Source organism: Xenopus tropicalis, chromosome 6, assembly GCF_000004195.4.
Source record: "Xenopus tropicalis strain Nigerian chromosome 6, UCB_Xtro_10.0, whole genome shotgun sequence".
Classification (NCBI taxonomy): Eukaryota; Metazoa; Chordata; class Amphibia; order Anura; family Pipidae; genus Xenopus; species Xenopus tropicalis.
This window is the reverse complement of record NC_030682.2, coordinates 118,211,459-118,355,637: the sequence shown is the minus strand read 5'-3', so window position 1 is coordinate 118,355,637 and position 144,179 is coordinate 118,211,459. Positions and strand designations below refer to the sequence as shown.

At 39.0% G+C, this 144,179-nt stretch overlaps 2 protein-coding genes across 2 annotated transcripts; one reads left to right on the top strand and one right to left on the bottom strand.

Moving 5' to 3' along the window:
* The first annotated feature begins 23,490 nt into the window (after positions 1–23,490).
* On the top strand, positions 23,491–132,767 carry cyp7b1 (cytochrome P450 family 7 subfamily B member 1). Its single transcript, NM_001127039.1, is given in 6 exon segments — positions 23,491–23,615; positions 93,439–93,575; positions 114,067–114,660; positions 115,128–115,334; positions 123,308–123,486; positions 130,849–132,767. Coding segments are annotated over 6 exon segments (1,497 nt in total). The 5' UTR covers positions 23,491–23,532; the 3' UTR covers positions 131,146–132,767.
* Positions 132,768–140,426: 7,659 nt separating this feature from the next.
* Positions 140,427–142,847, bottom strand: bhlhe22 (basic helix-loop-helix family member e22). Its single transcript, NM_001079465.1, is given in 1 exon segment — positions 140,427–142,847. A coding segment is annotated over 1 exon segment (891 nt). The 5' UTR covers positions 142,581–142,847; the 3' UTR covers positions 140,427–141,689.
* Between the last annotated feature and the right edge of the window lie 1,332 nt (positions 142,848–144,179).

Sequence of the window (144,179 nt, the reverse complement as noted above, 5' to 3'; positions counted from 1 at the left end):
ATCTCATTCTGCATAGGCTTTGTTTAATTTACACCATTGTATCAATAAATATGCATTGGAGCTGCCATATAACAAGATAAAATGAAACACCCACCATAAACTTTGTATTTGTTTATTAGCTGCAAAGCTAGTGCTTCTAGCATGCAGATAGTAACTAAACGTTTCAGGCTGATCCCTGCTCTGGATTAGTCACAGGACATTTTAATGATAATATGAAAGATGATGGATTGGGGATTTCCCTTGGGTATAGACGAGTATATACATGCTTCCCAAGTTTCATGTGGCTCTGTGCATATCAAAGGCAGTCCTTTTAATGTTAGGACAAAGAGACACCTTTATCTTAAAGAGCACACAGAGCTTGTCCAGTCATCTGAAAAAGGGTAAATGCTTTTCACAAATGCAGGAAATCCCAGACTATTATATCATTGATGGGATGACTGCAAACCACAATTGTCTGCCCCTTAGTCAGCTTGCACTTTCTCTTTTTAAAGGGCTACTATATAATTGTTATTACCCCTTTGAATTTGGTTTGGGACTGTTAAATTTCACTTTTCTTTGGGACAAATGTTCCTTATGACCTTCCTCAATTCTTCTCTTGTGTTATAATCCTCTTATTAGAAACCAGTAGGGGCAGGATCTATCTGTATAGGAGGATTACTCAATCAGGACATGGTTGGATGAATAGGTCTCTGGATGGATCTCCCAGTAGCAGGAAGAAATGTCTTGTTCTGTCTGTTCTCCTACATATGAATATGCCTGTACTAAGCACAATTCCTAAAGAAAATGTGGATTACAGTGACATAAGGCCCGGCATACTGACACTTCCACAAAGATAACTATTATCTTTATCTTATTTTAAAGGACACAATGGCCCTAGCATTTCATGACACGTTCATGAAATTTGTAATGTAAATATCTATTTGGAATGGCACAGTGAAGCTGACACAGCAATGAACACGTGTGGTGTGTGCTGGGTCCCTTCTTTCATGTATACTCAGCAATTCGTGATATAGTGTTCCCATCAATTTATGTGATTTGGTGACATTGGTGACAGTGGCCCTAACTTGTTTTTGACGCAGATGACCCAGCATTTAATAACAGAAGAACCCTAGCATTTCATGACAGAGAGGCCTAAGAATTTAAATGATACAATAGCCCCAGTAACCCCAACATTTAATGACACAGTTAATCCCAAACTTCAAGACACAGTGTCCCCAAATATACTATTTTTATATATATGCTTATTCATTTGCCAACTAGCAATACATTGGTGATGCAGTGGTATGTTCTTCATCACCAGCAGCAGTCTAAATCCATGTCCTGTTGCAGTATATTTAAGCATATTGGGATATTAGATATTTGATCAGGTGATGTTTGGGTGCTTGTCAGCTTCCCTACTAATCAGTGGAAAAAGTACACACAAGAGTGAAGCTCTTGAAATGTTTGGTCTCTATGTGTACTCCGTAATAAACAATTTTTTTCCTTCTTTTCTTGTGCTCATTGTTATAGGCAACTGGCCAGGTGCATCGTGAGGACCTGCACCACTGGATAATGGACTGAGTTAACAAGGAACCGTGAGTGTATGGGCTTTCTTTGTTAGCTTCCCTACTGGACCAAGCAGTGTTTTTGGAAGAAACACATTCAGTGTGGCCGTTAGGGCCATGACCCATGGGGAGATTAGTCGCCCCCAGGAGGAAACTTCTCGCAACTTCGGAAAAACAAGCAATGCTTATGCCTTCTCACCAACGATTTATGGGGATTTGTTAGTAAAGCTGAACATACACATAGACATAACTTGGAACATGTGCTTGAAGCTGCATCCTTACAAAGTCAAGGGGAATTTTGGGGTTCACCTATCAAATGTTTAAAGAAGAATGCAAGTCAAAATTTAAAAAGCATACTGCCCAATAGTCCTCCTATTGTTTAGTAAAAACGCCACACTTTTGGCTCACCTAATCAAATATTTACTCAGTCACACTTACTTCACATTTTCTAGAACAGGCAGCCATCTCTAAAAAGGTATTCTCCCTTCCTTTCCCTCCTTGCTTCATACTGCACATGTGTTTCATTCCCTCCCCCCCTCTGCCAGATCCACTTCTGATTGGCTGGTGGGCATGTGTAGCTCAGAACAGGAGACAGGATCAAGTTACACACATGCTCAGAGAATAGGAAGGCTGCCGCTGGCACCTACAGGAAGGGGAGAGAGATTTCAGTGATGTCACTGTAGTCTTCACACTGCTGTAGGCTGCCAGCACCATATCTCAGAGAAGCAAGCAGGGATCTGGGAATTTAGATATGCAGTAAGTACTTAAAAAGAATGCCTTTAGACTTACTTTTAATTTATATTAACCTTTCATTGTCCTTGTAAAACAATTTGTAATTGGTCATTTGTCATTTTTTTTTTTTTATTATTATTTCGATTTTTGTTCAGCACCTGTGCAGTTTGAAATTTCAGCAGCTATCTAGTTGCTGAGGTCCCATTTACCATAGCAACCAGGCAGTCATTTTAATGACAGAATAGAAAATGAACAGGACCTCAAGGAGCAATAGTTTTTTTGCTTCCAGGGTCAGCGACCTCAACAATTAGGCAGAAGAAGGCAACTCGTACAGCAACTATATAAGATCAAGAGCATTAAAACAGTCACTAAGGGGGACATTTATTAATGTACAAGCACTCCGAGCGTATCCGAGTGTATTTTCTGCAACAATTTCGTACCTTGTGACAAAATTTGTGTGACAAAATCTTATTGTTGCGCAGAGTACTAAAGTTTAGGATTCATTCAAGCTTCGGTATCGTGACTTTCCTTGGGCCAGGTTGGAGCTGCAGAGTGCCATTGAGCCCTATGGGAGACTTTCCTTGGGCCAGGTTGGAGCTGCAGAGTGCCATTGAGCCCTATGGGAGGCTTTCCTTGGGCCAGGTTGGAGCTGCAGAGTGCCATTGAGCCCTATGGGAGGCTTTCCTTGGGCCAGGTTGGAGCTGCAGAGTGCCATTGAGCCCTATGGGAGGCTTTCCTTGGGCCGGGTTGGAGCTGCAGAGTGCCATTGAGTCCTATGGGAGACTTTCCTTGGGTCAGGTTGGAGCTGCAGAGTGCCATTGAGCCCTATGGGAGACTTTCCTTGGGCCGGGTTGGAGCTGCAGAGTGCCATTGAGCCCTATGGGAGACTTTCCTTGGGCCAGGTTGGAGCTGCAGAGTGCCATTGAGCCCTATGGGAGGCTTTCCTTGGGCCAGGTTGGAGCTGCAGAGTGCCATTGAGCCCTATGGGAGACTTTCCTTGGGCCAGGTTGGAGCTGCAGAGTGCCATTGAGCCCTATGGGAGACTTTCCTTGGGCCAGGTTGGAGCTGCAGAGTGCCATTGAGCCCTATGGGAGGCTTTCCTTGGGCCAGGTTGGAGCTGCAGAGTGCCATTGAGCCCTATGGGAGGCTTCCAAAATCATGCACTGAAGGTTCCAAGTCGGAAAGGTTTTCCCGCTGTTTACGATCGTTCGGTACAAAAATTTGGTGACTTTCGGATCGCCAATACGATATTATTGTGACTATTCCAATTTTTTTGTAAGCATTTTAGTGATATTTGCGATCATCAGACAAGCGCTAATTACATTGTTAACAATCCTCACCCTGATATTATTTTCAGGTTAAACTTTAAAAGGAAACCTCAAGACAGAGCTGTTGGAGCAAAATTATTATCATTTTAAAGAAGAACTGTACCCCCAAACAATATAATAATAGTGCAAAAAACATCTTGTATGTATCTAAGTAAACCATTTTTATAAAAAATACTTTTGTTAGTAGTATGTACCATTGGATAATCCTAAATAGAAAATTGCCATTTTAAGCACTAACGGCCACCCCCTGGGAATCATATAATTCACGGTGCACTCTAAAAACCAAGGCACACTTACATGTTTGGTCAGATTAGCCAATGAATGGGCAATGCTCTATCTTTTACCCCCACACTACTTCCTGTTACCGTTAGATCTGCATTATTTCCTGTCAGCTGATCTCTGAGGGAGAACACAGCCCATCTCTAAATGGTGGCTAAAGGGAAAAGAGCTATATTTACTGATATATATATATATTTCAGTTTGGTAAGATTCTTTAATAGGTCACTTCATATGATAAAAACTTTTCTATTGGCTAAGTATTTATTCTGGGGGTGTAGTTCTCCTTTAATAGTTGATAGGATCCATAGTTGGTTGCAACAAAAATAGCACAATAGCACAAACAACATTAATATTGTTATTAATATATAAATCCGTACATTATGGAAAGCAAGGGTTTGCCAGCTATAGGGTTTTCTTAAACTGGAGACTTTAATGCTACAGTTTCAGATATAACTAATAGTGAGCATAGCTGATGGTGATTAAAAACAGTATAGAAAAACTTCTGTATAAGATAGGGGTCACCACCTGTATTTATCTAAGATTCAAAAGCTGTTTAAAAGAATGCACAGATGTTTATATATACATAATTATATAGGAAGTATTAACCCCCCCCCTAAAAATGAACAATAGTGCTAGAAATAATGTACATGACATGAACCAACAGTACAGGCCAAGAGGTAAATCTTCTTGTAACAGTAAAGAATAATGCCCAGGAATAAGTGCTTGCCTCTAAAAGGGGATGTATGTATGTATGTATAACTTACTATATACTATTTATAAAGCGCCACAAGGGGACGCAGCGCTGTACAATCTTACAATATACAAAATTACACACAGGGAGGACAAGTGTTATAATAAATACAATAAATAAGTATAACAGGGAGTAAGTGCCATGTGGAATGAGACACAGTAGGAAGGAGGTCCCTGCCCCATAGAGTTTACAATCTATGTAAGGTCAAAAATCATAATCCTTGTGTATGTTAGTTAGACCAAATGAAATACATTTGCAATATAAACCCATAAAATTCTCTACAGTGTTTTTAATTAGCAGCCTTTGTATTTTGCATCTTATGCTATTCCCCTGAAATCAGCTCTGATCACAGCTCCTGGGAACCTACAGGGCCAGTAGCCCTCCTGATGTGAAATGTTACAGGGTAACCCTTTTGAAATAAAAAATAACAAAAGTGGTATAAAGGTGATACCTTTACTGGCTAACTGAGATAACCATAGCAACCAGTATTCAGCTTGAAAAAGCAACTAAAATGTTCTGAAAGCTTGCTATGGTTATGTTAGTTAGCCAGTAAAGGTATCACCTTTATACCACTTTTGTTATCTTTCATTTCTAAACGGTTACCCTGTAACATGAGCAGAGAGTGAGACAAGCCCACTCCTCATTCAGCTGCAGACATTGAGCAATACAGAGCTCACGTTAGGTGTGTTTTAACCCTGTTTTAACTGCTTTGCCATATGATTTTCCTAAAACAAGATCTGTTATAGTGCTTTCCTACCTTAGGGCTATATATAATATAGGATTTTTACGTTACATTCCCTTTAAAGCAGAAGAATATGTCCTCCAAAACATATCCAAAGGATAATCTATACCAAACAAAGTGATTGAGCAAAGAATCTGATTTAATTGCCATATAAATGCTGCCATTTTACCTTGAGACATTTTTCTTGAGAATATTAGAAAAATATATCTTTCATGAATAGGGTTAGAATGGGGTATAGTTTCCCTTTAAAAGGGATGTTCACCTTAAAAAGATACTGACACTAGAAATTAAACCTTTTTATTTTTGCATGCTGTTTATAATTTTGCCATAATAGTATATATGTTTTTACACTATCTATCTGATCCCCCATATTCATTTTTTGGCTAAAGTTGCAGTGACAAAATGGTACAAATAATGACTTTCTAATGACTTTCACTGACATACATGATAGCGATAATGTGCTATGTGTGACATAGTAAAGATATCTTTTTCAACCTAATCAATGTAATGACTAAAGAGGTAGGTATATCTATTTCTATAATATTTATATTATAGGGAGGATGGTGATAATTACTATGCAAATATATTATAATCCTGCAAAGCAAGGAGGAATTCCAGTATGACCAAGCCGGGTTGAGTAGCACAAGACTAATATGATGACCAGGGTCAATGGAAAGCTGCCAAAAATGATTTTTCCCAGGAAATCAAGTAAAGCCGCAATTAATCTGATAATAAACTCCTTTCTGAACGTATTAGGATTTGTGAGGCAAAATGTATGTAATTATATAAGGGGGGGGGCAAAGTTCATAAATCATAATTACCTTTTTAACTTTTTTAATTGACAGACTGATCAAAATGTTTTATGAAGCCAAAGCTCAGTGAGAGAGCTTTGTGTAGAATCACGGTACAGTAGGGAAAGTATTGGTCAGGTAAGAATAAAGAAACAATAACCGATGATACACATATATTAATTTTATATTGTATAGGAATAGGGATACTTTAAAAGTTATGAAAATTTGGTCCTGATTCTGCCAAGGCTGTTATAAGCTGGCTATTATTATACTGATATAATTGTATAATATGTAGTGTGGGTTCCAAATTATCATTCTGATCATTTTCATACCATGGTGATTGGTTGATCGGTCGTTTGGTTGATCAGACAGGTTAGAAAATTTAGGTCAGATAACAATAAAATCTGCACATGTATTGTATATTTGACAATATCTTTGGGGGACCTTCAATGCATTTCCAGGAAGTCACTTTCGTACAATTGGCTTTATACTACAATTTCAGTCTGAATGTTAGTTTTAGAACGTGTATGGCCACAATTTGGCTCAGAAAGCATATGACCAAATTATGTGGGGATAAATGCCCTGAAAATACACACACAAAAAGATAAAGCTCTCTCTCCTAAGGCTGATTTTTACCTGATTATTAGCATGAAATCTGTTGAAAACCATGGCCTGACTTGTACTGTGTGTTTGCACACATTTAAGTGCATATTTATTTGAAGTGCTGTTTTTTTCTATCAGTTTTATAGAAAGAAAAGTTAATTGCAAACAAAAATCACACTGTGCCATTCATTTTCAATCATTTTCAAATTCCTGGAAAAAACTTTAACTTCAGATATTTGCTGAGGATACACTAAAGATTCCCACTGATTTGTACTGCATCTCAACAAATTTCAGGTGGTGGGGTTTTCTGTTTGAAAACTTTCAATTTAATAAATTACAAATATTTCCGTTTTAAAAACTCGGCTGTGAATTGATTTTGACCCTTTTTTATTTACACCTCCTAAGTACAGTTTTGAGCACCATTGCCATTTTATAATCCATAATGGAGCATTTTATTCCAGAATTTCAGTGTCCTTGCATGGACCAGGGGCTGTTGATCCTGATGCAATTACAGCCGATTTATCAAAATAAACAATAAAACAATTGCGGCAAACATTTTTAAAGTCCAATTTATGTCATTTGTATTGTTTGGTGTGAAAGTGACATGTGCGCTCTATTTTTTAGTCCACTGACGCAGGACACTTCAGAAACCTTGGAGTTACTGCCTAGTCTGGAGGTGGTGGTAGTTGGTCAATAGGCTCAACTGAGCTCGATTTAGAATAGGAGGCAGAAATGACTGAGCGGCGCAGAGCATGACTATATGGAATTGCAAAAAAAAAAAATAAAAGTATATTTTGACACAAGGAGCTGTAATGAATGGGGTTTTACATGCAACCAACTATGGGGAAATCTGCACTGTTACTGTCCCTAATGTCTTTCTTAGGGAAAAAAAAGATATATATATATACAGGTATATTGTGTGTATATACTGTATATATATATATATACACACACACACAGGTATAGTATCTGTTATCTGGAATGCTTAGGACCTGGGGTTTTCTGTATACCTTATATATATATTGTTTTGCTACCAACAGGGGTTCATGCAGCTTAGTTACCATCAAGTACTGTGTTATTAGGCCTTCTCATGATTTTGGAACCGGGTTTCCACATAGGGGATCCCATACCTGTAGTGAGTGAGTTAGAAATAGAAAGTTTGGCACCATTAAAATTGCAATTACATGATTTTAAAATTATTCATATGTATTAGTTACCTAAATCATGTTTGTTTAATTTGGGGTAGATGTTCAGATCTGGAATCTATTTGTACAAGAATAATATTATTTTCTTTATTTTAGCAGACTTTGTTGCAAATGCCACCATTGAGAGGTGCTACTTACTAATTTTTAAGACATAAAATGAAATCAAACGATAGGATTTCTATATTTTTTTCTCATGATAGGGCTGCCAGAAATTGGAATTTGATAAAGAGCCATTAATTAAAAACAATGATCCAAGTTTTTCGTTTGTAAATATATGCAAGGCCCTAATTTGGGAAAAATAATTGCTTCCTTGTCTGTTGTCTTTCAGTTTTGGTCCTTATCGCCTTCCAACCTTGCCATAGACCAAATGTGAATCTCAAAGGAAGACAGAAAATCCAGATGGCTGAATACTGATTGTGAATAAATTAGGCGAGCAAACCATGTTTTATTATTCCTCCATTCAAATGCTACAAGTATTTTAATAATGTACAATATTATTCTGATCTTTCAATTTGTACTTTAACTTTCACTGTGTTTTTGCATTTCCAGTTGTATCTACTACAATTTTCTTTAAAGAAAGTGAGTGTGAATAGTCAATACTATTTGTAATTGTCTGATGATATGCCATAAAGGTTTTTTTTTCACCACAATCTTTTATCTGATAAATGTCACATCAGAAACAGGAAAGTGTTTATTAAACAGTAGATAGTGTAAGTTATGTTCAACATATGTTTAGTTCTTGTAGAATTCTATCTTACAAGCATTCATTAGTGAACAATGAACACATTGCTTTATTTGTGCACAAGAATCCTTATTTGTGAGTTTCACAGCATAATACATAAAAACTCTGTCTCTATCCCCCTCTCAGTTTCTCTCTTGGATTCTTCAGTAGAAAGCCAGAATGTAATGGGAAACTATACCTTTTTATTTTTACTTTGCATTGATCTATTTTGCCTATTACCGGGCAGTGCAGTGCAGCAGGGTTTACTACCCCTTTAAAGGTAAATAAAAATCGACTCTAAATACTTGTAGTTGTAGACAGGAATAGTGAGGGAATGCACTATAAATGTACAGGTTGATGTAATAGTAGTAGTAGCACATAGTTGTACTCAGTACTCTTGTATTTGTCCCACCTCCTGTTCCAAAGTGAGTGCAAGTGTGTCTGCTGATGCTGGGAAACCCTAGCCCTAGACCTACCTTCACCTTGAGAGTGACTGTAGCATCAGGTATCCCAAAGCTGTCTATGTCATAATATACAGCATATTTTATTGGGCTCAGACACCATTTTGACTCTAAGCTTCAGAAGTGACACAATCCCAACCTGGAAAATTTTCAGCACAATTGCATCTGATACTAACTGAAGTGCAAATGCAGTTATGCACATTTTGACACATTGGTTGCAATTGTGCTTTCTGGGCATCTGTGCCTTCTGGCTGCAATCATGCTGGAACTTTGGAAAAAATGGGGTGCTTTTGGGCAATCTGGTACTTGGCACATTTAGCAATTTTGGCCCAAAATGACAGAAACGTCCCTGTTCTCCAACAATTACCTGAAGGCACTTGTGCAAGGAAATGTGGCAGTCACTTGCAATAATTCTTTGACATGCAAATACACAAACATTTTCAGTTGGATAGTAGGCAATTACGGGTGAATCACTTTGGGTGGGTTGTTGCTGCTTCCTGAGATACTAAGCCCAAAATCACCTCATTTGTCATAGGTCTAAGCATCATGTGTTGCTTACTGTATTGATAGCTCTAGTGTGCTCCCTTTGGCAAATCCAATCCATGGGCATGTCGGCACATGACGTCATCACGTCATGGTTTGGTGCAAAATTTTAATGTCAACTTAGCTATCATGCAGACTAAAATTAACTGTCTAAATGTATACATTTCATTTGGGAGCCATGATGCTGGAAGCATGTGGAAATACAGGTATGAGATCCTTTAGCCAGAAACTCATTATCCAGAAAACTTCAAATTACGGGAAGGTCATGCCCCATGCACTCCCATACACATTTAACCAAATAATTCAAATTTTTTAAAATTATTTCCTTCTTCCTTTGTAATAATAAAACATTACCTTGTATTTGATTCCAACTAAGATATAATTAATACTTATTGGAAGCAAAAAAAAACAAAAACCTATTGGCTTTATTCAGTGTTTAAATTATTTTTTAGCAGACAAGGTATGGAGATCCAGATTATGGAAAGCATTCTAGGAAACCTGTTATATAGTAGGAGTAAAGTCTGACTCAGGCCAGTTAGCTTTGAGTTGCAAAGGGCAGTTAAGATAGTAAAAGCAAACATCTGATCAGTTGCTATACTTTACAAGGCTGTGGCAAATGTTACCGATGTTATGCTCATTATTGTGTAATTCCATTATCTTGCCCAATAAACATCCAGTACATTATCTTGCCTTCTATGCCACAGAAACCTTATTTATAAATAGAGGTATCCTGGTCACTAAATACATAGCATACGTAGGCAAATAACAACACTATTAGAAATGCCATTAAGTTGAAGAAATCTCCATTAAGAAAACCTATGCAAATGCTTAATAATCTACACACAATTGTTATGTTGCTTTTATTCGTTCTTGGGTAATTAGCAACAAATGATTCCTTTTCTGTTTTGCATACAGTCTGCTTGTTCTCTGCGCGCTGCCCCGTGGCTGTCAGTCAGACATTGCTTCAGGTAATTTTTTTTCCCTCTGTGGGGAAAATCTTCAAAAATTGCATCTGAATTTAAAATATTTTGATTACCATTTTTTTCTAACAAACCCTTCATTTTATTTTCACTTCATCTTCTATATGTCCCAGTGAAGCATCACCATGGGAATTTAAGGCCTGAAGATGAAATTCTGCATAGTGCCATCATACAGACTCCAAAAATGCTCTCCGGAGAACAAACTAAATCAATCTAAAATCAACAAACAGTACAGTTAATTAATGAGCATACCATAAGGGAGTTTTTGTCTAAACAATGTTGACTGCTGCTGCCTCAGGACCCATGGCACCAGAAGTTATTGCTGGTTTAAAAGCTATGACTCTTGGGTTCCCCTAGGTGCTTTTTGCTTACATTAATAAGCTCACACAGAGCATCCCCACACCCCCATTTGCTCACTTAATAGTTTGTTTGCTAGTTATACAAGAATGTACTGTAATATTTCAGCATAACTTTATTGCAGGTGCTGCACAATGAAAGACAATAATATAACATATAGTTAAAGTATAACATTGTACACTTCCTTTACTGAAGAAAAATACAGCTTAGGTTATTCACTTCATATGATAGGATAGACAGATGTAGAAATAGAATTCCCAATACATAGATCCCAAAAGTATATCCTTACTTTCCCTTATGAAAAAGTCTGGTTGGTGAGGATTCAAGAAGTATAGTCTTACCAGTTGGTTTCATAAGCTGTGGTTGAGTCTGATTGGTCAGGTGACCAACTGGACTAGCACCTAGAATCTACAAAATGGAAGAAATTATATATACATATATATGTGTTGTGTGTGCATGTGTGTGTGTGTGTGTGTGGAGGGTGAATGCCTGCTCAGAGCCTAGGGTAGAGAGAAGGCCACAGTGAAGGGAGTGCCCTGGATCTGTGGATGTTGGAGGGAAGGGACCCCATTAATGAAGATTAGCTAGAACTGTGAGCTAGGACTTAATTCTATGTAGTATGTAGTTTCTCTTGATGCATGCCATAGAGAGGTGTATTTATGACTATTGTTGTACAACCTATATTTAAATAATTTGTCATTATTCATCCTACATGTTTATTGCAAAACTTCAATAAAATGTTTAAAAGAGAGAGAGGTGTATTTAGAGCAGTCTGAATCTCCAGCTCCACAGAGGAGTGTAGTAGGTCCACCTGGGAATGATCTAATACATTGTGACTGAAACCCATGTGTAAACATTAAATATATATTTACTGTTTATCTGTATTTGGCAGTCTGTCAATGTACATGATATCCACGCAACAAAAAGCAGCAAGGACATAGAATGCGTAAAATGAATCCAGTGTATATTATGTTCTATCAGAAAGGAAGGGATATTTCCGTAATTTGGATCTCCATAACTTAAATCTGCTAAAAATCCTTTAAATATTGAATAAACCCAATAGGATTGTTTTGCCTCCAATAAGGATTAATTATATCTTAGTTGGGATCTAATACAAGGTACTATTTTATTTTTACAGAGAAATAGCAAATAATTTTTGAAAATTAGAATTATTTGCTTATAATGGAGTCTATGGGAGATGGCCTTTCCGTAATTCAGAACCTTCTATATAACAGGTTTCTGGATAAGTGCTCCAATACCTGTACCTTGAAATGCTACACAGGACTTGCCTTTTCATTTCAAATAAATTAGAATATGAATAAATAAGAAATTAGAACCAACCGGAGTATCCATATATCCACAATTTTGATTGAGTAGTATAACCAGATTAAATTCTACTTCTGTGCCACCTTCACAGGCCCGGATTTGTGGAGAGGCCACAAAGGCCCGGGCCTAGGGCGGCATGCCGCCCCGCCGCAAGAACATTTTTTAATTTTGCTCCCATACGGAGCAGTCGGGACCTCTCCCTACTGCTCCGTATGGGAGTTAAAAAGCGTTCGCGCATGCGCAATGGGGAGCTGGCGCTTTGCGCATGCGCATTGGGGGGCGCGTTCGCGCATGCGCACCGGGGTGCACGTTCGCGCATGCGCATGGGGGACTCCCACAGGGGCGGCCTCGGGGCGCACCGGAGAGAAATCCGGCCCTGCACCTTCATTCTTCACTAACAACCCATTCAGAACATCTACAACAGAGACTCTCTGGTGCTCGTCATAGCCAGGACCCCTAGACCAAAACATTGTTACTGACACCTTGCAAACAAAAATGGTAATTTACATGTTATACAAATTACTTGTAATACAACACTGAGTGCAGTCCCTTAACTATAGGGCTATATTGCTCAGTGAGGCTACTCGTCATGTCATGGCAAGTATTTAAAGGGATTAAGTCATGAGAAAACATGTTTTTTTTTCAATGCATCAGTTAATAGCACTCCTCCAGCAGAATCTTGCATTGAAATCTGTATTTAAAAAACAGAAAACAGATTTGTTTTACATTTAATTTTGAAATTTGACATGGGACTAACCATTTTCTTGCTTCCCAGGTGTCCACAGCCATGTGACTTGAGCTGTGATAAACTCATTACTGCTGTGCTGCAAGGTGGAGTGATATAACCCATTCCTTTTTACTCCCAGCAACCAAGTAGCAGACCAATGGGCAGGTAACAAGGTTACAGCTACCTGCGTTACTAAAAATGCCCCACCTAATGGTAGATATGAGAATAGCAATCAATGTTAAAAAGCCAAGTCCGGCTCACCCAATTCATGACTCCTTCAGTTATGGTGGCCATACAAGTTCAGATTTTAGTCTTCTTCTGACAGACTTTCTGATATTGGTCATATGTTTAAATGCAACAATCTTAAACTAACATTCAGACTGAAACTGTTGGATAAATCCCTTAAAATACAAATCAGAGGATGTTCTGAATATGAAATAGTTGGCAGACACCAATCATACAAAAGTGACTTCCATTGTAGGCCCCCCAAAGATATTGACCAATACACAATACATGCGCAGATCTGTAGGTCCCCCAAGGATATCGACCAATACACAATACATGCACAGATTTTTTCATTAGCCGCACAAAATTTTCTAACCTTGGCATTTGACTAGATGGCCAATCGCCATGGTAAGAAAATTATCGGGCACTAATTTGGAGCATACACATGGTCCAAAAATCAGAAAAAAACAATAGCTTATCTGAAAGCAGTTCTATTATGTAGTGCTGGCTCTTTTAGAAAGCTCAGGATCAGGAACAGGGCTGCCTACCAAAATTACAGCTAAAAAAAATAAATTTATTGGTTTAAAAATAAAATTTTAAATGGTAGCATTAATTATTTGCAATGTGAAGAGTGTAATGTAGTAAAAAAAAACTGTACCATAAAAATCATGACAGAATCCTTTTAAATGCATCACACAGATATAAGTACATCTTTCAACAACCTAAAGGAAAAAACAAACTCTTTGAAAGTAAGACATTTTGAATTAAGGGCACTTTCCAAAAGTGAAAAAACTACTTGCTTGCTTCTTTTTCGTTATGACTATAACTGGTATTCAAGGGAGCTGGGTTTAATGCACTACATGAATGATGAGAAACTAAAATAGGTGCAAGAAAGAGACAACAATGGGGGGGCTGATTTACACCACTTTGTAGCATGAATAAAAAAAAGTTTTTAGTTCTGAATATCGCTGGAGCATGAAAAACAATCTCTTACTGATTTGCAAATAGCAAAGGGCTTCCGTTGCAATGCTCAAACTGGCAAGTTGGAATCATATCATTCTGAGCATCTGCACCACTCCTCCTCTGAGAGTGCATTCTAATCATCTCTCTTCATGGTCAGTAACCACATAAGTAACCACATAAGGGCCAGACGATGCCAGGAGTTTTGGTTCTGTAGCTGTTATATGTTTTGCTGCAAAGAAAATCTTGCCAGATAATATCCGTCAGCCTTGTCTTCAGTCCTCTCTTGATTGAGGCAGATGTTTATTTTCCATTTGCTCTATCTGTCAAAGCGACTGCAGACTTCATCTGGCAATGGGTGCCTGCAATATTACGAGGCCATCACACAAACGGCAGGAAGGATTACTCTTGTGGCTGAAAGCATTTTATGGCTAAAAACATTTATTCTTCATTTTGATAAGCTTTTAACAAATGAAAATGCGCTTTCTTAGATTTTTGCCAAGCCAAGACCATGTTTATTTCCACTTATATGGGTCACGAAGGATTCCCAGCTGTTAGGCAGAGTCGGCTGTGCATTGCTGCACTCAACAACATCTGTTTCACAAAAACAGTATCCAGCTTTTAGCGCTCAAATGGAGGTTGCACCATATGCCAGCAGACCACTTAGTTTTTACCTTGGGAACAAACTTTACACCAGTCAAGGTAACAGAACAGGAACTGAGTATTTAAATGCTACCAGGCTGCAGTCACATCTCCATGTTCACTTGCTGCTAACAACTATATACAGTCACATAAGTTTTGGCCAGAAGCTGTTACTTGTTTAATTATTTAGAAAAATAAAAGTTGAAGGCAAACGACATGTGAAACGCTCCAGTTGTTGGAAGTTTGTGCTGATATAAAGACAAGAGGTAAAGAAAAATAGAAATAAAGAATTTAGTTGTTTGCTGTTGGTACAAATATGGGAACCAGAGTCTGAAAAATCAACAGTGGAGCCCCCAATATTATTCAGCATTGGCTTTTTAATGGAGTGTATTAAATATACTGATCCTCTGATATTTCTCTCTCTCTCCCTATATTTATCCTAATGCTGTTTCTTTAGTACAATTTTTAATATGAATATTTTCTATATATTTTTCTCTGCTTCTCTTCTTACTCTCTTATTTTTACCTCTCACCCATAGGTAGATGCCCTAGAGCCCTCTGGGCCAGATGTCTAAACTTGCTCCCCTGGAGAGATGATATCATGGATAGGGTGAAAAGTGTCCATATTAGTAGTGATGAGCGAATTTTTTTGTCAGGCATGGATTCGCAGCGATTTTCCGCATTTCACTATTGGCAAATTGTTTCACGAAACTTCCATGAAAATTCACAGCGGAAAAATTTGTTGCGCAGATTTTTTTTTGTTGCGTGTCAAATTGGTCACGTAAAAAAGGGCGCGGTCGCGTCAAATAAGGATGCAGTCGTGGCAAAAAAGGGCGTGGTTCCGCCAAATTGGGCGCGGTCGTATCAAAAAAGCTTGGGCGACAAAAAAAAAAGGCGCGACAAATGCATTTCACTAATTTTTTGCCGAAATGGGACAGATTCACTCATCACTACATATTAGCCCTGCTGGTACTTCTACACTGCAGCCATGCTACTTTGTCTTTATCTATCTTTAATACACAAGAGCCATGAATAATCTGTAAATTGTATCTTTATAAATGATGCTTTTTTCTGTCGCATGACTCATTAAGTAGTGTATTATAATAAATAATATACTCCCCTGTTGTACAATATGAGGATATTAAAAGTCAGTCACAAAAAAGAGGCTTTTTTAATATGTCACAAGGGGTTTGGGTGCACATTCCTCAGACTTACATCTTGAGGGGGGAATTCAAACTACAGGAGATACGGCAGAACCCACAGGCATAAGTAATTAAGGACCCATAATGGCTTTTTGCATTTTGTGCACTGAGCATGTAATCATAGGCTGGGCAAGCAACACACTGTATAAAGTATATATACCCACACCCCACCAATAAATATAGTCCAACCATTAACCAATAGAAAAGTATAAACAGTATAAACGAAAGAAGGTATCTTTAAGCACAAACGTTAATCATAACATCATTATATAATATCATGCATTATTCACTATAATAGTGTCACCTGCTCTTAGTGCATGATGTAAATTCTGCAGGTGAAAAGCTGTTCATATAACAAATATGACACAAATATACAGTCTGTCAGTTTGAAATGGGGTGTATTAATTATTAATACCAGTCCTTATTGCATTTCTAAAATGGAAATGTTCCTCCAGCACTGTATTTCTGCATGGAAATTCCTTTTGACCTCTTCCCATCTTAAACATTGCCATGACCCCCAATAGGCCTTTGGTGGAGAGTGGTGCCTTGGTATTGCTATCTCCTTCACCCTTTTTTGACTTTCAGATACTTTGGTGGTCAATAGTGATGAGTGAATCTGTTCCGTTTCGCTTCGCCACAAAATTCATGAAACGGCAAGAAAATTTGGGAACCAGTGAAAAATTATCAAAACGCATTTGTCATACAATTTTTTTGTTGCCCGCGTTTTTTTTATGCGGCCACACCCTTTTCTACACAACAGCGCCCTTTTTTGACGGTACCGCACCCAATTTTGCTGCAAATCCATGCCTGCCTAAAAAATCTGCTCATCACTATTCTATGCCCCTCAGAGTTGATGTCAAAGTAGAACAGGAATAATTTTATATCTAAAGCATTCAGTAATGAATACAAATTCAAACAAGGGGGGGGTGTTTGAAGAATTGATTTAAGCTTGTAGGTCACATTCTCTCACATATATGTCTACTATTTTATGTATAAATGGCATTTGGGCTCTAAAGCAGATGTTTTTCTTAAAAAGGTGTAATCGAAAATTTACATCATACCATAAACTGTTTCCCTTTAGAAAACTGTCTATACTTCGCAATAAACCACAACAAAGGTTTCAGGAACTTCACAAAAGCAGAAGTTTTTTTTTGCGCTCCTGGCGGTGTCGACCTGCCCTCTGCGCAAATCAAAATCCTTTCTTGTTTCCACTATAGACCTATATAGACCTCCATATCTGTGCGTAAGTACTGTGGCCCATAGTCTTCCAGATATGGTTTTTGGTGTGCTCTGAAGAACCAAGAAGCTGCAATAACATATAACAAAAATATAGTTTTTTCTAAATTTAAGCTATATACATAATGCATGTGCCTCATGTGCCTATTATTTGGCTCTTGAATGTGTTTGTGTGTGAAAGAATGTGTGTGCAAATAAGCATACATGAGAGTAACCGGAGTCAGTGAGGAAGTTTGTGGCATTACTAAATTTATAAAATGGTACTGTCTATAAAATTCAGTGTATTTTTACAATAATACTGTACTACAGAGCCCATAAGGTATTTATACAATAGCAGTGCGCTATAGAACCCATGTAGTATTTTTGCAATAGCATTGCATAACAGAACCAGTGGTGTTTTTATACAATTCTGCTCTTTTACAGGACCCATGAGGTATTTATATAATAGCACTGTAGTACAGAACCCATGAGGGCTGATTCACTAAAGTGCGATAAAACGTGCGCTATTTATAGCGCGCATTAAAAATTTTATTGCGTCTAAATTTTCACTATAAGCATACTTGCGCTAATTTACGCACGATATTGCATGCGTTATTTAACTCGCGAAGTCCTATGGCATATTCCTAACAGGCCCAAACTGGCAATCTGTGGATTCTGGCAAATGGCAGAGGGGCTGCTGTAAGATGCCATAGACAGTCACTATTTATTGGCTGGGGAGGTGCGGTTTGGCCTCTGTGTACTTAAAACGCCCGAGCATATTAAAAATGTCAGTCTGGACATGATTTATATAGTAGAACTGTAGAAAAGGACCAATGGTGTATTTATACAATAATCACTCTACTACAATATCCATTGTGTAGTCACACAATAACACTGTACTACAAAAAGCTTTGTGTAGCTATAAAAATGGTATTATAGATCAGAACCCCTATTTGTCTGAGTGTGCCCAACTACTAGGTACTTTTAGTATTGTTCTGTTTTACATTATTAACTTGCAATAACTAGTAACTAGGCACACGTACTCTGCCTCACTCTACTATGTTACTGGGTATTGTATAACTACATGAAGGGCACCCTAGTATAGTGTTGTTGTATAACTACACATTGCATACTGTATCAATTTATTAGACAGTACTGTATCAAAAAATCCATGGTGATATAAACAGCAATACAGTACTACAGATCCTTTGCTTCATGGTTTACAGTGGTATCCGTTATCCGGAAATCCATTATCCAGAAAGTTCTCCAATATAGTGCATTTTAATCAAATAGTTTAAATTTTCTTTTTAAAAAATAAATAAAACAGCACCTTGCACTTGATCCCAGCTAAAATATAATCAATCCTTATTGGAGGCAAAACAATCCTTTTGAGTTTTATTAATATTTAAATGTTTTTTTAGTAGGCTTAAAAAATGTTTGCTTCTCTTCTATAGGAAATTGCATTTTGGTATTTCAGATAATGGAATTTTGGATAACAGAACCCATATACTTATGTAAATGAGTAAATGTGTTGCAGTACAGGTATGGTACCTGTTATCCTGAATGTTTAGGACCTGGGGCTTTCCGGATAAGGGGTCTTTCTGTAATTTGGATCTCCATACCTTAATGTTGACTTATTTCCTATTTCTTTGTAATAACAAGACAGGCCCTTCTATAAATCCACGTTAGTGGCAAATAATTCTACTGGTCTATAGTAGCCTTACTTAATAGAGCTTCAGCAGACCCCTTATCTAATAAACCCCAGGTTCCAAGCTTTATGGATAACAGATCCCATACCCGTTCATGGGGTATATCTACTATAGTACTATGCTCTGTACAGTACACTGTACTTCGGAATTCATGGGTTATATATATATATATACTGTACGACTACAGAACCCACAGTATATTTATACGCTAGCAGCTGTACTAAGCACTACAGTTGCTACATGAAATATCACAGGCTGTGGCTTCTCCAGGTGCAGGTGCGGGGCTCTCAAGACATAGTTGTTTTGTTCTTATGTAGCCATCTTTTCCTGTTTGTTCTAAAAAAGAAGTTTTCATTTCTCGTCTTCAACAGCAAAGTTATTGCTATAAAATCTTTCATAAAATGACTCCGCTAGTTGTATTACAAGTATTGTTCAGTATAGCAGCAGGGTGCACATTCCTGGGTTTAATGGACATTATAATGGACAGATTATAGAATCAATCAATGAGTCTTGTGTGTTCCTTTCATGTCTGTGAGATTTGTTGAAATATGAAAAGTGTAATAAGAATAGAAAAGCTTGTGTAAGAGTTAGTCTGTTTGTGTGTACTCTGCACCCTATGACAAGGACTGATTGAGGGTAAGCTCTTTTTCTTGGGACTGGACGGAGACGGAAGGGGTAAAAAAACTGTTTAAAACCTGTTTCCTGCCATGATACAGCTTTTGGCAGCCCCAAGTTGTTTTTCAAGAGGATGGGGTCCCTCCTAAATGTGTGTTCTAGGATGAGCAGTCATTTAATTATTTTCTACTTCTACTACTTCCTGCATGGTGCTGGTGAAATAAATAAGGCCCAGGGGATCAAAGGCACACACATATATATATATATATATATATATATATATATATATATATATGTATTCAACTGTATTAAAGAAAACCCTGCACTCTGCTAAAAAGTGGTAGATTGTAAGGCTGTGTCTGTCACCTAAAATGCAATCTTACTTAAGTTGCACTTTTTGCAATTTACCTTTATTTTCTGTCTTTAGTGGTTTCTGAGATATTAGCAGATTGGGGTATGTGATATAAAGTGCAGTTTGCTGTAGTTTTTTTATTACATACAGCAGTGACTTCAAACCAGTGGCTTTGGTGCAACATGTTGCTCACCAACCCATTGGATGTTGCTCTCAGTGCCCCTAAACCAGGTAGTTGTTTTTGAATTCCTGAATAAAAACAAGATTTACTACCAAATAAAGCCCCCTGTAAGCTGATAGTGTGCATAGAGGCTGCCTAATAGCCAATCACAGCCCTTATTTGGCACCTCTGTGAACTTTTGATGCTTGTGTTGCTCTTCAAGTCTTTTTACATTTGACTGTGGCTCATGAGTAAGAAAGGTTGGGGATCCCTGACCTACAGCAACCTATCAGCAGGGAGTATTTACTGGCCACCTGTTTAAAAGCAAATATAGTATTAGTTTCTAATGCTATAGGCAACTGTACCTGACAAAGTTTGTGTCTTTTATTACATATGGGGGGTTTTCTGAAAGTGAGCAACCCTAGGGTTACCTGCCTATACAGTAAATGCATAGACAGCGAGGGTCACAGACATACTGAACTTCAAAGAGTTTTTGAGCCAAAAGCCTGCCATGAGCAATCTAAAACTGTCTAATGTCTTTAATATCTCCAAAATCACTAAACAAACAAAAAAAATTAAAGCACAAGTTTTGATTGTTCTGAGTAACTTTAAATTAATATCACTATTTGGGTTTAGATTCCCTTTAAGGATATTAGTGAGCCAAGCAAGTTCTCAACAGGGTGGAAATACCAGGGATACAATAAATCCTGGATTTGGTTTGGTGTTTTGTTGAATTCATGCCTTTTACAGCAGGATTCTGGCAAACCCAAGTGCATGCCTGAAACCCATATTTTATATTCAAATTAGGGTTTGGTTTCGATTTGGGATTTTCCTGAATTTCAAAATAGTGGATAAGGGGAATCCCTACTAAAAACTGGAGATAGGGCTCTCCTTAGTGGTACCTTGCTGGAGAGATCCAATTTCTGGTAGCTTCAGAATTAAAAAAGGCAGTGAGGTTAATGGGCAAGTAGAGGGTCAAACTATTTCCACTGTGTAACTGTCAATGTACCTGGAGTTGCAGTAGGACTACCAACATATATGCAATAGTGTCATTCATGTTTGAAAGTGGCTGTTCACCTTTAAATTAACTTTCAGTATCATGTAGACATTATTGGTATTTTAGCAGCTAATCAGTTGCTAAGGTCTTATTTACCCTAGCAACCAGACAGTAGTTTGAACAAGAGGTGAGATATAAATAGGAAAGGCCTGAATAGAAACATAAGTAATAAAAAGTAAAATAGCCTCACAGAGCAATAGGTTTTGGCTGCCGGGGTGGGGTGACCCCCAATTGAAAGCTGGAATCAGAAAAGGAAGGCAAATAATTCAAAAACTATAAAAAATAAATAATGAAAACCTAATGCAAAGTTTCCAGGAATAGGAAATTCTATAACATACTCAAAGTTAACTTAAAGGTTAACCACCCCTTTAAATTCTAAAATCTGGAAGCCTCAGCATCACTGGGCAATTAAGCTCCCAAATGAAGGGGGGGGGGGTGCGGGGATAAAAGAACTGAGTCTGCAAGTCCCAGGAGGGCCGCAGGTTAGACGATCCTGGAAGTGTAGATGTCCAGGAAAGCACATTGCCATTCATCCCCCTAACCTGAAGTGCGTAAGAGCGAGGACACATGGGGCGATTAGTCGCTGCGACTTTTTAAAAAGTTGCGACGACTAATCCGAAATCCCAATGAAAATGAGCATGCGATTTGTCGCAGCGTTGCAATTATTCTCTATGTGTGAAAAGTTGCTGCAATTAGTGACTGGGTTAATTAAAAGTCCCGGCGACTAATCACCCCGTGTGTCTTCGCCCTAATAGATCAGCGACTAGTTGCTACACTCTGTATCTGTAGGTGCTACTCCCTGTATCTGTAGCTGCTACTTCCTGTATCTGTAGCTGCTGCTCCCTGTATCTGTAGCTGCTACTCTCTGTAGCTGCTACTCCATGTATCTGTGTGTGCTACTATCTGTGTTTATAGCTGCTGCACTCTGTATCTGTAGCTGCTGCTCTCTGTGTCAGTAGCTGCTGCTCTGTATCTGTAGCTGCTACTCTCTGTGTCTGTAGTTGCTGCTCTGTAGCTGCTACTCTGTATCTGTAGCTGCTGCTCTCTGTATCTGTAGCTGCTGCCCTCTGTATCTGTAGCTGCTGCTCTGTATCTGTAGCTGCTGCTCTCTGTGTCTGTAGTTGCTGCTCTGTATCTGTAGCTGCTGCTCTGTATCTGTAGCTGCTGCTCTCTGTGTCTGTAGTTGCTGCTCTGTATCTGTAGCTGCTACTCTGTATCTGTAGCTGCTGCTCTCTGTATCTGCTGCTCTCTGTATCTTTAGCTGCTGCTCTCTGTGTCTGTAGCTGCTACTCTGTGTCTGTAGCTGCTGCTCTGTATGTGTAGCTGCTGCTCTCTGTGTCTGTAGCTGCTGCTCTGTGTCTGTAGCTGCTGCTCTCTGTGTCTGTAGCTGCTGCTCTGTATCTGTAGCTGCTGCTCTGTATCTGTAGCTGCTGCTCTGTGTCTGTAGCTGCTGCTCTCTGTGTCTGTAGCTGCTACTCTCTGTGTCAGTAGCTGCTGCTCTGTATCTGTAGCTGCTGCTCTCTGTGTCTGTAGCTGCTGCTCTGTGTCTGTAGCTGCTGCTCTGTATCTGTAGCTGCTGCTCTGTATCTGTAGCTGCTGCTCTGTATCTGTAGCTGCTGCTCTCTGTGTTTGTAGCTGCTGCTCTCTGTGTCTGTAGCTGCTCTCTGTGTCTGTAGCTGCTGCTCTGTATCTGTAGCTGCTGCTCAGTGTCTGTAACTGCTGCTCTCTGTATCTGTAGCTGCTGCTTTGTATCTGTAGCTGTTGCTCAGTGTCTGTAGCTGCTGCTCTCTGTATCTGTAGCTGCTGCTTTGTATCTGTAGCTGATGCTCAGTGTCTGTAGCTGCTGCTCTCTGTATCTGTAGCTGCTGCTTTGTATCTGTAGCTGCTGCTTTGTATCTGTAGCTGATGCTCAGTGTCTGTAGCTGCTGCTCTCTGTATCTGTAGCTGCTGCTCTCTGTATCTGTAGCTGCTGCTCAGTGTCTGTAGCTGCTGCTCTCTGTATCAGTAACTGCTGCTCTCTGTAGTTGGTACTTTCTGTATCTGTGTGTTGTTCCTGGTAGCTCCAGTATCAAATGAAAACAAAACCCCATACATTCCAAGGAAAAACTCTCCCACACTGATATGGAGAAGGCAGGAAGGAGGCGCCTGCCAGTAACCAGTCAGAGTTCCCCTTTAAATCATCTGCCCTCCTCACACGGAAAAGTTTGATCGCCTGAGAGAGTTCAGTAAAGTTGGGAGCGGGGTTGAGAGAGTCGAGTCCGGCAGCAGCAGCAGGAGCACTACAGCCCCGGCAGCCGGAAGCCGCTATGCTTGACACTCTGCTTTATACTGTCACCGGGCTTGTGCTGGGGGGCCTCCTACTTCTGCTCCTACTACCGAGAAGGCAGCGGTGAGTACGAGCTTCCCAAGTTCATTGTCAGGGGCACTGCTGCCTATGGCTCTTCCTGTCGCCTATGAACTTAGACCCCAGGGCAGTCACTTCTCTCAGTGTCTCCCAGCAGGGGCCCCAGGTGCCATGTCTGTCCTGTGTACTGAGGGCTCCTGTGTAAGTGCCTAGCCCATCACTCTCTGTGCCTTACTCACAGCTTGGCACTGGCAGCATTGGACACTTGCAGGTGCTATAGAGGTTATTAACCTGGTCTCCATTGGGTGGAAAAGTATGTTTATTTAATTCCTAACCCCTTATTTAGCATTACTATAGCCCCATTTTTTTTGTCACATACATGTTCTATCTCTTCATTGTAAAGCTGAGTTGAGTGATTATTGAACTCTTTCAAAACTCCCTGATTTCACAAGGTGCCATTGATCTTAATGTCCATTTCAATAGGCTATGCTAATCTTTGTACCTGACACTTGAACCAGGTCAGTGGACAAGTGACAAAATATTTCAAAGGCAATCGTGTGGCCCCTTGCAATTCCCTCGCAGTAGAAATACTGACTACTGATATTTGTAAACTGCAGCCACCTGATCCATAAGGGCATTTCAGGACATATGCCATTGAAATAAATGAAGGTTAATTATGTTGGACACTTGCTGAGCTTGAAATCACATGGGGGTCAATACATGCTGAATCACCCCATGTTTCACTTAGCTGATAACAAGGGTACACATTTACTATAATATGATCGCTATCCTTTAGTCCCAGTGATATCCGTCCCAGTGATAAGTATGCCCTTAATTAGCCATAAGTGGCCTTCAGGCTGGGCCATCTAGGGGCTACCCACACAGCTTAATAACCTTTGCCTTAAGGGTTTTGTGCACACATATATTTGGATGCAGCTTTCTGTGGGATGCCTTGAGGTGGCTGCAGGGTGGACCAGTGTAAATGTCAGTACTTCATGCGTTGATGCAGTTGGTCTGTTTTTTGTCTGACACAAAAAATGCATTCTGCTCATTGTTATAATGATTTATCTCCTGTTACCATGGCAGATGTAGCCAGAGGCAAAAGACACCGCAACACAGGGCATAAGAAAACTCCCCCTTAAAGTGTTGGCTAGGTACTAAATACTGAGCCTGGACTGACATTAGGGAGCTGTGTAACTGCCACCTACTTAGAGCAAGCTGTATGGACAAGGCTGTAGTGGTTCTCTGTGGTATTTCTGGGTTGGCCCTACAACCTGAGAATCAGGGCAAAAGTTGGGACACCCAGCATTCAAGGGTTGCCCTGATTTTTTAAATCATTCTAGAATGTATCTGGTATTTCTTTCCTATTCTATAACAAACCCTTCTGAAACCCTCACCTTGGTTTCTTCCATGAAAAATGTCATGTGGAATTTCACATTGTGTTAGATTGCCAGCTTGTTGTGTTAACTGACATGGAAGAATAAAGTAATCACAGATTCCTCTATTATGGTTTGTGATACACTTATTGATATCTGTGAATTTCCCAAAAAAATTCAGTATGCGACAATAAATGAAATACAACATCTTTATTGTATAATATATATATATATATATATATATTTGAACAAACTGGCCGCTTCTCACAGGTCTTATGCAAAACAACATGAAAATATATTTGGAAATATAACAAAGCCTGACTTTAGGCTGATCTTCCAGCCTTTCTCAATAAATACATATATATATATATATATATGTATTTGTTGTATAATCTATATATTTGCAAGGCATTCATTTAAACACACTTCTTAAAAGTATTTGGTCCTTGTATGTTTTTAAAGATGAACTAGCATTTGTATCTTTCTGTATCAGGATCATATTGTTACATTACTTTCTTAGTGTATTTGTTGTTTCTGTTATTGTAATAGGATTACTGTTACCTGTGCAATGTGAAAATAATTGGGACAGTCAAGAATTTGATATGACTACTCAGCCCTTTTTGTATCACTGTATTATTATCTTTACTAATACTCATAGGGCTGTGGCAGAAGGCATTTTTAGGTACCTGCCATGGATCTCTTCGCATTGACATGGATGGCCTGTGTGGCAGGTCATTTTTAATGGGGGATGTAAAGGGATCCCCCAAAGTAAAGATATTCCAATAGATTGAAAAAACAATTTAGCAACGCAGGTTTTTACTATTTAGAAGACGCACCAGTTCTGACAGCTTAACCTCTTTCTCCAACTTTGACCCTAGGAATATCTGTAGAGTTCAGAGTGATTCAAGGTTGCTTTATATTTATGAAAGGCAAATCTTAACCCTCAAAGCTTAAAGGAATGCACCTAAACCAGTATTATCCCTCCCTTCTAGAAATGCACAGCAGCTATGGAATTATTAGGCTCATGTTTTTAACCTGAAAAGTGCCAGTTGAATACCTCTCTGTGTACCCTCAGCCTTAATGAGAAACACCAAACCCAAGGTGCCTAATACAATTGATTAGCTAATCTCACATATCTCATTTCCCAGAAAACCTACTGTAAATAGTGAGTTAGAAGTAGAAAACCAAGTTTTCACTCCCAAAATCAACAAGAGCAGGAACCAATGTGAATGCAGCATTCCTTCTTCTCCGTTCCTACCATGTAGCACAGTGATCCCCAACCAGTGGCTCAGGGGCAACATGTTGCTCCCCAACCCCTTGGATGTTGCTCTCAGTGCCCCCAAACCAGGGAGTTATTTTTGAATTCCTGACTTGGGGGCAAGTTTTGGTTGAATAAAAACAAGATTTCCTACCAAATAAAGCCCCTGTAAGCTGATAGGGTGCATAGAGGCTGCCTAATAGCCAATCACAGCCCTTATTTGGCTCCTCCATGAACTTTTATGGTGCTTGTGTTGCTCCCCAAGTCTTTTTACATTTGACTGCAGCTCACGAGTAAGAAAGGTTGGGGATCCCTGATGTAGCACATCCCTTCTCTCTTACCTGCATCCCCTTATGCCCCTGCTTAATGGCTCATCTCCAGCTCTGTGTTCATGTTACTCTCTATTTTCTTTCTTTTAACTGTGTAAGGTGATCTCCCTGTTGCCAGAGTTAGAATAGATGCTAACTTGTAACAGAGAGATGTTAGTCAGAAATTCACAGACATGAAGCAAATAAGGCACAGGGATAGGCATCGTACACTGCAACACAAAATATTATGTCATATTTATTACATATTTATTACAGTGTGCATCACCAGTGATGTTGCCCATAGCAACCAATCAGCAATGAGAATTTAACAGTCACCTACAAGTTAGGAAACAAAAGCAACGATCTGATTGGTTGCTATGGGCGACATCACCAGTGATGTTGGCTTACACACTATGATGAATTTGCCCCTTAAACTCTGACCACCAAATGAGGGGAGGGGTAGTCCCACAAATCACTGGTGCACAAATGGTTGCAATAAATAGGGTAAGCGCCCCATTTGCATGTTATATAGAGTGTGTGCCTCTTTTCATTCTTAGTATTGCAGTTTATGATGTATGCAGGAGTGTGTCAACTGTAGGTTGTGTACATATATAGAGAAATGGAGATACATGGATGTAGAGCTAACCAGGGAGTGTGGCAGAACCCCATTGTGGCTATTCTGTGTCTCTCTGCACATGTACTAGGAGAACAAGGAGATCATGTTGAGTGCTATTCTCGTGTTACTGTTTCCTGTGACTCCTGTTTCCTATCAATTATATCCTATGTCTCTACTTCACTTAACTCCTATTCATATTGAAATTGTTTCCTGAAGTTTCCCATGTGCCAGGGTTTATAGAATTTAGGTCAGATGTGCATGGCGTGACTGCATAGGGAGCAGTGCCATTAGTATTTTGCACCAGAGTGGGTTGACTATCAAGCTTACAACAGGTGGTATTATAGTACCCTTATGTCCAACACATGCCCACTGCTTTACCTGAGCTCCTCAATCTTCCCTTCTATCGCTGAAGGCATATGCCTTGCTTGCCAGTCTGCTACTTATCGCTACTTCCAAACTTCCATTATCTCCTTGGCCTTTGTCAAGTCACTAAGCATAGCCAGTTCTAGTATTTCAGACAGATCACTCCAGTATACCCACTCTACATCGCTTATGTCTATCAGCTTATATTTAAAGCCACAAACATATTTTAATCCTTATTGATTACATGGGCACATTTCAGTATATATGAAATGTGTTGATTGTATTATTACAGGGAGGATTTGTAAGTAAAGAACAAGGAAACCCTCAGCATCAATTATTGCTGTCTGTTAGGGTGCCTAAAAAATAGTGCAAATTCACTTTACCCAGCACCCAAATATGCATGATTCTTATTAAAAAACTAGACTTCAAAATGTCAATGTTAAAATTTCCCTATAGGTCATGTTGATCATTTTAGGCTGATAGGGCTTCTTTTGTAAGTGCAGGTATAGGATTTCTTATCTGGAAACCCATTATCCAGAAAGCTCCGAATTACAGAAAGGTCATCTCCGACTCCATTATAAGCAAATAATTCTAATTTTTAAAAATGATTTCCTTTTTCTCTTTTACCGTTATAAAACAGTACCTTGTACTTGATCCCAACTAAGATATAATTAATCCTTATTGAAGGCAAAACAAGCCGATTGGGTTTATTCAATATTTAAATGATTTTTCGCAGACTTAAGTTATGAAGATCCAAATTACGGAAAGGTCCCTTATCCGGAAAACCCCAGGTCCCGAGCATTCTGGAGCCATCTTATTGAGGAACATGGGGGGATCAGATAGGCAATATAAAAACATCAGGCAAATACTTTTATGGCTAAATTATAAATAGCATGCAAAAGCAATGTTATGATGTTGTAAAACAATGTAAATTTCTGGTGTTACTATCCCTTTAAAGAACTTCCAGATTAAACACAGCATTCCTGTTGCTCATCAGTTCTGCACTGCTGGCTTTCTGAACTTCCAGGAATTATTGCCACAAATGCTGTTATATATTATTTGGAGTGGTCTGTACATTTAACAATAGAATTGTTCCTTGGCTGATTACGGGAATGTCCTTTGTTTCTTTAAAATTATTTAAGAATCTTTTTGTTATATGAATTCATTTTTTGAGTTATTTAAGTAAATCTAGTTCTACTTTTGTATACAGAATTGAACAGTCTTACAATAAGCACAGTATGGTATGAAAGAATTTTAGTAGAACAGATTTGCATAGAAATATTTTCCCCCCCACTGAGGCAAATTAGAGAGGCTTCAGAAGAGTTTTTGCCTTCCTCTGGATCAACTAGCAGTTAGCAAGGTTATGTATAGGCATAAAAGGTTGAACTTGATGGATGTGTCTTTTTTCAACCTAACATGCTATGTTACTACTGCATGTTACTATGCGAAATGTTGACTAGTATATTTCACCTATTTATAAAAGTGCAGATTTTGTTTTACATCAGAAAACTGTACAACTCTAGAATCTAGAGTGTCATAGAATGCTAGAAAATAGCTCAAAAGCTGTCGCTTTTGTAAAAAATCTAAACAGCAGCAGTAGTTGTGGGAAACAGATTATATAAGTTCTGCCAGCAGTTATCTGTTGCACTTGTTCGAAGAAGCGACCAATATCGCAAAGGCTGTGGATATCTGTTGACGATCTTGACGATCGGCCGGGATTAAAGTTTTTGATCGGACGCCGTTGAAGGCGCCCAAACAAAATTTACATTTAGGGCTTAATTGGCAGGTAGATGTAGAATTTCTATTGTTTATACCTCCACATCTGACGATTCAGCCCTGAACGTCAGTGGAAGGTGGGAACGACCTTTTCCTGCGACCAATGGATGCATGAAAGATCGTTATTGCTACGTGTATGGCCACCTTAAGACTTTGCACTTTATATCAGGAGTGAGATTTTTTATCTTTTGAATATGAACTTCATATTGATGTTACCATAATATATACAGGTAGGGAAACTGTAAGGCCTTTATCCACAAAGCTCAGAATTACTGGAAGGGAATCTCCCACAAAGCAAATAATTTCATTTTTTTTAATGACAGGAATACCGTCATGGGAAAATTTTTTTTTTAAAAAAATGGATCAATTAATAGAGTGTCTCCAGCAGAATCCTGCATTGAAATCCATTTTTTAAAAAACAGATTTTTTTATATTTAATTTTGAAATTTCACATGGGGCTAGTCATATCCTTCATTTCCCATGGTGCCACAGCCATGTGACCTGTGCTCTGATAAACTTCAGTCACACTTTACTGCTGAGCTGCAAGTTGGAGTGATATCATCCCCCTCCCAGCAGCCGATCAGCAGAACAATGGGAAGGGAGCAAGATAGCAGCTCCCAGTAGGTATCAGAATAGCACTCAATAGTAAGAAATCCAAGTCTGACTTGGGACTCCTCCAGTTACATGGGAGTAGGAGAAACAATAAGTTACCTGAAAGCAGTTCTAATGTGTAGCGCTGGCTCCTTCTGAAAGCTCAGACTCAGGCACAAAGCACTAAGATGGTGACTACACGCCAATATTACAACTAAAAAAATACATTTGTTGGTTCAAGAATAAAATTTTAAATGATAAAGTGAATTATTTGCTATGTAAACAGTGTAATTTGGAAATAAAAAGTATACCCTAAAAATCATGACAGATTCCCTTTAGGCTGCATAAAGCCATATTGGGGGTAGTACAACCCTATTGGGTTTATTTACTGTTTAATTAATTTTTAGCAGACTTAAAGCATGGAGACTCAAATTACAGAAATATCCCATATCGTCATCCAGAAAACCCCTGGTTCCTAGCATTTTGGATAATCCATCCCATACTTATATTTACTGACTTACTACAGCAATCTATGTAGTTTCACTACTTGTCAGCAGAAGGAAAGCATGATTCAGCACCGTGCAAACCTTTCATCTAACCAGATAAGGAAGTTTCACAACGCCAGTTCTGACACGTACAAACCCATATATAGCGCAAGGATTCTTTTGACCAATTCTCTCATTTTACTAGATAACTAACCCTACTTCCTCCTGAAGGCTAAAGCAATAACCCCATGAGGTTACTCATATTCAATATGAATACGTGTACATATAACTAAGGACATTTATTTTCTGATAAATCTGTTTCATTTTGTGTGTGTTTGTTGGTGCATTTTATTACCAGAAAACTTCAGTTTATCTAAACCAGGGATTTCTGCTTGAGCAGTACACCTATACAATGTTATACAAGTATGGTATTAATGAGTCGATGAAATCCCTAATCCGATGGGAAAATCAAACCTGCCCAGTCGATACCTGGCCAATTTTTGTCCAGATATCAAGATCAGGGAGGCCCATTGGGGGACCACACATAGGCAGATAAGCTTCCAAATCGGTCTAAAGCAGTGCTGTCCAACTGGCGGGCCCCCTCTGTGTGGCCCCCACCTGTCTGGCTGCTGTGACTGCTTAGTTGTGTGTAAGCTTTAAATGGTATCAGTACTGAGATGAACTGGCCCCCTGCATTGTTCACACCTCAGATTCGGGCTGTAATCCCCCTGTATTGTTTAAACAGGTAATCCCCTGTATTGTTCACACCTTTTAATCCCTGCATTGTTCACCCTCTGCATTGTTCACACCTCTGGCTCAGACTGTAATCACCCACATTGTTCACCTGTTCACACCTTTTAATCCCTACATTGTTCACCCCCTGCATTGTTCACACCTCTGGCTCAGACTGTAATCACCCACATTGTTCACCTGTTCACACCTCAGACAGACTGTAGGAGCAGTAGAAACACACACATAAACCCTGCACACTATAAAAAGAACATATACTGAGATGGTACTGCAATTAAAATTTTAATATATAGTGTAACACTATTTTGGCTATAACGAGGTAAATCCAGGCTAGTAGGTGATGTAGAGCATGAGTTACATAGTAACATAGTAAGTTGGGTTGAAAAAAAGACATATGTCCATCAAGTTCAACCATAATGCCTATATATAACCTGCCTAACTACTAGTTGATCCAGAGGAAGGCAAAAAAACCCCCATCTGAAGCCTCTCTAATTTGCCGCAGAGGGGAAAAAATTCCTTCCTGACTCCAAGATGGCAATCGGACCAGTCCCTGGATCAACTAGTACTAAGAGCTATCTCCCATAACCCTGTATTCCCTCACTTGTACTGAGAGCTATCTCCCATACCCCTGTATTCCCTCACTTGCTAAGAATCCATCCAGCCCCTTCTTAAAGTTATATAATGTATCAGCCAGCACGACTGATTCGGGGAGGGAATTCCACAACTTCACAGCTCTCACAGTAAAAAAACCTTTCCGAATATTTAAATGGAACCTCCCTTCTTCTAAACGAAGTGGGTGCCCTCGTGTCCGTTGGAAGGACCTACTGGTAAATAAAACATTAGAGAGGTTATTATATGATCCCTTTATATATTTATACATAGTTATCATGTCACCTCTTAAGCGTCTCTTCTCCAGTGTAAACAGACCCAACTTGGCCAGTCTTTCTTCATAACTGAGACTTTCCATACCCTTTACCAGCTTAGTTGCCCTTCTCTGGACCCTCTCTAATTCAATAATGTCCCGTTTGAGCACTGGAGACCAAAACTGAACAGCATATTCTAGATGGGGCCTTACCAGCGCTCTGTAAAGGGGAAGAATAACCCCCTCCTCCCGTGAATCTATACCCCTTTTAATACAGCTCAAAACCTTGTTTGCCCTTGCAGCTGCTGCCTGGCATTGCTTGCTACAGCCAAGTTTATTATCTACAAGGACTCCAAGGTCCTTCTCCATTATGGATTTGCCTAGTGCAGTCCCATTAAGGTTATACGGGGCTTGCATATTTTTACATCCCAGGTGCATGACCTTACATTTATCCACATTAAATCTCATCTGCCACTTAGCCACCCTGATTGCCAGTTGGTCAAGATCCTGCTGCAGGGATGTCACATCCTGGATAGAATTGACTGGTCTGCAGAGTTTTGTGTCATCTGCAAACACTGATACATTACTCATAATACCCTCCCCTAAGTCATTTATGAACAAATTAAACAAAAGTGGACCCAGTACAGAACCCTGAGGGACCCCACTGAGGACCTTATTCCAAGTAGAGAATGTACCATTAACAACCACCCTCTGTACCCGATCCTGTAGCCAGTTTTCTATCCATGTGCAAATGACTTCACTAAGACCAATAGACCTTAGCTTAGAAAGCAGTCGTTTGTGGGGAACGGTATCAAATGCTTTGGCAAAATCCAAATAGATTATATCTACTGCATCCCCACTATCCAGCTTCTTACTTACCTCATCATAAAAAGCAATTAAATTGGTCTGACATGACCTGTCCTTCATAAAGCCATGCTGATTACTGCTCATAATGGCATTCTCCACTACATAATTTTGAATGTGATCCCTTAACAAGCCTTCAAATAACTTGCCCACCACGGATGTCAAACTTACAGGCCTATAATTGCCAGGCTGAGATCTTACTCCCTTTTTAAATATGGGAATGACATTCGCCTTCTTCCAATCCTACATGCGACCCTCTTTCTTAGGATGGGCCTTCGCTAATTGGAAGAAAGCTGGATAGGAGCTGAGGGTGTAGTTGAACTACAACTTGTTGATGCTGTGTAGTGCAGATGGTATAAATGGACGCCACAGAGGTTATTATGGTGAACTATAATACAGATTTATTTGTCCAAGATACAGATGTTACGCAGGGTTATCATACTCACAGACAGTCAGATTGAGATGGTACAATAAGGAAATGCTCTTTTGCAGAAGAGAGGGTATGCACCGTTTTATCCCACCTCTTGGTAGAGTCTGGGCAGGGAAACACACCTCTCAACCAGTACCCCTTGGGAGGTAGTCCAAGTAGTAGGAACTCCTTCAGGTTGATAACTTCTAGTGGATGAGTCTTCCGGGTGAGTAGGATCAGGGGTTATCCTGCCTGTCTATCTCTACTCCGTAGCCCTGCACTGAGGCAACATTGCCGGATAGGAGAACTACTCCTGAATCTAATCACTCCTTTGGTGGGGCTAATGGCTGCCCTTTCTAGCTAGAGCTGACTATGCTCACATTCCTAGAAAGTGCTATTAAACAATCTGACTGTGCTTGCTAAGTCCTCGTTCACGGGGCCCTAGGACCCCTAGGCCCTAGGATACAATCGCTTCTGGGGCCTACTGTCTGCTCCCAGGCTCAGATGGAGCTCTGCTTGGAAGACAGCATGCACCCAAAAGAGGAACTCACACCTTCCTGCCAGACACTATATCAGTCTGCAGGGGGCGTGAACAACCAAGCTAAACCTATAGGGAACAGTTACACATCTAAAACCTGAGTATAAGGGCTCTTACCCAATAAAAATAAAGGCATGAAGAGGTAGGATGTAAAGCCATAGGGAGCTTAACCCTGTGTGTGCCATACTCTGCCCCATGCTGCCTGTGGCAGGGGTTTGTTCTAGAAGTTTGTTGTTTGTTAGCGGTTGGAAATAGTCATTATATGGTCCATAAGGTGTGTAATTATGTGCTGGGGGTTGCTTTGCTATCCATGGGGGAGGAGGAGGCATATGGATTCAAGGGTGTGTCTTAATATGACATAATAAAATTCTTTCACATATGAATCAAGGGTGATATCCCTACAGTGAGCACCAACCATTTGGGTTTTTGGATATGGTCTTAAAACATGGGTGTGGTTTGAAGTGAGTGTGGTTTAAAAAGGGGGAGTAGTCAAACTGGCTTCCATTATCAGCCCTCCACCATGTAGGCCAGAAAAATTCCAGCCCTCTGTACCACAGAAGTTGGACAGCACTGGTCTAAAGGACTCAAATCGGCATCTTAAATCTGCCCATGTATGGCCACCTTAAGTCTGAGTGACAAAAGCACTGATGAATAAACTCTCATTCCAGTGAATACAATGTGAATGGCATCACGGTCGGACTGGGGGGTGAAGGGCCCACTGGGGCTTCCGCCCCATGGGCCCTGCAGGTGTCCCCTAATTCCCTCCTCCCCCACCCTTGCAGGGGCCCCCCTTACCCCCCTCGCAGGGCCCCTCACCCGACGTCCTCCCCCGAACGCGCGTAATTTAACGCGTCGGGGCAGGAGCGGTCGGGCAGGGGGAGCACAGGTAAGGGTCAGGTCTGGGCCGCCGGGGCCCACCAGGATTTTTCCCGGTATTCCGGCGGCCCAGTCCGACCTTGAATGGCATAACCCAACCTAAGAACAGATCTGCACCTTTCTTTTAGAGTTAAGGTATGTGAGAGAATATAATCTGTGTATGGAGATTCTCCGGTACAGCCCCCCTGACTTGGATGGATTCTGTTCTCAACCCCTAGCCTTCAGGGCAGAGCCACATACTCCCATACGCCTTCATAACGCTTCCATTCAAAATTCTATGTAAACCCTGAGATCTCTTTAGGGTTCTGACTCTTGGTGAGTTCAGACTTCACAGAGCTTGTGTTAAATAAACTTTTATCTTTCACGTTAATTGGTCTCCGGTAACTGAATTTTCCCGACAGGTTTAAAGGTATAAAGTATGGTTTTACTCCTGTGTTTTACCGTTTAATGCCCATTAACTTTTTTATTGACCATTTTATTGACCAGGCGCAAATGTGACGTCACGCGAAGCTCGTGCGTGACATCACTTCTGCGATCACCCTGACATCCCTACCCTCTCACCTCGCACCCCCCCCAGTCCCATCGTAGATGGTTTACATTAGAGCAGGGGCAAAGTTTTATATACTGCCATTTTTTGTTCCTCTGTTTAAAAATCATATTCGTTGAAATTCTGCCCCATTTGTACATTTAATATTATGTGCTGTGCCCTCCTGCTGCCATTTCCAGCATGTCAAACAAATTACACATTTGAAAGTCACAACAAAGAGGGAACTGACAGGCTTTTCATCAGCATACAATTAGCAACAAACAAGCTGCAGGGGCAGTTGGTAACATAGGGGCAAGATTCAGCAAAGCTGAAATACATAAAACATGGAGACTCACTGTGAGCTGTTATGTTAATGGCACCGTGACAATCACATCCTTTGTGCGGTTGATTCAGCAGTGGGTTTCCACTTGATATCCGAACTAAGGGCATCAGCTGATTTCCTAGAATGAACTGGTTAGATGATTGAAATGCATTCACATTGGGCTGTGTAACAATTTCCTGTTTCTTGTTTTAATATGCCTGATATTTAACTTTTTTTGTGCATTTTCAATACATTAAATAATGCAAAATTAAATTCCCCAACCGCCAGATTCTCCAGTTATATCTAATGAGTCAGCTAATATTTTGTTGGCATTGGTGCGTTTAATTTTATATTGAGTGCATTTCTTTCCTCACTTGTTTATTTCCTATACACTCTTATGCACATCTTTCTGAGCTGAGAACTGTGGTGGAGGCCTGAGTTCAATTCCAGCAATGCACCATCTGCAGGGAGTTTGTATATTATTGCTGTGCGTGGATTTCCTGCGGGTTCTCAGTTTTCCCCCAAACCTCAACATTTTTAAGACGTTTAACTGTCTTCTGGTTATATTGAGTGTAAATATGATTGGGACCTTTGGTTTTAAGCTCCATTGGGACAGGGACCACTTTGAATGTTGAAAAATTTTTAGTATTATTACTGATAATACAATAGGAAAGCATTTCTTCCAATCAGAGCTCTGTCAGTAACATGACCTATTTCTAATCGAGAAACATGCTTGATTTACCTCTATAAGATTTTTAGAGATCAGTGGCAAACTATCTATTCCTGGTGTTGTAAATATGCCCTAAAGAGGCTCATATTTGTGCTTAATAAATTAGAGGTGTTAGTTACTCTGGTTTCTCATTGGGCTCTCTATGTATGTGTGCAGTTCCAGTGATGTCTGTACAATAACTGGCAATCGAATACAGTCAGGTCAGTGATGTTTTTGATGAAATACATGTAAATACATATAAAAATAAATTTGAGAGCAGGTCAAATTCTTAATATTTGCTAAACATTTTCTGATTTAAATAATGTTTCCCTGAAATGGCAAATATATTTTACTTAATATCAGATCTGACCCCATTCTTGCAGCTCCATATTTCAGTGCTGGTTGATTTAGCCTGTTTTGCAATTTATCTGCGGCTAGTTTATAAAGCCTGAAGCTCCCATTATGGAGCGATGTCCTTATCCAAACTGCCCACTGCCGTTGCTATGATTTGTAAATGGTTCTTTTAAACTAAAGGCATCTGGTTTGTTGGGCACTGAAATCAATTATTGCTGGAGTCCTCCAGACCATGTCAGTGTGTAGTAGCCATGATTGGAGAATACACTTCTCTCCTGTTAATATAACAAAATGTGCCATGTATTAAAGTTTAGCTGTAGGGTGAATTTTATGCTTATCTAAGTTTAGGTTATGTCTGCATGCTCTCTGGCTGCAGAAGTATCTCTTTATCACATGAAGCATACAGAGCTTTCTATGAGATCCTTCAGTGTTTGCAATGTTTGGGGTATCCTTGCTTGAATATCGGTTCTTGACTCCTAGTGAATCTGACGGGGATAGCTTAGGGCATTAACAAATAAATGTTCAAATACGGATGTTTTGCTAGGGTTTGTTTGGCTTTCAAATGGTACATTAACTAAAAAAGCAGAACGATCCACTTATGTAAACTTTCTTACTCTTTGAGGTAAATGAGCTTTGAAAGGGTACAGAAAAGAACAGGGTAGGCAGAAAAATGCAGTGTAGCCTGTCTACTAAATGGCATGGTTAGTTTGTCTTGTGGGGTAAAATGTAATGCCCTACTCTGTTGTTATTATTATTCTGTTAACATTAGGTCATGTCTTGTACAGGTATGAGATCTCTTAGCTGGAAACATATTATCAGAAAGCTCCAGAAGGCCACTTCCAACACATTTCTGGGGGTTTTGGGGTCGTGATTTATGTGTTATTACAGTTTTGCTAAAAAAGGTGAAATTCCCCTTTAAGCTGCAAGTTTCAGTTCGCCCAAGAGACCTGTGTAGCTTATTAGTTACAATTGTATCTAAGTGCAGGTGTAGCTTTCTGCCAAAAGCTACTTTTTAAATTAAGTTTGGGAAACATTGTATCTATTTTAGCAGTCAGTGCAGGTTCAGTGCAGGAGATCAAAGGGAAATGAGGGACTTTTCAGAAAGAATCCGGGACTGCCCCACGAAAATCGGGACAGTTGGTATGTATGCCATACCTGTATATGCTAAGTTGGGCATCTACATAAAACGGTTTGCAGTTTAAGGAAAGCACATTTTGGAAGTTATGTAATAAAAGGCAGAAAGTTTGCCCAAGAGCAGTAACCCATAGCAATCAGCAGGTAGAAATTAATGGCCACCTGTTTGAAATAAAACATCTTTTTTGTTGCTATGGGTTACTGCTACTGGGCAAACTTAGTGCCTTTTATTACATATGGGGGTTTGTCTGTAACTGACCTGCACTTAATAAAACCTGGTATAGACTTTTAGGTTTTTGTAAGGTACCCCATATGACCCTATTCTCTATCTGTTTTTGGTACAGGATCTGTTATCTGGACACCTGTTATCCAGAAAGCTCCAAATGACAGGAAGGCCATTTGCCATAGACTCTATTTTAAATAAATAATTCACGTTTTTAAAAATGATTTCCTTTTTCTCTGTAATAATAAAACAGCACCTTGCACTTGATGATGGTAACTCAGCTGCATTAATCCATATTGGTGGCAAAACAATCCTATTGGGTTTATTAATGGCTAAATGATTTTTAAAAGTAAGGTGATCCAAATTAGAAAGATGCCTTTTCCTGAGCATTCTGGATAACAGGTCCCATACCGCATGCCTATTAGTGTTCTTATACTTAACCACTGTCTGTGCTAGCTGGCCAGGCACTGCTGAAACTTGCTTTCTTGGACCTGCTCTTGGGAATTACAAATTTTAGAGGGTAACTTGGTGCTTATGGTTCTTTAGGTTGTAAGCTCTTGTGACCAGGGCCCTCTGATCCAATTTTTATTCCATAACCTTTGTTAAATTAACATCTGTAATAGGGTAGTGAGTCAGGGAGCATTCTTAGTAGGGACAGAGGTTTTTGGTAAGAAATATCAGCAACTAATGTATCAAATTGCAACAGAGCATGAGAGAACAGGCTTACAAAGCTGCTACTGCAAAAATGAGGGCAAACTATTATTAATATGTTTCTAAAATGTACCGTATATACTCGAGTATAAGCCGATCCGAGTATAAGCCGAGGTACCTAATTTTACTTAAGAAAACTGGAAAAATGTATTGACTCGAGTATAAGCCTAGGATGGGAAATGCAGCCACTACTGCTAAGTCTCAATAATCAAATATTTAATGAAAGGATACTCAGCGTGACCCCCTGTGAATTCTACATAAATATATAAATGTTGGCAACTGCAGATTAAGAGTAATAATATGTATTATAGTCAATTAATATATCTCCAGAACACTTACTTAACAAATATATTTCTATTAATGTTACATGAAAATGAAAAGGCAATGAGCTCTAACCTTTCTAAGCACCTGCTTGTCAGGTACATGCGTAGTGTGTGCGCCGCGCGCACACCCCTCCCCCCACGCACGCACGATGAATGTACCGGTCAAGTAATCTGGCGCTGTCCTTACAACTCGACTCGAGTATAAGCCGAGGGTTCCTTTTTTAGCACATTTTTCATGCTGGAAAACTCAGCTTATACTCGAGTATATACGGTAAATATTACAAAAGTGGTAAGAAAGCAGCCTGTGACCAGCAGGAATAAAGTATATATATGTATGTATATTTTTATTAATTTAACAAACAGGCAAGAGTAAAGGTGGCCATACCCGTAACAATTACGATCTTTCCTACAAACTTTGATTACAGGAGAGATCGTTTGTACCCTCCACTGACGTTCAGGGCTGAATCATCAGATATGGAGGTAGAAACAATAGGAATTCTACCCTCATCTGATGATTCAGCCCATAATGCTTGCCTTTGCTCAGGCGCCTTCAATGGCGCCCAGTTAATGTCTTTGGTCCCGTCCTATCGATGAGGTGACCGATATATAAAGCTTGGGCTGAATCGTCAGATAGGGGTAGAATTCTTATTGTTTCTACCTCCATATCTGATGATTCAGCCCTGAACGTCAGTGGAGGGTACGAACGATCTTTCCTGCGACCAAAGATCGTAATTGTAATGTGTATGGCCATCTTAAGCATGTCCCTGCAATGATAATTATATGGGGAACCAATACCAACTTTTTGTAACTTTACTAGAAGTGAGCTGTTATTTTTAAAGGGATTCTGTCATAATTTTTATAGTATACTTTGTATTTCTAAATAACACTGTTTACATAGCAAATAATTCACTGCCATTTAACATTTTATACTTGAACCAACAAAAATATTTTTTTGCAACACTGGGAGCAACATCAAAGCAGTTGGTGAGAACATTTTGTTCCTAAGCCACAGGTTGGGGATCACTGACCTACTGTATTCATTCCTTATCTATTTGACAGTGGAACAGCGAATAACATGAGACCAATAATATAAAAAGAAACCTTACACTGAGATGAAAAATTTGTACAGTGCTGAATCATGCTTTCCTTCTGCTGGCAAGTAGTGAAACTACATAGATTGCTGCAGTAAGTCAGTAAATATAGGTATGGGATGGATTATCAGAATGCTAGGGACCAGGGGTTTTCTGGATGACAATAAGGGGTCTTTCTGTAATTTGAGTCTCCATGACTTAAGTCTGCTAAAAATTAACTAAACAGTAAATAAACCCAATAGGGTTGTACTACCCCTAATATGGCTTTATGCAGCCTAAAGGGATACTGTCATGATTTTTTCTATACTTTTTATTTCTAACACACTGTTTACATAGCAAATAATTCACACTACCATTTAAAATGTAATATTTGTGTGTACCATCTCAGTGCATTGTGCCTGAGAGTCTGAGCTTTAAGAAGGAGCCAGTGCTACACATTAGAACTGCTTTCAGGTAACCTATTGTTTCTCCTACTTCCAAGTAACAGGAGGAGTCCCAAGTCAGACTTGGATTTCTTACTATTGAGTGCTATTCTGATATCTACTGGGAGCTGCTATCTTGCTGCCTTCTCATTGTTCTGCTGTAGTACAAATGTAATCAGTATTCCGGCCTAAGGAAGGACTGCGCCACTATTAACCCAGTGTGACAAAAAAGGCCCTTGGCACTCAGGCAACTTTAGACTGGTCAGAGCGTAGAAAGGTGATAAAAGTTGCTTGGCTGGGGGTGGGTCAGGGGCATATTTGATAGAATTGAACAGCACAGCCCTGCATAATTATTAATAATAGCAAATTCCTTATAGTTATAATAATGTGTCAGTATCAATTTAAGTTTCTAATTAGTAAATAGTAAAAGGGAAAGAATTATAGATATGGGACACTAAATCATTAGTTAGTGGCAATAGGGGAAAGGATTTGAATATGTGTTCCCTGTGGCATTGCTCCCTTTTGAAGGTACCTTGCAGAGTATTTTAGATGCCTTAAAAAAGATGCAGTGACAGTGTAAGGAATTAATATTATACACAGTATTCTGTTCTTTATTCATTTGCAATATAATTAATAAAAGGTTACCTCTGCCACTCATTTACTTCTCATTTGCTAATACTTGTTCCAGTTAAGCCCCTTTCTTGCAGCCCATGGCTTGATGATTTATAAACTGCACAGACAGATTTATTTCAAATTATTGATGGCTATAAGCGGTTTTCCATGCCTGCCCTTTTGCTGCAAGCAGTAATTGCTGAAAGTATATGCAAAAGAGAAAACCGTCATTATCATGCCCAATATACGTGCTGTGTATTTTGGGCATGGGGGGCAGTATTCCCACTTAAAACAATTAAAACAGCAGCAAACTATCCTTGCAAATTTTTGTTCACATTTTTTACAACCGCTTATAGGTATAGATATGATTGTGCCTTCGTTGGGGGTTATGTATGATGTTTTTAAATAGTAGATATATTATGAGAAGGTTTTATATGGGGTTTGAGTTATGCTGCCACCTCCTGAATATAAATGGTACAGGATGCACTTAGTTTTAGGTAGCAGCAAAGATAATGCATACAATTTGTGTCTAAAAACCATAGAAAGTTTGCACAATTAAATTACAATATTTTATACAATATTTGAGGGCTTTTTTTTTAGATGTGAGGTGACATGAATGCTGAATGTTTTTATGGTTTGCTACTTTACTTGGGACTTTCAACCCTGTGTGGTTTGGGACCTGGTCAGTGCTGAGTGGGCAGCATAATGGGCATCTCTGTTTTGATTTGTTGCCTTATGATGTGCGAATACAGGACTATTAGAACATGTGGCATCTGTTCCACATCTGTTGAAATAGCACTGTTCTGTTTCTGTTTAGTGGCAAAAATGTATTATGTGGGTATTTTGCCACACTCAGGGTGTAATGTATAAAAGCTTCAAACAGAATAAAACAACCAACGTTTCCAGTAAAAACTTGGTCTATTTCACTAAATATTTGGCATCTTTAAAAAAATGTTTGACCTTATTGTGCATTCTTTTCTTTATTTGAGACTTTTATAAACTCCCCCCAAAGTTCTTAGCTTTGTAGTATATGTCTAAAGTTTAAGGATAACTAGATGATGAAATGGCTTTATTGATCATATAATCTGGGAACTTGATTGATCAATTGCAGGCTCCTCGTGACTGAGCCATGTGCTATACAGAAACAGCATTAGGGTTATGTTATTCATTGTTTATAAAGTTATAAACCATTTATAAAGTTCTAGTGCCTTCCTGAAAACAGGCAAAAAAAATCAAAAACTATAAAAGATAAAGAATGAAGACCAGTTGAAAAGTTGCTAACAATAGGACATTCTGTAAAAGTTAACTTAAATTTTGACTACCACTTTAATGCCTTATAGGTTCCACAAATGCTCTCAAATATATTAGTTTGCACAGAGAGTAAAAAAGCTTTTTCTCCATTCTTCTTGGGAAAAACTACCCAGTGATATACTGTTCAACACAAGTTTGGGTACTGCTGCTTCATAAAGAAACACCGATGTGATTAACAGTTAATATCTGGTGAGATTCAGTAGAATTCCAAATCCTCCCAAGTGATTCCAGATCTCTAGGGCTAAGTTAGACAATATTTGTGTAGTGATAATTGCATGCATATCAAACACAATAGCTCAAAATATTTAAAAACAGACATTTCATTTATAGGAATAGAGGATATTGTCATGGCCTATGGATGGTAATATGAATTTATTTTTAGGGCTACACTCATTGTGAAGTACACTAAACATCAGAGAGCATGATTAGGTTGGCATATTCTCCTATTGTTTATACAGGAAACTGCATGTTCTCTTATTATATAAAAAAATCCTTGGACCGTGTCTGATCATCAGCAATCTCTTTTAGACGCCCACCTTATTATCATATGCTTACACTATAAAGCTACCGGTATCTGAAAACCATACCCACTTTTCTGGTCTGAACAAATCAACACCTTCATACCTGGCCAAAACAAGCCAGAGTTAGTCATTTCATAAGGACATGTTTGTTGGGCTGTGAAACAATCTAATGTCCTGCCTACATGTTGTTCACCATTAACAGTTAATATATAGTTGTAAAGTCTGTTGGGAAAATTAGTTGCTCAACCACCACAAACATACCAAGCTATGGATTCCACCCAGTATTGCTAAATAAGGTTGGCCCTGATGAGTAATGAGGCTGCATTCACATGTTAAAGGAACAGTAACACCAAAAAATGAAAGTGTATAAAAGTAATAAGAATAAAATATACTGCTGCCCTGCACTGGTACAACTGGTGTGTTTGCCTCAGAAATGTATATAAACAAAGCTGCTGTTTAGCCACGGGGGCAGCCATTCAAAAGAGAAAAGGCACAGGCACATAGGAGATAACAGATAAACACTATTGTATTCTACAGAGCTTATCTGTTATCTGCTGTGTAACCTGTGCCTTTTCTCCTTTTTTCCAACTTTAATGGCTGCCCCCATGGTTCCACAGCAGCTTATTTATATAAACTATAGTAGTATTACTGTAGCAAACACACAACTTTTACCAGTGCAGGGCAACAGTACATTATATTTTAATTACTTTAAAACACTTTCATTTTTTGGTGTTACTGTTCCTTTAAGGAAAATTCCCTTGATGAAAGTACAATCTTGGGTGTGACAAGATAGGTCAGGGTTTACTTTTACTTACAGCTGGATTCCACCTGAGGTGGAGAATTGCATGCTGTTAGTTTCAGGATAAAGCATAGTTGTGAAACTATAAAGGGACTTCAATAGTTTCACAACTACTTCTAGCTTATACGACTGCCCTTTGCGATTAAAGAATTTTACTCTGCTGCCCTTATGAGTAAAGACCAGTTAGGCGAAGATGGACATTATAGTCTTCACACCAATACTGAAAGACTGACAGGAGTGAAGCACATTGAACGATACTCATCACACCAGAAAGCGTTAAATATCTAATCTAACTACAAAACTCCTCACAATGATGAATTCAGTGTTCATCATGGGGGTTGTGCATTTCAGTCCTTAGACTTGCTCCTCTATCCCACAAATCCTCAGTGACTTCCAATTTTCACATTAACTACACTATATTCTATATTTTCAAAACTGAACATTCAGCAAAGTAATTTTTTGAAATATAAAAAAACTCTAAAAATAAAAAAAACTGTATTTGTTTACCAGTTACAGGTATGGGCCAAACCAGTGGCTCAGGAGCAACATGTTGCTCACCAGACCCTTGTGTGTTGCTCCCAGTGACCTCAAAGCAGGTGCATAATTTTGAATTCCTGACTTGGAGGCAAATTTCAGAGGCATAAAGAACATGTGTACTGTCAAACAAGAGCCTCCCATAGATTGCCAGTCCACATGGTGGAAATAACCAATCATAGCCTGGTAAAAAAAAGTTTGGGGACCCCTGGCTTAAGTTTACTAAAAAAATCATTAAAACATTAATTAAACGCAAAAGAATTGCTTTTGCTTCCAATAAGGATTAATTATATCTTTTTGGATTAAAGGAGAAGGAAAGGTAAAAACTAAGTAAGCTTTATCAGAAAGGTCTATGTAAATACAGCCATAAGCACTCACAGAAATGCTGCACTGAGTTCCCTGTCTAAAGATTAGTTGTGTCTGTTTTCCTCTGCCAGAGACACACAGCTCTTTGCTTTCTACTCTCTCCTGCTCCCCCCTCCCTCAAGAATGCTAAGAACTCACTCCCCCCCCTTAGGAATGTGGATCTGAGCCAATCAGCAGGAAGCTGACTCATAGTCTAACTAACTGAGCATGTTCACTTGGTCTGGGTGTCTGTGCAGGAGCGAGGCATTATGGGAACTTTCTTTACACAGCTCAGCGTTTTTTCTTCCTGTTTGGCTACTGATCATCTGAATGGGAGAAATATTGGGAGACTTAAGGGCACTATTGAGAGAACTGAAGGTATGCCTGCAGCTTGAGATAACTCTTTATTAGCCTTTCCTTCTCCTTTAAGTACAAGGTACTGTTTCATTATTACATAGAAAAAGGAAACCATTTAGAATTATTTGTTTATAATGGAGTCTATGGGAGATGGCTTTTCTGTAATTGGGAACTTTCTGGATAACAGGTTTCCGGATAACGGATCCTATACCTGTATATCATTATATTTTATAAACCTGTTATGATATCAGTATACATTTGTAACCTGTTACTGTATCATTTTTTATTGTATAGAAATTAAATTGTGCCAAATATAACATTTTTTCTTGCAGAACCAGTTCCTATGTTCCTGACTTTGCAAAACCCACAAGTGCTTTGTGAATTACACTGGGCAAAACCTTCTTGTTCTGTACCTTTTTGTATGTAGATTGCTAGTTCAGGTGTCAGGAATTGGTGTGATCTGCCAATTCTAATACATCATGCTAATTATGCTATTAATACATTATTATCTGAAGAGCTAATCAAATTTACTTACCATTATGACCATCTGTGTTGCTTGTGATTTGAGCACCATGGGGCTCCTTTCAGAGACTGTAACATGCATAGTTGTTCTGTGATTGTTTTGTGCTGCATACAACACAAGGTGCAATTATTCAACACCGAAGATTTAGGATTTCATTTCATGTTACCCCAAGATGTATATTTTTGAGAATTAAACACTTTCTTTCAAGTTATTTAAAATTAAATTAAAATAAAATTTTATAAAATGTTTTTCCCCCTCAATAATGCAGTCTGTAAAAACAAAGCACATCAGTATTTAACTTTGTGATTAATAGCTGTACGCATGATTTTAAAAGGACAACCATGTAGGTTGTTGCTGCCTGCAAGTGCAAGGAGCATGTATTTGCACAAGTGCCTTTTATGAATAGTACTAATGTACTTGCACATTTGTGTTCATTTTAATATGGCCACGGTTTCATTTAAAAATGAGCCTTGATGTTCTTATGTTAATGCTTCTGTAATCCTACTATTAAGCAAACATCAGATGTGTTTTTTCTGGTATTCAGTGGTTAGATGCAGTGGCTCAGAGTTTATGCTGCTGGAAGATTCTATTAGTTCTTTGAGTGCTTGGATATATCACAGCCTCATGCAATAACATGGAAGACTGGGTAATACCCCCTGTATCAGGCCATATCAGAGCCTCATGCAATAACATGGAAGATTGGGCGATACCCCCTGTATCAGGCCATATCAGAGCCTCATGCAATAACATGGAAGACTGGGTGATGCTCCCTGTATCAGGTCATATCAGAGCCTTATGCAATAACATGGAAGACTGGGTGATGCTCCCTGTATCAGGCCATATCAGAGCCTTATGCAATAACATGGAAGATTGGGCGATACCCCCTGCATCAGGCCATATCAGAGCCTTATGCAATAACATGGAAGACTGGGTGATACCCCCTGTATCAGGCCATATCAGAGCCTTATGCAATAACATGGAAGATTGGGCGATACCCCCTGTATCAGGCCATATCAGAGCCTTATGCAATAACATGGAAGACTGGGCGATACCCCCTGTATCAGGCCATATCAGAGCCTTATGCAATAACATGGAAGACTGGGTGATACCCCCTGTATCAGGCCATATCAGAGCCTCATGCAATAACATGGAAGATTGGGCGATACCCCCTGTATCAGGCCATATCAGAGCCTCATGCAATAACATGGAAGATTGGGCGATACCCCCTGTATCAGGCCATATCAGAGCCTTATGCAATAACATGGAAGACTGGGTGATGCTCCCTGTATCAGGCCATATCAGAGCCTTATGCAATAACATGGAAGATTGGGCGATACCCCCTGTATCAGGCCATATCAGAGCCTTATGCAATAACATGGAAGACTGGGTGATACCCCCTGTATCAGGCCATATCAGAGCCTTATGCAATAACATGGAAGACTGGGTGATACCCCCTGTATCAGGCCATATCAGAGCCTCATGCAATAACATGGAAGATTGGGCGATACCCCCTGTATCAGGCCATATCAGAGTCTCATGCAATAACATGGAAGACTGGGCGATGCTCCCTGTATCAGGCCATATCAGAGCCTCATGCAATAACATGGAAGACTGGGTGATGCTCCCTGTATCAGGCCATATCAGAGCCTCATGCAATAACATGGAAGATTGGGTGATATCCCATGTATCAAGTTATATCAGGGTCTAATGCAGTAACATGGGTAAAATTTGCTCCACACTGGCAACCAATACTTACAGTCCCAATTGTAACTTGAAAATGTGATAGTGTTTAAAAGCACATTCATTATTAAGGGGAAGGGTCCAGCTCTTTGTCTTGTGTTGCTAAATTATGGCCTAAGAAATAAACAAATTATGGACATACTTGCAAAATAACCATAATCCTAAATAAAGCCTATGTAACAAAATTAGGCTTGCAAAATGGCTATGGATATGGTTTATTGCTAAAATTAACCCTTGTTCTGATGTGAAATAACTATGCAGTGACCTCTGCTGGACATAAGGGACCACCTCACAATAGGGGTGGTGGTGTTAGGTTTAGGGGTTGTAACCTGCTTTGCCCTAGCCTGACTTGGTTTCTCCAGTGTTATTTTGTTATGCCATCGAAGGTTACACTGCTGTTTCTTACAGTCGGAACTGGCAGTGTCACAAATGCTCTCCTGTGGTGATGAGCAGTGAATGTCACATGGAAAATGGATTTTAAAGTGGCTTTGATGTTTTCTACATATTCCAGTGTTTAACAGATATACAAAATAAGTAAATTACATTAGAGCTTACGGGAAATTCTTTATTGTAACATATTGTTGAGTCTGACAGAAATTAATAGCAAATTCCTTGGTCTTATTTTGGGGTTAAAAATCGTTACTACCACCGGGCTGACAAATAGCAGCATTGAATAATTGACTCTTGGTTTTTTTTTGCTAAACTGGTCATGAATGCTGAAACCATCTGTTTTTCTGGACGTTTGTCAGGGTGAGTGTGGCAGAGGCAGCTGTCTGAAAAGGCACGCCTTGGATGATGAACCAGTCTATTGTCTCAAAGCAATTCGCTTGTATTCACTGGCTCTACCCAGGCGTAATGTACAGCAATCAAAATCAAACTATTGTTTATACCAATCATATTGATCTGAAAAGAAGGTGGTAGGATGACCCCTTTGTACATCCAAATAGTTATGAGGAAGAGCAGCTGCATGTTTCCTAATTTGTAATCCAGTAGAAAATACACATGAAAGCTAGAGGGCTCTCTGCTCCCTTTTAGGGAAGGAAAAAAGGAAACTGTGAGCTAATTCAGAGCAGCGAAGCACACAGGCGATCAGCCTTACAGCCATCGGCTCACTCCTTTCTTTCATGACATTTGTTTCATGATACCAGGTATTTAATGATATGAGATGTTTAGGAATCACCAAAATTTGTCATACTGTATACATGGACTTCACTGTTGTGGATTGCTAGAAGTTATAGCTTCAATGTGCTACTGATATACAAAATACGAAAGATCCATTACTATCCTGTAAATGATATCCTTGGGAAATTATATGGTGCTTAGAGATCTAATCATTGTTGCAGCTCCACAAAACTTGTGTTTTATAAAATATAGTGTACCCACTTTTGTGAAATATGAGCATATTAAAATTGCCATGGGGTTCCATGATTTGTATAAAAGTGCTCAGCCTTTGACCTTGTGCTTTTATATGGTTATAGAATGCCTCAGTGACTTCTAATATTCTTATATTATAGAATGACATGTACATTATTTCAGATACATATATATATATACAAGCACATGCAAACAAGCACGTGCAAGCAACCAAGCACACACTGTGGGTGAGGTGGCCGGCTGGGTTGCCTAGGGGGCCTGCCCGGCTTGGTCTGGCACTGTATTACAGTGAGATAGTGGAATAAAAGAGGTTTATTTTTTCTACTGTCCCATACTTTATCAAACTGTTATGAGTTGGTGATGTTTTATTGTTTAGTAAAGCCAGACAATCATAAGATAGTGTTGTATGATAATAAAAAATTAAAATTTAAAGTGCAGAGTGGTATTCCACTTTGTAAGGGACTTTGTAAGATCCATTTAAGTGCACTGAATTTTTTATTCTGTGCAAATCATCATTTGGCTAGATTTCCCTATGGACAGAAGAAGGGCAAGCAGCCAAAAATCTGGCTCACAAAACTCCTGTTATGTGCTGTTTTTTGGGTATTAAGTATTTATACAATGATTTATACAATGATCCAAGGCACACACAACTGAGATATTATTAGGAATATCATTACTATTGAATTTTCTAATGAATGTGTATATGCTGATATGTTTGCAGAGTAAGGTATACCAGACAGGGTGCATTTTTGCATATTTACAAATCAAGTGCCATGTGCAGAGCTAGTTGCCATGTTTTTTACCACAATGCAACATTTCCCCCCAGTTCACTGCATGCACTTTTTTTGTATGTTTATGGGCAGCCTGCTAAGGGAACCCAGGAATAACTGATGACTGTAGGGATCTCTTGCATCTTTAGGCCCTGTATTTTTGCAGACGGTGTGCAATTCGCTGCAGGCTGAACTGGTGCACTGGCGCCCTGCATACGAAGCAAGTACAGAGTCAAGTAACTGTGTTAATATCGTCATTTTGTAACATCTGATATTACACTGGTGGATATACTTATAGATAATATCACAAGAAACCTCTTTGGGACCTACGGTTAGTTTTTAGTGGGTAATTATGTTATTCCATGCAATCTAAATATGAATGAGACTTCATCTGTTAACATCAAGGGTTTCTACTTGTCACATCATTACATGACTGCTAATATCTTTACATAAAAAAATGTAATCTGCTCAACTAAATGAAGGCATTAGCTTCTGGAAGACATCTTTCATTAAGCAATTAGGGACTGTCTCTAACAATGCAACAAGCATATGCGCTAATATTTAATAAATATTTGTGTGATGGTACTATTAGATTGGCTGCACCTTGGCTGAAATTGTATTGCCTGTATGCGGCTGGGGTCCAAAAATGAGGATAAATGTTGAAATCATTTAATGACCTTTTGCAGTGTGGGTTCAAAGAGATTACATGGCAAAGTATAATGCATGGAGTGTATTTAAATGTGAAAAGGTTAAAGGAAATCTGCAACAGATGGAATTCTGAATAACATATAATAATCAGGCACAGATTTATGAGTGGTTGGCAATTTGACATTCTGAGTGCAATTTGGGCACTAGTTATTGATGTAAATTAATGGCACTTTTGGATTTTTGGGTGATGCTACAGTGACGTGTCACAAAATGGTCTGAGCTCAATAAAACTGAGCTGCCCAAAATGCTTGAATGAATGCATTAACCAAGGAACCCTTCACACTTTTTTCTGCACAAATTTTGTTTACTATATAGGCTCCCGTGGCTCTCGGGTATCTATATGGTAAATAGAACTTTACCTGGTAAGGATCAGTTAGTGCCTCAAAATGACAATATTGAAACGCATAACTCAATAAATGCATATAACCATTATATACAATAAACAAAGTAAGGTGATTTATACCAGGTTAGAAGGAGTCAAAAATCCAAAATGTTTTATTATTTATTTTTGGGTTGGTGGGTATAAGCCTTGCATCTTGGCTGCAAGATTGCATTGTGGTTGAAGAGGTAGATATTATGTTGCCCAGTTAGTAGCTAAAGGGAATGAAAAATGGGTAGGAAGATTGGGAGGGAGAGTATGACATCCCCCTAGACAGGACCCCCCTAAGGACAGAGGCACTTTCCACAAGTGCTTCAGTACCACCCAAACTGTCACAGGTCAAAGCAGTTTTACACTTAGGGGCACATTTACTAATCCACGAACGCTCCGTGCGTATTTTCTGCAACTTTTTCGTACCTTGCGCGACTTTTTCGTACTTTGCGTCAAAACTTGTGCGACAAAATCGTATTGTTGCGCCGAGTACGAAAGTTTCAGATTCATTCAAGCTTCGTTATCGTGGCTTTCCTTGGGCCAGTATGGAGCTGCAGAGTGCCATTAAATTCCTATGGGAGGCTTCCAAAATCGTGCACAGAAGGATCAAAGTCGGAAAGGTTTTCCCATTGTTTACAATTGTTCGGTACGAAAATTTCAGATCGCCAATACGATATTATCGTGACTAATACGATTTTTCGTGATATTTGCGATCTTCAGCAATTATCGTATCCAATCCGAATTTTTCCTATTTGGGATTTGAACTCGTGATTTCATGAATCAAGCCCTTATTCTTACTTTTTTTGCTCAGGGTCTGAATTCTTTCCACCATATGTATTAAAAGACGCTAAGTTTGCCCAGGAGCAGTAACCCGTAGTAACCAATAAGATGTTTGTTTTAAAACAGGTAAATGCTACCTGCTGATTGGTTGCTATAGGTTACTGCTCCTGGGCAAACTTAGTGCTTTTCATTACATAACCCCATTGACTTTCATTGGTCATATTTGTTTTGGTATTTAAATAAAATGTAATTTGTGTATACCTTTTAGCAAGAATGCAGATTACATTCTAAACTTCAGATCAGTTGAATAAAATATTGTATTTAAAAACCAGACTGTCATAGTGTTATGCTGTATGCTAGGGCTGTCCAGGAACCAAATGTGGCCCTCCAAGGTTTTTTTTCAATCTCCCCCAGCCTGTTCCAGTGGGACATAGACTTGTATAACATCATCATTTTAATATAATCTGGTCCTAAATATGTGGTTTGTCAGATAATTGTCCCACTGTGTGGAAAAGTTTGGACAACACTAAAAACATCCCATGGTGACCCCTCCTCCATATTTAAGTTCTTGTAATAATGGCAAAAGGATAAGCTTGCATTATGCTTCCTAAATATAATGTTTGGGAAGTTTGCAGAAGTAATGAATGTTTGTGGCTAATGCACTTCCCATTTCTGTTTTTATATAGCAAAATGTATAAAAATAACTGCTTATTATGGTTATAGCTAATAAGAATAGAGCAGCAAGTCAAAGAATGAGTGATCGTATGCTTCTTAGTGAGATTGTAACTTGAAACTTTCTACTGTATAATTATAAGTGTATCATTACAGTGTGGCTATAGAATTGGCAAGTGTGCCATGAGCCGAAATCACCCCAAAATTCTTCTATTTCTTGCCAACTATTGTGTGGGAATGATCCCCCCCCCCCCTTTGCTGGAAAGTGATTGGCTAGAGATGCCGTTATCTAAGCCACACTTTGTAGACCTCTGTTCTAAAGCTAATGAATGTATGGTTTATTAATCACATTCAATAAGCTGAAAGAAGCCAAGTACAATTCACTTACAATTGAGATTTTACCCTTTTTTAACGTTATTTTAATGAGCTGAAAATTTGAATGTGAGCTTTGTTCATCTGTTGCTTCCGCTCAATTGCAGTTTCACCCTGGAAAGACACAAAACAGATTCTCCAAGCTTATAGCCATTGTTGGATTCAAATGAAGTGAACAGGGCCTTATGTTTGGGAGGAAAAAAGAAAGGGAAGTAAAGAAAGAAAAACTTAAACATTCCGTGTTATCCGTCTGCTTTCAGTTTCATTAGTTCTCCATGAGCAGTAACATTAACTTTCAATTCTCTCCCATTCTGCCTGCAGTGCATAGCTGAGGCAGGGAAGCCCATTCTCAGGGAATGTATTTGATAGGGGGGCGGCAGGCTATTTTAGGATCTTTTGTTTTTTAGTCCAACAATGTATTCAAAGGATGGATTGTGCTACAACTGCACATTGTAACATTCTGCACATTGTAAGTATATGCATGTAGGCTTGTATAGTGTATTATAGTATCGTTTATTGAATAATTCATCTGTGATTATTTACAGTTTATTTAAATATTGCCCTTCCAAAATGGGGAACTTCATCTAACATTAACTTTTAGTACAGTGTGCCTCATAGGCTTTCAGACATGTGCAGGCCTGGAAATGAAATATGGATGCAGAAAAGTTGGGGTAACCATCTGAGATGGAGAAAAATGCTACAAATTAGGGGTGTCCAGCTTACAATTAAATGCCAGAAGCTGGTTTATCAAAGGCAGGTTATAGTGGTGGAAAAGTAAGTTGATGCATCAAGGGGATTTTTATAGAGGTGATGTATAGTTGGATGCAGACACCACCTTAGAGGAGACATATTGTGTAAAAAAAAACAAGAATGTGCCAGTGTATTAAACTATTTCAAATATAGAAGGAATGTGCTTTAAAAATATATGATTCAGGCTGATTTATTACAAAGTTTTCAGTCCCACCCAGGGTCAGACTGGCGGGGTGCAGGGCCCAGCGGGGCTTCTGCCTCAGGGGCCCCTGCACCCCCCAAGGGTCCCGCCACCTTCACCCCCCCCCCAAAGAGGCCCCCAACACCCTCTGACCCCCTCCCCCGAGTGCTCCTAAAAGAAACTTGCAACGCGTCAGGGGAGGGAGACAGCCCATCATGGGAGTGCCCTGGGGGGATGATCAGATCTGGGCCGCCGGGGCCCACTGGTACCATGGTACTCTTTAACAAACTTTTCAAGGACAGAAATACAACATTTAGTTCAGGGTCTGGGTCAAGGCAGACAAGGCCTAATCTTTTGCCACAGTTACAAGTAAAATCGCATAATGTAATGGCATTTGTATGATACTTGTAGACTTGTTTTTCTGAAGTGACACCATTCATAGCAGCTAGCCGTCACTGTGTATTCCTGCACAGCAGTACTGTGCCAAACAAATTGCTTTTGACATTTAGTATATGCAAGTTACTGAGAGTATGGGTTATTCCATTTAGCTTTGTATTCATTAAGAGTGCACATTATATTATTATTCACGGGGGAATAAATAAACCTTCAATGTAGGAGAGTCAGTTAAGTGTGCCTGCAGGTGTATCCAAATAGTTCTACTTTATAAATTGCACATTGAAATCTACTGGAATTTATTAATGGCACAAGTTAATAATAAAACTATCCCCGTACATGCCTTTTTTCTTTTTGCAGGAAAAGGGCAAATAATACAAAAATTTCATGTGGTAAGGAGACAAGATACATGCTATATGGTACCTAGGAATAACTGAAAGTAACTGTAGCTGGAAATGCATAACTGACTAGTAATTACCATGTATGTGCATAATAAGTGAGCTGGGTGCCACATGCACGTGGCAGTATATGTGAGGCATATGCAACTGGCTTCCATTCCTTACATGCTGTAGCAGGACTGCACCTATTCCATCTTTTGATGCAAATGTTAATATTTTTGAAGGCCAATGTATGTCAAAATATTATTCTTGCCTCTTTTTCCATTTCCACTCAGCGTGCTTTAGTAATAAGCTCCTCATATATGAAGTCTTGTTGGCCACATTGGGAATGTACTTGTAAGGTCGTTCAACATGCCCATGAATCTCTGCAGTTCTTTTTTGTTACTGGGACTTCAACCCCTTCCAATAGTTGCTGCATTGCTCTGTTAAAAATCTCTGGGTCTGAACTTAATCCAAAAGGTAAACTCTTGAACTGATACCTTCCAAAAGGTGTATTAAAGCTACACAATTTGCTGCTTTTTTTAGTGAGAGTAATCTGCCAAAATCCAATTAAGGCATCTGGGATTGTAAATCATTTTGCATTTGCAGTTTCAACCAGGATTTTATTTCGGGTGGGAATATGAAAATGTTCTCTCCTTATGTTTTCATTTAATTCCTTGGGATCCAAGCACAATCTCAGGATCCCATCCTTTTTCTCTACAATGACTAAGGAGTATACCCAAGCTGAAGGTTCATTGATAGGCTTAAAGGAGAAGGAAAGGCTAATAAATAGTTAATCTCAAGATGCAGGCATACCTTCAGTTGTCTCAATAGTGCCCTTAAGTCTCCCCATATTTCTCCCATTCAGATGATCAGAAGCCAAACAGAAAGAAAAAAACGCTGAGCTGTGTAAAGAAAGTTCCCATAATGCCTCACTCCTGCACAGACATGTAAATTGAAAAAAGGAGAAAAGGCACAGGTTACATAAGAAGATAACAGATAACTGTGTAGAATACAATGGGAATCTGCTACTTATCTGTTATCTGCTTAGTAACCTGTGCCTTTTCTCCTTTTTTCAATTTAAATGGCTGCCCCCATGGCTACACAGCAGGGTATTTATATAAACTGTAGTAGTGTTTATGAAGCAAACGCACAACTTTTACCAGTGCAGGGCAATAGTACATAATATATTAATTATTTTTATACACTTTCATTTTTTGGTGTTACTGTTCCTTTAACACTTTGAACTGCTGTTTTGTGAGCTCGGCTGCTTGACAAAATCTTATAGCTTTTTCTACTGTAAGATCATGTTCCCTTAATCTTTATTGCACCTTCTGGTCATTACATCCAATTACAAAGCTGTCTCTGATTTATGAATCTCTCAACTGACCAAAGTTTTCAGCTTAACTGGCTACTGTCATGATTTCTAAGGTGTACTTTGTATTTCTAAATCACGCTGTTAGCACAGCAAATAATTCACTCTACCATTTAAAATTTTATTCTTAAACCAACAAATGTATTTTTTTTTGTTGAAATATTGGTGTGTAGGAGCCATCTCAGTGCATTGTGTCTGAGTCTGAGCTGTCTACACATCAGAACTGCTTTCAGGTAACCTATTGTTTCTACTACTCCCATGTAACTGGAGGAGTCCCAAGCTGGACTTGGATTTCTTACTATTAAGTGCTTTTCTGATATCTACTGGAAGCTGCTGTCTTGTTACTTTCCCATTGTTCTGCTGATCGGCTGCTGGGGGGGGGTGATATCACTCCAACTTGCAGGGCAGCAGTAAAGTGTGACTAAAATTTATCAGAGCACGGGTCACATGGTTGTGGCACCCTGGGAAATGAAGAATATGGCTAACCCCATGTTAAATTTCAAAATCAAAAAAATCTGTTTGTGCCTTTAAAAATGGATTTCAATGCACGATTCTGCTGGAGAAGCTCTATTAACTGATGCAAGATCTTTTATGTATTTCTCTTTGCTTTCAATTGGAGACTGCACTCTGTAGTTAAGGAAAAATCTCTCATAAGTCTCATTAACCTTAGGGGGGCAGTAATCTTCATGCTGAAGTTGAAATGAATTGAATATCTGCAAGGCTTCTTATCCTGCTGTTGTTAGCAATAGGGGCACTTTCTGTGCGCTGGGCTCTGCTGCTTAAAGATCTTTCATGATTCCCCAACATTTCCCACAACTGTAACTGAAGCAGGTGGATAAAGACTGTCTGTCCTTGTCTGTGCAATGACAGCTACAATCACAGGCTGAGATGGACCTGCTGCATCCTCTGTACCTCTTGCAGGTTCTGACATGGTTCAGGCTCTATGTATATGCTGAGGGGATCCACTCCATACCATGTGTTGTACTCCTAAATAATGAGATTCTGGGTCTTGTAGCAGTAACTTATTTATTCGAATACTGAAACAAGCATGGCTGCCTGTAACGCTCACTCTGATCTCCTTCTGGAGCAGTCCCCACCTAACTGCTTCCTTGCTATGTCAAACTTTATTAACATTCACAATTATCCCTATACTATCTAGCTGCCATTCTAAAAACCACATTTCTGCCTGTTAGCTATTGGAAATAAGGCACTGCAATAAAATAGCAAAAATAAAAAAGGCAAAAAAAAGTAAAAGAAAAAATTAGAAATGCTAATTATCTTATAATATTGTTGTCTACATCACAGTACATAGTTACATAGTTACACTAGGTTGAAAAAAGACCATCAAGTTCAACCCTTCCAAGTGAACCTAGCACACACACCCATACTGACCTATCTATACACTCACATACATAAACCCATACTGACCTATCTATACACTCACATCCATAAACCCATACTGACCTATCTATCCACTCACATACATAAACCCATACTGACCTATCTATACACTCACATACACACCCATACTGACCTATCTATACACTCACATACAGACCCATACTGACCTATCTATACACTCACATACAGACCCATACTGACCTATCTATACACTCACATACAGACCCATACTGACCTATCTATACACTCACATACACACCCATACTGAACTATCTATATACTCACATACAGACCCATACTGACCTATCTATACACTCACATACAGACCCATACTGACCTATCTATACACTCACATACAGACCCATACTGACCTATCTATACACTCACATACAGACCCATACTGACCTATCTATACACTCACATACAGACCCATACTGACCTATTTATACACTCACATACAGACCCATACTGACCTATCTATACACTCACATACAGACCCATACTGACCTATCTATACACTCACATACAGACTCATACTGACCTATCTATACACTCACATACAGACCCATACTGACCTATCTATACACTCACATACATAAACCCATACTGACCTATCTATACACTCACATACACACCCATACTGAACTATCTATACACTCACATACAGACCCATACTGACCTATCTATACACTCACATACACACCCATACTGACCTATCTATACACTCACATACAGACCCATACTGACCTATCTATACACTCACATACAGACCCATACTGACCTATCTATACACTCACATACAGACCCATACTGACCTATCTATACACTCACATACAGACCCATACTGACCTATCTATACACTCACATACATAAACCATATATACCAACATCAGTACTAACTGTAGATATTAGTATCACAATAGCCTTGGATATTATGCTTGTTCAAGAACTCATCCAGGCCCCTATTAAAGGCATTAACAGAATCTTCCATTACAACATCACAAGGAAGGGCATTCCCCAACCTCACTGCCCTCAGCATGAAAAAACACCTATGCTGCTTCAAATGAAAGTTCCGTTCCTCTAACTAAAGGGGCGGCCTCTAGTGTACTGTTTTTATGGGAAAAAAGAACATCCCCTATCTGCCTATAATCCCCTCTAATGTACTTGTACAGAGTAATCATGTCCCCTCACAAGCGCCTCTTTTCCAGAGAAAACAACCCCAACCTCGACAGCCTAACCTCATAGCTTAACCCTTCCATCCCCTTTACCAGTTTAGTTGCAGTCTCTGCACTCTCTCCAGCTCATTAATATCCTTCTTAAAGACTGGAAACCTAAAAATAAACTACAGACAAAACCACAGAAAAGAAAAAACATTGTAAAATCCATAATTTTAAAAATATGAAAATAAACCCCCCAAAAAATTAATCTTGTGGCTTTAACCATTGCTCTCCTGAAATGGGTTATTATTAGTAGTGGTTATGTAACTGATTGGGATTTGTGTACTAGCTTCAATACTGCTGCAAGGCTGTAATTAAATAGAATGCTTCTGAAAGTAGATTCTGGCTTCATTATATTGGTAGCCCCACAGCATGCCAAGAGTTATCAGGTCCTGTCACAGTGATGACCTTTCACATGCCTTAAAGTGACAGCAAACCACTAGAGCAAAACTAGGGCTGCACTCGTCAATGTGTCTTAAAGGTTTTTTTCTGTGAGGATGCATTTAATTTATTTTCAATACGCAATATATTTTACTATAGAGCCATGGGTTCTTGTGTACATGGAACCTTCTCTGATATCTCTGGCTAAGCCCCAATAAACCAACACCAATGAATTTTCTACAGCAAACAGGATGGAGATATTATACATGAAGTTGCCACTTCATTTATTTATATGATTTCTGGGATTTTTACGAATAAAATTGTTACTGTCTTTCTACTACTATGTGTTTTGAGTGCATTATATATAGAATTGGCACTATATTGATTCTATCATGCATGAAACGGATAATTAATTTTTAATTAGCCTCACCAAACATCTATGAGTGGGAGCTGCCAGTTTGGCTTGGCTGGGGCATTCCTTGTATAATCTTGCAATATTTTGGGGTCACAAATTAGCTATTTTTTATACTTTACTATCTATTTCACTACGGGTTCAAGCTAAAGAGTTTGATCTTTGGACAACAGCTGTAATAGTAGTAATTGTAGGTAACATAAATATTTAAAAAGTGGAAGAAAATAGGGAAAATTCAGGAATTGTATTTTTAGGTTGCTCTGAGGAGTGAGTCAGATTTATCTACATAGATTTGTTTTAATATGAGTGGTAGTAACCATGACTGCACTGATTAATCAATCCAGTTCAAATACGTTAATGAACAGAGCAGCCTCCAGAGGCCACATTGGTATGCTAATAGTAGCATGCTTTATCTAAGCACCTCCTGAATTGGGAGCTCTCTTTTAATCAGTAACTGGCCCTTCTAATAACACCCTGAATGAAGGATTTTTCTAGTAGCTGTGGGGCTGATGTCTGCAATGGAGGTGTTACTAGGTTTCCTTTCTAGTAGTGCACTTCATAGGTGCATACAGGAACACTGCCCTGAAGACACAGGTCCTTCTGGAGCTTGCCATCCAGATGGCTGTATAAAACAGCAGTTACTAGAAAACCCCGGGCTGGATCCAGCCTTCTAACCATGGTTAAAAAGGAGGATGTTTTTGGTTTACACTATGGAAATGCCAGATAGTACAGAAGGCGCTGCACAAGGTAACATACTAGGTGGCATATGGTCTTCAGACCCATTCTGTATGGAGCCATGAGACAATCTGAATGCATCATATGCCCATCATTTAGCGTCTGCTGCAGCACCCTGGAATATAAATGCCTCAGCTGAACACTTTTCAGAGCAGATTGTGTATTGTTATGCAGAAATCCGTGAGTGGAATGAAGTCATTGTTGAAGTCTGATGTGCACTAATATATTCTCCAGCTTTAAAACTAAAAAAAAAAAAAGTATCCCTCAATAAATAGTCACAACGAAATGCAACACATGTTCTGAGATAATAGCATTAGCATTGTCAGCATCAGTCATTGTTAGGTATATACATTCTGCATTTTTATTCCGTTGCCAACATTGAGTTTTTGGTAAATCACAACTCTATTTGAAAAGCCATAAATATATATATGTATATATATTGTAGCCTGTTAAAGAAGATAACCAAGTCCTTCTTATGGAAATCTTCTTTTCAGACCTGACCAGGCCTGATATCGGATATCAGTTATATGTTTAAATGCAACGATCTGAAACTAACATTCAGCCTGAAATACAAATCAGAGGATGTTCAGAACATGAAATAGTTGGAAGACAACAATTGTGTGAAAGTGACTTCCATTGTAGGTCCCCCAAGGATATCGTCAGATACACAATACATGCGCAGATTTTGTCGTTATCTGACCGAAATTTCCTAACCTGACCAATTGACTAAACGTCCGATCACCATGGTACTAAAATTATTAAAATGATAATTCAGAGCCCACACACAGTCCGAAAATCGTACGAAACCTAGTTTTCCATACAAATACCGATAAAACCTGTATGACCACACCATAATCATGACAGTAGCTAAACGCATAATTGCTAAAGCATGGAAAACTAAACAAATTCTGCTAGATGCGCTTAAAAACAAAGTTGATGGTATTATGGCTATGGAGAAAATGTCTAGCATTTTAACAGACACCCACAAACACTTTGTAAAAATCTGGGAGCCTTGGCTGGTTTACAGATATGGAAACGAACTACTCTATCTCCCTTCTTTCAGTGTAAACTGGTCTATAAAATTAAAAATCACTGTGAGCATCGACTATAGAAAAACAATAAAGCACCCACAACCCTGGGTTTTCTATAACAACAAAAGCATTAAGACCTGTCCATTGTACATAGTTATGGTTTCTTTTTTTTTCCTTTCTGTTTGTTATAATGTTTTTTGAATACTAGCTTATGATCCATCACCACTAACACATCATAATATCTAAGTCCTTATGAGCTTACGTAATATGTAATACAGGTATCGGACCCCTTATCCGGAAACCCGTTATCCAGAAAGCTCCGAATTACGGAAAGCCTGTCTCCCATAGACTCCATTTTAATCAAATAATTCAGAATTTTAAAACTGATTTCCTTTTTCTCTGTAATAATAAAACTGTACCGTGTAATTGTTCCCAACTAATATATAAATAATCCTTATTGGGTGCAAAACAATCCTGTTGGGTTTAATTAATGTTTTATTGATTTTTTTGTAGACTTAAGGTGTGGAGATGCAAATTACGGAAAGACCCCTTATCCGGAATACCCTTGGTCCCGAGCATTCTGGATAACAGGTCCTATACCTGTACCATAAAATAAAGACTCCTGGAGAGGCCCCATAAGGGAACCCCTCCAGCCCCCCAGGATATGTTCGCCGACTATATATTACTTGTATGCTAGCTTATCTTGACTATTCACAACTTCAATATTATGGTATTGACTTTTTGCTTATACCGCAACACTTTTGCAAAAGCTTGTATCATGCATGTATATTTTGAAATAAAAATATTGGAAAAAAAAAAAAAAACCTGTATGACCAGTATGACCAGTTTTATTGCCCTCAAGATGAAAATCTATTAATATGATGTTAGGACATAATATATAGATTTAACCTTGAGAAATCTCCCAAAAGTTGATAATAAAAGGCACTTACATTTGACAGCATGTTACTTAAAATAACCATACTGGCAGATACTTTAAATGTTGAGTTTCTAATGTTAAGTTCGTTACTCCATAATATACCATCTTAAAGCTCTCCTGCCGTATTTTAACCTATTTAGTCAACAAGTCAAACGTAAAAACGTAAAACTGCTATTATCGTTTTCCTCACTAGTGAAGACTGTAGAAAATAAGCAGTTTATAACATCAGCTTTCTTCTTGTTTCCATCAACTAATTTACCTGATTTTAGCAACAAGGAACCCACATACGTCTGCTTCATTTTTTAAAACTATTTATATATACAGATATGGAATCCCGTATTCGAAAACCCCTTATCCAGAAAGCTCCAAAATGACAGGAAGGCCATGCCCATTTTAAGCAAATCAAATTTTTAAAAGTGGTTTCCTTTTTTCTCTGTAATAATAAAACAGTAGCGTGTATTTGATGGGAACTAGGCTGCATGAATCCTTATTGGTGGCAAAACAATCATTTTGGGTTTATTTAATGGTTAAATTATATTTAGCAAACTTTAGGCATGGTGGCCCAAATTACAAATAGGACAATAACAGGAATATGGCTAATGTAGCACAGGTGGTTTTTAGCTTAGGGTATTTCAGCAGCCTGAAAAGTGTCCATTCAAGAATAAATTAAAAGAGACATAAAATGTATGGGGGGTGTTGTGTACAGTACAAAATCTCAGTCTCTCGGGTATATGGTGCCTATATCTACCACGTACAGTATGTGTTCAGCACATACTTTGGGGAAAAGTTGTCCACTGCGTTTGCAGATATAAATGAGCCTTAATATTTAGCAGTGGCAAGGCTAGATAAACTGAACTTGTTGAGTAACCCTGATACTCTTTCTTGAAGTTTAATAATAATTAGCAAATAATGAATAAATAACAAATAATTAGAAAAACATTAAAGGATAAAAATGAAGATCAGCTGCATATTGTCATTGCACAGTGTGTTAAAGATCGGTGACCTTAAACTTTGATAATACAGTCATTTAAAATTCATAAAATTATTTTTGCTGCCGGAATGAAAATAATTGTCTGAATCCTTTCTCCCTGTATGCAGATTACCATTTTTAGTTGAAAAAAATGCCAAATGTCACACTTAGCAATATATAAGCACTGCAGGTCTTGGAGATAAATGATATGCTGTACTGTATATATATTTTGGATTGTTTTGTAAGGGTCTTCTACACCCTGGTAAGTTATATTTACCTGGAATTACAGTGCACATACAGTAGAGTTCAGGTTTAAAGTAATACAAAAGAAAAGGTGCAAATATCATTTATAACCATAAACAAAAAAATGAATAAACTAAATAGGTCTGAGCAATTTTAAAGTTCACAGACATAATAAAAGACACCAGGAGATGGAAAGTGGACGCTAATATGCATAGCTGTTAAATGAACCTTCCAGCTTTTACAAAACAATTCACTTCCCTGGAATCTGATATTACCCTTTCCACAGAAAAAAAAAAGTTTATTGTAATGAGATGCCATTTTCTGCGTGGGTTGCTCTTTAATCGATGCTGCTCTATTGAAGCTGTACCCAATGAAGACACAAGACAGATTGTCCAAGCTTGCGGCTATTGTTAGGAGTTGATGAAGTGTACGGGCCCTTATGGTTGATAACAGAAGTAGATGGTCAGAGCCAATAAATAAAACTTTAGGTCTGATTGCTGAGTGCTTCATTTGAAAAGCTTTTCTATTAGCGTGAATCTGTGGTTTTGAAGGACTTGTGAACCCAAAGGCAGCTCACTGTGCTGTCACACAAACTAAGTCAGTCAGACAAGCAGCAATCTGTCCCATCTGATAAACCCAGATTTGTCGAGAACTCAAGACTTCTCTTTAAATATCAGCAATCCTAATGTCTTGACAGACTGTTAACTTTCCAGTGCTAGAATGCTTCTCACTGGCATTTTTTTTTATGTGTATAAAATGAGTTTGTTATAGAACATATATCAATGTAAACTATGGAATAGAACATATTTAAATGCATTTCATCAAACATTTGGGCATGGGTTATGCTGTACAGAGAGTGTATTTTTGTTAATGTGATAGACAGATGCCTTATTTGTTAATCTAAAGAGCAGGATGTCTACGTCTGTAGACTCCAAGAAAACAGTGCCAAAAGTCCCAGTTGTCACAAATAATAGTTTGTTAATAGGGTTACTTGGCTTTACATAGGTAAACACTTTGTTTGATTAGTAAGAAAAGATTTTAGGGTTCAATTACTTCTGAAAACAAGCACCTTGGGCTGTATGTAAAGTGCAGTTTATTACCACAGCTCTCCCCCCGTAATTCCAGCATAGTAGCGCTATGAAGTGGTGTTGCCCCTGATACAGTTGAGGCCCTAGCGTAAAATTCGCACAATAGAGCTTGCACCTTGACTCAAATCAAACTCAATTAGATTTTGTCACTTCCGCTGCTTATCATCAATATGACTTCAGTACCAAATTCTTAGATGTGAGTCTATTCATGGGGACTACTCAGGAACACTGAAGCTACTGCCATCTTTAGAGGTGGTGGTACCTCCAGGGTTCCCTTGCCTTTTGGTGAATGTACCTTAATGAATGGTAATTTTTTAAAGTTGCGTGTCCTCAACTGCAGTTAGCAGTCATAAATGAGTTATGTTAATTAAGTAATATTAGGTATATCATTGGATACTATCCCTACAGACAGTAGGTATAATATAGAAATAATATGGACAGTAGAGAGGACAGTAGAGAATCAACCTAATTGCCAATGGATATCTAATGTATAGAAATACTGTAGCTCACTGAATACATTTGAATATAATGTCTGTGTTCAATAATCTAGATTAAATAAGTGTGCACATTGTTCAACATCATTTATTAGTGTAAAATGTGTGTAGCATTCAAATCATGTCAGAAAAATGGAAGAGATCTGTATTTTTATGAACTAGCATATTAGACGCTTATAGACAAAGAACTATACATTCATCATAAGGTGACAACATGTTCTCAACTTGCCCTATGGCCTCACTGTCACTTTCTGTTTGGTTGGTATCCTCATGGAAGCACAAGCAGGTCAGTAAGTGTCTGAGAAACAGCTACTCAAGTGAAGATATCCATAGACATGCACTGCTAGTGAGGCCTAACAAAGGTTTGAGAACATATGATCTAGTGGTGTCCTACTTTCAGATGCAGTTGGCCAATAATGCAAAAATATTTTGGGACCAAAGAAAGAAGGGGTGTAAGAGTAAAGAGGTCAGTTGGAGTGCAGTAATCCAAAAACACCCGCCAAACCTTGAAGATAAGTAGAATTAACTGAACTAATGGTTGAATTTGGTTAGAAATTTGAAGGACATGTATTTATATATCTCAACCTGCACAAACTCTGCAGCAGATTTTCAGAAAATTACATTATGATTGAACCACAGCCAAGACCGGATTTGTGGTGGCCTAGGGCGGCACAAATTTAGGAGTGGCATGCTGCCCAGCCACACCTCACACACGGAGTACAGGAAACAGGACGCGCAGAAAACTCCTGTCCCCAGTGCTTTGTAGTGAAATAAATAGATGTGCATGCACACGATCCTCAGCGAGAAGAGGGGCCACTTCTGGGTGCCTTAATTAGAAATCCGGTGTTGACCACAGCCCACCAATATGTTCACTGATGTAAGAATACATAGCTGATTTTGTTGTGTATAGGAACCTTATTTAAGTCATCTGGACAATTCACATACATGGGATGGCCTCCAATTAGTAATGGGATCATCTGGTAACATCCAAGTGTCTTCACTTGGCCTTTTTCTATAATTAGAGCATTTCTGACCTAGTCTGTATGTATCAAAAATCAAAATACCTCAAAATTTACATGACAGGATTTGTTGATTTGATCCGTAAAGGCAGAATGTACTTTAAAAAAGCAACTTGCTAATTAACCAGTTGCATGGAAACTACATGATGCGTTGGGTTTATTGATGCATAAGTTTTTTTTATGGAAAAAAAATCTAAATTACGTTTTTTTTGTTTCCTAGCATATTTACGAAAAACCTAATTTTTTAGTTTTTTTTATTGATAAATCTTGAAAATTTGTGTTCTGTTATTTTAAATTGAGTTCTTGAATTTCTTAATCTTACATTTTTATAAACATATGACATTTCTGAGGAATGATAGGGAAACATTTTTTAATAATAGAATTAATTATTATATAATATAGTTATTGATATTGGAACTGCCATTTGTTACCTTGTTTTCATGGTTTGTAATTTAGAGAACTTCTACTGTATCATGAAATTAGGATTCCAAGAGAGTCTCCGAGTACCTTGTACTTGATCCTAGCTAAGATATAATAAATGATTTTTATCAGACTTAGGGACACATTTATCAAAGTACGATTGTTTCCGATTACAAAAAAGTTGTATTTTTGTATTCTAAGTTTTTATACTGTGCATAGTTTTTGCGACTTTTTAGTTAATTTGCGCACCAATTTGTGTGCCAAAATCGTATTTGTTGTGCCGAGTACGAAAGTTTCGGATTCATTCAAGTTTCATTTACGTGACTTTCCTTGGGCCAGGTTGGAGCTGCAGAGTGCCATCGAGCCCTATGGGAGACTTTCCTTGGGCCAGGTTGGAGCTGCAGAGTGCCATTGAGCCCTATGGGAGACTTTCCTTGGGCCAGGTTGGAGCTGCAGAGTGCCATTGAGCCCTATGGGAGACTTTCCTTGGGCCGGGTTGGAGCTGCAGAGTGCCATTGATTCCTATGGGAGGGTTCCAAAATCATGCACAGAAGGATCAAAGTCAGAAAGGTTTTTGCGGCGTTTACGATCATTCAGATATGAAAATTCCGTGACTTTCGGATCGCCAATACGATATTATCGTGACTATTATGATTTTTTCTTAAGCATATTTGTGACATTTCCGATCATCAGAAATTATAGTATCTACTTAGGGATTCTAATTCGTACTATTACGAATCTGCCCCTAAAGATATGGAGATCCAAATTACGGAAAGATCCCTTATCTAGAAAACCTAGATCCTATACTTTTAGTTGAGAGTATGGCTTATTGCTTGATCAATAGCATATGCTTAAGGTTCTGTGTTGAATAAACTGAAGCCTTGTAGCTGGCAATACTTTAACATAGATGTGCTGAAGCTTACTGCTTGATAGCCTTCCAGCTGTCATAATTTTAGCATTAGAAGATATGGGTCACCCAAAGGTAAGACTCTGTCTCTAGTACCAGGCGACAAAGTAATGAGGACATCTGTTTTCATATGGAATTTGACACGCGGTTCCAGAAATTTGATGTTATCATGTCCTGACTTGTACATCATTAGGAAACAGCATTAGACTTTCTGATTGATTGTGACAAGTCCCTGACAGTTTTTGAGGTGAAGCACATCCAAGACAAAGGGCAAACAGACCCTCATATGTCAGCTGAACTCTCTCTTGTTGACTGGGAGAGGGAATCCGCTGGCATCCTCTCCTGTTGAATTACCACCCCTGCTGCTATTTATGCTAATTTTGTAAACTATTTCCTAGTCCTGGTTGTACTGCATAAGAGGCGCACAGTCATGCTCATTTTTGGTCAGTTATGATAGATTACATTGACCATTGCTTTTTTTTGCCTTCCCATCCTTAGTAAATTGTTAGATTCATTAATTTTAAAATTGAGAGTGAAAAAGCTGGCTTTTCCCCTGTACTGCACATGCTTTCATGAAGAAAGAAGAAAGGAGGAAGAGGATTGCTCGTGTGCAGGTATCCCAAGCCGGCACCACCAGTGATTATACCTTTCCCTCTCCTTTAAGGATTGGAGCCCAAAACTGCACCGCATACTCAAGGCCTTACCAGGGACCTATAAAGAGGCAAAATTATGTTTTCATCCCTTGAGTCAATGTCCTTTATACAAGACAGCACTTTATTTGCTTTAGTAGCCACAGAATGACACTGCCTGGAATTAGACAACTTATTATCTACAGAAACCCCCTGATCCTTCTCCATTAAGGGTTCCCCCAACACACTACCGGTGTATAACTTGCACTTATATTATTTCTACCAAAGTGTACACTTTTTAATGTTGAATTCATTTTCCATTTTGCTGCCTGGTCTCCAATTTAATCAAATCGCTCTGCAAAGTGGCAGAATCCTGCATGGAACTCATAGTCTTGCACAATTTAGTATCATCAACAAAAATAGAAACAGTACTGTCTATGCCCACCTCCAGGTCATTAATAAACAAGTTAAAAAGCAAAGGACCAAGGACTGACCCCTGCGGTACTCCACTAACTCTTTTTAATCTTTCCTTCTGCCAGTTCTCTATCCAAGTACAAATATTATGTTTCAGGCCACTGGCCCTTAATTTTACCATTACTGTTTGTCGGTACTGCAAGCACCAGGTACTTTGTAAATGGAATTGATTTTTTAAGGGCCACAGCCACGTGGAGCTAGAAAGAACCGAAAGCCCTAAAGAGTTTACTGTGCATTTTTGCATTCAAGGAAAGTACAGATTATCACTGGGGCTTCAGAAAAGATGGTGCAAGGTGGAAATGTACCTAAACCAGAGCACATTTCAAATGGGTGTGTTTATAAATGACCCTTGTAGTGTAAGTCTATTAAGCAGCAAAGAGGGGACAAATGTCATAGGTAATGTACTGAGCAGCCATAAACTGCTGGCCATATACTGTATGTCAGCCACCTGAGAGTACTGGTCCAAGTGATTGTTTTTGTTTTCTGAAAACACGGACTCCTTCTTTAGGCCACAAGCGCCTTACAATAATTTGAACAAAAATAAAGTCTAAATCACAGATTCTTCTTTCTGTAGCCATTTTTCCAAAATCAATTTATGCTTTGAGTACAGTATCATGAAATCACAATAACACTTAGCAATAACAATAAAAAGGGCATATATAAAATAAGTCCTTTATATTCTGAGCATCAGATTGCTTTGCCTCTGTCACAAAATGAGTTTTTTTTTTCATAAATACGCTCAGCCCTCTTCTCCGCATACTGACATTGCCTTCCGCCAGATTTGTCATTCCAACATTTATAGCTCTTTTTAAATTGACTGGGTTTCTTTTAGAATAAAAATCTCTGCGTTTGAAACCCCCGGTTACAGGTTGTGTTCTATTTAGCCCTTGATTGAAACGTATTGCTCCTCAGTATCTTTTAGCTATGAAAATTATAATATGGAACAGAGATTAGAATGAAATTATCATGGCTGCAAGGCATTTACTCAGTGGTGGCGGCCACATAAACCTGGGCTTTGAGAATGATGATAATACATTAGGTTCTGCATGCCTGATATTATTGCTGTACATTATGTATGTTTCATTTATATTATTTCGCACACACCAGCAACGCTGACAGATAGGTAATTACTCTCTGCGCCAATGAACACTTATCTGCAGCTCTGCTGTTTATTGCTGGCAAGGAGCGCGCTTGTCAGTCAAGGTCACTTGTTTGTGTGTCCTCGTCCCCAGTACTTTCTCACAGTTGCTGAACTTTGCATACTGAGCTGATTATACTGCATCTATAGGTGGCTTCCTTTAATCGCCTGAGGTTTTCTGCTATGTTATTGCTATTGGAAACAGTATCTGTCTGGCTGTTTATATTCTCTGCACTACTTCTTCCGACTCCTGAAACAATGTTACAGTAGCCAGTCGATTTACAGTTCTGAAGGATCTTTGATAGAGTGCCAAAATATGTAAAAATCTGGAACCGCAGGGCCCATTGATATAACTGCAGTGAGCAAAGGGCAATTTGAGCACCTGGTTCTCCAAAATGGATGCAACTGCACATGTGCTTCTTTGCAGATTGAGTGCAATTGCAATAAATACTTTCAAAGTCTGCCTGGCATCATTTCCAGTGTTCTGTGTGTTGAGTGACGTGTGCACCCTATTCTTTGTGCATAACGATTGACACAGGGCGGAGACGGCGGTAGCTCCGGAGCTCCCCTAAGTCAATAGGCACAGCAGCGGCCAATATTTAATGGAAGGCAGGAAGGACTGAGTGGCACAATTATAGGGAGGAGCAAAGTGCTGTGAGGAAAAGTGCAATTTGTGTTTGTGGAGATAAATGAAAAAAAAAGTTGTTTTATTGTGAAGTCCATTAACATCCATATTTAAGCTGCTTAATAAAAAGCTAAAAAAAAAAAAAAGATAAACTATCTAAGAATAACACTGTCTACATCATAATGAGAGTTAATTTAAAGGTGAATTACCCCTTTAAAGCAATACTGACACATTCCTTTGAAAATCCATAGGAACGTGTCAGTGTTAGTAATGAGTTGCGACACACAAATGTGTTACTGACACATTTCTATTAGTGATGAGTGCATTTTTTGCCAGGCATGGATTCGCTGAGAAATTCATAATTTCACCACTAGAAAAAAGTTGCAGTCATGTCAAAAAAGTGGAGGTCCCATTAAAAAGTCAAGGTTGCAACGAAAAAAATCGCGTATATAAAAAAAAAGTCCGGTGGTAGCTGCATTTCAAAAAAATTTCACAGTTTTGCAAATGTTTCAGAAGTTTCAAAACAGATTCACTTATCACTAGTTCCTATGGATTTTTATAGGAACATGTCAGTATCATTTTGAGGCTTGATAAGGTTTAGGTCAGATCAAGTTTAGGAAGAAGTTTTTTTTCAATATTTAATTTCATGCATTACTATGTGCCAATGATGCTATCATTTAAATGCAGTTTAAATTAAACAGGGTACTGTTTTACATTCTGCATAGGGTATATGTGTTTATTCTCCTTGGCTGTGCTCTTTATCTGTGATTACACCAAACATTCCTCATGTGTTTTCTTAACCAATATATTAACTCTTCTGTCATTGCAGAGGCAGCAGATAAATGTTCCGTTCCACCTTGGTGTAGATCATAATATCCTTGGCCAGATGACAGATCAAGTTAATGTGCAGCATCTTCTTCCCTTACTACTTGTCGTATTGCAAGGAATCCTCCCCAATATGTAGCACTAGGGTAGCACACTAATAGAAATGTCTTGTTACTTTTGGCTCCAATAGATACATTTCTATTCTGGCCTTGTATATGATATAAAGCAGGGAATAACTGTGGGGGAGTGTAATCAGATAATAAATATGGTAAAAAAAAAAATTACAATTCAAAATAACAGTTAGCAAATCACAATGATATTTTCTTTAACAGACAGTTGTTACATTGGGAATTTTAATATATCCTTTCTGCAGAAAAGATGGCAGGGCAGTACTGGCATCTTCTCTCTCTTTCTGTTTGCCACACCTCCTAACAACATTCCATTAGTGTATTCTTGCTGATAGGGTTAGTGACCCCAGTAACCAGATAGCATTTTGCATTTTGGGCATCTGGAAATCGGCAAAATAGAAGGTCAAAGATTTCTAAAATAGCATAAAACAGAAATGTTTTTGACTTTTTTAACTGTATGTAGCTGTTTTTGCCCCAATAAGTGATCAATTTTCTACAAAGTTAATCAGCAAAACCAATAAATGAATAAAAAAGTAATAAATACAAGCAGACAGATTAACTGGCCTTTATACTTATGCGCTTTTCAAGGTTTAATTTCATTGCCAATATCCTGGGCATTTTCTCCAACTTCTCCAGTCCCTACTGATATCTCTTACATTAGCTGTCCCCTGTCTCTGAAAGTGTTAGCTGCACCTTGCACCTAATTCACTAAGTGCGTTTTGACCAAGGTGGAACTGAACATTTTGACGTGTCAGGCACAGTTGTAGTGCACACCACTTGAGTGCTTGCTTGTGATTATGCTGCATTGTGGGTAAAAAATTATAGCCATTTTCACGTAGCACACTGCACTGTGTAAATTACCCTAATTGTATTGCACTATGACTACCATGAAAAGTAGTGAGCAATCCTGAGTAAACAGGGGTTAAGTGAGAACCATGAAATAGTGTGTGTTTGCCATGAAAACAATGCAGTACAGCGTGCCTTTATTGTGTAAGCTTAATAATTCCCAGGTTCACTTAGGGTATTTGCCTTTGCATTTATTACTGTTTTTTCAAAGGGGACTGCACATTAGCTCAGATCACTAGCTTCTAAAACTGAATATTGCAGATTAATACTACTTTTATGCTATTTGCATCTTGCTCTTTGAGAAAAGTCCCATTTGTGCTGCTGACCCCACACCCAGGCTAATATCCTGTATAGATTTCAGCAAAGCAATACACGATTAAACTTGGGTAACCATGCTACAAAGATATTTTCCCTCCCCCCCCCTTTGCCTTTCTACTCTGCTTTCGAGCACTAAAATGCTGTACAGAGAAGGTTTTGATCTCATGTAGATAGCATAGCATTAATTACCCTGACACTAATTAAACTGCATCAAACAAATACCACGGTGTTCCACAGGGGGACAACAGAAGGCAGTTTAAAATAATTACTGGAGCCTGATGCATGTGTGAAGTTTTCATTACTCTTAGGACACAAGAAAAAGGGATATCATATCGTTATTTCCAGTTTTAATATCCACTAAAAAAAAAAGAGAGAGACAGTGGCCTGAGCTCCGTCGCAGCATATTGACGGCTGAACAGCAATGTTTGTAATTTGTGCGAATAGGAAGTTTTCTTTAAGAATTGCAGGCCCGTGAAGCAGGAACAGGTGTTGCAGGCGGCATTCTGGTATGATTATGTATTAGCTTATGTTTGTCAGACCATTTCATTAACCACCTACTGCTATCACATATACATATACTTTGGTCTTTGTGAACCATGAAATGAAATGCATATATCTTCGCTAATGCTCACTATCAATGGAAATGAGCGAAGGAGGATTATTACCTATCACTGCCGCTGCCGCTCAGCCCTCTATGCAGTTATAGATAATAAAAATCTTTACTAAGTGGTAATCAAGGCATATTGAGCTTGGATTGCATTAAAAAAAACACAGTGATCTCTTCCACTTTTGTTCTAATGGATGGCTAACTGGGCATCTAATGTCGCCTGGGTCTGTCAGTGGCTTGCCTTTAACTTCAGCACCAAAAGTTGCTTTTTTTAATGAATTATGTCTATTTGTTTAGGAGCAGCAGGACCTTTTCCTTTTCCCTACTGAAAGTAAAGCTGGCACAACATAAACGTGTTTCTTTGAGGAAAATGAAAGCACATATTTGCCCCATTAAGCAAGTGCTTATTTCCGGATCACTACCTCTATCATCAGGTTTTGCAGCCTGCAGCAGGTTTATAGAGTCTGCTAAGTAGTGGGTGTCAAATTGGACTTGAGGAGCCAAGCACTAGTTAAAAATGCTCTGGCAGAAAATAGCAAAATCATTTCACCATACAGAATATTTCACATTATAAATATGAAAGCCTGCAGTTTTGTTTATAGATCTCCAGTTCATACATAAAGTAGTGTTTGTCTACACAGCATATTGCCAGTTTCTAAACCTATTTTCAAACTGGCCTATATTAAGCTCACATATCTGGTAGAGGTATCAACCACCCCCTGTTTGAACTCTAGTTATAGGTTTGCCACCTTTGACTTTGGCAAAAATTGGACAAGAGGGCAGGATGATAACGTAGAGGCTAGGGTAGTTACATATGGGCTTTGGGTCGTGGCATTTGGGGGCGTATTTGTGCATTTTGGTGGGCGGAGACATGACATAAGGGGTAGCTATTGGCCAGATTATTGTTCAGGTTTCACAAGTTGAGACTCAAACATCCTTAAGAAAAAACAACAAGTTACTCTTTTGGCCACACCCCTGTTCTGCTACAGTCACCCATGACAAGGGGACTCCTCAATTGCCCTTCGCCTTCAGCCATCCCTCTGAACCCCATTGTTACATGCCTTAATAAAACACCAGGAGCCAGTTATGGGTAAAAAGAGGCCACAGCATTTATTTACATGTTATCAAATAAATAGGACCTTGCCAGCCTCACCCCAAGGCAATATTCAAAGCCAGAATTCCATAAGAGATCGCTATAGCTTGTAGATTGTAAGCTCTTTTGGGCAGGGCCCTCTTCACCTCTTGTATCGGTTACTGATTGCTTTATATGTTACTCTGTATGTCCAATGTATGTAACCCACATATTGTACAGCGCTGCGGAATATGTTGGCGCTTTATAAATAAATGTTAATAATTCTATGCTCTACTGTTCCTTACTGAAGACTTGAGATCAGCACTATGTCATTATATCCACCACTGAGTATTAGGCTGCCTCTACCTACAGAGAGGATGGCCCTAAACTCTGCTACCAGCAGGAGCTGCATCTCCCACCATGAGAGAAGTTCAGCAGCCCTGCTGCCGGTCCTGAATCTGTAGTGCTTCGATGATAGGAAATCCAAGCAGGCTGTCACCTAGCACAAGCAATAGTAGCGTCTGTATCAATCAACCCACCGTGCAGTCAAAGGAGAGAAGCTCCTTTCTCCCTCTTCTAAAATTTCCTGTGCAGTACTCTGGCAAGGTCCTACCGCTGCTGTGACAGATACAACTTAAAATACATTAACATATATCCACTGTTTTGATCCAGAGGAAGGCAAAAAACCCACCTGAAGCCTGTGCCAAGTATGCCTCAAGAGGGAAAAAATTCCTTCCTGACCCCACCTGGCGATCGGAAAATTCCCTGGATCAAAGATTTGACTTTCATTTAACATATATAATAATACCATGCAGACTCTCACATTCATACTGTATAGTGTTACTGAAACCACAATATAACAGTGCATATAGGAAAACATACACATTCTGTTATTAATAGATAATATGAGAGCATAAAGAAGAGAATATCCTGGCATTTTACAAAATATGCAAAAAATGGAGGAGGGTGGGATGTTTCTACCTGTTCAGAAGATAGGAAGTGAGCTCCTTCTCTTGTGATATCACATCCCTATCCTTCTCCACCCCCAGCCCAGCTTTTCCCCTCCTTAATTTATTGCTTCTCACCCAATCACAGCTGCATCTGATTTTTCCAATCTTTAAACATAAACCAGTGTAATCCGGCTGCTGGTCATTCGGATCCCTTGTCATGCAGCCCCTGCGTTTATAGCTTCAGGGCTTCCTGGAGGTATAAATACGCATGGCTCCTACCTAATATAGGAGAGCTTATAAGACTGCATTGGGCTACTCTGCCACTGCTAGCAGCCCTGTACCATAACCCTTCCTTGCTACTTTAGCTTAAATTCCAGGTTTCACCACCATACACCTTCCAAGTCATTGTCATCATTTATATAGTGCCACTGATTTAGGCTGAGTTTCAGTGTAATTTATATTAAACAGAAAAGACATAGGACCTAGGTTGCAAGAGCTGATCTCCTGGTCTGTTTGTGCTATGTTTTCCCTTTATAGTGGATGCAAATTCCAGATCACTAAAGCAAAACTGCAAAATCCTTCATCGCCCTGCATCTATATGTGCCACACAAGAATAGGGTGCACATGTCATTGCCCATTTGTGTCCACAATGATTTTGGAATTCTGGAAAACCCCCTTCATTGTGGGTGAAAACCATGGCAGTTAAGCAATTGCACTTGTGGACATAAATGAGCCCTTTTATCTGGCAGTAGGCAGCACAGAAACCCTTAAAATACTGTATATATAAATAGGTGTTGAACCCTGTTCAGCAGGGTGTCAGCCTGATTAGCTTATAATGATATTGATCTGACCTAAATCCACACTGAAGCAGTCAATTGAGTCACTAAGGGTGATCCTTCCTGATTACAGCCCGGAATCTAATACATATATCATTGTGTCCCAAACGACCTGACATATGTGCAACTGCCATAGTAGCTTAGTGCACACGCTGCCCACTTACAGCTCCCTTAGGGGCTGATTTACTAAGACACGATTTCGAATCCGAATTGGAAAAATTCCGATTGGAAACGAACATTTTGCGACTTTTTCGTATTTTTTGCGATTTTTTCGGCGTCTTTATGATTTTTGCGTAAAAACGCGAGTTTTCCGGCATCTTTACGATTTTTGCGTAAAAACGCGAGTTTTTCGGCGTCTTTACGAAAGTTGCGCAAAGTCGCGATTTTTTCGTAGCGTTAACACTTGCGCGCAAAGTCGCGCCTTTTTCGTAGCGTTAAAACTTAAAAGGCGCAACGTTTCGCGCAAGTTTTAACGCTACGAAAAAATCGCGACTTTGCGCAACTTTCGTAATGACGCTGAAAAACTCGCGTTTTTACGCAAAATCGTAAAGACGCCGAAAAACTCGCGTTTTTACGCAAAAGTCGTAAAGACGCCGAAAAAAATCGCAAAATTATCGATCATTACGAAAAAAACGCAATCAGACGCATTCGGCCCGTTCGTGGGTTAGTAAATGTGCCCCTTAGTCTCTGAGGGCATTAACTAAAGTTTGTATTTTTTTTTTTATGATTCGGAATTTTTGGGAAAAATATGAAAGTAAAACCACACCATCTAAAACCTGTCGAGGTCATGTAGAATTCAATGGGCAGTTATCCTTTTTTGAATTGAAAGATCTTCTTTTGCTTCGTAGTTTAAGAGATTTTCAGATTTTTTTGGACGCTCCATTCTTTGAAAACACAAACATTTTTTGTGTTTTTTTCCAAGCTTTTTTAAAAGACTATTTTAATAAATCACTTGCCATTCGTGGTTTTAGAATCGTGGTTTAAAAAACCACTAAAACAGGTGTTATTTCCTGTGCTGGGAGGTTGGCTTATGCCTGTTAATGGTACTAAATGAAAAACATGAAAAACAATATATATGGGTCCTGTTATAAAGAATATTTAGGACCTGGGGTTTATTGGATAAGCGATCTTTCCATGATTTGGCTCTTCATATTTTAAGGCTGCTAAACAATAATTTTAACATTTAATAAACCCAATAGGACTGTTTTGCGAATAAGAATTATAGTCTTATTATCTTAGTTGGGATCAAGTACAAGGTACTGCTTTATTATTACAGAGATAAAGGAAATCTTTTTTAAAATGTGAGAATTTGATTAATAGAGTCTATGGGTAATGGGTTTTCGGATAACGGAATATCTCATTGCGGGGCCGATTTTTTAATGCAAAATATTTTTGGCTACTTGCTTTAACTTGAGTGATCCAGAACAGGGATAGGGTTTCTCATACTCTGAAAACAGAGATTCCCAATAACTAAACCTACAGTACATTTTCTTATATCTAATGCAGATACTGTAAACTCAAGTCCTGTCTCCCAGGTAACACTACTGTCCCTGTACCACTGGGAGTCAATTTTATTTATTTATTTTTATTTATTTAAGGAACCAAATTTATAAAATTAGAGTTTTCATATTTTCACAATTTGAGAAAAAACAAAAAAAAAACGCACCAGAAAGAACTTGGCAAGTGAAAGCTGGGGAGGCTGGGAAGTTTTGTTGTGGTTATTTTTGTCTCGTTTTTTCACAAACTAGAATTCTGATAAATCTGGGCCTTAGTGTACCCCAAGGATTTGGGGAGAACAGTTCTAGTATCTTTTAATACTTAATCTGCCTGCAAATAAAATGCATCTTATGAGTCACTTCTGACTACTAATATTTTTTGACTTCTCAGCTGCTTTGACACTCCTCCCCCAATGTCTCCAGTCTCTTGGTCTTTTTGGCTCTGCCCTTTCATGGTTTTCATCTTACCTCTCAAATCGCTCTTTCAGTGTCTCCAACAATGGAGCATAATCCTCCCCCTTATTATTTTCTCCTGATCTCAACTTGGAGCTCTTGACTTGGGTCTGTTCTCTCTACTTTGATGTCCCAATGTTACTTTAAATTAAACCCACCCATCCAACACCCATAACATCCTAGAAGTGTGTATGACAGTAAACAACTTTATTATCTTCATAGGCCCAGTTCCTTGGGGTTATGCTTACGTCATGTCACTTTCACCAAATAAATATTTTAAAAATACAATCATTTATCAAACAAGATGCTGCCTAAATTTTGATTTACTCTCTCATTATATCACACATTAATTACTGTAACTCTCTATTAATTGGCCTTTGCCTCTAGAGACTGTCTACAGTCATCGTACAGGCTCATACACCTGAACAACCTGTTCTTCTGCCATGGCACTCTGTTTCTGCACTGATTTCCTTTACCTTTCAGAATAAAATTCAAACTAACGACCCTCACATTGAAAGCAGTTTATATCTCTGCTCCACCCTATATCTCTAAACTCAGCTCCAGTTACTCACCACCACTGACTTCCTGTTGTGCTCCTCTACTGCCCTTCTCCTCAACACCTCTCTCATTACTTCTTCAAACTCTTAGATTCTCTGATATATTGTCTCACTATCTGTCCAACATTTTTACAGTCTTTTATCAAAAGATCTCTTGAAACACATTTCTTTATGGAAACTTAACTTCATCTAGCTTAGCATAGCTTTAGTGGTCCTTATATGCTCCTAAATTAAATGCTCAATACACATCTCTTACCTTGCCCACACTAGATTTTGCTCATCCCCACAACTTGTGTCTGAACCCTACTTATTTTAGGTTGTAAGTTCTTTGGGCTGAGCCTTCTTTACCTCTTGTATTGGTTATTGGTTGCTTTGTATGTAAATCTGTATGTTCAGTGTATACCCCCATTTATTGTACAGTGCTGCAGAATATGTTGGAGTTTTATAAATACATGATAATAATAAATAATAATGTGTCTTAAAACATTAAAATCTGCCCTTATAAGAAACAACTCTGTAAGCATTAAGGTGCCAGTCTGATACACTGCCCCAATAACCCTATGGAATCAGAAAACACTGGCTATGGAAACATTATCACCATTTCTCACTGCATGTTCTGGCTTTAACACAGCATTGCAACTTGGCCTCTTTGCACTGCATTCATTTCATTGTATTCCCTCTGTACATTTATGTATTATAAACAATAATTATTAAAAAGTCTCTTCAAATGAACAGTTCCCTTTTCCCAATTTTGACAAGATGTTGACAGAAGTCTCTTTGATGTAGTTTAAAGTCATGAATTTTCTATCTGTTCTGTTTTTCCCGGGGCTCCATCTATTCAGACATCCTGAACTGTCATTTTGCAACACTTTGTGAGATGCTTGACAGATAACGGTTTTGACAAGTGCTGGACATCAGCAGCTATTCAGGATAAGCAGTGTATATTTCTCCAGGTAAAGTGACAAAACGTCTAAAAGCGTAAGAAGCGCTGTGCAGTCTTCAATCACATCAAATATTATAAACCAAGGCTTCTTATGTTCTTTTCTATATGTGTTTTGTATTGTTTTGTACATGCCAGATCTGGGGCAGCCCTTTTCTTTTGATAATAGTTATTTTCCTTTCCAAAGCAATTTGCCCATAAAGAGATGTGATCTGCCTTATTAATTCATTAAAATTTGTGTTGCCCATTAAGAAACACAAAACTTGTAAACATGCCCCCCAATGTGTAAATGGGATTAACTATGCAATTACATACTGTCTTTTAAATGTGTTACATGCTTGTCTTAAAATATTGACCATTTTTACAAATCCTGTAATTATTTTGCATCTGTATTCGCTCAAGAAACAGCTGTTGAAAATAGAGGGGATGCAAAATGGCAGTGCCTGAAGATGTTCTTGTTCATTCTGCTAACTTCCCTTTGATGTGATACCTACTGGCAGGGCTGTGTTTTGAATTCAACTTCTTTGACAGCTATCAGCCCCACTGACCAGTAGTTTTATGGTTTCTAGCAAGGAGAAAGATGAGAAAAAAATATTTCCATAATTCAGATTTTGCTATAGCTACAGGATCGAAGGCCCCTGCCAACAGCTATCTAAATCAACACCATGCCAACATGTTCCATAGTCCGAAGGTCACTCAAACATCTGGCCCCACAGTCTTGTTCTTTAAAGGTTTGTCACTGGGCAGCATCTGTTTATGGAGTCTTTCTCAACCTCCCTTTGATCACTTTGACAGCAAAAAGAAGCTTCTATCACCCTTGATGTGTTAGGAGAAAAATATCAGGACCCCGAATCATTGTAAAACTGGTGTGATATGGTGTTTCTTGTAGTGTTATATCTTTATCCTCTTCAGATACTATCCGTAGTTTATAAAGATAATAATTCAAGATTTTCTCTTCTGGAAGAACCAGTTGTAAGGAAAGCAATATAGAAATTGAAGGATAGATAAATTAAATTAGAGCCTTTTTACCATAGAATATTATGTTTCTTTAACTTCAAATCTAACCATTGCTATTATATAATCATTATTGTAACTTGTAAATATTAGCAAGAATGAGTATGGGATCATCTTTCTACATTTAAAAAGTAATGAGTTTAAGTTTCACTTAAAACAGAAAACAATAATGTAATTAACTTCCCTTTGAAAATGTGTGGAATAGAAAACAATGAATACATTAACTTCCCCTTGAAAATGTGTGAAATGGAAACTAATGATGAGATTTACTTCCCTAGTTAGTACTAGTGGTTGTATTTATAGTTTATGTATGTGAGTGTATTGATTGGTAGGTGTGGGTTAGGTGTGCTGGGTTTACTTGGATGGGTTGAACTTGATGGACACTGGTCTTTTTTCAACCCTATGTAACTATGTGTCAAGGACAGGCTGTCACTGATTACTCTATTTCTCTACTATTCTAAGCCTCCATAAGGACTTGGTTCTCTTCAGCTTTAACCTACCATACATTTTGTCAGTTTAAAAAAGTCAGATAAAGTTTTAGAAACCTCGAACGTTTGTTCGTCTAACAAATCTTTCGAGAAAACATTGAAAAAAATGTAAATCGAAAGAAAAATGAAACATAAAAAATATTAGTAAATGGGCACCTAAATGTATGGTACATTCAAGGTGTTGAACAGAATAATGGAAATACATAACATAGTATTAAATTGAAACTAGCGAAACTAAGTTGAAACTAAATTGAAACTAAGACCGGTTAAACTACCGAATCCAGTTCATTAGGTTAAATTTTTGTGCTGAATTGTGCTTGGTACAGAAGAGAACCCCTGCTGTCTTAGTATTAGTGTAACTCACAGCTATGCCTATAGGAATCTCTTCCTAGCTCGTGCTTGGTTAACTATATTCCTGGTTCCATCAGTTCATAGGGAAGTGGGGTGGCAGTGGACAAGCAGCTGACACTGGGGGCCAGTATCTCTTGGCCCAACCCTGGTGCCAGCAGTTTATGGGAATTTGCTTTCAGATGGCTAAACAAACAGAATGCTTTTAGGCTAAAAACACTGAGGGAAAGTTGTTTCATTAAATAGCTCATAAACTCACATTTTATACAAAAACCTGTTGGCTTCTAATGAATGCAGGAAAAAAATATTGTAGTACAGCTCAACTTTTTCATATAGTCAAACTTTGCTATTTTTTTTTTAGCACTGTAACAAAATCTCAGCCTGAAAATGCAGTTGCATGGTATTTGACAATACCCTGCAGCAACATCAAGTGACTTAACAAAGCCAGTGGTGCACCTTCAGATAAACCATTTCCTTTATTTTTCCTTTATGTTCCAGCTGTCTACTCTCTATTCTTCCTATGCCTACTTTTCTTACACTCTTACTCCTTCCTGTAGTCACTAATGAAGGATGAGAACTAAAAGACTGACGAAATGCATAGATAAAAAGAATGTTTACTGCACTGAGCAGAAATCTAATCATGTTTGTCCATGACTACAGTTGGCTTGTTTCAATTCCAGGGGCAGATTTGCACTTTGATAGTGGTTTCTGTTCCACACGCTTGTGCTTAAGATAACAAAGGGGATTTAATGTGATGCTTGGTGCCTTCAGGGCTATGATGTTCATAGCATTTTGATTATCACTGCAAGTGTCAACCATAGTCCTTAATATGGGTTCTTCCTCTGGGTTTTGGCTAGAAACTTTTAATAATGTAATGACTTTTACATGAATTGTTTGTCTTTTATATTGTCTTGTGTTTTGACCTAGTGTGAGTCACCCCATTGCATGAAATGGTCTATTTTCATTTAATAGTCCTAGCTGTTCTTCAAGCACCTAAAAATAAACTACTTCTTGAGAGCAAGTATTATTTTATACTAGTTTTTATGCTATGAACCATGAAAACATACCTGATCCCAGTTTATCCCCAATTAATACTAATACTCTTGTGTTTTAAACAGCTTTCCTGTTATCTAGGATGCAAATATTGGCCCTACAGCCTTATTGGAACTTAAATGGCTTTCAACTTGGTTAGGCACAAATGCAAGTTCAGTATGCAAAGTGCAATTTTAGATGCAAATTATGTTTTTTAAACATACTGCAACATATTTTGCCATACTTTCAGGATAACCGTGACTCTGCTATGTGTTGTGTCTGCTGTAGTTGTGCACAATGCCTTAAAAACAGATGCAATTGCCCTTGCAAATCAGGTGCAAACTGCGTCTAGGAATTGTAGAGCGTGGGTGGTATTACTTCCGAAGCATGCTTCCACAGCAGTGTTTGCATTGAATTCACTGGGCACAAGTCTGGTGTGTATGTTTACATAACCCAGTGTTAAAACTTTTGATCTACAGTCAGGTCTAGCATGGCAGTAGCTCTAGGGTTCTCAAGCTTCAGTAGTTGCAATTGCTCGCCATTCATCTGAAAAGTCAAGATGGACACAAGGGCAACCACGTGGAAGTGCAGGTGCATGTTTGAATGCAAGCACCTTAATGAATTGCTCCATGCTCTCTCCTTGGTGTTTATTTTAGAGAACACTGAATTGCTGGTGCATTCATAAATAACTCATTATGCATGGATAAAACATACATGGCCTGGAGATCACCTCCCAATATGTGACCCTTCACCCTGGTGGCCAGAAGCTCAGTAGTCTTCTGCAGCTGGACAGCTGCTTAGGGCTGGTTTCCAAGTTTGTCTTTTTAAACATACTTTACTATTAGGTTTCAAAACAAAATGATTTTTTTCTGGAATAGAATGGACTTACTTGACTTTGTCACATGGCATATATATAAAAAAAAGTACAGTGCTGCAAACCTAAAATTTCATGTGCTTTTTTTAAACAAATGCGAACACTGACAGGTATTGCTTGACAATTCTTAAATTTGCTGCAGACAAACCTCAAGGGGTTCCGTGCATTTAGAACTCAGAATCGCTTAAATCGTTCCCTACTTTGTTCATGGCAGTGAACTGTTTTGACGTGTTCATAATATTTTGTTCCTCACAATTGTACCAATAAATTGACATTTATAAACTTAGGCATTGCCTAGTTTAATGTTGTCATGGTTTGTAATCCTTTGATTTGAAGTATCCAACCAGCAAATATACATATATATTTTTATGAGAAATCAAATTGAGCTTTAAATCAAATACATTTACAGAGTGTCCACCAAAGATATTCCAAGAAAAGGCTTGTCTCTCTGACAAGCTTCACTTTCCTGGCCTTAAGGAGACAACGCCACTAGTACGAATGAATCTGGAATTTGGAACTTTTTCTTGCAGAAGGAATTTAGTTTAAGATGTCAATCACAATGACTGGGGATCTGAAAGAATTACAGGCTAGGAAAGACGATGGTTTTAAGCACAAAGAACAATACAGATTATTTCTGGTGATGAGTTGCATAATATTTCTGGTCAGCCCTGGATTAATGTTTATCCACTGGAAGGGATTATTATATGTCTGATTTATGTAGCAAGCAGACATTATTACACAGAGAGCTTGTGTTTCTATAATTTAGTAGCTGTTGTGGCTTATAGTGGTTTGTTCTGTTAAAAAATGTATGTAACCCATTTTTCTGTTTATTCTGGTCAACTGTATAGGAAAGTCACCTTTCTAAACAGAAGTAATATACATATATATATATATATATATATATATATATATATATATATATATATATATATATATATAGTCTCCAAAGAAAAGTGGCACAGCCGGTTCTCATTTAGGTGCAAAAGGACTTAGCCCATTGCTGCAGGCTTCCATACAAAAATAAACAAAAAAGTCCTGCACTCTTTAGTCCCTTTATTGTTAAAAATGTAATGTTTCAGAGCTTCCCACTCCTTTCTTAAGACACACAAATTAAAAACCACAGCCACACTTTTAAATCCACCCCACCCTCCCACTTCAACACAATAAATTAACCCTTCCTTTACCTTAGTTCTTTCCACAGATCACTGTATATAGTATGCCCAAATACAATTATTATTCCAACACATTACATATACAGAGAATAAAAGCCCATAACCAAGATATCCACTAGTTATATCCAAACATTTACAGCATACATATTTAACATGCTACTGCTCTTGTCCCCAACATAGTTATAAAAAAGCAGCCAGATTATATTCCCAGTAAAATACTTATCCCAAATTTTTCCCATTTTTGTAAATATAGAAGTCTATTACTCCCACGCCTCAGTGGGGAATAGCCTTTATCACCAAAAACCAGAGAGTGCTTGGGCTGGAACTGGTAATTTAAGATTACTTGTCCAACTGGTGCACTTGTGCTGGCTTTCTTTCTCTATTTCTCTATTTATATATACAACTTTGACAAAGGCTGGTGTAACAGCCGAAACGTTAGTTCACTCCTCTGGCAATAAAAAAAGATTTTTTGTTTTGTATAAGTCCTGTGTGTGCGACTTCCGTGATTTTTCCTTATATATATATATATATATATATATATATATATATATATATATATACAATAAGTTCAAGAATGGACAGCACACACTTTAAAGTGCAAAAGGTATATTAAAAGATCAAATTCATACTGTACACAAAATGCAACGTTTCGAGCCCGGCCGGGCTCTTCCTCAAGGCATGTGGGCAGTAATTCCATATATTCCAATTACTGCCCACATGCCTTATTATGTTTTTAATCTTTTTAAATTTCCCTATATTTATCTATATTTATGCACTTATTCACTTTATTTATCTGACTCTCTGGAGTGGGCTATGCTGCTAGTAAATTAGCTCCATTGAGTTTATGATATTTGAATACATGTCACTTCTCCTCTTTGGGTATGATAATCTCTTTGTTTCACTTTTAATCATACTCAGGTTTAGCTAGCCTCTGTGTTTATTGAGGCTAGTGGTATTATGATATGAAATATTAATTCACATTAGCAATATGGTGTACACTTTTAATGAAATTGTTTTTATCACCTGAGATTTTAAATTCATGTGACACATACAGTATATAAATAAGGTATTTAAATCGATATGACTCATATACACATTGTGATTAAGTATGCAAATTTGTTGGGAGCTTTTGATTGGTTGAATTTTGTATTTATGGTTGCACCTCACTTCCCTTCCCCATCCTGATGACGATCCCACGAGGATCAAAACGCGTAGATGCGATGATCTAAATAAACACAAAGAAAATTTTTACTCTACCTATGCTGTGAGTGCTTTCTACAAATCTGCTGTTTATCCCTTGGTTAGCACCCGGCGAATGCCTTTGGAGCGGTGAGTGCTGATTCAATTTGGACTATATATATATATATATATATACAATAAGTTCAAGAATGGACAGCACACACTTTAAAGTGCAAAAGGTATATTAAAAGATCAAATTCATACTGTACACAAAATGCAACGTTTCAAGCCCGGCCGGGGTCTTCCTCAAGGCATGTGGGCAGTAATTCCATATATTCCAATTACTGCCCACATGCCTTGAGGAAGAGCCCGGCCGGGCTCGAAACGTCGTATTTTTTGTGTACAGTATGAATTTGATCTTTTAATATACCTTTTGCACTTTAAAGTGTGTGCTGTCTATTCTTGAACTTATTGTATATGCAAGGATATCGGAACCTGTTGGGGACGTGCACCACGTTTTGTTCTATTGCAGGGTGCTGTACTATTACATAAAACAAGTATATATATATATATATATATTGATAAAGAATATGTCGCACTCACAGGTCTTAAGAACAAAAAGAAAATATTTTTATTCAAAAATTGACTGACGTTTCGGCTGCCCAAGCAGCCTTTCTCAAAATGCAAATGTGACAAACAAAACCCTCTAATAAACCCAACAACGGCGCCAAATGGAGTGTGACGTCATAAAGTGGGAGTGTCAGTGCAAGTGAGAACATAAAGTTGTAATAATCAAGAAATAAAAAGATAAAGTACAAAGAAATATGAAAAAAACGTGCTCTTAAGACCTGTGAGTGCGGCATATTCTTTATCCAATATAAATATTTTTTATACTGCACCCAGGCATTCTATATTACCTAAACGTGAGTGCCTGCTTTTCTATGTTCCTATATATATATATATATATATATATATATATATATATCGAATCCAAAGAGAGCACACACGGCACAGGAATCAGTGAAAGAGAAGGTCCTTTATTTGGACATCATTTCTACGCGTTTCGATCCACAAGGGATCGTCATAAATCATATATATAGTACACAGGGAGGAGCACACCCTACACAAGTCCAAATGCCCTTGGTGCAGGTCAAAAGCTAAAATATAATCGAAAGAGTGCCGCACACACAGGGACTTGATACAAAAGAAAAAGTGTTTTTATTGTGTTTTATTTCTTTTAACCAGAATGCACATTCAATTATTTATCAGAGTACATTTTTCACTTAAGCTTCTAATCTACGATATGTGGATTAAGGGCAATGATTAGCCGGCCAGCGACTAATCTCCTCCAAATGCCTTCCAACCAGCAATAATTTAAATCGCCCCTGGGGAAAACATATGTGTCGCTTAGGCTTTCTAAAGACGCCAAAAGTTGCCTTGCAAGAAAACTTTGGGCAACTTCAGAAAGTCAAAGTAATTCTTATGTTTTCCCACTGGCAGTTTACATTATTGGTGATGGGAAGGCATTTGCAGGACATTAGTCGTCCGCAGTGGAGAAGATTAATCACAGGCGTCTAATCTTGTTTGTCATAGCCCTATGTGACCAAAGTGTCACAGATGATAGATTCACCTTCTGTAGCACTTCTGGGTAAGAAAGTAGAGGCTATTAAAACTACTACTTTGCTCTTTGCTTGTCTGCACCCTTAGGCAATGATACATACTGTACCGCACTGGTGGAGATAAATACATGAAAAAATTATGTCTTTTTCTCCAGGATTATTTGTTTTAGCTTTCAGGTAGTTCTTGACATTTATGTCTATTAGGGCTCTGGCACACGGGAAGATTAGTCGCCCGCGAACAGGGAGTTTTGCCGCGGGCGACTAATCTCCCCGTGTGCCAGAGCCCTTAGTGTGCAACTGAGGTGTGAGGCAATGAGGCTAACCCACGCTCTCCACACCTTCTCATGTAGCATCTCCTACTGCCTGGCAGCATATGCCTACTGGAGATATTAACCACAGCAAAACCCTAAATTCTGTCTCTCTAAAGGTAGAAAAAGTGAAGGTATATACTGTGTCATGCCTGAGCCTTTTCAAACACAGCGTGTCCATCTGTTATAAATGTTGCTTTCATTTTACAAGTTTTAAAATTAGGCAATACAACAAACCTTTCTCATAAACAACCATGGCCCCTTTTAGATGCTCCTCAATACACTATTATGTCTAACAAAAATCTTTAATATTAACTGAAAATGAGCAAATGTAATTCCTAACAAGCCAGCCTTTGGGAATGTCTTTTTGGCTGAAGTGGTAGTAAAGATCTGACTAGCAAAGCAAAAAGGTATCATGCTAAACATTCGGGTAACCCTGGGCATTCTTTTATCATCCACAGGTCTCTTGGTTTAGTATGTATGTATGTATAACTTTATTTATAAAGCGCCACAAGGGTACGCAGCGCTGTACAATCTTACAAAATACAAAATTACACACAGGGAGGACAAGTGTTATAATAAATAAATACAATAAATATATATAAATGCACAGGGAAAAAGTGCCATGTGGTATGAGACACAGTAGGAAGGAGGTACTGCTCCTTTCATGTTCTAGGCATTATGAGCTGAACATAAGTGCAGTCAATGGGCCACTATGGAAAGGTCCAGCTTGAGTTTACACCACTCTACCTCAATGGATGGGAAGCAAAGGATTCTTTACAAGTGCGGAAGTATCACAGTTTTATTTAGCATAATCCAGGATGTTGCTCATACCAGTTGACAGGTGGTGACCGGCTAACATGTTACAGCTCCCAGAAGTGCAAAGCTTTGAAAATGTGCTTTAGCAAAGTGTTGTACAACTGTCTAAATCATGGGATGCTTATTCACTACCCTACATTTCCAGATTACAGTAAAATTATTATGCCCTCCAGTGTAGTCATTTAGCCCACATCTGAGCTAAATGGCTTGTGGGCTAAATGTGGACCTCCAGCCTCATTATTTCATCATCAGACAATTCATTGAATAACAGTAACCTTTATTTTTGATACCACACCTGTTATCTTGGGTTTTTATGAGTGCCTGCTTATAGCTGGGGTAGCTTCCTAGTTGCCATGTTGTTAGCCATGGCTATTGAAGACAGATATTGCTTTCTGCCACTAAAGATATTATCTGTAGGTTGTTTAGGTCATTCTCTTTTGTGCAATGCCTTGAAATTGTCCTAGCATATATCTAAATCATAAAAACTCAACCTTACATTTACTTACTTCCTCTCTGTTATATGTCCAGTTCCTTACTTTGTTGAGATGTTGATTTATATGTGTTATTAATGCAAAATATTAGATATAATATAATATTAAATAAGCAGAATTAAATAAAAAACACAGCATGTATTCCTTACTCCTGCATGGGATGAATAAGACAAAGCAGAAAACATTAAATATCTTGTGCACTGTATTCCTGAGTCCAGATAACAGACAGAGAAGTCATACATGTAGATCATTGACCCTCGGGATTATCACAGATAAGCAGAATGAACCAGTTACTTGCTTTAGGAAATAACTGAGGATCACTCAAGAAAAGATGGATAAAATATCTAGATAACTAATAATAAACAAACTTGCAATTCATCTGTATGTGAGTGTATAGATAGGCCAGTATGGGTCTGCATGTGAGTGTATAGATAGGTCAGTATGAGTTTATGTATGTGAGTGTATAGATAGGTCAGTATGGGTTTATGTATGTGAGTGTTGAGTGTATAGATAGGTCAGCATGGGTCTGTATGTGAGTGTATAGATAGGTCAGTATGGGTCTGCATGTGAGTGTATAGATAGGTCAGTATGAGTTTATGTATGTGAGTGTATAGATAGGTCAGTATGGGTTTATGTGTGTGAGTGTATAGATAGGTCAGTGTGGGTCTGTGTGTGAATGTATAGATAGGTCAGTGTGGGTCTGTATGTAAGTGTATAGATAGGTCAGTATGGGTCTGTATGTGAGTGTATAGATCGGTCAGTATGGGTCTGTATGTGAGTGTATAGATAGGTCAGTATGGGTCTGTATGTGAGTGTATAGATAGGTCAGTATGGGTCTGTATGTGAGTGGATAGATAGGTCAGTGTGGGTCTGTATGTGAGTGTATAGATAGGTCAGTATGGGTCTGTATGTGAGTGTATAGATAGGTCAGAATGGGTCTGTATGTAAGTGTATAGATAGGTCAGTATGGGTCTGTATGTGAGTGGATAGATAGGTCAGTGTGGGTCTGCATGGGAGTGTATAGATAGGTCAGTGTGGGTCTGTATGTGAGTGGATAGATAGGTCAGTATGGGTCTGTATGTGAGTGTATAGATAGGTCAGTATGGGTCTGTATGTAAGTGTATAGATAGGTCAGTATGGGTCTGTATGTGAGTGTATAGATCGGTCAGTATGGGTCTGTATGTGAGTGTATAGATAGGTCAGTATGGGTCTGTATGTGAGTGTATAGATACGTCAGTATGGGTCTGTATGTGAGTGGATAGATAGGTCAGTGTGGGTCTGTATGTGAGTGTATAGATAGGTCAGTATGGGTCTGTATGTGAGTGTATAGATAGGTCAGAATGGGTCTGTATGTAAGTGTATAGATAGGTCAGTATGGGTCTGTATGTGAGTGGATAGATAGGTCAGTGTGGGTCTGCATGGGAGTGTATAGATAGGTCAGTGTGGGTCTGTATGTGAGTGGATAGATAGGTCAGTATGGGTCTGTATGTGAGTGTATAGATAGGTCAGTATGGGTTTATGTATGTGAGTGGATAGATAGGTCAGTATGGGTCTGTATGTGAGTGTATAGATAGGTCAGTATGGGTTTATGTATGTGAGTGGATAGATAGGTCAGTATGGGTCTGTATGTGAGTGGATAGATAGGTCAGTATGGGTCTGTATGTGAGTGGATAGATAGGTCAGTATGGGTGATCTGCTGCAGAAAGAGTCAGGGAGGCATTATGGGTTGGGTTGCCTTCATTAAAAATGTACTGGCAGATATTTTGCCGGTAAATCTGTAATACCAGACAGGTCCTAGGCTGGTCAAATACTGGCTGGGTGGCAACCCTACCTGGCCAGATAGAGTAATATAAAGAGAGGGGTGTCTAGGTGCTGGTGAATTCACAGGGTGCAGTGCATGTGAGACACCAGGTGAGTGGTTTTTAAGTCCATGAGTGGAATGGACATTTTATGAAGGCCTGCAACTACTTTGCTTCATGGCAGGGATTTTATATATACTCCTAGAAGCAGAATCACTGATACGCAAATACCCTTCACCTGAATGGATAATAAACACTTACTACACTACTGCCTGGGACGAGCGTAAATTAGAGAAGGAGGCTTAGCTAAAACAACAATAGAAATACATTTAATCTGAATCTCTAGTGTGACAGAAATGACAATTCATAGTATTATGTTACAGGTCATTTTTAGATGACAGTGTATCCTTTTTTTAAGTATGGATGTAGGTACAGCTTTTTTTTTTCAATTGGGTGATCTATTTTTTTTTTTTTAATCAGACAGAGGGGTGGCATTTTTATTTATTTTTAATTCATGACATTATAAAAAAATAAAGATTTAAGCGATTATTCTTTCAAATTTGCACTGGACAAAGCCATGACATGGCGTTAATCAGCTATATTGAACATATCTAAAGTAAATGAGGAGTCATGTGCCTATCCGTTTTGACTATAGAGACTTAAGTGGAGCATTAAGTGAATTTTGCCCTGGATTTCTGAGCTGCTTCATCCTTACCCTGCGGAAACACTGTGAAGTATACAGGATTTGACCAAATGACAGAGGATAGAGAGTGAAATTAGATGCATTAAATTAGAATATGACAAAAAGCCTGTCTAAATCTGTCACTGTTTTACCTAGACAGGGCACAAACAACTACTGAGAATTTGGTACTATAAAATATATAAAACCAATCATACTCCAAATGAGTCAAAATAAGTAATTCACAGAGAGATTGATATATTGTATTACACTGTGTGAATCAAGTCTGCACCTTGACACAGAGAAACTCTCAGCTTTTATACGTTCCATGCAAAAATCATCATTATCTTCATTATTACTAATGAAAAATGTTGTATTTTTTTTTGCCTGTCTGTAAACATTTACCTATTAGCAACCAATGTGTAACAGCATAATCCCATAAAGTAGCCATAAACTTGCAATCACTTTAGTTTGTATTTTATTCTGGCTACTTAATATCTTCCAATTTTTAATATGGCTTGTTGCACACATACAATGAATGCACATACACAGATGGGATGTAGCGTAAGAGTTTATGAGAATATTCATTTGAATCCAGTCTAAAATAGTCCTGCCCAGTGATATTGCTTTCAATCAGAGCGCTGTGAAACATCTGCGCCAGGGACACTTTTAAGTTTTTAGATTCCAAAATTTAAAAGCAACATCTTTACAAATATTAAATTATAAGGGCACCAGTCACAATTCATTTGCTTTATTTAAAATAAGAAGCCCAGATGCTGCATTTTTAAAGTAAAGTTCCTTCTTTGAACACATTTTGGTTCCTATTATATTAATGCAATATGTGCAGTATTCATCTTTTCCCTTGTTGTCAATAGAGGCAGCGGATCCTGCAAATGTTGTGGGGCCCAAAAGTATAAAGTCCTGAGTGGTACCTGACCTGTGCTTTCATTATATTTGTGCGGAACATCATGCCAAAGAATAGAGATAGGGATCTTAAAAAATAAAAAAAAATTGGGGGTTGGACTCCTTCACTTCACTTCAAGTGATGCTGTAATACAGTATGAAAGGAACAATGATTTGGTTCTACAAAACTCATTTTATGGAACTTGTTATCCAGAATGTTTGGGACCTGAATTTGAATCTCCATACCTTAATTCTGCTAAAAAATAATTTACACATTAAATAAACCCAGTAGGATTGTTTTGCCTCCCATAAGGGACAATTCGGGGCTTTCTGGGTAATAAATCCAGATACGGAATCCCATTCCATGGTAAAATGCAAATGAGGTAGAGGTAGAGATTCAGCGGACTGTATATATAACAGGATTCCTTGTGATCTACCATTAGGTCTCATTTTCAGCACACAGCTAACTAATAAGTTCATAAGAGAGTTCCATTTAGATTGTAAGCTCTATGGGGCATGGACCTCGATCGTCTTTTCTCTTTGATTCTTAACTTATCGCAACTGTACCTTGTATTTATTTTTATACTTTGTGTTTATTATTATTTTAATGATTATTTTTAATTAATCTATTCTACTGCACAGCGCTGTGTACATAAGTAGCACTTTATAAATATAGATAAGATATACATACATACATAAAGTCTGTGTCCTGTAAATGACTTTGATAAATTCTAAAGTGATTTTAAAATATGTAACTCTACAGCTGTAAAATATTGCGTGTTCTTGCATTCATAATGCTTCTAATCACTCACTATATGTTCTTAGTGTTTTCAGCACCACCAGCTTTCTGCAACTGGAACACTGCATTACAGTTTCCACTGTTTGTCTTGAATGGTGGCCATAGCTAAATCCACATTACTCAGAAATCAGAACAGATTCGATGCTGCTGAGAGACACTTTCTCTAAAACTATAAATGCCAAAGGATTTATTAAAACAGCCTTTTAGAAAAAGTATGAACGAATAAAGATGCAGATGCAAATTTTTCATATTGTCGCGCAAATGAAAGCATCATAGATACCCCTAAAACTTCTAAAATCACGAAGCAAAAAAGAAAGATCTTCCAGTTGTAATAGGGACATCTGATATTGACTTCCACATGACCTTGATAGCATTTAGATTTGCATAATAAATGGTGAAAAAAAATCACAATTTTTCTGTAAAAAAAACATATTTTCGCACAAAAAAATATGCATTGTGAAAAAAAAGCGAACTTTAGTAAATGTTAAAGTGTTTAACATGTTCTAAGTGCAAAAACCACCATGTTTTTAAATCTAAGCTGCTTTTCATGAGGGGTGTGCTATTCATGAGGAGTGACTTAGAGATAGTACAGGTATTAGGTGTCTTGTATCTCACCTCCCATCTTCTCATCATTCAGATGCTAGGGAGTGTCCAGGGAGGGTGGGCAAGATGCAACAGAGCCCTCTACTTACTCCATAGAGCCTGTACTTTCATCGTGCCCCTGCTGAGCCTCCCTAACCCCCCCCCGCAGGGCCCCCCACCCGACGTCCTCCCCTGAGTGCGCATTTTTACGTGTCAGGGGAGGAACCGTCGGCCAGGGGAGCGCCAGCAAGGGTTGGGTCTGGGCCGGGTTTTTTCCCAGTGTCCCGGCGGCCGACCCTGCTTACATTTTGCTCCACAGAAACCAGTATAGTTTGCGGCTTACAGTCAGTTGCAAAATACAACCCCAATTATTAAAAACCAAGCAGAGGTACTTACATTGTGTGCTTGCTAGCTGTGCATTACACAGATGTTGCTTGTTTTCTAACTAAAAAACAAACTTTTATAAAATGAACATTCTGCAAAGCATACTGCCATTGAAGTAAATGGGAAGTGATGCCCTCACTATCCCTCTTGGGTGTCAGAATGCCAAAAATGGCCGCAGATGCCAGGGAAGGGGAGATAGACCCTGTAGTTTGGGATTCACTGGAATAAGGTTTGGCTCACAAACCACATCTTTCTTATCACTGCTTTTGTTTTTTTATTTGTTGGAAAACTAAAATATGTGTTTGGTATTTTTACTTGGTACTGTATATAAATATAATTGAATCTTTTGTGATGGCTATTTGTGTAGAATTCTGCAAGCATTTACATTCAGTTTGCCTCTTTACATACTAGCATCAGTTGCAATAAAGTTGTTTATGGGTTTTTAATGGTTTTACATATATTCTTTTATTTCAAACAGGAGAGAAGGAGAACCGCCTTTGGAAAATGGTTGGATTCCATTTATTGGTTTGGCTTATGAGTTTCATAAAAATGCCTTGGAATTCCTAATCTCCCGACAGCAGAAATATGGAGACATATTTACAGTTCATGTTGCAGGTATGACCCAATGAAATAATGTAAATTAATTATGTTACATCTGCATCAATTGCATTCAAGTTATAATGCATGCACATGTTTAATTATTTTTGTTTTCAGGCCTGTGGTAAATGATGAAAAGGTTAACAAGGGCAAAAAAACAGAAAATGTATAGACAGAGGGTTATTTTTGAATTATTATGTGTACAGTATATACATATGGATGGTTTTGAGAATCCATAAGAGACATGCTACTGTATGCCTTCTTACTAAACATTATGTCTGATGAAAACCAATTCTCAGATGGTAGGATTTTATTGAAAGACTATAGCAAATCTCTCATGTCAGAGGGAGCATCTGGAATGTTTATCATGAAGCATCACAATATCTAACTCTCTCTCCAAAAGATAATACTTAGCAGATCATTTGTTATGAAAGACAAAGCTTTCGTTTTGCTATGACCTCAGAAACCACAGATTAGGATAAATTTGCAATCTTTGCCAAAAAGCTACTTTTTTTCCTGTGTAAATTCAAATTTCTTGTTGAGTTTTGTGTTCCGATGTGTCTCCCACCAGAACATGAATGCAGGTCCTGTCAACAATTTCTATCAGTATTTATTGTTTTAATTATCAATCTCCAAAGTAGTTGACTTGGAAAATACAGAGCGATGCCTGGCGTTTCCGGGCGCTGCCCTGCACCGGTGATGCGATTTTGCTGATTGTACTTTCCAATGTGATGAGCAAATGATTGTCATTCTGAAAAGTCACTAGGGACATGGATGTCATCTTAATAAAGAAATTAAAAAGCACATCTTTCTATGGGAAACAATGTAAATTCCTGACCTGTCGGAGAAAATAGTTCTTTAATTGGTTTTGTGTGGTGGTGCAGCAGAATCGTTTTCCCTAAACGTCATACTGGCTATGCACTACTGTACATCATTGTCAACAGTTCACTGAAATCTTCCTAATAAGAGACTGATTACGTAAATGTGATAGCGCTTGGAAAAAAGATACCCTGTATGATAGTATTCCCTGAGATTATTTCGTGTAAGGATCAAGAGAAAATAGACAGCTCTAAACATGACTTGAGGGAGTCTTGCATCTACCCCTTTGTTGCAATGACACACTACATATGAGTTTTTGAAACTAAATATTTCACATCCGATCAGCTTCAGTGTAACGGCCAGCGACCAACACAGCCGCGGACCTGGGCAGAAGTTAATATAGCATAGATACGTGCATTTTTTAACCTACTAAATGTTTTCGTAATCAATGAGGCAAAAGTACAATACAGTACAATTGCTATTTTTGCCTGGAACTAAGTAGAGCAGGATGGAAGCCACAGAACTTTATGAAAATTTGCATTTCATGTGTTTTTTCTACTTCAGCTTTCAGGCAAACTTACATTTTAAAAAATGCAGTCGTTACCATATTTATTAAAAAATCCAATTGAATAAAAGTGTGACAGGTATGGGATATCTGTTATCTTCATTATCCAGAAAACTCCAAATTACAGAAAGGCCATCTCCCATAAACTCCATTACAGGTATGGGATCCCTTAATACTTATTGGAGGCAAAGCAAGCCGATTGGGTTTATTCAATATTTAAATTATTTTTAGCAGACTTAAGTTATGGAGATTCAAATTTTTTGGAGAGAATGTCGTTTATTTTTCAGCAGTTCAGAATTGTGTGGAGCTGGAATCTTTGTCCTGCACTTGGTTGGAAAGCCATGGAATACCCAAAAAGTCAAGTTTTCAGGGTAAAAGCCCCAATTGTGGGTCCAAGTCTGGAATTGGTTTGCCCAACTAGACCTACGCTGAGCAGGGTGTCTATAGGTTTTGTTTCTGATATGAGAAATATTAGGATATAATTGTGTGTATATATAATGAGAGAAAGGGAGAATGCTGGTCATTTAATTAGAGCAGTTTTTGCAGAGATTGTCTGGACTGCATTCTTCCCCTTTACATTTTTCCATGTTATTAAAGAAACATTACCATTATTCTAGTTTGTTATTATATACATTTCTATTCTGTCCCATTACCGTGGTGCATTTAAACTTCTAAATCAAACCAGAAGAGAACAGTTCAAACTATAAAGCATTCACTAGCTGCAATTATTATTAGTTTAGGAATATTTTCATATTAGAGTGAAGCTTGCCAGCAATGCAGCTATTATGATTAAAAAAAATAATTTTATATCTGAATCAAACCTCATGGAACTGCTTGGAACAGCTCCTTAAAAAGTCAGCAGGGAAGGTAACACACAAGTATTTTGTATTTAGAACTCTCTACCCAATATGTAGGCATGCAGATTTTCAGGAGACAGCGAGATGATTTCAAATACAATATTGTTTCCTTAGGCTTTGCTCAGAGGAAAAGCCCCCCTATGAGTTTGCTCCAAATTTATACTTTGGCCTAACACAATTACTGCATTGTAGGTGTCAATTCAATGATTAATCAATAACCATGGCAGTAAATCTCCACATTTGATTTACTAGGTCGAAAGCATAGTTTAGTAAATTGCCCATAGGTTTTTTTAAGTCATGAAGGCAAAATGTATGGTATGCTGGTGAATCTATTACCCAGTAATGCTTCATGGTTTATTAGTATTAACTCAACAAGTTTAACACAAATATCACCCACAATTTTTACAGCTACCTTCTGGCCAGTATATTTTGTAATTTCATAATTGGGCTGTTTTGTGAATGTTGTGGGCATTCTTTATCTGGCATGCACCTGGTGAGTGAAGTGTAAGGAGTGCAGGCCGACCTGGTTATTTTTGTTATAAAGGTATGGGACCTGTTATCCAGAATGCTCGGGACCTGGGGTTTTCTGTATAAGGGATCTTTCTGTTATTTGGATCTTCATAACTTAAGTCTACTACAAATCATTTAAATATTGAATAAACCCAAAACGATTGTTTTGCCTCCAATAAGGATTAATTATATCTTAGTTGGGATCAATTACAAGGTACTGTTTTATTATTACAGAGAAAAAGAAAAAAAAAATTTAAATTAGAATTATTTGCTTTTAATGGAGTCTATGGGAGATGGCCTTTCCGTAATGCGGAACTTTCTGGATACCAGGTTTCCGGATAAGGGATCCCATACCTGTACATTTGGCAAGGTTACCAAAATGAACAGACTTTTGCTAATTTGACCAACCACTGGTGGACCAGATCAAGAGAAATCCCAATAGCTGGCCCTCAAGCCAAGGATTGGATCACATGGAAGTCCCACAAAGAGTCAGTTATTTTCCCCTCTATCCACTTAATATTTGTTTGAGTTGTCATCCTATATCAGTGATCCCCAACCAGTGGCTCGGGGGCAACATGTTTCTCCCCAACCCCTTGGCTGTTGCTCTCAGTGCCCCCAAAACAGGTGTATATTTTTGAACGCCTGGCTTGGGGGCAAGTTTTGGTTGCATAAAAACATTATGTACCACCAAACAAACCCTCCTGTGAAATTAGATTATGCATAGAGGCTGCCACATCCCTTATTTGGCACCCCCATGATCTTTTATGATACTTGTGATACTTGTGATCTTTTTACATTTGATTGTGGCTCACAAGTAAGAAAAGTTGGGGACCCCTTATCTATCTATTGATTGTGGTTAATTGGGGATGGACCAATACATGAAACAGTAGGCTGACTACCCAGTTAAGACAAGAATTGCCAAAATATTCAAGGGATTGCCACCAGGCTGGTATTTTGTTGGCCCAGCCAATGAAAAGGATTTCTGATCCCAATGTTAATAATGAGGAAGAATGATGGCAGAGATTGAAAGTCCAGTATTTTATTTGCAGCAAAAGTAGCAACCCTAGTCAAGTGAGTCTGCATACAATGCCTTCCCATGTATGAATATCTAAGGTCAAGCAAGAGCACACTATTGAACTGCACATTAATATAGACAAGAGAGCATATGAAATAGTGTTTAAAAATAAATGTTCAGTGTATGTGTATTTCAAGTACTACTCTGAATCAAATATTTGGCTTTGCATGATATAGTAAAGTACATTGATATTGTTTAAAAAAAAAGCTACATGTATACAGTAATTCTGTGTAATTGTATTTATACACATATTCCATTCAAACAAATTAGGGCAACAACTTATCAAATGCAACACTGGGGCTCTGTGTATGTCAGTCGGTCATGAACTGAAGGGCTTTTAAGCCTTCATGTCCATCAGGATTAAATTTCCTTGGCATTTTAATATTACATTTCCACGCTCTTCTTAATTGATGTTGGCTGCATAAATCCTGACTGTTACTGACTGTTACAGCCTCTGATTCTGAAAATAAAGCCTTTATACCTTGAAATTTATTCTGCTATTATGTGTATAATTGAATATATTTGGTTTTGAACCGATTCCAATTTGGATTTGAACGTGTGACTCCTGTGCAAAATAAAGAACATGTAAGACTTTTTACAACATTTGGTTCTGACACCTGTGTAGATTGTTTTCATCGCTGCTTTATACATAAAAAAAATTAAAACTGGTGTATACTTATATATCTATATATTGCTCAACAAACAATAAAATGCATTGAATTTGTTTTTGTAATAGCTGTCTACATATCAGAAAGAAGCATCTATTTTGAATTTGTAACTAGCAGATGGTGGACAGATGGTTCATCTTAATAATAAAAATTTACTTAAAATGTTTACATTGTAAATTCAAAGTTGGAGAGCCTTGTAATAATGGCTGAAAGGTTAATCTCTCTGGATCCCCAAACCTCTTTGAAAATTGTAAGATTAGTATGTATCAGGAAGTTCTTAGCACAGGACACATTTGCTACATATTTCTGCATGTTCATGGGAATAGTGTTCAGTTTAGGGCAGCATTAGTAATGCCAGATGAGCTCTACAGACAAGTGTTCTCGCTGAGACCAAATATGTGAACAGAATCAAATAGCCAAAAAAAATAAATGTTTGGATTGTAATAAACAATGATGTACAAGCTGTAGGAAATAAACATTTTTTCAAACTACCATTAAGCACAACTTTAGTTTATTTTAGCATAGTTCTTTGTGATGTGTTCTCTTTTTTATATCCATAGACGAGGTAAAAAGAGGTAGAAAGAGGGTAAAGCTCAAACCCAACTCAACCACCCCCCAAATTACTGCTTCACCTTCCCCTCCACTGACTGTCCCACCCCATACATTGGAGAGGGATGAAGTGGCTGGAAATAACAAGTCGATGCAGAAAGAACAATTTATGTATTTCCTGCTACAGTAAGGTGTCTTACTCTTAAAGGGGTTGTTAACTTTTAGTATAATATAGAGAGTAGGGGACCCTGAGCCGCCTACGGTAAGACAGCTTCTCCTAAACTGCCCCACTAGCGGCCCCCTGCTCTTACCTTTACAGCGCTGGAGGGGGTCCAAGGGCTGCATCGCTAGTCTAGAGAAGAAGAAGCCACTCGGATGAGTGGTGAAACGTTTTCAAGAAAAAATACTGTAGTCTAGAGAAGTGCAATTGCCAAATTTTCGTTTCACAAACCGGAAATTCAGCTCTTAAAGTTACCAGGAACGACTTTTTGCCTCCCCTGGTAACATCGGGGGCATTGCTGTCTGGGGTGAATTTCAGCGCCCATGGTAGAGAGTGATATTCTGAGACAATTTGCAATTGGTTTTCATTTTTTATTATTTGTGTTTTTTTATTATTTTACTATTTGTTCAGCAACTCTCCAGTTTGAAATTTTAGGTGTTATCTGATTACTAGGGTCCAAATTACCTTAACAACCAGGGATTTGCTAAGGACTTTCTGGATAGAAAGATAAGTAATTAAAAATAACAATAACTGTAAAATTGTAGCCTCAGAGAGAAATAGTTTTTTAGCTTTCGGGGTCAGTGACCCCTGTTTGAAAGCTAGAAAGAGTCTGAAGAAGAGTGCGAATAATTCAAAAACTGTAAAAAAAAAAAAAAAGACCTTTTGAAAAGTTGCTTAGAATTGGCCATTCAACAACAAGTTAACCTAAAGTTAATTGGAAGAAAAAGTGATTCATGAGGGTTGATTCACTAAAGGTTGAGAAGCGTTATTGCATGCTTTTTTGCGTTAATATTGACGCGGAAAAAACGTGCGATTCACTAAAGTTAAGCTAATCCACGAACGCTCCGAGCATATTTTCCACAACTTTTTCGTACTTTGCAACAAAATTTGTGCGGTAAAATCGTATTGTCGTGCCGAGTACAAAAGTTTCGGCATTATTCAAGCTTTGTTATCGTGACTTTCCTTGGGCCAGGTTGGAGCTGCACAGTGCCATTGATTCCTATAGGAGGCTTCCAAAACCATGCACAGAAGGATCAAAGTCGGAAAAGTTTTCCTGCATTTTACTATCGTTCGGTACAAAAATTTTGTGACTTTTGGATCGCCAATACGATATTATCGCGACTAATACGATTTTTTCGTAAGCATATTCGTGATATTTGCGATCTTAAGAAATTATCGTATGCAATCCGAATTTATCCCATTTGGGATTCGAACTCGTGTTTTCATGAATGTGCCCCTTAATGTATTACAGAAATATCCTGCCTGCCCAGACAAGTACACCTTCTTGCTGATTGGCAGTTTGGTTTATGTCCTATTGGAAGAGTAGCAGCTGCAACTTGTAGCCAACTAGGAATAGTAGTCATTGTTTTCTTTAGGAAATGAGTACTATGCTCTCTTAAAAACAATGAAACTTTTCAGATCCTTAAAGTCCTATAACACTGATTTATTATTGCTTGAACCTTTGGGCTGGTAAATTGGTTATGTAAACCACGCCTAAGTTCCTGAACTCACATGTAGTTTCTGTATCTGATTCCCTTGGCTTGCTGCCGAACGCTGCTTTGGAAAGAATAAAAAGCTCAATAAAGAGCAGCTTCCATTTATTAAACCTGCATAGTTTAAGGAGGGGTTTAATGCCCATGAGAGCAGAACAAATGAAAGCATCTTAACAATGTACTGTATACAGGTATAGGATCTGTTATATGGAAAGCTTGGGAACTGGGGTTTTCTGAATAAGGGATCTTTCCTTAATTTGGATCACCAGGTCTTAAGTCTGCTAAAAACTATTTAAATATTAAATTATCCCAATAGGATTGATTCATGCAGCCTAGTTACCATCAAGTATAAGGTACTGTTTTATTATTACAGAGAAAAAGGGAATCATTTTAAAAAATGAGTTTTTTTTTATTACAGTGGTCTTTTAGCTTTCTTGAGAATCCGTTCCTGGGTAAGGGATCCTATACCTGTATATTAAAGTGATACTGACATGAAAAAACTACTTTTTAAAATATGAATCTACATAAAAAGTTAGCTATAGGTCATGTTGATCATTTCTCACTGATAGAGCTGCCCTTGTAAGGAATTGTTACTTAAAATCCCAAAACCTGACTGTCCCTTCTCAGCCTGTCAGTTATACCTTCTAATTCCAACAGACTAGTGCTGCACAAATATGGCAGCCCCCTCATAGAGGAACATGGGGTATCAGATAGGTAATGTAACAGCATTGGACAAATACTTTTGTGGCAAAATTATAAATAGCATGCAAAGCCAATGTTATGACAGAAAAAAGGTTTAATTTCTGGTGTCAGTATCTCTTTAATAGCAAAGAGATAATTTTTAAGAAATAGTTAATTTTGTACCATTTATCTTAAAAGGTAAGTAGTAAAAAAAATCTTTGTAAATTTACATTGGATTTTTTTTGTCACAGCAGATGCAACATTTCCATTCTCCTTCCTAAGTGCATGTTTGTATGTAACCCTATTTGTGAGGAGCTGTCAGCAGCTCACATCATGGCATCGCAGCCCTTCACAATTGATGTGCCGCTTCCTTCCTTGCCCTATCCAAGCATAATGTTGGCTTTAATTCATGGATGCTGTGCATTAAGCCATTTGTTTTGTAGTTCTTTCTATTATCACCCCAAGGCTCTAATCCATTCTGTTACCTGCCAGAAAAAGACTGCTTAGCATGTGTTTGGAAAAAGTCTCTCTGTATTTTTTTTTTGGTTTGCTTCAACCATGTTTGTCTTTGTTCTGCCAGCCACATGAATGCGAAATTATGCATATTAGAATTTCTCGGATAATGTTCCTAAAAAAAAAACAAGTTTTTGATGATACCTGTTATACAGAATGCTCGGGTAAGGAATCTTTCTGTAATTTGGAGCTAGAGTTAAATCTGCTAAAAAATTATTTAAACATTAATTAAACCCAATAGGATTGTGTTGACTCCAATAAGGATTAATTATATCTTAGTTACTGTCACATACAAGGTACTGTTTTATTATTGTAGAGAAAAAGAAAATAATTTTTAAAAACTAGAATTATTTGCTTTTAATGGAGTGTATGGGAGATAACCTTCCCATACCCGTACCATAAATAATATGCTGCCCATTTATCAATTCAGGTATGAAATCTATTTTTGGAATGCTTGGGACCTGGGGCTTACTCCAAAACTGCTAAGAAAAACCTTATATGCACTGAAGAAAAAAAATGGAAGACAAAAAAAAAAATGGAGTGCACCAGTAAATATGGCAAAACCAGCTTGTATCTTTGTGAAGGGTATTGTCATTTTAATGAGTGACATACTGTATCAGCGCTATATAAATACCAAGAAATAAATAAATAAAAATAGAATGCTGCATGACCTCTTTTTACACAACATGACAGCTCTATTCAGTCCTGCTGGCCAACCTAATTCTACCTTCTGGACTCTGGCATCCCGCCATTTGGCTTCAGTACTGTAGGTATTCTATACCTCAACTTTTTAATCCTCAACCAAAAAACATTTTGGCCATGGGCAGTGAGTGGCACTCTGTATCTGATAGTCCTTTACCATACACAGTTAATAATGTGCTCATCAAAGAGAAGACCAACAAAAGACTTTAGAAACCAGCCAAGGGACTGGGTGTCACTTTCTAGAGTGTGGCTTTCAGGCAGCATGATATACTGTGCCAATGGGGCTCTAACGCTTACATTCCTTCTTCAAGTTGTCTCCAAAGGCAATCAGGTAAAGGTCTTATTGGAACCAGAGAGATATCTTGCCAGTAGCACCAGGGATTCCACAGTAACATACAGTAATAAGATTATCTGATGCACCCCAACCCCACGTGGATATCCCCCCATCCCCTTCATGGAAGTTGATGTGACCGCAAGAACAGCAAAACAAATTGAGATTTCAATTTTGAACTTATTCCCACTAAATGCACTGTAGTTTTAAGTTTCACACCACTACAATGCTTGGCTTTATTTTTAGCCCTATCATTATAAGCAGAGTGAGCCCTGATGAAAAGCTTATCAGGTATTTAATAGCTGGTGTGTAATTACAAATTATTACTCCATATTTATGACATACTGTAACTAACTAACTAACTGATTGACTAATGCTCTCTTTTTCTATTAGTTTGCACATAACAAACAGGTGTCATTTATGAGCCTCTCGAATTTGTCAAAAATCACAGATCAACATAAACCAACAGCACACATATACATATTATGAATCATAATATTATTTATGTAATAGATAAAAATATAGAGGTGCATTCCTAAAATATTTTGGGACAGATGGTCCAAGCAATGTAGGCTTTATCTCTGTCTCGCTATCCTTTTATGGTAAAAATAATGAAATCTTGAAGTCAGATTAATTAAATATAGATAAACGATGACTGATATCATTAGCATGTATTCAGAGAGGAGAAGTAGTTTGATTAATAGTATAGCAAGTACCATAACTTTAGGTAACTTTTACATAATCAATACTGACAACAGATAAAGCCAAAGAAACTTCATTGAAAGAATGCTGGATAGGTATGATTACATTTAAAGCAAGTTGTCCCTGTCTGGGTCTAGACCAAGGTTCATATTTTGGGGAAGGATTTTTTAATTTGGAGATGCTATTAGTTAGAACCATGGTCCATTCTTGACTTTATGCTGGCAGAGTTGGCAGTTAGCTGTTCCCCTAGATGGCAATTCCACTTATTTGTAGGTTTACAAATATTTTGATCTTCTCGTCATTTTATAAACCCAATTCTGGCAGCAGTATAGTGAAAAAGATACATACTTTTTTGAATGGTTTGTATTGTAATATCAAAAATGTAGCTCTAAATTATTTCTGCTTTGTAGATTTTTTTCATGTGCTTGTGGTGCATATTGTCAAAACCATTAGATCACACCAAGGTTGTACATAGCTAAGATGCATATGCTAAAGGTGAGGACCCATGGCAATATATGTAATCCCTTCTACAACAAGTTCTTTTTTTGCTGTAGGGCAGGACGCGGAAGATGCATTTTATAATTCTCTGTCTCTCTTCAAAGATATTCCTGCAGTTTCCCTAATATAAATGACTGATACCTAACTGAACATGAATCTGTTTCTCACACAGTCTGTACCACTGGGTAATGTGTAGGTAAATCCCTCCAGAACAGCTCAGACGTTCTCTTACATCTATTGAGGTTCCAGCGATCAAACCACCTAAAATTTTCTTCAATTTAACTCTCTGCTTCTCAGTGTAAAACAATTCAAACGTGATTAAACACACATTCCAGACTTTAATTTAAAGTTACTTGTATACATTTCAGTTTCACCATATAAAAATTACACACTTATTATACATAGGCCCCCTTATTTCAGGGCACCATAATGTTTGGGACAATTGGCTTCACGGGTGTTTTTTTATTAAATCTTCCATCCTCTCTCTGTATGGGTGGCTGTCATTTACAGGCCCCCGTCAGCCTCCTCCCCTGCTACCTTCCTCTCTGATTTTGAAACCTGGCTCTCCTTTTTCCTCTCTACTGACGGCCCTGCAATCATCCTTGGGGATTTCAACTACCACACTGATGATCCCTCGCAACCCTGGCCCTCATGTTTTCTCCGCCTAACCTCCTCCTTTGAACTCCAGCAGTGGACAAATGCCCCGACTCATAAGAATGGCCACTTTCTGGATTTAGTCTTTACTAAAAATCTGTCCCTTTCTGATTTTAACAGTGTCCCCTTCCCCTTCTCTGACCATCACCTGGTTACATTTTCTGTCTCTCACTCTCCTTCCCAACCTGCTCCTTCCCCCACTGTATTAATTAGAAATATACGCGACATAGATCTCCCGGCCTTACCTTCCTCTTTCAGGTCCTGTCTCTCCTCCTTTGATGAGATGTCGGACCTGGATACCCTGGTTAGCAAGTACAACAGTATACTTGCCTCCACTATTGACCTATTTGCACCTCATCAGCCTAAGCGTACTCGGGTTCAAAACCCACGCCCGTGGCTGAATGTGCACACCAAATTCTTACGCTCCTGTACGAGGTCTGCGGAACGTATGTGGAGGAAATCCCGTACGCAAGCAGACTTTATCCATTATAAATTCCTATTGGCCTGCCTCAATTCTGCCCTGTCGAAGGCTAAACAGGAATACTATAACACCCTCATAAACCACAATAAATCCAACCCGCGACGCCTGTTTTCTATTTTCAATACCCTTCTGCGTCCCTCACAGACTCCATTACCTCACCCTATGCGCTCTCCCCAGGACTTTGCTGAGTTCTTCATAACCAAAGTGGAGTCCATCCGCAATCAGATTCCCCCCTCTACTAATACAGACCAGCTCCTCCTTCCTCAGCCCCCCTCTGCATGTCTTAACTCTTTTGGTCCCGTAACTGTCTCCCACCTTCTTTTGTCGGTTCCGCTCACCACTTACTCACATCTTTAACTCTTCTCTGACCTCTGGAAGCTTCCCCTCTTCCTTCAAACAGGCCTGTGTCAAGCCCATCCTAAAAAAGGCCCTGCTGGACCAGTCCTGTCTCTCTAACTACCGCCCTGTCTCACTTCTACCGCTTGCCTCCAAAATCTTAGAGCGTATTGTCTTCTCCCGTATCACTAACTTTCTTAATGCCCATAATTTATTAGACCCTCTGCAATCTGGTTTTCGGTCTGCGCACTCTACTGAAACAGCCCTGTGCAGAGTTACAAACTATCTTCAGGTTGCCAAAGGTCACTTTTCCATACTAATCCTCCTAGATCTATCGGCTGCGTTTGATACGTTTGACCACTCCCTCCTGATGCAAATTCTGCATTCAATTGGTCTCCGTAGTCAGGCTGCATCCTGGATCTCTTCTTATCTCTCTAACCGTTCTTTCACTGTCTCCTACGCTAACAAAACCTCATCTCCAGTTCCTCTTAATGTGGGGGTACCCCAAGGCTCTGTACTTGGGTCGTTGTTGTTCTCCCTTTACACGCTGTCTTTGGGAGATCTTATCCGTTCATTTGGCTTCAAATACCATCTGTATGCTGATGATATCCAAATTTATCTGTCGACCCCTTCGTTAACAGTTAAAGCTGAGACTCAAATCTCTAACTGCCTCCTGGCTATCTCTAACTGGATGAACCATCGCCACCTCAAGTTCAACAAAAACTGAACTAATGATCTTTCCACCTAAGCCTGGTCCTAACCCCCCCCCCCTTTCTATCTCTATTGATGGCACCCTCATCAACCCCGTCGATTCGGCGTGTTGTTTGGGGGTGATCTTTGACTCCAGTCTCTCCTTTTCTAACCACATTAACACCACTGTCAAAACCTGTCACTTTTTCTTATGCAATATTGCCAAAATGTGTCCCTTTCTTTCTACTGCAACAGCTAAGCTGCTCATACATGCTCTCATCCTGTCACGACTGGACTACTGCAACCTGCTATTAACCGGCCTCCCTAACTCCCATCTTTCCCCGCTACAGTCTATATTAAATACTGCTGCCAGAATTCTCCTCCTCTCATCCAGGAGAGTTCAGGCCCTTCCCCTGCTAAAGTCCTTATTGTGGCTCCCTATTAAACAAAGAATATCTTACAAACTTCTTCTCCTAACCTTCAAAGCCCTCCATTCCTCTGCTCTTCACTACATCTCTTCCCTTGTGTCTTTGTACGTTCCTGGCCGACTCCTTCGTTCCTCGCAGAGCAATCGCTTGGTTGCGCCCCCCACTACTACTGCGGTTTCCCGCCTTAAACCTTTCTCCCTTGCTGCCCCTTACATTTGGAATGCCCTCCCTGATGTCCTCCGGAGAGAATCCTCCCTCAGTCTTTTTAAAACTAAAGTTATAGACTACCTTTTGGAGCACTCGCCCAGCACCTGATCTGGGAACTGGCACTTATATTGTAGTGGCACCCACTGTGACCTACAGCACTTATATTTGCCTATTTGTGTCTGTAAGTTACCCCTCCCATACAGATTGTAAGCTCTACGGGGCAGGGACCTCCTTTCTCTTGTGTCCTCGACTCTTAACTTATTGCAGCTGTATTTATCTGTATTTATTGTTATACTTTGTATTTATCTATTATTATCTTATTAACCCCCTGTTTGTATTAATGTACTCTACTGTACAGCGCTGCGTACATAAGTAGCGCTTTATAAATAAACATATACATACATACATACATTACTCAGGTTGTTGCATTGCTTTATTAGTGCAGAGATAAGATACCTAGGCTGCTTCTACCATTTGGAGGCTGTAGTTGCCATTGTTCAACATGAGGAGAAAAGCTGTGCCAACGAAAGCCAAGGAAGCTATTATGAGACAGAAAAACAAGACTAAAACTGATAGATTCATCGGTCACACCTTAGGATTACCAAAATCAACTGTCTGAAATATTATTAAGAAGAAAGAATGCATTGGTGAGCTTTGTAATCCAAAAGGGGCTGATAGGCCAAGGAAGACCTCCTCTGCTGATGACAAAAGAATCCTCACTATGGTAAAGAAAAAAAGTCAAATGCCTGTCCAACCAATCAGAAACACACTTCAGGAGGCAGGGGTGCCTTTGTCAGACTTTTGTCTGCAGAAGACTTTATGAACAGAAATACAGAGGCTACACTGCAAGACCAAAATTAAACTGTATCAGAGTGATGTCAAGAGGAAAGTGTGGAGATGAAAAGGAACTGCCCAAGATCCAAAGCATACCAGCTCATCTGTTAAACATGGTGGTGGGGGTGTTATGGCTTGGGCATGTATGGCTGCCACAGGTACTGGCACAATTATATTATTGATGATGTAACTGCTGATGGCAATTGCACAGTGTATTCTGAGGAGTATAGAAACATTGTATCTGCTCGAGTTCCAGTAAATGCCTCCTAATGCATTGGCTGGCGCTTCATTTTGCAAAAAGATACTGATCCCAAACATACTGCTAATGCAACATGGGAGTTTTTCAAAGCTAAAAAATGGAAAGCCAGTCACCTAATTTAAATCCAATAGAGCATGCCTAACGTATACTGAAGAGGGACAAGGACAAGCCCCCAGTACAAGTAGGAGTTGAAGGTGGATGCAGTAGAAGCTTGACAGAGCATCACTAGAGAAGATACTCAGCACCTGGTGATGTCTATGAATCACAGACTTCAAGCAGTCATTGCATGCAAGGAATATGCAAGAAAGTACTAAACATGACTGCTTTAATATACCTACCATTACTTTATCCAAAACAGTATGGTGCCCTGAAATGAGGGGGACTTTGTATAAAAAGTGCTGTCATTTTTACAGGGTGAAATTGCAATGTCTGCAAATAACTTAAATTAAATTAAAGTCTGGAATGTGCACTTCCATCACATATGAATTGTTTGATTTAAAATTTTACACCAAGGAGCAGAGGGATAAATCAAAGAAAAATAAGTCTTTGTCCCAAACATTATGGAGGGCAATGTACATCACCACCTACTTTTAGTTTGGAATTTAGACTGGCCACAGGGTAGCACTAATCTAAAAGCAATTGGATCATAGCAGGTTTGTTTAAACATACTGTTGCCCACACACCACTGAAATTCACACAATTTTCACAAAAAGCACTGGTTAGCACTGATATGCATCCATCTCCATGGACACTGAGAGAGCCCATGACTCTTTTGCACATTTATGCTGAAAAGCATTTTTTACAAAAGAGAAAGCCTTAACTAACTTAAAGGAGAATGCAAGTCAAAATGTAAAAAGCATACTGCCCAATAGTCCTCCTATTGTTTAGTAAAAACGCCACACTTTTGGCTCACCTAATCAAATATTTACTCACTCACACTTACTTCACATTTTCTAGAACAGGCAGCCATTTCTAAAAAGGTTTTCTCCTTTCCTTTCCCTCCTTGCTTCATACTGCACATGTGTTTCATTCCCTCCCCCCCTCCCCTCTGCCAGATCCGCTTCTGATTGGCTGGTGGGCATGTATAGCTCAGAACAGGAGACAGGATCAAGTTACACACATGCTCAGAGAATAGGAAGGCTGCCGCTGGCACCTACAGGAAGGGGAGAGAGATTTCAGTGATGTCACTGTAGTCTCCACACTGCTGTAGACTGCCAGCACCATATCTCAGAGAAGCAAGCAGGGATCTGGGAATTTAAGTAAGTACTTAAAAAGAATGTCTTTAGACTTACTTTTAATTTATATTAACCTTTCCTTGTCCTTTAATAATAGTTATTAATAATAATAATAATAATAATAGTAAAAACATTTTAGACGGTGATATATAATTTCTTATGATACATGGATTTCCATCTAGTAAGATAACTAAATGACAGTAATGTGTGAAAGTAAATACACCCCATGTAAATGTTTTTTTTTGTTTTTTTTTAAATATGTGGACAAATCAATATTTGATATTAATTTAGACAGTATATATACATGTTTTGTAAGTAAACAAATAAAAACAAGGGATGGTTCACCTTCTGGCTAACTTTTAGTATGTTATAGAATATTCTTTTCCTGACAACTTTGTAATTGGTCATTTTTTATATTTTATAGTTTTTGAATTTGTTTTTGAATTATTTGCTTTCTTTTTCTGACTCTTTCCAGCTTTGAGCTAGGGCTCACTGGCTCTAGCAGCTAAAAAGCTAGTGCTCTGTGAGTTTTATTGTCACTGTTACTTTTATTACCCATCTTTCTATTTAGGCCCTCCTCTGTTTATATTCCTGTCTGTCTTTCATACCACTGCATGGTTGCTAGGTTGCACTCTCTACGTCAGGGGTCCCCAACCTTTCTTACTCGTGAGTCACAGCCAAATGTAAAAAGACTTGAAGAGCAACACAAGCATCATAAAAGTACATGGAGGTGCCAAATAAGGGCTAAGATTGGCTATTAGGCAGCCTCTATGCACACTATCAGCTTACAGGGGGCTTTATTTGGTAGTAAATCTTGTTTTTATTCAACCAAAACTTGCCCCCAAGTCAGGAATTCAAAAATAACTCCCTGGTTTGGGGGCACTGAGAGCAACATCGAATGGGTTGGTGAGCAACATGTTGCCCCCAAGCCACTGGTTGGGGATCACTACTCTACATTATAGTAAAAGTTAATATAAAAGTAAACTACCCCTTTAATACTTAGTATTACTCACTTTTGTAGCAACAACCTCAGGTAGGCATTTTCTATGACTGTCTACCATTCTCTGGCATCAGCTTGGGGAAAATGTTTCCCGTTCCTCCATTTCTTGCAAGCAAACCCATTTTATATCCTCCCATAGCATCTCTATGGGATTTAGACCTGGGATTTGACTTAGCCATACCAGAACCCTCCATTTAGTTTTTACAGCCATTACTTGGTGGATTTATTTGAAAGTTTAGAGTAATTGTTGCAAACTTTCATTTGAGCTTCAATCCTGCAAATGGTCTCACATTATCTTCAAGCAGGGCCGCCATCAGGGTTGCAGAGGGGTTACTTGTGTGCCTGGCCCAGTGAATTCTGCTTGTAAAGGGTGCCCAGCAGTGTCACAAAAGTTATGCAAAAAGTTAATCATAAAGTTACGCAAAATTTGCACAATTTATGTAACTTCCACAAAAACTTAATGAAACCTGCCTAGAAGCTGAAGATACTTGCCTATCAAGTAAAATACAATGCAGATAAGCTTGCTGGGACAGGCAGGGGCAAACTCCACTGACCACCAATGAATTAAAAACGTAGAAGGAAAGTCATTTTGGCATTTTACTGCCAATAGATTTGCCACATTAGTGCCACCTAGAACACTAGAACACCTAGAACACTATATTTATCCTGCAGAAAGCTTTATCATACCTGAGCCTTAGAAGCATTCTCTGTTTGTTTATGATTGCAGTTGCCATTTTAGCTTGGTCTTCATACTGTAGCTTCATAACACGTGGGTGAGTTTTTATGTATTGAGCTCTAAACTCACATTTTCATAAATCTGCCTCAAAGTTACCTTTTCTACCCTTTTCCAATCAAGACATTGTGATACCACACATCAAATAGCAAAGCAAATTTAACTGGCGAACCTGATTCTAATTTTAGGTATTTGAGCTAGTGATAAATGAGTTGCTCTTTACACATGCAAATTTTGCATTTATGTTCATTTACCTTACACAGTGTCTGTATTCTGTCTCCTTTTCCTAACAAATTGTAGGGACTTCATCCCAACCCTTGTATTGCAACTGCTAGCACTAATTATTTATTTTCACTGTCTGATGAATAATAACTATCCCTGGTTGTATGTACACATTGTAAATACTGCATACATTTGTTGTGCTATATAAATACATTCAGTAAAATGAAATGAATTACAAAATGTAAATGCATGATATTTGTAAAAGATGCTATGAGGGTTACTTACTGGACCTCACAGGAGTACATTACCCACATTTGTTATTATAAATGATGATAGTATTCAACAAATGTAGTTTTACTCACACAGTAGATAGATGGACCTACAACTGTTTCTTCCCCCTAAAACTGTAACTGGTTTTACTGAGATATATACGGTTTATGTATGTGATTGTATAGATAGGTCAGTATGGGTTTATGTATGTGAGTGTATAGATAGGTCAGTATGGGTTTATGTATGTGAGTGTATAGATAGGTCAGTATGGGTCCGTATGTGAGTGTATAGATAGGTCAGTATGGGTTTGTATGTGAGTGTATAGATAGGTCAGTATGGGTCTGTATGTGAGTGTATAGATAGGTCAATATGGGTCTGTATGTGAGTGTATAGATAGGTCAATATGGGTCTGTATGTGAGTGTCTAGATAGGTCAGTATGGATCTGTATGTGAGTGTATAGATAGGTCAGTATGGGTCTGTATGTGAGTGTATAGATAGGTCAGTATGGGTCTGTATGTGAGTGTATAGATAGGTCAGTATGGGTCTGTATGTGAGTGTATAGATAGGTCAGTATGGGTCTGTATGTGAGTGTATAGATAGGTCAATATGGGTTTATGTATGTGAGTGTATAGATAGGTCAGTATGGGTCTGTATGTGAGTGTATAGATAGGTCAGTATGGGTCTGTATGTGCTTGTATAGATAGGTCAGTATGGGTCTGTATGTGAGTGTATAGATAGGTCAGTATGGGTCTGTATGTGAGTGTATAGATAGGTCAGTATGGGTCTGTATGTGAGTGTATAGATAGGTCAGTATGGGTCTGTATGTGAGTGTATAGATAGGTCAGTATGGGTCTGTATGTGAGTGGATAGATAGGTCAGTATGGGTTTGTATGTGAGTGGATAGATAGGTCAGTGTGGGTCTGTATGTGAGTGTATAGATAGGTCAGTATGGGTCTGTATGTGAGTGTATAGATAGGTCAGTATGGGTCTGTATGTGCGTGTATAGATAGGTCAGTATGGGTCTGTATGTGAGTGTATAGATAGGTCAGTATGGGTCTGTATGTGAGTGGATAGATAGGTCAGTATGGGTCTGTATGTGAGTGGATAGATAGGTCAGTATGGGTCTGTATGTGAGTGTGTAGATAGGTCAGTATGGGTCTGAATGTGAGTGTATAGATAGGTCAGTATGGGTCTGTATGTGCGTGTATAGATAGGTCAGTATGGGTCTGTATGTGAGTGTATAGATAGGTCAGTATGGGTCTGTATGTGCGTGTATAGATAGGTCAGTATGGGTCTGTATGTGAGTGTATAGATAGGTCAGTATGGGTCTGTATGTGAGTGTATAGATAGGTCAGTATGGGTTTGTCTGTGCTGGGTTTACTTGGAAGGGTTTAACTTGATGGACTCTGGTCTTTTTTCAACCCTATGTAACTATGAGATGTATTATCACAAGGATAGCCACAAGTCATTACTAATGGGCAGATATAATTGATTGAGTAGATATATGAATACATGGGCAGCTTTGATGGCTTACTGTGTGCCCCAGGTAGTTTGGCAGGTCTAGACTGGCAATCTGTGGATTCTGGCAAATGCCAGAGGGGCTACACAGTCACTATTTAGTGGAGGTATGTTTGGATCTCTGTGTACTCAAAGGGTCAGGGCCTATATTGAATGCCAGTCTGGGCCTGTAGTATGGTCATTTATTGTCTCTGGCAGGACTGGTTTTGGTCCACAAACTGAGGAGTGGGCCCCTTTGGTGAGAAAAAGATGACCACACTGACATGTGTATTGCTCATATAAGTTCAACAAATCCTTTAACAGAGCAATATTTTCTGTCTATCCCACTCCTGGAGATAATTATACAAAGGTCACAGTCTTAATTTGCCAGTTATACATCTAATATAAGGACTTTCAAAGACCAGCTAGTAGGTAATGTGAATGCATCTAATATCATATACATTCTGGACCAATAAAAGATTCACTTACAGCAATATATAAAAAACAGTCTGTATTAATTATGTATTTATGGCACAGCTGAGATGACCATGCACCAAAAAGACCGCCATTGTGACTGTGCCCACTCCTAGCGTTTACTAGTGCCTTATAGGCCATAGGTGGAACATGTATAGTGTAAGGTCTGTTGCTGTACTCCTCTCAAGCTCCAACACCAGCACACGCTTGTGCAGACAAGGGCAGCATGCCAGTTCTGTACTGCCTGCTATCATATTAGATAGATGAGGGATGGTAAATACAGTAGATGTCATAGGTTCTCTTGCACATGTGACTGATGGACTGTGCTGTATGGCTGTCAGCAGAAGCAGCAATAGAATCACCTGCTACTGTAGAGCAAACACTAGTTAGAGTTGTCTGCATAACTTGCAGTTTATGTAAGCTGTGTTGGGCTTATATTGTGTAACTTGGGCTCAAAAGGACATGGCACTGCACTTTTTTATAGTTGTGCACACTGGAACACTTTTAAATGAGTCACTCTATCCTTGAAGGTGGCATCACCTTATGGTGCTCTTAACTGGACATGCAACTTCAATAGCCACGTACTGTGGCACCACCCCACCCCCAACTGATAGTTCCTATTGGCTACATATGGACATTTCAGATCAGCATGTTAAAGTTGCGTTATAACAATTTTTTGCAAAATGTATATTTAGGTAGCCAGATAGTGTGTCATTTATTTAATTTCTGTAGCTTCCGAACTCTAGTTGAACTAAATGCATTTGTAAGGATTTCTCCAGCGCTGTAGGTTGGCATTAGTGTATAATTGTCTGACCAATTTTTTTTTTTTTAATTTTCTGGTAGATTTTGTTTATAATTAGTTTTAATTAACATACTTATGAATCCTATGAATGAAATATTGCATTTAACTTGCAAATATCAACGGTAATGTAACCGTATTTTTGTTATGATGTGGGTAATAATGTCAGAAAAAATGACACTCATGAAATGTTTTCTCTCACACAGGGAAATATATAACTTTTATCATGGACTCGACCCAGTTCCAGTACGTCATTAAGCATGGCAAGCAACTTGACTTTCACGAGTTTGCCAATTCTTTGTCATCCAGAACTTTTGACCACCCACGCTTGACAGAAGCAAAGTTCCCTCATCTAAATGATAAATTGCACAGAATATACAAAATCATGCAGGGTAGGGCATTGGACAAGCTTACTGACAGCATGATGGGAAATCTCCAACGTGTATTCAAATGGAAATTCTCACAAGCAACAGATTGGAAAGCAGAAAAAATGTACCAGTTCTGCTGCTGTATTATGTTTGAAGCCAGTTTTATGACACTCTATGGAAGAGATCCTATTGCAGATGGTCACAAAGTTATTAGCGAAATCAGAGAAAAATTTACAAAGTTTGATGCCAAGTTCCCCTATCTTGTCATAAACATACCAATCGCGTTGCTAGGAGCTACCAAGAAGATTCGTGAAGAACTGATACATTTCTTTTTCCCTAATAAAATGGAAAAAAGATCCGAAATCTCCGAGGTTGTCCAGGAGAGAAAAAACGTGCTGGAACAATATGAACTGCAGGACTATGACAGAGCAGGTAGGCACTATTCAAATCACTGCTGAACACAAGACACGATAATTTACTACAGACCTTTGACGAAGAAAGAAAAAAAAAAAAACTGAATTGCGACCTTGAATTTTTTTTATGCTTTTTTTTAATTGGCTAATGATAAAATGTTTTACTCTCAAACAACCATCTATAATAATTGATTTTTTTTTTTTTCGCTGAGGTGGTAAAACATGATACTTAATGGTGATAATGAGAAAGGGATTATAACCTAGCTGCATATACTCCCCTTACTACATCCTCCTCCCTCCTACCGACATTACATTTTAAACTATTCTCATTAAGCAGAAAATTAGACTTCAGAAGCCTATTGGTCCTCATTAGCATTCACTGATCCTTGGCTGGGTCTGTGTCCTAACATCTTTTAATTAGCACACTGCAAATCTAATCAGTGTAATAAATGCTATTAATCTTCCTTTTCACTTATTTTCTCTCAGCACATCATTTTGCCTTCCTTTGGGCCTCTGTGGGTAACACGATTCCGGCAACATTCTGGGCCATGTATTACCTTGTGAGGCACCCAGAAGCACTTGCAGCAGTGCGTGACGAAATTGACCATTTGCTGCAGTCAACAGGTCAGAAGAAGGGGCCTGAATATGACATCCATATCACCAGAGAACAGTTGGACAGCATGGTCTTGCTAGGTAATTTATTTATTTTTATCAACCTCCAACAAAGTAGAGACAAACTCCGTTTATCACACGTTTCTGTTTACGGAGAAGGTGGAGGACACAGCTGCTTAATTGACATAATAATATCCATTTACATCAATTATAAATTAGGTAGTTTATATCTGCAGATACTTTCATTGCATGTAAACATTACAGCTTGTGCAATTAACAATACAAGGTAAGCAAAAGGCTAAATCTGAGTTTGGCGATAATGGGGGGGGGGGGGGAAGTGTATGTGTCTATTAACTTGGTTAATTCTAAACATCTGCTGCGGGAATCATTCCCTCCAAATAGATTTAAATGGTTTTCTACAGCAAATATCAAAATCTCACTGTTTTCAGAATTTTGAGTTTGTAAAAGCTGCGTAGGAGATAAAGATCCTGATGTTTGCAATTTATGTTCAGTTTTGTGGATGATATGGGGTCTGTTGTCTTGAAGGTTTGGGACTAGGGGTTTTCCATATTATGTATCACAATGCCTGAGCGATACAAAACAATGAAACAACTAAAAGGATAACAATAGGATCAATAGCAGTTACACTCTGCACTAGTGAGGCGGCAGATCCTGGAGCACCTCTGCATTAGCAGGGACTTATGCTTAGTTATAGTCAAGCAGTGTTGGACCTGCCCACTAGGGTACCAAGAAAACTCCCAATTGGCCCTTCTTCCCCCCAACCCATTTGGCCATGTATGTCTATGTCTTGATCTTTATCCACTTCTCTGTGGGAACAAAGGGGAGAATCAAAGAGAAGGATAGTATGTAAATAAACAGGAGTAGGCAGGCCCTGAGTTGTGGGCAGGCAACAAGTTTCTGGTGGGCCACTGGCGTCTCGAACACTCCACTCATGAAGTACCAGCTAACTGGGGGTTATTTATTAACACCCTAGATGGACATGCAAGAGTACTTATTGGTGCAAAAGTTTGACCCTTAGTGCTCATATAGATGGCACTTGTGGGTGGGTTCTGGCTGCACTCTGGACCTTGTGCAGGATAAAAAACCTGACCCAATTTGCTGAGAGCAGCCCCAGCAGGAATAGGATCTTTCAGCAATTGTCAATCTGGCCTACTATGTGGTAACTTAATTGGTTACTAAAGAAGCAGATCATCCATGGTGTCCATATATCAGGTAGTAACCTTTTTTTACTGTTATTCTGCATTTGCACAGACATTGCAGCTGCCCATACTGTGCGACCTTCACATGAGGAGCTCATTATTATCATTCAGAGTTAAGTTTCTTGTAATGCAGTATTCATATGAATATAATACTTTTTGGGGTATGTAGCAGATGAGCACACTGTTTGGGAGTGATCTTATTCCAGGCAGACTTGCTCTAGTTTGGTCAGGTTATTCAGATAACACTTGTACATCGCATTCTTTACACAGTGGCTCGATAAGGTCGGTGGCTGGGTTGTTATAAGACATTCACCTTTTTTTAAGCCACTCTGTTATCAGTTAACAGTTTGGCCTTGGGTTCATTGTGCTGCTAAAAGATGAACTTTCACTCAAACTTCAGGTTTTTAGCATACTGAAACAGGTTAATTGCTATCATTCTGGTTCAAACAGATGCCCAGTGCCTGCTGATGAAAAGCAGTTTCAAATTCCAATGCGACTTTCACTTTAGTTCTTACCTGCTGTGGTGTTAGATTTGCAACTCACTAATTGCTTTGGCATTAAAGGTCTGTCTTGGCCTCATCACCCAAAACCTTTTATTGAATCCCAAATGGGTCACGCTCACAAACTCAAGGCATACTTTCACATGGATTCATACAGGTCAGTGTTATCCACTGCTCTTGATATGGCTGACCCATATCTATTTACCTGATATATGGTGGTGTCACTGAGCATCTTATAATTTATATGCATAGAATGCATGGGGAAACAGATGGCCACAAGTCACAAGAAAGCGAGTGAATGTCATACAGTGGCACTGTCAAAGTGCTGATCTCAGTGCAACTCTAAACAACTCTTCTTACCTGGGCAATCTAAAGAGAATTTATATGGAAGAAGGAGCTAACGTCAAAATCTGCTCATATGAACCTACAGATTTACATACAAAACAACCAATAATCGATACAAGAGCTGAAGAGGGCCCCTCCCCTAAAGATCTTACAGTTTTAATGCTGTGCGTCTATAGCCTTAAAGGACATGTCAACCCCAAAAATAACTTTTTGCCTTATAAAAGAAAACACAATTCCAAGTAGCTTTACAATGTGAGTTTATTGAAAATATTTAGTGCTTTAACAGTTATTTGTAAATGTAATTGCTATTAAAGAAGCATTTGCTGAACTCCTGCTTGTTACTTTGTAAAAAGATACTGTCGTGATTTTTATGGTGTAATTTTTATTTCTAAATTACACTGTTTACACAACAAATAATTCACTCTACCATTTAAAATTTTATTTTTGAACCAACAAATGTATTTTTTTTAGCTATAATATTGGTGTGTAGGTGCCATCTCAGTGCATTGTGCCTGAGTCTGAGCTTTCAGAAGGAGCCAGCGCTACACATTAGAACTGTTTTCAGGTAACCTATTGTTTCTCCTACTCCCATGTAACTGGAGGAGTCCCAAGCCAGACTTGGATTTCTTACTATTAAGTGCTATTCTGATACCTACTGGGAGCTGCTATCTTGCTCCCTTCCCATTGTTCTGCTGATTGGCTGCAGGGGGGGGGATATCACTCCAACTTGCAGCTCAGCAGTAAAGTGTGACTGAAGTTTATCAGAGCACAGGTCACATGGCTGTGGCACCCTGGGAAATGAAGAATATGGCCAACCCCATGTGAAATTTCAAAATTAAATATAAAAAAAAATCTGAAAGTGGATTTCTCTATTAACTGATGAACTCAACGTAAAAGTCGAATTGTTGCCCTAAAAACCTGAATTTTTTGAATTGTTGCTCTAAAACCCGCATCAAAAATCCCAAACCTTTTAAAGTTTTATGGCAGAAGAAAGATCTTTCAAGAAAGGGAAGGGACATCTTCCATTAACTTCTACATGATCTCAGCAAGTTTTAGCTGGGGAATTGTAGGATTCGGATTTTTACCTATTTGGACACATAGTAAATATTGTCAAAGTCGCAATTTTTAGCCCTAAAAATCTGAATCAGAAAAAGGAAAAAATCTGATGGTTAGGAAATGGCCCCCCTAGTGATTTTTCCTGCAGTCCATTTGTTTACCCACCAAACTTTGCAGGCGGGCGCTCCAGCTGATAAAATATGGGTCTGCCAGACAAGAAAACCAAGCAGGCCAGTGACCCAAGTCATTAGGGCGCATCCACTTACCTAGACAGTTCAGTGTTGAGTTTCAAGCACAATTACCATGTTTATCTCCAGCAATGTACAGTTTTTTCCCCAGAATTTAGGTGTCGTTACAGATGCAAATAGGCAATTCTCTTGACACATTTGTGCTGCGGCTACTGCAATTGTATATATTTTATAAATCTGCCTGACGTCCTCGCTAGTGCTCACCATACAAGTGACCTGTGCACCCTGTTCTGCATCTAATTACGCAGGACACTGAGGGAAGCCAGGAGCTACCGCCTGGTCGGCAGGTTGTGGTTTCTTCAGGGTTCTGGTGCCTCAGCAGTGGCACAGCAGAACCTGCTTGGAATAAAAGGCAGGAAGTAGTCATGAGCAAATCTGTCCCATTTCGCTTTGCCTAAAAATTTTCAAAAAGACAGCAAAATTAGTGAAACGGAGAAAAATTAGCGAAACGTGTTTGTCTTGTAATTTTTTTGTCGCCTGCATCTTTTTTTTGTCGCCTGCACCCATTTTGTCGTGACCGTGCCCTTTTTGATGCAAAGCTATGCCTGTTGGAAAAATTTGCTCATCACTAGCAGAGCCTAACTATATAGAAGTGTGAAAAGTGCATACCTTTAATGATAGTGGCTTTAGGCACAGCTCACTGTGGGGAAAAGTGCAAGTTGCCCACTGTGCTTGCAGATGTAATTGAGCCCTTTTGTGTTTATGGGCTGCCTGTGCTGTTTAACCACCCCTATTTGTGCCCAGAATCAGCAAATATTCAACCGATTGGCCTATTACCTCCCTAAAGGTCCCCATATCTGCCCGTGTAGGGGCAGAAACGAGGGGCCTGGCCGACCGATATCTGGCCTGAAATTGGCCAGATGTCAATCGGCCAGGTTAGAAATTCATTCGGATCGGGGACCGCATCGGCTCGTTGATGCGGTCCCCGAACCGACTGCCCCTTGCCGCCAATATAATTCGATCGTTTGGCCCTAGGGCCAAATGATCGAATTATTTTTTTTTTAACTACACACCCGTAGGTGGGGATATCGGGTGCAGATCCGCTCGCTTGGCGATCTCGCCAAGCGAGCGGATCTCAGCGTGTATGGGGACCTGCCCGATATCAGTTCTTTAGACTGCTTCGGCAGCTTATCTGCCCGTGTATGGGCCCCACTGACGGGCCTCCCCAACCTACATCTGGCCTGAGATTGGGCAGATCTCGGTCTGCAGGTTTGATTTTTTTCGTCAGATTGGGGGGTCCCCGAACCGACGGCACCTGTGCCTGCCATTTAAATGGCCCTAGGGAAAAAGAATCAAATTACCCAATATCGCCTACCCGTAGGTGGGCATATCAGGAGAAGATCCGCTCATTTGGTGACCTCGCCAAACGAGCAGATCTTACAGTGTATGGCCACCTTTAGACTGAAGTTGAATGCTCTTTGGGCAGAAGGAACATGATTAAATCAGGAAAAAAATTTACTTAGGGACCACATCAATAAAATAGTAAATATAACGAAATTGTTAGAAACAAAAGTATAACGACTAGTATCTGAAGTCTCTGTATTAGTTTTTGGCATTGTTTGTTGTGCTTCCCTGAGAAAGGAAATGTACACAGCCAAAAATGTTAACTTATGTTAGAGTTCAACATAGCAGGGGTCATTTACTATTTAGAACAATTATTTAGAACAATACACAAGAGTTAATGTAAAATACAGTAATGCCCACCTAACCATTTGTTTGCAAACACAGCAGTAAGGAGGAAGCGTTGTTAGGAAGATTAGAAAGGAACACAAAAATCAGCATTTAGATTATTATGGAATCCTCAAGTAATCCTTGGCTTTGGAGCCTAATATGCTTTTAGAAAATTTGAGTGTTATTTAAAAAAAATACACACAAGACCATTGCGTTTCTTCTCTCCGTATTATTTATTTGATAATTCTTCAGAATAGCAAATATTGCTGCCTTAAAAAAAAAAATCTAGTCTCTGCTGTACCCTAATAAACTACAAAGCCATTTAAGATATGTTTATTATATTTGGATTTTAATTCATGTTTAATTAAAATTAACTAATGGACGCGAGCCAAATGTGGTAATGATTGGAGTGACCTCTGATTACCTGCAGTGCCGTGTTTTGATTGGGTGATTGACAGTTTGGTGTTTGGCTACTGTGTTGTATTTCAGCTGACAAGACTTTTCATTTTAACTCAATTTGCCTGCCTATCACGAGCTGGTGGCAGGCCAGACTCAAGTCACCCAGCTTTGCCTCAGCAGCTTGCTCCGTTTCTCATTAGTACGCATTTATTCAGTGGAAATTGGAAGACAAATGCTTGAAGGCATGCAAGCTAAGTATAGCAAATAGCATTTTAAAGCTGCCTATTTATATGAATATGGAAACGTTTTCTTTCAAATAAAATACAATGCATGGGCTGTAGAATATTACAATAATACAAGAAAAGCCTAGGATTAAATGGTGGCAGTGGTGACAAAAATGTTTAAACTCTTAGAGGGGGACATCACACACCAACCTGGCTTTTTAGAGAAAGGAAGGTTTAAGTATTAAATGTGTACGGAGAGGGAAAAAAATGGGGGTCATGTTCATGTGCTTCCCGGCGATCCCTAGGTATTCCTTAAATTGCCTTGTTTGTTCGGCACTAGCACAGAAACAGATGTTGCTCTGCTGTGCTAGATAATTTACTATACCTCATGGTGCAGAATGGAAGGCATCCCAAGCTACCCAGCTGGTCTGTTAGTAGCACTCGCTGGTGTCTGCTGAACTATGACAACAGCCATGGAAGACTGCAGGTTGTCAGGCTTTCCGACGTATATCGCCTCGCATTCTCTCAGTGTGTGTAGAAAGCCGAATCTTCTTCTTTTTTCATATTTTAATGTTCATTGACAGGCCTAAATAAGTCCCACTGTCCTTTGTTGATCATAATGTGACTCATTACTTTTGTCATCTAATAATTATCGGCATGATCGCTCTGAGCTACAGCCAAGCTCGTCTTCCACACATAACTGGTACTGGAAGGTAAAACAGATTTGTCATTTACGATCTGACTGCTAAGCCACACTTGGTGCTCTATTATTGTGATTAACTTCTGCATAAGATATGCTTACCCACTTGTCATTCGTGATGCTGAACTGGGCACAGACCGCCGTGCTTCCTGGAACACAGTCAGCCACTATGATGTGACCATGTTACCCAGGATAGAAAATGGAAACCTGTGTTGTTTTTTTATTTTCCCCAATCGTGTATCTACTTTATATTGCTTTTACTTTTTCTTGAGCTCTCCCTTGATTATTTGGGTAGATGGCATGGCTGCATATGCTAGCTACCATCTCTAAACAGACACTCAAATTCTGTTAACATCCTCATATTTTTAGGACTGCAGATAAAAGGCGAGAGGAGGCTGGACCACTGTTGTGTACCGTATAAAGTTTTTGTTGCCAGAGCGCTGCCAGTTAAAATTTATCGTGTCAGGTGCCTTGTGGCTATCCGCAGTAGAGGCCATATTCTGGAACCAGAATTCTTTTCTGGCGTCGTCACCAACAAGCCGATTTGACTCTGCCTGATTATAGTAACGAAGGCAGTCCAAAAGAATATGCACAGACTCACTGTACGTCACATTGAATCACAGCGCTGGCCACACAAAGCTGACCGCAGCCTCATTTCTTTAGACAAATGCACGCTTAAGGAAAAACCTCCTGCGAGAAAGCATCCAAAGCCCCTTTATTTGCTATGCATGCTGCAACCAGATTTAATTTCTACTGAAAGAACATTTGTTTATTATGTTTTTCATATGCATCTTGTGTGCCTGTCGAATGGCTGGGTCTGATTACTAACCTTTTTGGTGCAGGAGTTGCTGAATGCTCAATGAACGTGTTGCTGTTGTTTATTGTCTCAAATGGCCGTTTACTTGCTGGCTGTTCTCTAGGAAAATGATTTTATTTGCTTTAGCTCATTTGAAGCCTGTTAGAGGAAAGCAGGCTCCATTACAACCCTTTAGAAGAAGCTTGTGGTGGAATAGTCAGTTTTGATTACAAAAAGAGAGATGCAGACTTAGACAAGAGCTCCATGCTGATATGCATGCGATCAGAATGATTTATGCAAATTATTCATACAATTCCCATTGGAATTCTTCTTCAAACTGCCAGGATAAATTGCCGGAAATTAGCCATAAAATCTGTCGTACTAGGAGCAAAAGGTGAAGGCCATTGGGAAAGGCAAGGACATTTGCTTTCGGCAGCTTTTCTGAAATAGGCAGTTTAAATGTGTGTAAATAAAAAATATTGATCGAATCATTTTGTACCAACAATGATTGCTCCCAGCTGGTCTCTTTCACTGGCTACTATGTTCATTTGTGCTCCATGTGAGATAAATGATGGAAATATCAATACTGCCGTTTGGGCCGCAGTTAATAAATACATGTTGGGACTAATAGGCATCTCCAAGACAGATTTATAAGTATAGCCCTGTAGCATCATTCTCACACTTGGTCTTTTTGCCTGTTTGCAAGTGTAAAACCTGGAGGATAGGAACAAAAAAAAAATCACATTTTGGTTAAACTATTATACCATGTAATTGAGGTTTAAGGTCTGTGCAGTTAAACTCAAAAAGCCAGCTTATTAATAATAATGTGGCACTTGGAAAGCAGCATCTCTATGTTTGTCTTACTCTCCCCTCTATCTCTTTCCCTCAATAATAGGTAGTGCTATAAAGGAATCTTTCCGTTTGTGTGCTGCATCCATGAATATCCGCTTGGTCCAGGAGGATTTCGATTTGGAGCTCGAGGGTAATCAGACAATCAGACTGAGAAAAGACGACTTCATAGCCTTATACCCACCAGCGTTACACATGGACCCCGAGATCTATGAAGATCCTGAGGTAAGCAACACCAGTGTAGCTGCTCAGTGCACTCTAGGCATACTGCAGCAGACATATCTTTGCTAGTGCATGTATTTTCCTCACTTGGGCTCCTTCTCCTGGAAATAATCTGCCTGGATTCTCTTGTAGTTTTCAGGACCCTGCAGGTGAATGGCCTGGTAGCTTCAAGCTGGAGATTGGTGAGGAATCTGAATGCTGGTCCTTTCAAAAAGATTGACAATTGCACACTGAATACCACCGGAAAACTTCAGGCTAAATGTGCACTGTCTTTGTCACTGGATCATAGCACAGCTATATAAATAAAAGAAGTTGCTAATAATGGGCAGCATTTATTTAAATGCCCTTAAAGCATCTCTAACCCTATAATAGCTTTTTATGTTTTAAAACTTCTACTTAACTGAGATTTTCACCATTCAGTCTTAATATCATATTACATATAAATATCACATTTAATTCAAGTATAATTTTTATTGTTAATACTTGATAAATACTTACAGTATATGTACTTAAAAAGAATGAAACTCATGTTACCATTCTATATTCTACTAGCATTCCATCCCAGCTTCTTGTCCAGCCATCTTGAACAATAATAATGTACATAATACAATAGTAAAGAGATTTTATGATCTTTAATGACTGGGGATTAGGAAGGAGAATTGTTGACATCCAAGTGCCTGTAATTATGTTAATTTTTAAATTTCCATTAATCAAGGTAACTAGAGGAAACCCAGCAGACCCACCTCCAGGGAATCTGAGTGCATCTTTTGGCCCTCAGGGTGATAGATTGGCACAAAGAGGAGGTCTGGGATAAGTGCCAGGTCTTCCACTTTCTTCATGACCTTTCATTTGTATTTTTGCCCTGATTGATTATCTCATAAGATCAAATGTTGATCACTCATCAAGCTCCACTAATGGAACAACAGTTAGTTTGGTTGAAAACAATCAAATTGCATCTGTTTTTACTTTATGTGTTGCCCGTTTTTCACTTTGTACCCAATATGTCACATTGTCCTTCTCTGAGTATTCTTAATCTTTGTCAACAATCTGTAGAGTAGAATATTTAAATAAGGGATCTAAATTCTTGCAGAAACCCCAGAGTTAATCTCCATGATTGGATAGTTTATACATGGGCACTGGTGTTGGTAGTGGGGTAACAAATCAGCAATTGATGTTGGATGCAAGAATGCAAAAATATAATTTGACCTATTTGCAAATACTGGTTAAACACTACTATTACTACTAATTAATATAGTCTGATTAATTAATAACTATATGGGTCTTATCAGAGGCATCAGAGTGGTGTGTACAGTGTCCAATATTTTATATAGAGCTGTGTCATTTAAATAGCAGAGTAACTCAGTGTTTCTCAAGCCATGATCCAACTTTAGTCTGAATGGACTCTTTGCTCCTCAACTGAAATGTTTGCTGCAGTTTTACAAAAAAATGTGACAGTTGTGAATCGGAGATTTTCACATCCTGCCATATGTACCCCATTTGAGGAAGAGCATTTTCACCATTAAATGAGCATCACAGTGATCAAAAGGCTTCATGATTCATAGGGTTTATATGACTGGCAAGGAAAGAATGAAAGATATTAATCCAGAACATTTACTATAATATTTTTACAAACATTTTGTCTTCCTAATCATTCCTTTTTGTAATGAATCATTACCAGGCGACTGGTTTTTAATGTGATTAACTCACAAAAGATTAGGAAGTTTACCCAGATTACTAGACTAACAAAATAATTTTTTTTTGTCTTGACTAATGTTTCCACTAGAAATTTTGTGATATTTAGTATATTTTAAATGCATTAGTCTGTTTACCAGCTTCAGACCAGGTAGGCACATGCAGAGCTGCCTTAACAATGTTTTAATGTTGTGTGATTGCAACTAATCTGTCAGAATAACCATGTCCATACATTCAAAGCATTAGTGCGCATCCATATCCAGGTCATCTTATAAATCAGAGCAGACAGATAATAGTAGGACTCGACAGTATATGAAGGGCCGTGATATGATGGGATAGATTAACATATAACGATAAAATCAAGCAAATATAATCCAAATCATTGTGAAGCACGCTCAAAAGATACACCCTGTATGGTAAGTCTTACAGGTTTCCCTTTGGTCCTATTTTATAGCATGGTACCTCCCAGCCTGGTAGTGGTTTCATAGGAATACAGTCTTGTCAATTTCCCTAGTTATACAGGTTATCCCTTCCACAACAGTGCATGTATGTATGTATGTATGTATAACTTTATTTATAAAGTGCCACTAGAGTACGCAGCGCTGTACAATCTTACAAAATACAAAATTACACACAGGGAGGACAAGTTTTATAATAAATAAATAGAATAAATATATATAAATGCACAAGGAATAAGTGCCATGAGGTATGAGACACAGTAGGAAGGAGGTCCCTGCCCCATAGAGCTTACAATCTAAGTGGTTGGGTAACATACAGGCACAAAATGAAAGGTAAGAGTGCACCAGGTATGGGCATTTGCCCTTAAGCGCAGGACTAGGCAAAATAATGTTAAAGTGCTCCAGAAGGTAACAGCTGAGCTTTTTCGTAAAGAGAATGGGTGAGTGTTCCCTATGGAGGGATTCAGGGATAGAGTTCCAGAGGTAAGGAGCAGCGAGATAGAAAGGTTTAAGACGAGAGGGCGCAGTGGGTGTGGATGGTGTGAAAAGACGGAGGCTCCAAAAGCACAGGAGGCGGTGCAGGGGGGGCGGGGCAATTAGATTGGTCATTGCCTCCGCCGCTAATGACAAGCCGTGGTGGCAATGACAAAGTAGCACTAGGAGTAGGCAGAAGAGGCTCCTGCCTGGCGCCCCTCAATCGTTGCGCCCTAGGCAGCTGCCTCTTCTGCCTACCCCTAGTTCCGGCACTGACTGGCACAGAAACAAGATTTTGGCAGGATGCAATGCCTGCTTTGATAACAGTGTCCACAAAATGGTGCCTGCCTGCTTGCTGCAACTGTGAATTCCAAGGCTGAAGAATATAAGATTAAAATAATTTATATGGTGTAAGTAAAGTTTATTTTGCTTGAAAACCACAATAGAAAACAATTTGTAATTATTTCTTAAGGTGACAGGTCCCCTTTAAGTGCTGAAAAGGTTCCCTCTTTGGAGAGAGCAGGAGGATCCTGGCAGCAGAGTTTAAGATTGATTGCAGGGGAGAGAGGTGGGAGGCTGGTTAGTAGGAGATTGCAGTAATCTAAGCGGGAAAGGATAAGGGCATGTATTAGTGTTTTAGCTGTTACTTGTGAAAGAAAGGGGCATATCTTAGCAATATTGCGGAGAAAAAAACGGCAGGTGGTGAATCTCATTCTCTTCTATTAATAACATTGGTATCAAGCATTACAGTATATATACAGACTGTATAAGAAGGCTTGTGTTTATAAGGCTAATGTCACATGACTTTTTGGCCACTGTTATTGCTTGTGATAGACATTTATTTGCCACTGTTTTTGACCAGTTGTAATGGCAGACCAACCAGTTGCTGGTTCTGCACATGGATAATGTGTTAGTGCTGGGAACACAAATGCACTGGCTGGTGGGCTTTCTGATTAGTCATATGTAGCTAAAAGCCATGTGTTAAATGTGTACACATTTAGAAATGGTTTATACAGAGTGACCAGACAATGCACTTTCTTCAGCATTCAAATGCCAGATACATATAGGGACAGATATGTAATTAAAGGAGCACGAAAACCAAGTATAAAACATACAAGCCCTGGAGATAAAGATATAGATATAAATAAAGATATACATACATACAAGCCCTGGAGAGCACTCCACCCCCCAAACTGCACCAGTGCACTTCCCACTACAGCACCATTTACCCTACCCGCTCCCAAATTGCAGAGTAGAACAGTGGATTTGGAGGGTTCCATCTTCCGCTGCTTAATCTTCCCTCTGAAGCAATTATTTAAACTAATCAGTTGGAGCCAGGTCAGGAAAGGCAGTCAGGTTTATATTTCATAATGGGCATGTTCAGTACAGTCAGCATTTTACTTTTTTATTTTGGGTGCTATAATTTTGCTGCTATGTGTTACTGCCATTTAATTGTGGGGAGGGGGACAATCTATGATCATGTTTGAGCCAATCACGTACCTTATACAGCCTTATAGCCACAAAATAAACTTTAGAATGTTGGACCACTTACCAGCACAGCCAGCTCCATACTACTAACTGAACTCTGCATTTAATATTAGCCTCTGTGTGTTTGTTCCATTCAGAACGAATTGCCTTTTGCTAGTGGGTTAATACGTGGCTTAGGGGCTAAGAGGAATCATTTAGGGTGAGATATGGAAAGAATGACATATGACGAATAGTTGCTATGCATTATTGCAACTGTGAAAATCTGCCCACAAAAGAGCCCAACTAAGTCCTGCTTGCCCCCCACCCCACACAATATGGCTGGACAGGGTTTAGAAGCAGTCAGTCTAGAAGGAGGATAGGGGCATGTCACAAAATTTTTGCTTTGACTTCCATAAAGGAAATTTATACACCCAAACAGTGTAGGTTTCTATAAAAATATATTACATAAAACAAGAATGACGTAAAACCCTGCTTCATCTAAATTACCAATTTTTAGTAGTATGTGCCATTGGGTACTCCTAAATACAAAATTTTAAGTACTAAGGGCCGCCCCCTGGGATCATAGGATTCCCAGTGCACACAAACAAGCCAGTGCACACATACATGCTAGGCCCCATCAGCCAATGAATGGACAGAGTTCTGCCTTTTGCTTTCACACTACTTCCTGTTACAGTTAGAGCTGCATTTTTTTATTATTTTATTGCCCTTTGGGAACATTCTTAAATTTGGGGTCCTGTGAATCAAACCATTTGACTAGCAATGCCTTAAAGTTTCTGTCCAAGTAATAAACCCTGAAGTGTGAGGTAAAGGAATAATGTAAAATAAAAGGATATTAGAAGTCAATAAATAGTTTCATGGCCAGGTCATGGAACTCCAAGGTGACTAATAATTTTTGCCCCTCCTTGCTTCTTGATGGAGATTATAAATGCAATAGGAGCCCAGTGGGTAATGAAGGCCTGCCAGTGATAAAATGGCTGCAAGGCAAGCCAGAAGTGCCTTCATAGAAATGTGTAAAGATAATGAAGAAGTAAAAGAGATATGCCCTATATTCTTAATAAATGTATTGGGAAACTAAAAGGTGATGGACATCTGCTCCTCACAAGAGATTCTGCCACAGCTAAAGCTTTTTATATGAGCTGGTAGCCTAAATAGGACACGCTTTTCCTTCCCTGTACCACCTACTGTGTATACAGCTGACAGATATTTGGCCAATAAAGATCATAACAACAGCCTCTTGTTGAATCCTGCCAAGGCCACAGCAACGATACATTTTCATGTGTTAAATCCATTCCTCTGTGTTAGAATGGCTGTGGATTTGCCAGCAGTGAATTAGTGGCTTTTATTTATGTAAATACTGCATGAGTCACAGAAAGTCATACATTCAGGTGGGAATGCGATGAGTGCAAACTTGATGCTGGCTACATCCCCATACTTCATTTCTGTGTGATAAAATAAATCAGTCTGCTATACCCACTGAGGTAGCAGACCCAGTGGCTGCTGTGGGCCCAGAAGTAAAGGGAACTGATGAGCAATATGAAGTATGGAATCTGTTATCTGGTATGCATGGCACTACAGGAAATGGTACTCTGTATTTTGGAACTTTATGTATAATAGGTTTCCAGTTAATAGATCACAGAGCTTTATATAATCCCCACTACTGCTTTATTGTGGTGCCCACTCGTTTTTTAGTATTTTGCTATTAAAGTGTAATTTTGGGGCCCCTACTCACAGAGACCTTGTGTAAAATGGTGAGTTACTCCTCTGATGTTCTGTGTTGATTTAATTCTATTGTATGCACCTATATGAGGGCAATTGCTCTTCATTTTGTACTTTTTTTTTTTAATATTTAGTTTAGTGTTCAGTGGTTCCCCAGTTTGGAACTTCCACAGCTATCTGGGTGCTGTGGTCCCATTTACCCTAGCAACCAGGCAGTGAATTTAATTAGTGAATGGAAGATGAATAGGAGAGGGCCTGAATAGTAACATCAAGTAATATACAGTACGATTGTGTATTCATGGAGTAATCATTTTTTAACTGCTAGGGTCAGGAGTTCAGCAAATATATGCCAGATGCCGGCATGTGCTGGGCATGGGCATATATAAGCAAACACCCTCTGCTGTAAATAGGGGCATCCAGCCTGTGCTGCTCCAGCTGTTGGACTGTTAATGGTAACATTGCATAGGAACCCAACACAGAAGTGATCCTGAAGGCCCAAGTGCAAACTATCACCTTATTAAAGAATGAATTCCTTAAATGTTGTTTGATTGTAAATGGCTAGGGGTTTCAGTTGTGAGGGCAGAAAAAAGACAAAAGGTCCATCAAATTCAACCCTATCCATGGTATTTAAATACATATATAGGCCTATCTAAAGAATTATCTAGTTTATATATGTGATGTATAGATATCAGTATTGCAGAGCATTTCATTCATCACAAACCCTGAGTCTCACCAGATTTCCAACGGAACCCCAAGAGGGAGGGTGGGACAGTTTGAGAAACATTAAAGAGGTGGTTCACCTTTAACTTAACTTTTAGAATATTATTGATTGTCCAATTCAAAGCAACATTTCAACTGATCTTTGTTATTTGTTTGTTATAGTTATTTAATTATTTTACTTTCTCCTTCTGAATATTTCCAGCTTTCAAATGGGGGTCACTGGCCCTATCTAAAAAACAAATGCTCTGTAAGGCTACACATTTATTGTTATTGCTTCTTTTTTTCCTAATCTTTCTATTCAGGCCCTCACCTATTTGTATTCCAGCCATCCGTTCAAATCAGTGCATGGTTGCTAAGGTAATTTGGGCCCTGGCAACAAAATTGTTGCTATTGGAAAGCTGCTAAATAAGAAGCTTAATAACTCAAAAAAACACAAATAATAAAAAATAAAGACCAATTGCAAATTGTCTCAGAATAGCACTCTGTACATTATACTAAAAGTTAATCTAAAGGTGAGCAACCCCTTTAAATATAATATCCAGAAACCCGTTATCCAGAAAGCTCAGAACCAATGTAATTTCCTCTAGTGCCCTATATAAGTAAATAAATCATAGATTTTCATTAAATTACATTTCAAAAAAACAGAATTATTTGCTTATAATAAAGTCTATGCAAAATGGCCTTTCCAGAATTTGGAACTATCTGGATAACGGGTTTCCAGATAATGGATCCCATACCTGTATGAAATTCCCTTTTCTTTTTTTTTTGCAATTGTAAGAAAAATGTGACTTTGTGACTTTTCTATTTTCTTTTTCAGAGGTACAAATACGATCGTTTCGTAGAAAATGGAAAAGAGAAGATTCTTTTCTACAAAAAGGGCAAAAAGCTGAAAGAATACCTTATGCCATTCGGCTCTGGCACCAGCAAGTGTCCTGGTCGGTTCTTTGCAATGAATGAGATAAAGCAGTTCTTGGCTGTATTATTGATATATGTGGATATGGAGTTGGTTGAACACAAAGCACTTGGCCACGATAACAGGCGGTCAGGACTTGGTATACTGTTGCCTAATTCTGATATTATGTTTCGTTTTAAACCTAGAACACTGGATTTGTAATTTGTTTAATCAGTTGAAATTACAAAATTCAAGTCGAATGAAACATTGGGTGTAATAGGTGTAGCATTATGGCCACTTAGCCTTGCTTTGGCTGATTTATGACTAAAAAGGTGTTTGGCTTCAGTAGACAATAGAAATAATAATAGGAGCAACATGACATCGTCCCTTCCTGCCATATCATCCTATCCACACACTGGTAAATACAGTTCCATGTTTCTTTATTGTGTGACTAGGTGGCATTTGAACTAAATAGGTCGGCTTAGCACTTATGCCATTCCAGCTGACACATATTTACTTGGAGGAATAAATATCTACATACTTCAAGTCATTTAAAAATCATATGTACACAAAATACTTTATTTTTTGGTTTTTATGATTTATTTTTATACATATTTAGTTATTGAAAAAGCATGAATTTGATAGAGAGACAGACAAACCTTTATGGCACCAGACTGGCCTAGACTGGGAGCCAAAATAGGCCCTGGCATTTCAACTACATAGAGGCCCAATCAGCCCCCCACCAGTCCAATAAATAGTGATTGGCAGCCCCTCTGGCATTTGCCAGAATCTATAGATTACCAGTCCAATCTCAATAATTAAGGATAACGAGTGCATTACACGTAGCGATTCCGATCTTTCATTCCACCATTAGTCGCACTAAAGATCATTCCCACCCTCGGCTGAATCGTCAGATATGGAGGTTAAAACAATAGAAATTCTACCTCCACCTGCCGATTCAGCCCTGAACATAGATTTTGCTTAAGCGCCTTCAATGGCGCCCGATCAAAATCTTTTAACCTGACCGATCGACGAGTCGACCGATATCTGCAGCCTTCTGAGCCTCCTTGCATGTCAGTCAGTGGGGTGGTTTTGTGTGTATTGTTGCAGTGTGTTTGGACTTCTCAATAAAACAACAAACAAAGGTCCTAAATGAATCTCCTTATACATCAAGTATGGAACCTTAGGTCAGAGGTTTCCGAATAGCAGGGCAGGCACCCTGAGGACAGTCAAAAGCACTATATGGCAGGTGGTAGCCTGAAAGGATGAGATTTTGGTGAGTGCTGTTTTTTTTAGATTTAGATACTCATACCTATTGCTGGATCTCTTATTCAAAAACATTTCATAAATCTGTGACTCTGTTTCACAGGTAAGAGGGGCCCACAGAGAACTTTGAACACAAATGATAGAAAAAAAACACTACATTGCTACTTTAGGGTTCTTCAGTACCATCTCTTATAGAGTAAGCTCATCCTCCCATACACATTCTGCAAATGACCTTAGAAGGAATGTAATAAAATTAATTAACGGGAAAAAAATATGGGCAAATATAAACATTTTATAATTTAAATGTTGTCTTTATGAACCCAAAACAGTATTTTGTGACTTACTTTTTAAGCTCACCCTACCTGAAATTTTTCGAATACAGAGCAGTGTAAATGTATTAAGGCTTTATATTTATAGTCATTAGACAGCACTGTAATTAGCACAGCTCCATCCCAGCACTGAGGGTAGGGCAATTAGATTGTAGGCTTCATTGGGGAAGGGGCCCACACCATGCATTCTCTATGTAAAGCAATGCAAAATGTGTTGTGATATATAAATAAAGAATAATTTTATTAGTATTTTTCCTGTTTATTTCTCTGCTTCTGTTTAGGAGACAGGGAAGAAAAAGGGGAGAGAGGATTAACAGGTAGATAGATGTTTCAGCATATCGGTTCAGTGGTGCCTTCCAGAAGCCCTTGAATTGGTATTGGTTGGACTGGGCGACTGGCATGCCAGCAAAAATTCCTGGTGGGTCCTGGTACTGCTGAGCCTTAGCCCAGGCTGACCCCACTAGTTCTACAGCCTACCCATCCACTACCTGCCCAAGGTGCAACTGGAAGCGGGTCCTTGCCCAAAGTCATCATTAACAGGGGTGGGGGAGTTAATGCAGTGTGCAGGGATTTATGTACCACATGTAGGGCTGCAGCACATGACAGAATGTACAACAGTTCAGTGACTTCATTAGTGCCCCATCTCTTATGAGTCTGCTCCCTCCCAGATGCTTCCAGCACATAAGCCATGGGACTAGACTTTTGGCAACTGTGCTAGGTTTCCATACCATCTTATATGGATTTTGTACATCCAAATGTGACATGAATGTTCATCCTGGCAAAGAAACAATACAGCACTTTGTTCAGTCCACTTGTGGTGTGAATTGTTGGTTGTGCACTGCAAAAAACTAAGCCAACTGTTGACCCCTATCATGTATGCACTTATATAGGCTTATGTGTCAAATCTTGTGCGTCTGCTCCCTCCCAGATGCTTCCAGCACATAAGCCATGGGACTAGACTTTTGGCAACTGTGCTAGGTTTCCATACCATCTTATATGGATTTTGTACATCCAAATGTGACATGAATGTTCATCCTGGCAAAGAAACAATACAGCACTTTGTTCAGTCCACTTGTGGTGTGAATTGTTGGTTGTGCACTGCAAAAAACTAAGCCAACTGTTGACCCCTATCATGTATGCACTTATATAGGCTTATGTGTCAAATTTGTCAAAAGTGTGGTGTCACATTCCTGCTGCTTGCCCATCATTAACACTGGTGTTTTAGTTATCTGCTTGTGTAGCCAAATTACACTATCCAACTGAGCAGTCCAAGTTCCAGTAGATACACATCAAGAAAATTAGAAGTAATCAGGGTTCTCAACCCTCCCTTAATAGGGGGCTACAACACTATCCAGCATCAGCGGCACTAGGAAAGACATATTGGAATAAAAAAAGCATGTCAACATCCACAGTAATATATAATATATGTAATAATATAACCATATAAGGGCATGGGACCTGTTATCCAGAATGTTCAGAACCTGGGGGTTTCTGGATAAGGGATCTTTCCATATTTTGGTTCTCCATACTTTTAGGCTGCTAAAAAATCATCTGAACAGTAAATAAACCCAATAGGATTGTTTTGCCTCCAATAAGGATTAATTATATTTTAGTTGGGATCAAGTACAAGGTGCTGTTTTATTACTACAGAGAAAAATTAAATCAGTTTAAAACAATTGAATTATTTGATTAAAAGGGTACCTATGGGAGATGGCCTTCCCATAATATAGAGCTTTCTGGATAAAGGGTTTCCAGATAACAGATCCCATACCTGTATTCCTAGCAGTAGACAGTAAAGTATAAGGGTAGAGAATAGAGATCATTCCGTCATTTGATATTTGTATCAAATATTTGGAGTGGACAACCATCATATTGTGTAACAGAGAGTCCCTTTCCCTCTTTTATCAGTATGTCCGTATGTGTATGCAGTCTGTATGTTTCATGTATACACACGTCTCCTATCAGATTGTAGCTAAAGTGAGCAGGGCCCTTTTTTCTGCCTGTACGGCTCTGTATTTATATGTACTCTGTGTTTTAATGTGTACACCCTACTATTGTACAGCACTGCAGAATATGTTGGCACCTTGTTAATAAAAATCTTTTTACTTTTTATGATGAGTTTATGTTATTAATGTCTTTAGAGCAAACCCTCCTTCATTTGTTTGTATTATGTATTATTGCCTATTGAAGGAGACATCTAGGATAACTATATATCTACTGTCTTGTAGCCAATAATGAATTATATATGGTGCTGGTTTTACTTTCTGCCAAAAATTAATATTGTCTTTAAAAAAAGACCAGCTTATTGGAGCTCCTAATAGAACCTCCCTGGTCCCTGTTCTGTTAGAAATGAGGGGTGGGCATGTCCTAAAGGTCCCTGCCAAAAGCATAGTAGGAGGAGGATAGCCACTCACAGCCCTGCAGTCACACAAGCACAGACAGGCTTCAGTTCCCTATCAGGTCAGCCTAGCTAGTTATTCTATATGCACACACTTGATACTTGCCCTTTAAGAAATTATTTTTTACCTGGGGCAGCATCTAGCCCTTGCAATGGATTTTTAAGACCTCCAGCCTGTCCAAGACCTCCATAAATGTCTGTGTATGACAATCATCTTTATATAATATGGCCCTGGAATAAGTAGTATAATCACATTAGCAGCTCACTATAAGGAACAGCTGAGCAGAAGCCCTCCATAGTGTACAAGTGAGAAATACAAGGCAAGTAATTAAATCATTAGGTTGTATGTTCTTATGAAAGGAAACCTTGACCTCACATTAACTTTCTTGTTTAGTGACCATTACTATTTAGAGAGTAGAGACATAAATCTTAGCTGTCTCCAGTTGCTACAGGATTGTACCTTATCCTATGTATTGAGTTATATAGGTGCCCCTGCCCATAGCCCATAGCATGCCCAAGGGGGCACATAGTAAGTGGCAGATCTATGTTCGCCAACGTTTTAGCCTGAGTAAACCCAAAGAAGAAGCTGAAAGGTGGGTGAGTAGGTCCCGACTCTGTCTGTGCCCCAGAGCAATGCTACAGTTATTTAAATAGCTTTATATATACATGTATGTAGTATTGCTGTTATCTGAAGAACATGATAATGCCAGTATCACAGTAACTCTATGAGGAGTGTGCCTATGGTATCTGTAGGCGGGGATATTCTGCAAACTAACAACTGCACCGCAAGCTAAACGGAAAGATGTGCTGGAAATATTGCTGCTTCAGAATCAAGGGGCTGCCATATAGCGCGTTTGAAGTTCAGTAGCAGATACTTTTTTAGTAAAGTATCTAAAGTATAGATAGTTTATGTGTCATAAACTATCAAGTGCAAATGTATCTAAAGACTCTCCGTGCGTGTAATGATAGGACTTGTTATTTTGTATTTTCATACTACGCCTTGCGAATGTGCTACAGGAAATACTGTGATAATATTCATTATATTATAAAAAAAAAAATCCGCAAAATCACTGCATCAGTTTGTGAAATAAATCAGTAGAACAGTCTGCCCATATACTGTGCCCACTGCCAGCTTTGCCTGTGCTGCTTTAACTCCAGGATATTCACACGCCGCAGGCATCTATAATATGGCATCAATACCAACAGAGAAAGTGATAATACAGATAGAATGATAGAAAATAACTCTTTAGATAAATGATAGAGATGCTGATAAAAATAGATATAGTTAGATAGATAAATAGGTAGATAGATAGATAAATAGGTAGATAGATAATAGATAGATGATAGATAGATAGATAGATAGATAGATAGATGATAGATAGATAGATAGATAGATAGATAGATAGATAGATAGATAGATAATGGATAGATAGATGATAGACAGATAGATAGATAGATAGATAGATAGATAGATAGATAGATAGATAGATAGATAGATAATGGATAGATAGATAGATGATAGATAGATAGATAGATAGATAGATAGATAGATTGATTGATAGATAGATAGATAGATAGATAGTGATGATAGATAGATAGATAGATAGATAGATAGATAGATGATAGATAGATAGATAGATGATAGATAGATAGATAGATAGATAGATAGATAGATAGATGATAGATAGATAGATAGATAGATAGATAGATAATAGGTAGATAGATAGATGATAGATATTAAAAGCAATGACAAGTCCATAATCCAGTCTTATCTACACTGAATCTGAACAGTTTTGCTTTTCCTAGCAGGCAGCAATTATCTGACCAATATATAAAGATAAAATAATTTAAAGCTGATAAATGTAAATGAGTGTATATTAATGAATGCAGTACTGGTGTTTGGGCATCAGATTGGAAGAAACGCTCAACTAAGGTTTTTGGGATATAATTAACCCTCGCCAATTCTGCTTGGCTGGGCATGAATCTGTAGCTGACAGTTTGTCCAAGATGTGTTCTCTTGTTAAATGTAATTCTATACCCGTAGTAAGTGATTTTTAAACAACAGACATTTTGATTTATAGGGGCTAAATAGTTAACAACAATATCACATGTAAGAAAGGAAAAAATAGGAGGGTAAGATCATTGTGCAAGTGGAGTAATGGGGGACTGTCAGCCAAAGGGCATTTCTATAGGAGTGAATGGGTGTGCGCTGGGGCTATTGGGTTGCACAGGTACAAGATCACCCACTCACAGTTAGCAGTGAACTGATTGGACAGTTGGGTTTGGATACATAAATCTATATAAATAGCTGCATGGCCACCAGCAAGCAAAGGCCAGTGGAGAGAAATGACCCAAGTTGCACTTTAGTACAAATGCCAAGATGCCAGCACCCACAGCCACACGTACTGCCAACTTCTCTAGTACTTAGCACCTCATCATTTCTACACTGTTTCCTATTTATTTCAAACATCATCAGAGACCTCGATTGGAATAGCTTGCAATCCTTTGCGCCCTTCTTCCCATTCACAAACAATAAGGGTGATGGCTTTACAACCTTGCCAAAGGGAGAGGTGAATTTATCATTTCAACCAAATTCCTACTGAATGAATAGGATCCCAAATAAAACACAGACCCTATTATACTGCACAGCTGTGACAACAACACAACGATGGAATCTGTGCGACAAAGTCGGGCAATTTGGTTGTCATCAGTGTTTCGATCTGAAGTACCCGTCGTGTGCCCTGCGTTAACCTACAGCAGGCACAGAATAGCTAAGTACTCAGCTAACAGGTGGGTACATATGTAACCCATCACCAACTTTGCAAGCTCACCCCAGGCTGTAGCAGCTGGTACTTACCCATTCATTTATCCCCATCAATAGAGGCACCGCTGCTAACATGATTGCATCGTGATCTGTCAAAGTCTGCAAAGTATCATCCCCTTTCCCTAATGATAATTATTTACTATAGCACCCATTAGAGAATCGAGTCCATAGCACCAAAATACAGTTGAAAAAAGAATTATATTCTTGCAAAGCCATTCTGTTAGGGAAGCCAGTGGCACCCAAGGTAGGTACTTTCCATATACTGTAGGACCTTAGCGAAGCAGATGGGGGAACCAGGGGTACTGTCCTGCTAAATAATATTAGAAATAAGATCATATTCTATAAAATGATTGCAATAAATCTATGTCTATATACCATGCATACTGCTAGCTTTGCCTGTGCCTGTGGCATCAAATATTTTCCTTTCGGATCACAACATATAACAATATATTGCTTGGGGGTCTGCTTTTCATCATCAATATATCACCCTTACAATATGTACATCCAGGGGCTCCTATAGCGATTGATTTCAGCCTGAGTATTTTTGTGTCACTTCATATAAATATCACAAAATAATCGACATCACAGATAACTTCTAAGGTAAAAGGGGGTTCAGAGAGGCCAGAGAGGGAATGTCACCCCCATTATCATTGTGCGGATGTAAAGTACAAGGATACTGCAGGGCAGGAGGAGACAAGATGCACTTCAGTAATGAGAAATATTAAGCAGTAAATCTTGCAGCAAATGTGTCCTGTGCTGTTAATTTGGGGGGGAAGAGGCTGCTGGTGGTTAATTCCTTATCAGAGTGACGGACAGCAGAGAGGGAACAATACAAACTAATGGCTGTGTTGCTCATCACTTTACCCCTTGATTAAAGACACCCAATTATGGCGCAGAACAGTGTCATAATTATGTTCCTTAATCACATCCAGGAGGTTTAATTGCCTTAACGATGTGTTCCATTAAATGAATTTAGGTATTATAGTCGACAGTTTTCATACACAGTTGTTTTCAAATTAACATAATATTAGACATCGTCATGGAAATTGTTTTAATAATCATAATTAGTGGCACCCAGGCTTTGTGCGCTAATACTGAGAGACGGCTCTCTTTTGGCCTGGGGGCAGCTGAGCCCACCCTGTGTGCACAGTCATTGGCAGCCCACACCCCCCACCCAAGTGCAACAAAGTTGCTCCCATGTTGTGTAATTGTGCACAGAACTAGTATATAGGCAGTAGGGCAAGGTGCGATATCTGCCCCTGCAGGGACTGTGCACTTCTAATATGTAGTGTAGAACCTCATGGGGGGTAGCTAAGGTCTCGGATCAATTATATCTACTAGGGTCTGAGTATATATATAATTGATTGTATATATATATATGTGTCTATCTATATATATATATATATATATATATATATATATATATTGTCAGACCCTAGTAGATAATTGATCCTGCTGGGAAAAGCTGAACTGTTCTGATCCAGTGTAGATAAAACTAAATCATGGGCTTTTCATTCCTTTCATTTAATTTATTTTCATAGAATATCTATCTATCTATCTATCTATCTATCTATCTATCTATCCATCCATACATATATAGCTACTGTATTATATCCAGTTGCACAGAACTGTAACATACCCTTGACTTTGAAAACCTAGTACCAGTCTATCTATGTAAATATTTGTCTGTCTGCCTATCCATTAATGTTACCAAATTATCCCTTTGAACAGCAACCCTAACAATAAAATGGATTATGTTGATATTAGGAAAGCCCTTTAATTATTTCTTTGACAAGTGTGCCCCCTTTGAATGGCAGATCCCTTCACTTTATGTTAGCTAGGCCCAATTCTGGAGAGCTCGCAATCTAAATAAATCAATATAAATCCCAATGAAAGCTGGTGGTGTTATAATATATCCTTTCCCCCTAACATGTCAGTGTAACACAGAGTGGCAGCCTGGCTCCATGTACAACTATCTGTAGCCATTAATACATTATTTGGGGGGTTTATATAATATGATTTGCTGCCATCAAAAGGTCTTGTATTACTGCCACACACCCATTCCCTAGGCGCGATTATGTCCTTAGCATTGGGCCATATTTATAAGTGCTCTAAAGCAATATTTAACATTGTAATCTGAAATCTCTCTCTCTCCAGCATTTATAAATATGGCACAATTGGAATGATTGCAGTTAATAGCAGCTCAGAGCCTCTAGCACCTCTAATTATTAGTACATTGAAACAAAACGCCCTTCTCAGGCTAATGATACAAATGGATGGATTAGAAATGATTGCTTACTTGTGACCCACACACGCACAGATAAGATCATAAATTGCTTCGCTAATCTGATTGACCTGAATTTAATGGCCGGCGCTCTAGACATTTTTTGATCTGATATGAGCCCACCCCGCTGACAGCAGGATATTTTCTTTTATGGTTGATTTAATTTATAAAAAAAAAAAAAAACAATTTTGCAAATGTAAAAATTTCATTTGCAGCCAAAGAAGAAAAAGATTAAAACCATTTCTATAGATACAAACTACGAACTTGATGTTTAAAGCAATTCCAGCCAACAGCAGGGTCAATTCATTTCATCAGTGGGCACAAATAGCCTTCCCTTTGTAGCCACTCTGAAGGACAGACTTGTGCTGATTTGTCAAATTAATAACACACTTCTTCCTGCAGTTATTTTGGACTGAAGCAATTTATTAAAGCTCAGTTTAAATACAGTGATGAAGCAATTTCAAATCAAATTGACCTTTCAAACCAGCAAGCAGCCCTTGCCTCATTCCTCCATCTCATATAAGTTATTGTCTATTAACGCTTTTTTTAAACACTTGGCACAAGGTATATAAATTAATCCAGCAGAGATTATCTCCAAACAAAGTCAATAATAATAATTATTCATCTTACATCCTTTCACCTAAAACACATGATAAATAGTCTCGTATTGGGACAAGTATTAAAGTGTAACATAGAAATGTACCAGTTGTTCTCTCACAACATTCAGGATGGAGAATTCAAGGTGCACACAAATAATTTCGTTAGAAAATGAGTTTCACTCATACGAGCATTTAGTCACTGGGGTTTTGCAAGCCATTTGCACCCTCACCAAAACTTTGAGCAATGTCGTACAAAGTTCAGACACGATAAAAAATACAAATGATTCATATTCTTGCAATCTTAGTCTATTTTTTTAGTAATTAAACAAAGTCTATATTTCAAGTGTTTTCCTGGCTCAGAATCATTATTAAATTCAAGTGCCCATTTTCTGATTTGTCAGAATACTTCAGTTATTAGCACAAAATTCATAGAGCGACATAGATAATAAATCCATTCCATCTAGGGGAGGTAAATCGTCTCTTGTCTTATTCCAAAAATAAAAATGTGAAATGATATTTGCAGGTGTTTTCTATGTGTAGGGTCCCTTGTTCTAACGAATTCAGAATGGGGGGGGGGGGGGGGATATGCAATTAAGGTTAAAAAAATAAACCATAATAGGAAAAAATGAGAATGTGTATATAAAAAAATGATTGCTTATCCCTCGCATAAATGTCCAATTCCTCGGCTTTTGAACAACAATTCCCAGCTGCCTAGAGGATGCTGGGAATTGTAGTTGAATAGCTGTAGGGAGGCAAGTGGAACATGGGTGCTGTATGGGTGCTGTATGGGTGCTGGAGTGCTGCACAGGAAAAGCATAAGGTACCGGCTACTTCCACTCAGAGTTTCTCTAGTACCCAAAAGTTTTTAAGCCTTTACCCCCCCACAGCATATAATGGTGTCCAACCTGCAGTCCACCAGCTGTTGTGGAACTAGAAATCTCAGCACTTTGGGGGTATCCAGGCTGGGGATGGCAGGCTGGGCATCTCTATAGAGAGAGGGGTATCCCTAAGAGGCCAAGTGCAAGGTACCGGTTAGTTCCACCCAGAGTGTCCCAGGGCTCCCCGGTCAAGGCTTGTCGGTGCACTGCTTGCACAGGCTGGAGGAGATGTTGTTAAACAGGGCGCACTTATCCGGGCAGGAGGTGGCGGTGGGCAGCCCGGTACTGAATGGATATCCCACCGCAGCCGCCGGCTCATAGGCTCCCAGTGCCGGGTGTAGGGCAACAGCAGCGGCGGCGGCGGCGGCAGCGGCAGGGTTGGGTATGGAGGCGGCGGAGATGGCCTGGCCTTGGTTCAGATAAGCCACTAGCCGCCGCATCTCCTCCAGCGCCTGGGCTTGCATGAGGATGTAGTTCTTGGCCAGCAGCAGGGTGGCTATCTTGGAGAGCTTGCGGACCGACGGGCTGTGTGCGTACGGGATGACCGCCCTTAGCTCGTCCAGGGCATCGTTCAGATCGTGCATTCGCCTCCTCTCCCGGGCATTGATGTTCAGCCGGAGCGTCCTCTGTTCCTTGGACTTCTTGCCCCCTCCGGTAGCGCACGGAGCATCCACCTTTAAGCCGGCCTGGGCTCTGTGCTCGGCCGATCTGAGCACCAACTCGCAGCGCCCATCGCTGTCATCGTCCGGGCTTTGCTCCTCTCCCCCGCTGCTCTCTGCCACCGACACCCTGCCAGCGCTCTCCCCGAATTTGGCGCACATGTTGGCCGCGGCCAGAGCCAAAGCCTCGTTAGCTCCAGCTGCGCCCAATGCCCCGGAGGATGCCTGGTGGTGGTGCTGGTGGTGCCGCAGCAGGTCGGATGGGTCGGGTCCATCGTAGCAGTGCAGCGGTGAGCGGTCTCCTGGCTGGGACAGATCTAGCCCCTGAGGGGGTCGGAAGGCAGACTCCATCCTCTTAGCCGAGGCGCTCAGGCTCTTGTGGAACAAGTCCTCTTCTGCCAGGTTCAGCGCCCTCTCCATCCCGCACACTCCGCTGCGCCTCTTCCCCTTCACTAGTGCGATCAAGCCGCTGAGTGCTCCCGTCTGTCCCGCTCGGTGCCGAAACGTTGTCACTTTCCCCTTGCTGAGCGCTGTGCAACGCGTCCCCCTGTCGCTCAGCTCCAGCTTGCTGCTGCTGCACAGTGCTCAGGCATTCTGAGATGGAACGATCTGTCGCACCGTTTATCTTGCTTGGATTCCCCTTCAAGAGATTTCCGGAGCCATCAAGCAGCAGCAGCCTCAGACGGGGGAGTCTTTTACATCATTATCTCTGAGTAGGTTATTATGAAGAAGACTCGCCTGTTGGGACAGAGCTTTCTACCCAATCAGGTTAACGTTTTAATTAATAGGATTAAAACGGTAAGAAACAATCCCAGGCGCTGGCTGCCCTGAATGTGAGCACTTTCCTTCCCAGCTCAGGAGACAGCCAGCAGCAGCCGCAGCGAGAGCTTTATAATAGGCGCCTGTTCCATTCTTCTGGCTGCCATCTGTATACACAGCTTAGCGCATATGTTTGCAAGACGTTGTGTCCTGTTAGTAACCCAACAACTGCCTTTAGCTTGACATGTGTGGCGACTTTCACTCCTCAATGAGCACAGTAAAAGCCCTACTTACATGTGAGGAGGATGCTCTTTGCCTCCTTCAGCAAATTACACAACTGCACATTTCCCTCCATACTTTCCCAAGTGCAGCCAATGAGTGCAGCCAATGAGTGCAGCCCGGTGCTGCCAGGGGGCTTATTAACTACCCAGTGCCCCCTGAGTGCCGGGGTCTCCCCATGGGCTGGAGCTGCCAGCTTGCTCACTGCTTCCTTTGTTTGGGGACTCTTTGGCCATCATGGACTTATTAAAGTCATTATACAACTGCCACACTCATTTTAATCATTTTAATTTTATATAATGCAGAGGGGCTCAGCTAGTGGCCCTTGCTGTCATTGAATATTTCTCAGCCCAGTACCCTGTAGTTCAGCAACAGTTAGAGCTAACAGGTCAAATATTCTTGAATACAACCTCAAAGTAAAATGTGACAGCGCATCCATATGATGTCATTTTGGTGATGTCATTGTTGCTGTACTGGCACAGACTATGGGCTATTCATACATAATAGATGCTTATATAGGAAAGCAGTTAGATTTTTTTATGCAGTGAGTGCCCAAGAGATACATAGAGTTTATTAAGAGTAGGTACAACACTTATAGGCTTTTAGGGGGATCTTAGTAACAAATCCCTGTAATGCACAGCAATTGCCTCAGAGCAGCACATATTCTATTAATGATTCTAAAGTAGAGACTACAGCATGGGGCTTCCAAGTCTGCTTTTACATTTTTAGGTTGAATCTTGTTGATGTCACAATAACAGTTACACATAGAGACCATGGCCTGTAGTGTTACAGAAATACAAAGAGCAAGAACCCCCATATTGCATTTGGGGCCATCCCATGTAGGGCAATGTGAAGAAAAAAAGCAGTATGGTCACAAAGGATTGGTTCAAGAAGCCAGTGCTGTTTCATTTGCAATGCTATTTAATTTGGCACCATTCAGATTCTGTGCATTATATGAGCATAGGCACCTTGATACAATGT